The sequence below is a fragment of the Mus musculus genome, chromosome 18, assembly GCF_000001635.26.
Source record: "Mus musculus strain C57BL/6J chromosome 18, GRCm38.p6 C57BL/6J".
NCBI lineage: Eukaryota > Metazoa > Chordata > Mammalia > Rodentia > Muridae > Mus > Mus musculus.
In genome coordinates this window covers 70,995,103-71,139,281 of record NC_000084.6, presented here as the reverse complement: position 1 = coordinate 71,139,281, position 144,179 = coordinate 70,995,103, and positions in this window count along the sequence as shown.

The window sequence follows — 144,179 nt, the reverse complement described above, 5'->3', positions numbered from 1 at the left end:
GTGGCCGGCTGTCTGCAGCCTGCAAAGGGTACTGCCTCAGCGGCTCTGTGCTTCCACCTGTCCCAGAAGCTGTCCGGTTCTCTGGCGCACCCTCTAACCTGTTCAGACTAATTTCCTAGGTCCCGCCGAGTCCCGGAACCCAGATGGCGACTGCTGCTGCTGAGGCTGAGGCCGCCTCCCAAGCCAGGCGGACACCTGTCCTCTGGTCCGGACGGTGGCCGGCTGTCTGCGGCCCGCCAAGGGTGCTGCCTCAGCGGCTCTCTCAATTATGAGTTTTATCAGGGTTCTGAACATCATTTCAACCATACCAGTTCTTCTGTCTGGTGGCAAAGTCTACTGCCCCACAGTTATGAATGGAGCATGATTACTTCATTTAACATTCTAATTCCTTCCCTTGGCAAAGAATCCAACTAGCATGATATTCTACCAGCTTTAGGATATTGTATAGTCTCTTTAATTCACTCCCCCCCCCTTTTTTATTTCAAATACTGATTCTCCTTTTCAAAATTCCACACTAGCTCAAAATGCCTCTACTAATTCTCATTGTGCATTCGGATATTTTTAGAGAGTGATTTTTCTTTGATATGACTTCAAATTGATAGCTCAAAAGGCAATTGTTGCTACTAGCTTAATATGTCTCCAAGTGGAATTGAAGTAGGCTTTAAACAGGAGAAAAAGTTAAATCTCTTTTCTTGCAATGATTTTCTAATAGCACTTGACAGGATCCTGGAGTTCAGGAAGGCATCACAATGAATTTTGAAGGGCCAGACTGAAACTAGAAAAGGTTTCTTATCAAAACCCATGTTCCTTTAAGAATTAGGCAAGGCAACTTTCATTTATCTAGTGTATCTTCTTGTGTAAGCTTTAGCTTGAGAATGCCACCATGAAGTCTTCCAAGGTCCCACTTGCATGCTTCATTTTTTTTTTTTTAATAAAGTAAGAACCTTGGGCCATGGATCTGTTGAGTCACCTAAAAAGGGGAGCAGACATACACTCAGTCCTAAAGCTAGGCTCTGTGCTCAACAGTAATGATGGTTTTTTAGCTGGTATATTCATGTTAACACAGAGACCATGTTTGCTTTGAAATATGAAGCTACAATAGCATATATAAGTCAAAAGAATTTTCAAGTGACACCAGAGGAGGGGAATGGAGAAACAAACAAACACACACACACACACACACACACACACACACACACACACACCACAGTCTACTGACTACCAAAAGTTTTGACTAACTACTTGATCAAATCCTTCCTAAAGAAATGATCAATTTCCCTGCTGGCTTCTTCTTTCTAAATCGCTTCCCTTTATAACAGAGGACAGAGGACTGAACAGGCATAAGTTGTTTATTTGTTGTTTTTCTCATAATCAACCTGGTGAAAACAAAACAAAACAAAAGTCTCTGGAAACAGTTTGTTAAATGTAATGACTACAGTCTAGGCTTCAGAAACTGAATCTCCAGGGATATGGGTCAGATCTATATGCCAATTGCCAGTACCACAGTAACAACAGGATCATTAATGAGATCAACCTTTTATTGAGATCTTCATTAGGTCAAACAGTGGTTCTAGCATCCTGCAGCTGTAGTAAGCATTGTCGGCATAAGTGCAGACTTCTGCCTGCACAGATGTCCAGGAGGCTGCCAGGCTCTCCTTCCCAGATGGCTTGTTTTCATCTGGATTCTCATGGTCAGTCCTGTAGTTCAGATCCTACCTCTACCGTTGGCATTACATTTGTCGGATTCAAGTATCTAGTCACAAAATATTGAGCATCCATATGGCCCTTTATGTCTGTACAATATTTTATTATCACTTTTAGTAGGCTTTTCTATAAACAACTCTCTAAGGTGGGATTATGTTGTACCTCTCACTTGATGGATTAGGAAACAGAACCATCTGCAGGGGCTTGGTCAACAGCAGGGAGAAGACTGGATGTCTCCAGGAGCCTGATGCTTCCATTCGACCTATTCCATCTTTCCTTGTTGCATAGCTTCTTTTTTGCTTATACAAGGTCATGCCCTCTGTCTCAGTCGGCTCCTCTACCATTAGACTCCCTTGACCCTGGTTGGCATTTGAGTTCAATTACAGAATAGTAAAGAGAAAATCGAGACAATGATAACGATGGCGTGTTTATTTTCCCAGCTTGTTTTCTCGAAGGGTCATATGAGAAGAGCTGTAACTCTGACCAAAGTCACTTTTCCTTTCAAGGGTATACATATGGCTCTCTCCTATTTGCACTTGCATGCCCCATCCTTCCTCATTAACTATCCCTGGAATGCTTCATCATTCCTTTGTTTATATCTCTGATACCTGAATATTTGTAAACAGTTTTTCTTTAATTCTTCAAACTGTTTCTGAGGGAACAAAATCATCTCTGCCTGTTCTTCATATCCTTGATTAAGGAGTTTCTAAGCAGATACACAAAGGACCTGCAGGTGCTTTGCAGGTAATAGAAAACAACATGGCAGATGAGATAGAGATTGTGAAACCTGGAGGAGGCAGATAGAAAGATAGAATGTTATGCATTTAATAGGGTACAAGCAACAAGATACTCCTTAGAAGACAAGATGGAAAGACTCAGAAAAGAATAGCTGGGTGCCTAAGGCTTTTGTTCATTACATATTTTATTGAATAAGGCACAAAATTAAGGTGATATGGCCTAGGACAGGAAAGCAGCGCTCTACTTTTTATTTACTCACCAAGAAGGAACTATTAAACCACAACATTGTTTAAATGCTAAGATAATAGTAGCTGTTGTGGCCTAGAACTCAAGGAGTATTGAAGATGTGAAGAACTCACCTGGACATAATGACATGTACCTCTAATCCCAGTACCTCCATGAAGTAGCAGCTATATCTACAAAGCTAACACCAGGCTAGCCAGGGCTACACTGTGAGACCTTGTCTGTACCTCTTTTAATAAGTTTCCATGGGAGATTTGTTAGTTTTGGGCAAAGCACTAATAACTAACAGCAATTATTGGTGTGATTTTTATTAGTTTTGAGCCAGGAAATAAGTGCTAGCTTTATTTTTGTCACCACTTTTCCCTTTAGTTCTGTGGCCAGTGTAAAACCATTGCCAATGAATTGGGATTTAATTAGTATCACGTAGCCTGGGAATCATTAGCAGTTTCTGAAAGGCCAGTCATGGTTTATTTTTAATTGACCATGCTTGGAAATGAATTTCTTGAAGCCTGGAGCTTTTCATTTTAAAGCTGAAATTTTGAACTTTATCTTACATTTTCTGTTTATGACAGTATTAATACCATTTGTCAAAGAAGAAGGTAACCTATTTATATTTATGTCTCAATGGTACCTTTGAAGCAAATAACTACCAAAGGACCTCTCACTCCCCTACTCTTGTCTAACATCCTTGTGGTGGTTAATATTTATTGTAAACTTGGTAAGCTCTCAGAGTATTTTTTTTTTATTTTTGTGTGTGGTAAACTTTTATTTTGAATGAATTTCTTTTTAAAAATACATTTTATTAGATATTTTTTTCATTTACATTTCAAATGTTATCCCCAAAGTCCCCTAGACCCTCTGCTTCCCAGCCTACCCACTCTTGCTTCCTGGCCCTGGCATTCCCCTGTACTGGGGCACATGATATTCGAAAGACCAAGGGCCTCTCCTCCCATTGACAGCAAACTAGGCAATCCTCTGCTACATATGCAACTAGAAACACAGTTCTGTGGGGTACTGATTAGTTCATATTGTTGATCCTCCTACAGGGTTGGCAACCCCTTTTAGCTCCTTGGTTACTTTCTTTGGCTCCTTTTTTAGGGGCCCTGTGTTCCATCCAATAGATGACTGTGAGCATCCACTTCTGTATTTGCCAGGCACTGGCATAGCCTCATCAGAGAGAGCTATATCAGGGTCCTGTCATCAAGATCTTGTTGGCATATGCAATAGTGTCTGGGTTTGGGGTTGTATATGGGATGGATCCCCAGTCTCTGGATGGTCCTTTCTTCTGTCTCAGCTCTGAACTTTGTCTCTGTAAATCCTTCCATGGGTATTTTGTTCCCCATTCTAAGAAGGAACGAAATATCCACATTTTGGTGTTCCTTCTTCTTGAGTTTCATGTGTTTTGTAAATTGTATCTTGGGTAGTCTAATTTTCTGGGCTAATATCCACTTATCAGCGAGTGCATATCAAGTGACTTCTTTTGTGATTGGGTTACCTCACTCAGGATGATATCCTCCAGATACATCCATTTGTCCAAGAATTTCATAAATTCATTCTTTTTATAGCTGAATAGTACTCCATTGTATAAATGTACCACATTTTCTGTATCCATTCCTCTGTTGAGGGACATCTGGGTTCTTTCCAGCTTCTGGCTACTATACATAAGGCTGCTATGAGCATAGTGGAGCATGTGTCCTTATTACAAGTTAGAGCATCTTCTGGGTATATGCCCAGGATAGGTATTGCTGGATCTTCCAGTAGTACTATGTTCAATTTTCTGAGTAACTGCCAGACTGATTTCCAGAGTGGTTTTACCAACTTGCAATCCCACCAGCAATGGAGGAGTGTTCCTCTTTCTCCACATCCTCGCCAGCATCTGCTGTCACCTGAGTTTTTGATCTTAGCCATTCTGACTGGTATGAGGTGGAATCTCAGGGTTGTTTTGATTTGCATTTCCCTGATGATTAAGGATGTTGAACATTTTTTCAGGTGCTTCTCAGCCATTCGGTATTCCTCAGTTGAGAATGTTTTGTTTAGCTCTGTATGATATTTTTAATAGGGTTATGTGATTTTCTGGAGTCCATCTTCTTGAGTTCCTTATATATACTGGATATTAGTCCCCTATCTGATTTAGAATTTGTAAAGATCCTTTTCCAATCTGTTGGTGGCCTTTTGATCTTATTGACAGTGTCTTTTGCCTTACAGGATCTTTGCAATTTTATGAGGTCCCATTTGCTGATTCTCAATCTTACAGTGCAATCCATTGCTGTTCTGTTCAGGAATGTTTCCCCTGTGCCCATATCTTCAAGGTGTTTCCCCACTTTTCCCTCTATAAATTTCAGGGTCCTCATAGAGTAATTTTAATCCAGCAACACGGCTACTCTGGCAAGGGATCATATCCAAAGACCTAGATGTGGATGATCCAACTGGAATGCAGACATGACACACACTTTTAATCCCTCTGGCTGGAATACAGACATGCCCTTTGCACACACCTTTAAGGTATAATTCATTGGTAGAAGGTAGCAGCCACATTTGGAAGTGACGTCTCCTTAAGGCGCAAACAAAGTAATGAATCTTAGAAAGATTTGAATGAGTCAGAGACAGGAAATACCCATCTCTCATGAGAACAGCACAAGAAAGCTATTTAAGAGCAGCCTAGGGAAAGTGTTTGTCAGTGAGTTGGAGGTTGAGTCAATTGGGAGTCAGGGCAGTGAGAACAGTGGAGTGAAGGTGAGGTCACTCATGAGTTTATGCAGTTCAGTGCAGTTAAAGCAGTGGAGGAGAGTTGAGTTCATTCATGAGTTTATGTAATTCAGCATCGGTCAGCAGAGGCAGAGGCAGTTGATGCCAGAGAATAAGAAGGCTTTTACCTAGTTGGAGTTTACAGATTGCTTCTGAGAAAAACACAGAGAAGAGATTCCATCAACTATCTAGGATTTAAATTAGGTCAACAAAAGACTCAGCCACAAAAGGTTTCCTGATCAGAAGAGATCAGTTACAAACTGTTAATGATTTTCAAAAACTATTGGGGGATATAAAGTGATTACAAGCTACTAATGGATTAACTACTCAAGAGTTAAGTAAATTATTTCAAATTTTACAAGGTGATTCAAACTTACAGTCCTACACAATTAAAAGCTGAAACAGACCAAGAGTTGACTCAAGGAGAGAGAAAGTTATCTCAAGACTCACATGTGGGCAGCCTAGATACCAAACTTGACTTTTCTAGTTATTCTGATGTCTACTCTTTCTCCTACTGAATTCGTTATGCAGAGAGAGGACAATATTTTAGAATGGATCTTCTAGGCACTCGATTTAGAGTAAAAACCAAAAACTTATGTTGAAAGGTTTCTGATGTAAAAGGAAGAGTAAGAATTTGTCAATGTTGAGGCCTGGCCTCTAGCACAGCTGTATTTTGTTTCGTGCCGGTCAGCTATTTTATATTGTTACTTTAATATGCCTGTCAGTCATTTACAGAGATAAATAACTTCACTCAGAATAGGGTCATGTTTGACATATACCTTGCTATATATTCTGTATGTTATGAAGTTTGTTAATGTTAAGAAATTTTACAACTATAAGCTTCACATACGACCCATCAAATTAAAGGTCAATATGAGCTGTTATGTCTAAAATGGCTTGAGTCAGTGCTGACAACCAGGCAACACTTTCAGCGCCTGAGGATTAGCTCATTGTGGGTTTTGCAGTTTTAGCCTTTGTCAGCTGACCGGAGAAAAGTCCAGTGTGTAGCCTTCAGCTGTTACCCTGGTCAATCAGTTTTTAGGTGTGTATTCAATAAACTATTCCTGTCTGACTGAGATGGGTGGTTTGTGGTTTGTGGGGTGACTCCTGAACCCTAACATTTGGTGCATTGGTGGGAAGCTCCCCACCCTCAAGCACTCCTCAGTTACTGACAGTAAATGCCACCAAGCCAGCTGGGCCCTCTGCGTGGTGCTAAGATTTTAATTCTCTACCTGTATAATCCATTTTCATATGGTCTTGAGTTTTCTTGGCTTGGCCTTGTTTCTGGTACCTTTTGGGGACTCAGGTGAAGGCAGCTGGTCATAATAATCCTCTCAGATTGGGAGAACAGAGGATGTTCATGTTGTCCTCTTGGCTACAGGATCACAGTACAATCTAAGCCTTTGGGCTTGGACTTGGTTGTGACTCTTGCCTGAGAGAGCCACTCAGTTTCATTTGTTTTATCTTCTACTTTCAGCTTTCAGAGTTTTGGGATTTGTTTTGTTTTGTTTTGTTTTGTTTTTGTGCTTCTCTCCTTTATCTTTAACTCCTTCTCTATGGGACACCTGGTTCTCTTTAGTGGGACATTTAGGTCCCTTCCCTTTTAACCCCAACTCTATTGGTTGTCCTTGGTATGTCTGTCTGCCCATGTCTGTCAGTTTATATCTACAGTTTTGTTTACTTGTTTGATTCTTGTTCTGTGTTTCACACTCAGTGGAAAAATGATTAAAACTTTATCTGCTGACCATTTATCTGTTGACTAAGCTTTAACTCGTTAGGAATTTTTTTAGGAGAAAAGGAGTGGCTGAATTGGGACAACAACAGAAAACCCTGATAAACTGGTGCTGCCCTTGGAGCCCCACACCTGCAGCTAGGACTCTAGCACAGCTGGCAAAGTCCTGCTGGAGCTTTGAGATCTATGTGAGCCTCTCTTGAAGTGGTACCAGCAACTTCTCCTCTTCTCTGGTAAGGAAGCCAATGACTACTCCTGCTACAAAACCCCTTAGCCCATGAGAACTGGATTCAGCAAGTACCAAGGTGCAGCTCCCTTGAAATTATAGCTGGAAGAAGTAAGAAAATTTGTGTCTGTCTATTCTAAATGTGTAAGTGTATGTGGCCACTACATTTTTGTTCCTTAATGCTCTGAAATGTATACGTTTACTATGTTCTGAAGTCTTGGCTATAGATTACTGGCTTATAAATTTTGGGGTATGTTTAAGAATCTATAACATCTGTAACAAAAAGTTAGCTTAAATTTTTGTAGGGTTAGAGCCATTTGGAGCAACAATGCATGACATGAGTCAACCAAAGAAGCAGGTCTCTAAAGATACTTTAAAATTCCTAACTTGATAACTTTTTCCTGTTCTGACACTGACTTCAGCTTAACCCTAATCATATGGGAAACTGTTATGTTCTATAATGATATACCATATAAAGGTCATAAAAGTTCTTTGTCTCTTCATGGAGTATGCTTATAGTTTTTTTAAAATTTTATTTTGATACTACAAGAGCTTCAATTCAAGTCTGTGATTATTTTTAAGTCTCATACCTAACAGGAATTGATAGTCTGCAGGAAACAGGCAGGTCCTGGAGAAGGGTGGATGAAAGAGCAGGGAAAGGGAGGAAGGATCAGACCTGGAACATCATTCACATCATGAGAGACAGGACAGAGAGGAAGCCCATCTCAGGATGGCTTCTTCAACTCGGACAACCTGTATATTTTTTAGGCTTTATTTATACATAAAATCATTTCCTCAGAAATTTGATTCATTAATTACATACATTTTCAAGTACATTTTCTTATAAACTCTTCCTTGATTCCATAAGAACATTGAAAGAGGAACAAAGCAAGCAAACAGCAATTTTATGAGAACTAAAATTAACATTATGATAAAATCAATTTTCTTTAAATTAAATATCTTCTTCCTTAAGATTGGTGTCAGAAAGCCTTGAACTTAAAAAAATTCTAGGCAGAATGAGTCTATTTGAATTTGATTCTGTTTCTGTTTGGCATAAGATTAATAGATCAAAAGTTTTTTCCTACTACCTGTTATATCAAACTTGTGGCTTTCTATAAAAAATTAATCTCTCAGACCTTTATTTAATTTTCCTTTCCTTCATCTATATTTCTTTTATATTTGGCATAACACCACTGTCATTTGTCTTTCTCAAAATATTGTACATCCCCTTGCTTAAGCAAAGGGGGTATAACAGGCAAGTTCTGGTCTGACAAGTCTCTTTAGGAAGGCAAGCGAGCCAAGATGCCTTCCTCTGTGTCTCTGCATGAACCCTAGCTTCAATGTGATTCCTATCTTTATCACAACTCTGTAAAGAATAGAAGAACATCAGGATTCCAAAAACTGCTTACTTTTGCCTTCAGGAAGCTACTAAGGCTTCTCATCAACTGTATGATCAAAATCTTTTCCTATTCATACAAGTTCCGTGTTTCTAAAGCTGAACATAATAACCTAGCAATTCAATTAGACTTTGTCAGCTTCTATAATTTCTTCTTCAATAATTTTTTCTCAAATCCTCTGTCTCATTCTTAATAACAATACTCATTAATGTTCTAAGTGCTTATTTAAGGAATACATTCTTAAGTCAGTTTTCTACATAACTATTTTTTTTCTTCTGGGAAACTTTCATTAATTTTATTCTTGTCTGCACCAGCATTTTCTTGTCCCATCGTTAGCTTTAACAGAGAGGGCTTCAACAGTGAGACACATTAATATAGCAAAAGGTATGTAGCAAATTTCCACCAAGGGCACTGGGGGCTCAGTCCAGGTTGTCCAAGCACCAGAACTTTGTCAAGCAGCATAGCAACATATTCAGGAAGTTTGCCATTGCCAATAGTCAGTAACTTTTAAGGTGATCAAATAATTTAATATGTTCAGAAATATATTTAAAGCCATGCTAAGTACTGATACAGTTAATGGTAAGATGAAGTTTCTTTTAGTCTCCTGCTTTATGTTTGTAAGGTACAACTTAGAGTAAACTGGTAGAAACACACAAAGGTTATTTAACTCTGATAATGCTAGGTAGTAGGTACTATCCCTCAAACCATTAAGAAATCTGCTGGTTATGGCTTGAAATATGTTTCAATCTACCGTAACAGACAGACACTCCCAAATCCTAACAGTGACCTCTCCCCCAACCCCCATCAAGTCTCCAAGAGCACATGGGCACAACAACAAAGGACACCACTGGGATTGTGGTATAATAATCACTGGGCATAACTGCCCCCAATGCCTCACATGCTTCCAGGGCCCAGCCTGAACTGTGGACAAACCGAAGACAACTGGAGAATATTCCACAGAAAAAGCCTGTTTACTTTCTGGCCTGATAGCCAAAGACTGCCTCTGTCCTTGGTGCCAGAGAGACACAGGAGCCTGGTGTAACTGTCTAGGTAATAAAATATGGACTAATATCTGTCATGTTAGTTGATGCATAGCTATTTATATTACAATTTATCCTTCCCGCATCTCTAATCACATTGATGGCTAAGCTAATTGTAGTTTAACAGCTAGAAAACAAGCAACTAGCTCCTTACCTCAAGGTAACCCACCACTGTGTTACTTCATTACTCAATTCATTAGTTAGTTAAAACTACTGGGTCTCATTAAAAAGGGCAAATGGGTTTACCTTGCTCACATTCTTATCTTAAAAGACGTAACGTTTTGCTATTCCTTCATTGACTGCTCTCAATGATCAACTGCCTGTGTCTCATAATGAATAATTAGATAAAAATGTAAAATTTTAAATTTGTTTAAAGTCTGAGGATCTAAAAAATATTTGTGGGTCTAGGAAATTGTTTGAGATTGATAAATACAAGCAATAAAGCTTAGCACACATTAAAAAACCATGGATGGTGATAGAAAATAGGAATAAAAAATGCATCAGATGAAAAATGTTTAAAGTTAGCAAATGCAAGTTATAATGTTGGAGATTCTAAAAGGATGTTTAGGATTAGAGGATCTAAGAAGATATTTTAAAGTATATAATTGCAAGTTGTAGAGGTATAAGAAAATAATTTAAGATATAATGAATGAAAATGTTTCATTTTTCTTCTCTGCCCCTCCTGCTATTGTTATACTTAGATTTCAGCATTCAGAATTTTAACATTGATGAATGGAGTTTTGATTAGCTAATGGAGCACTGACTGCATACAATTCAGTCACAAGGCTCAAGATTTTAAATTCCCTAATTTTTCTAAACATAGACTTATAGGTGATTTTCATCATGCTAAAAACTAATCTCGGCTTGATCTGTATATCTAGCCCTCTGAACTGGAAAAAACAATGAATATTCCCTGCCTTCTGACCCAAACTTATAGCTTTTACTAAAGGAATGGGCCTACTAATGTTGTCTTGCAAACACCTGTTAACTACTTATTCTAAAATACAGATTTCAATACAATGGTAACACTAATGTATATCCTTTTATAAACTAAAATTCACATAAACTTCAAGGAATCAAAAAAAATCATAAGATCTGGATCTACCTGCCAGAGATCAAAAGGACTCCGGATAAGTATACCCACCTGTTATTGAAAATGGGAATCCCCCACACACACACTTAAGTATTGAGATTCCTTACTTTCCTCAATTACTGAACAATTTTAACTTCTGTCCCTAGTCGATATTTGCCTCGGTAGATTTTTACCTGGCTGACAGACTCTATGCAGGGATCACTTATGGACCTGCTGAACTCTGACTTGCTGAAATCTGATATTAACCAGTCTAGCTGATGTGATTCCTCCCTGTCTTTCAGCTCAATCAGCTAATCAGATGCTTCTAATAAACGCCCCATTCCCCAATCTTTGACTAGCATTTCAGCCTTCCTGGGCCCCTATGACAATGTCCTAATGTCAGCTGGAAGTGGTTACAGAAGAGAATATATCATCCATTTTATCCACCTAACAGGCTGAAAATGCTAAGTAAAAAAGGAAAAACCATGGGCCCATGCTGAAAAGGACCCACTTTATGATCCTGACCCACACACAAACTGGCCATAAACATCGATGGGATGCAATCCTGGATTCATCACTCTCATCTGAAGTTCACCCCCTGCCACTCCCCCAGGAAGCATCAGGGCCAGGATCAGCAATGGGTCATCAGAAAACACCACAGGACACATTAAAAATCAGACTGGTAAAAGACTCTGGAGACTAGTTTTCTGAGTTGTTATTGTCATGAGCTGCTGAGACACATGCTTTAGTATAACATATATGAACTTTGATTTAGAACTACAGGCAGGAGCCTAATTCCTAATATCACTGTCTATGGTTCTCCCACTTTTACATTGACTTAGGCAAATTGTTTTGGCTGAAATGGAATAGATCCTATGATGGTTTAAATATGCTTGGTCCAGGGAGTGGCCCTATTAGGAGGCATGGCCTTATTGAAGTAGGAGTGGCTTTGGAGGTACCAAGTAGTGTGTACTGGGGGGTAGACAAAGAGACCCTCCTCCTAGCCATGTGGGAGCCAGTCTTCTCCTTGAGGCCTTCAGATGAAGATGTAGAACTCTCAGCTCTTCCTGCACCACCCCTTCCTGGATGTTGCCATGCTCCCGACATTATAATAATTTACTGAACCTCTGATCCTGTAAACGGCCATGGACTGGACTCAGTCGGTCTCTCAACCCGCAGGGAACCAGGGTTTCGGTACTCAGGTGGGCAAGGAATTGGTGAAAAGTGACAAATGAATACTGTCACAGAGAGAGTGTTGTACCTGAATGTAATTTCTCAAAGAAATCATCAGACTTATATTACAAAAGAAAACAAGGAAGTTAGGTGACACATCAGCCAAGGTACATTGAAGTTATCTAACACAAAACAGAGAAATGTATACATAAAGACTGGCAGGAACCAGGCAGTGGTTACAACTGAGATAAGATCATCCCTATCTAAAATCAGCTATTCATAGGAGCCAGGTGAAAGGGCTAATACACCTAGGTGCAATAGTAGTCTCTTGTTAAGGGACACCAGGGGTCCCTTAGTAAAACCTAATTATGCTATTCCTTTAGGCCTAGTGAAAAACATGCACCAGGGAAGTTCCATTCTGTTAACCTTTTCATGAACAATACAATACTCTTGTTCCTCCTTAAACCACAATCAAATCATCTTCCTAAACCATTGTAAATTCCTGTATATGGGAGTGACTTGGCTGTTATTCTAAGTGATTTTATGGAGGACTTTCTTCTATTAAGTAATGTAGTCTGCCATATATAACTATAATAAGAATTCTAAACTTACTTTGCTAAGCTTCCCCTGAAATTTCTAACTCTATGTAGTAGTAGATAGTTATGCCTGATTTCTTTCACTATCTCTCTTTCAATACTGGAGGCAATTCCTCTGAATAGGTAACATTCTTAATAAATTCTAAGCCCAGGGTCAGTCGACTCAAAGACTGCCTAGGATTTTGGTGAAGGCCATGAAGTAAAATTCAACCTGATTTAAGTATTTGACAAATCATATCTTGGAGGCACCTATAATAAAACAGTACTGATGGTTCCAGGATTCCACCGAGACTAGTCTGCACAGGGGAGAGTGTGGACTACAGAAACTAACTGCTTCTGGGACAGGCAGAAGCCACAGAGCTTCTGGGGCAGACCGAATTTCGGGCTCCAGACATCCAGGCACCTTCCCTGCCAGAGGAGAAGTATCTGCCATGCCCGAGAGGGCTTTACCACAGCATCTGGGGGGGGGGCATCTTGGTTCCCAGATCCTGCCAAGACTAGTCTGCACAGGTGAGAGTGTGGACTACACAAGCTCCACAGATTCTGGGACAAGCTCTGTTTCGGGCCTTCATCTTCTGCCAGGAGGCAGGTCCAAACGCCAGATATCTGTCCACCTTCCCTGCAAGAGGAGAGCTGGCCTGCAGAGAGTGCTCTAACCACTGAAAATCAGGAGCGAGCTAGTTTTCCAGGTCTGCTGATAGAGGCTAATGGAATCATGAGAAGAACAAGCTCTAACCAGAGAAAACCATAATAACTAACTACAGAGATTACCAGATGGTGAAAGGCAAACATAAGAATCTTACTAACAGAAACCAAGACCACTCACCATCATCAGAACCCAGCACTCCCACCTCAGCCAATCCTGGGCACCCCAACACACCTGAAAAGCTAGACCCAGATTTAAAGGCAAATCACATGATGATGGCAGAGGACATCAAGAAGGACTTTAATAACTCACTTAAAGAAATACAGGTGAACACTGCTAAAGAGGTACAACTCCTTAAAGAAAAACAGGAAAGCACAACCAAACAGGTAGAAGTCCTTAAAGAAAAACAGGAAAATACATCCAAACAGGTGATGGAAATGAACAAAACCATACTAGACCTAAAAAGGGAAGTAGACACAATAAAGAAAACCCAAAGTGAGGCAACGCTGGAGAGAGAAACACTAAGAAAGACATCTGGAACCATAGATGTGAGCATCAGCAACAGAATCCAAGAGATGGAAGAGAAAATCTCAGGTGCAGAAGACTCCATAGAGAACATGGGCACAACAATCAAAGAAAATGCAAAAATATTTTAACTCAAAACATCCAGGAATCCAGGACACAATGAGAAGACCAAACCTACAGATAATAGGAGTAGATGAGAATGAAGATTTTCAACTTAAAGGGCCAGCAAATATCTTCAACAAAATTATTGAAAAAAGCTTCCCAAACCTAAAGAAAGAGATGCCCATGAACATACAAGAAGCCTACAGAACTCCAATTAGACTGGACCAGAAAAGAAATTCCTCCCGACACATAATAATCAGAACAACAAATGCACTAAATAAAAATAGAATATTAAAAGCAGTAAGGGAGAAGGGTCAAGTAACATATAAAGGCAGGCCTATCAGAATTACACCAGACTTTTCACCAGAGACTATGAAAGCCAGAAGAGCCTGGACAGATGTTATACAGACACTAAGAGAACACAAATGCCAGCCCAGGCTACTACACCCAGCCAAAATTTCAATTACCATCGATGGAGAAACCAAAGTATTCCACGACAAAACCAAATTCACACATTATCTTTCCAAGAATCCATCCCTTCAAAGGATAATAACAGAAAAAAACCAATACAAGGACTGAAACCAAGTCCTAGAAAAAGCAAGAGAGTAATCCTTCAACAAACCTAAAAGAAGACAGCCACAGGAACAGAATGCCAACTCTAACAACAAAAATAATAGGAAGCAACAATTACTTTTCCTTAATATCTCTAAATATCAATTGACTCAATTCCCCAATAAAAAGACATAGACTCAGACTGGCTACACAAACAGGATGCAACATTTTGCTGCTTATAGGAAACCCATCTCAGGGAAAAAGATAGACACTACCTCAGAATGAAAGGCTGGAAAAACAATTTTCCAAGAAAATGGTCTGAAGAAACAAGCTAGAGTAGCCATTCTAATACCAAATAAAATCGAACTCCAACCCAAAGTTATAAAAAAAGACAAGGAGGGACACTTCATACTCATCAAAGTTAAAATATTCCAAGGGGAACTCTCAATTCTGAATATCTATGCTTCAAATGCAAGGGCAGCCACATTCATTAAAGACACTTTAGTAAAGCTCAAAGCACACATTGCACCTCACACAATAAATAAGCAGTGGGAGACTTCAACACACCACTTTCATCAATGGACAGATCATGGAAACAGAAACTAAACAGGGACACAGTGAAACTAACAGAAGTTATGAAATAAGTGGATTTAACAGATATCTACAGTACATTTTATCCTAAAACAAAAGGATATACCTTCTTCTCAACACCTCATGGTACCTTCTCCAAAATTGACCATATAATTGGTCACAAAACAGGCCTCAACAGATATAAAAGTATTGAAATTGTCCCATGCATCCTATCAGATCACCATGGACTAAGGCTGATCTTCAATAACAACATAAATAATAGAAAGCCAACATTCACGTGGAAACTGAACAACACTCTTCTCAATGATACCTTGGTCAAGGAAGGAATAAAGAAAGAAATTAAAGACTTCTTAGAGTTTAATGAAAATGAAGCCACAACATACCCAAACTTAGGGGACACAATAAAAGCATTTCTAAGAGGAAAACTCATAGCTCTGAGTGCCTCCAAAAGAAACTAGAGAGAGCACACACTTGAAGCTTGACAACACACCTAAAAGCTCTAAAACAAAAGGAAGCAAATTCACCCAAGATGAGTAGATGGCAGGAAATAATCAAACTCAGGGGAAAAAATCAACCAAGTGGAAACAAGAAGGATCCAGTTAATGATCTAAACAGTCTCATATCCCCTAAAGAAAAAAAGGAGTCATTAATAGTATCCCAACAAAAAAAAAAGCCCATGACCAGATGGATCAATAAGATAAAAAGGCCACCAACAGCCAGGCATGGTGGCACACGTCTTTAATCCCAGCACTCAGGAGGCAGAGGCAGGCGGATTTCTGAGTTCGAGGCCAGCCTGTTCTAAAAAGTGAGGTCCAGGACAGCCAGGGCTATACAGAGAAACCCTGACTCGAAAAACCAAAAAAAAAAAAAAAAAAAAAAAGCCACCAACAGATTGAGAAAGGATCTTTACCTATCCTAAATCAGATAGGGGACTAATATCCAATATATATAAAGAACTCAAGAAGATGGACTCCAGAAAAATCAAATAACCCCACTAAAAAATGGGGCTCAGAGCTAAACAAAGAATTCTCACCTGAGGAATAACGAATGGCTGAGAAGTACCTGAAAAAATGTTCAGCATCCTTAATCATCAGGGAAATGCAAATCAAAACAGCCCTGAGATTCCACCTCACACCAGCCAGAATTGCTAAGATCAAAAATTCAGGTGACAGCAGATGCTGGTGAGGATTCGGAGAAAGAGGAACACTCCTCCATTGTTGGTGGGATTGCAAGCTTGTACAACCACTCTGGAAATCAGTCTGGTGGTTCCTCAGAAAATTGGACATAGTACTACCAGAGGATCCAGCAATACCTCTCCTGGGCATATATCCAGAAGATGTTCCAACCGGTAAGAAAGACACATGCTCAACTATATTCATAGCAGCTTTATTTGTAATAGCCAGAAGGTGGAAAGAACCCAGATGCCCCTCAACAGAGGAATGGATAAGAAAATGTGGTACAGTTACACATTGGAGTACTACTCAGCTATTAAAAAGAATGAATTTATGAAATTCCTAGGCAAATGGATGCACCTGGAGGATATCATCCTGAGTGAGGTAACTCAATCACAAAAGAACTCACATGATATGTACTCACTGATAAGTGGATATTAGCACAGAAACTTAGAATAACCAAGATACAAGATACAATTTGCAAAACACATGAAACTCAAGAAGAACAAAGACCAAAGTGTGGACACTTTGCCCCTTCTTAGAATTGGGAACAAAACACCCATGGAAGGAGTTAGAGACACAAAATTTGGAGCTGAGATGAAAGGATGGACCATCTAGAGACTGCCATCCCCGGGGATCCATCCTATAATCAGCCACCAAACGCTGACACCATTGCACACACTGGCAAGATTTTGCTGAAAGGACCCTGATATAGCTGTCTCTTGTGAGGTTATGCTGGGCCCTAGCAAACACAGAAGTGGATGATCACAGTTAGCTATTGGATGGATCACAGGGCCCTCAATGTAGGAGCTAAAGAAAGTACCCAAGGAGCTAAAGGAAACTGCAACCCTATAGATGGAACAACAATATGAACTAACCAGTACCCCCTGAAGCTCGTGTCTCTAGCTGTATATGTATCAGAAGTTGGCCTAGTCGGCCATCAGTGTAAAGAGAGGCCCATTGGTCTTGCAAACTTCTTTTGCCTCAGTACAGGGGAATGCTAGTGCCAAGATTGGGAGTGGGTGGTAGGGGAGTGGGAGGGAGGGTATGGGGGACTTTTGGGGGTAGCATTTGAAATGTAAATGAAGAAAATATCTTATTAAGATAATAAATAAATAAATAAATAAATAAATAAATAAATACAGTACTGAAAGAAAACACACATATCCATTCACTGACTAACACAAGGACAAGTTTGGAGTATCAGTGCTACAGGTGCTAAGGCTCCATGAGACTAAGTTTCTGTGAAACTTTTTGCCTAACAACTATATCTAAGCTTTTGGGCTTGCCATGCAGACTTCACTGGAGTGGGTGTGGCTGTAAACCAGCCCCAATTAAATGTTGTCCTTATAAGAAAGAGTTGCCTTGGTCAAGGTGTCAACAGGAATGTAAACCCTAACTAAGATAGCACACAAAGATTGCAAACATATATGTTCCCTCATTCTCTAAGTCTTCTGGATGTGGATTCCAGAGTGTGGGTAATAGCTTGGTATACTCAGGTATATGCCTGTCCCTCACATGAAGAGCCTGACTGTGAGGGATCAAGATGTATACTTTCATGCTGTGTGGAGCTGTGAAACATGAGCTCCCGGGGTCACTATTGAGGGTAATCATATTCAGTTACAGAGTTGAGAGCCAATCTAAAATACCCATGAAAAATCAATCCCATCTAAATTAAGATAAAAAATGATATAAGTAATACATTGGACAAAGACAAGACCTGGGGATTCTGCCTTTATGTGTCTGATAATGACACTGGGAGCATGTTCACCATCCAGAGATTCGAGGTCACTAGTAACAGGGTCTTATACATCATTGGTCCCCAAAAAGTGTTAAACCTCCCTGACTCAGGAAAGATGACCATTAAGGAAGATATCACCATCCAGAATTCTGTTTATGCCACTACATGGCTGTCCAGCCTCTCCCCAACTTTGATTGCCTTTTCTTCTTCCCCAAGAGTCCTTCCTTCCCCTTTAGAAAGTGAAGAAACTGGGTTAACTAGACTCTTCTAGTCATTATTGTACATCTATTGCCTCAAGTATATAATTCTGAAAAGGGAGGCTGGGAACAATTTTCTGGGTGGTCAGGACACCTCCAGTACCAGCTCCCCTTTTAGTATGCATGGGCATAGCAGGGTCTGACAGTTTAGGAGCAACATCACTTATTAAAGATGATCAAAATTTTAAATGCTTAAGTTAACAGATCAATTGAAACCTGTCAAAATTTAAAAAACAAAATCAGTCACTGAACTCTTGATTCATTAGCTGAAGTTGTATTATAAAACAGAAGAGGGCTTGACTGTCTCTTCATGCAACAAGGAAGTTTATGTATGGCTCTTGGTAAACAATGGTGTTTCTATGCTAATCATTCAAATGTAATTTTTTAAAAAAAGACTAAACTTAGTCAAATAAAAATAGAGAGACAGAGTGAGAGAGAGAGAGGAAGAAGGAAAGAAAGAAAGAAAGAAAGAAAGAAAGAAAGAAAGAAAGAAAGAAAGAAAGAAAGAAAGAAAGAGAGAAAGAGAGAGAGAGAGAGAGAGAGAGAGAGAGAGAGAGGAAGAGAGAGGGGGTAACCAACAAGATACCAACAAAGTCTGGTATAAATGTTTGTTTAACTTGTCCCCTTGGCCTTAGAGGAAATTTTTGAGTCAATGATTTGACTTACTAGAACAACTCAAAGGGGTTGGATGTTGAGGCCTGCCTCCTAAATCAACTGTAGACATTTTGTTCTATGCCTGCTAGTGATTTCATATTGTTGCTGTACTATGCCTACCAGTCATTTACACAGAAAAATAACTTAACTCATAGGGTCATGCTGACCATATTCCCTGTTATATTCTGTATGTTATGTTTGTTAATCTTAAGAAATTTTACAGCTATAAGCTTCACATAGGACATTAAAGGTCAATATGAACTGTTATGTCTAAAATGGTTTGAGTCAGGGCTGACCACCAAGCAACAGTTGCAGCCCCTTAGTGTGAACTCATTGTAGGTTTTGCACTTTTACCCTTTATAAGCTTGCCTGAGAAATGTCCCCTGTGTAGCTTTCATCTCTTGCCCTGGCTGATTATTCTTTAAATGTGTGTTCAATAAACTATCCCTGTCTGACTGAGATGGATGTTTTTGTGGTTTATGGGGCAACTCCTGAACCCCAACAATCAACTATCAGGAGCAGATTTAGGAAAAGTCATAGTACCATATACTAAGCTGAAATTAACTTATTGTGGGTAATTAATGAAGATTAGCAAAGAGCTTGTAGCAATTATTTTGGTGAAATTAACAAATATCCTAAAAGCAAGAGACTCCAGTTCATAAAAGGAACTAATTGTATTCTCCCCCATGTAGTAAAAGGAACACCAATTTCTAAAGCTTCTACATTTTATACTGATGCAAATAAATCAAGAATTTCAGGTTATAAGTCAAGAAATATTAAAAAGGTAATTCAAAGAACATGCTTTGATTAAAAAATCAGAGCTATATATAACTCTTATGGTTTTTATTAGATTATTCTGAACCTATCAATATAGTTACTGACTCACAATATTCAGAGAGGATTGTATAACATTAGAAACTGTTGAACTTATTCCTGATTGTCTTAGTCAGGGTTTCTATTCCTTTACAAACATCATGACCAAGAAGCAAGTTGGGGAGGAAAGGGTTTATTCAGCTTACTCTTCCACATTGCTGTTTATCACCAAGGAAGTCAGGACTAGAACTCAAACAGGTCAGGAAGCAGGAGCTGATGCAGAGACCATGGAGGGATGTTCTTTACTGGCTTGCTTCCCCTGGCTTGCTCAGCCTGCTCTCTTATAGAACCAAGATTACCAGCCCAGAGATGGTCCCACCCACAAGGGGCCCTTCCCCCTTGATCACTAATTGAGAAAATGCCTTACAGTTTGATCTCATGGAGGCATTTCCTCAACTGAAGCTCCTTTTTCTGTGATAACTCCAGCTGTGTCAAGTTGACACAAAACTGGCCGGTACACTGATAATTCACAATTAACATCATTATTTATGCAACGGCAACTGACAATTTGAAATAGAAATTATCCATTCTATATCAACCATATTTGATCTCATGTGGGTTTGCCCATCCATTGGCACAAGGTAATGAAGAAATTGAACAATTATTAATATGGAATGTGATCAGAATTTCATTAAAAACATCATGTTAACAGCAAAGGTTTAAAGACAAACTTTTCTGTTATATGGCAAGAAGACAAAGAAAATTTCTAAAAATTTTTCCTATTTGTTCTTTGTATAGTCAACTTCCATTACCTGCTGGAGGTATCCCAATAGGTACCCAGAGAAATGAAATTTGGCAATAGACGTGTTTCACTTTGTAGAACTTGGGAAACTAAAATTTGTATATCATGCCATTGATATACATTCAGGGTTCCAATGGGGTTCTTCTTTGTGTTCTGCAATCGCTGATTTGCTGGAAATAATGGCTATCATGGGAATACCCTAACTAAGACTGCTAATGTCTCCTCGTATGTTTCCAGTAAAATGAAACTTTTTAGCATATTAAACATTAAAAATATTACAGGTATAACATACAATCCAACAGGTTAAGTAAGTAGTTACAGAAAGCTCTAATCATACTTTAAAGGAGGCACTTAATTAACAGAAAGGGTGAATAAGAAATCCCAGAAATAGACTGAATAATGCTTGATTAATTTTAAATTTTTTGAATGCCAATGAGGCATGAACAGTAACTGCTGAAAGATACTGGATTATAGGGAAAAAATGCTGAATTAGATCTGCCTGTATACTTTAATGATGTTTTAACATCAGAATGAATGAAAGTCATGGAATGTGTTACATTGGGGAAGAGGTTTTGCCTATATTTCCATAGGTGATGAAAGACTATGGACTCCATCAAAATTGATAAAGATCTGATCTGAATAAGCGAAGCTTCTACATGAAAGGCACAGCTCACGGAAGGAAGAAACACAGAAAGATAGCCATGTAGACAATGCAATAAACTGATCCCTCACTGCATGGGGACAGCTCAACAAACTAGATGAAGGCCACATCATTCATCAGACTGAAAACCTTGATGCTGAAATGGACATTTGCTGAAGACAGACACTTCACTGTGACCAGTGACATATGGCCAACACAAACAAAAATAAGTGGTGTCTTTAGACAGTTCTTTTTGTTTTGTTTCTGTTTGCTTCTGTTTGTTGTGCTTTCTCTGAGCCTTTTTCTCCTGCAGTTGTATGCTTATGGATTCAGATTTTGTGTCTTTGTGGGGTTTCTGGGTGTGAATGTGTACCTCCTTGTCTGGTTGTATATCATATGCTTTTTCTTAGATTTTTTTGTTGTTACTGTTATTCCTTCCTTTGTTTGTTTTGTCCCATTTATATGTGCTTGATTTTTTTTTGTTTTTATCTTATTTTGTTATGTTCATTTTTTCTTTTTTTCTCTTCTTTTGTTTGTTTTCTAATAAGAGATAGGAAGAAAAGATGTCACTTTGGGTGGGTGAAGACATAAGGAGGATCAAGCAAGACTTGGGGGACATAATCAGAATACATTGTGTAAAAATTATGTATTTTAAGTAAAAAAAAATAGAGGTAATTAACACAATGTTTAGAGACAACCTTGTGTTTGGTGTCCTTATTTCATAAATGAAGAACCAGAAGGTTAAGCATCGGCCTTAATGACTATTAGTAGAAGAGATGGTAACGAAGGCTTCTGGATTGTTTCACATTGTAGCACCATTAATCTCCCATGAATAAATAATTAAAAGGAAATAGTTATTCTCTGAGGACTCTACAACTCTACTGAGCAATGCAGTGGACGTAGGTTTATCCCTACCCCTATCACTTTGTGTCAGCTGCCTGTTGATAGCAACATATTCTACAAGTGAACCCAGTGACCCCAACTCCTTGGAGATACATAGTGACATTAAAACAAAATGAATTTAGCAAAGAAACAGACTCACCAAAGGAATACAAACCTTAGATAATGCCTATAATAATAAAAAAAAGAAAGAAAGACAAGCAAAAACCTATATAAGTAATTTTTACCAATAGAGTATATAAGACATGGAAGAGAGAATTTCAGGCATTGAAAGCAAATTAGAAAAATGGATACCCCAGTCAAAGAAAAATGTTAAATCTATGAAATATAGGCACAAAATATCCAGGAAATCTGAAACACTAGGAAGAACAAAATCTATAAATAATAGGACTACATGAAGCAGAAGAATCCCAGGTCAAAGTCACAGAAAATATTTTCAACAAAATCATAAAAGAAAACTCCACTAAACTAAAAACAAAGTACCTGTCAAGTAACAAGAATAATACCAAATAGACAGGACCAGAAGATAAATTTCATATGATATATAATACATAATAACCAAATCACTGAGTGTTCAGAATAAGAAAATAATATTAAAAGCTGAAAGAAAAAAAGACCAAGTAACATATAAAAGTACACCCATTAGAATAACACTTTATTTCTCAGTGGAGACCCTGACCTCTAAAAGGTCCTGGATGAATGTTCTAAAAACATTAAGAGATCACAAACAGAAGTCCAGATAGCTATTCCCAGGAAAATTATAAATCACGACATGTGAGGAGCCACCCTTGCAATCGCTGTTACAAGATGGCACTGATATCCGGTGTTCTAACTGGTAAACAAGTAGTCTGCGCATGTGCTAGGGTATTTTTCCATTCCTTGTGCCCTGCCTGTCCCGTGGCGTCATCTGGGCTGATAGTGAGCAGCCAGTCAGGGTGAAATACGTCTCCAACCCCTCTTGTGGTCTATTTAAGGACCGAGTTTCCTGTGTTCTGGGCCTCCTCCCCCAGAAGCTGATCATCTTTCTCTCGAGATGCATTAAAGCTATGCTGCAGAAGAACCCGTGTGTGTCCTGTGTGTGTGTCCTCGCTGGCAAGACTCCTTATCATCACAGACACAACGACACATGCAGAAAGGAAATCAGTTGACAATAAAACTAAATTAAAGCAGTTCTATCTACATAACCAATTCCACAGGAGGCACTAGCTAAAGAAACTAACCACACTGAAGAAACCCCAAAGAAAAGCAATCTCAGACTATCAGATCAACAAAGGGAGAGGGCACCATACCATAACAGAAAAATAACAGAAATCCATAAACACTGCTCACTGATAACTCTCAACATTAACAATCCTAACTCCCCCAATAAAAAGACACAAAGTTACAGATTGGATGTGAAGACAGGATCTATTTTTCTGTTGCTTCCAAGAAACATACCTTACCATCAAGAATAGATGTCACATCAAGTTAAAAATATGAAAAAAAAATACTCCAAGCAAATGAATTCAACATAGTAGATATGGCCATTTTAATATCTAACAACGAAACAACAAAGGAAAAAAAAATCTACCAATGGGATACTGCCACTTAAATACCAATGCAACAAACTAAAGGACAATAAAGTTTATCAAACATATACAACTGAACTACAGCTAAAATAGAACATTTTACCATGCAGAGATAGTGGGTGACTTCAATACCCCTGCCTCGCCAATAAACATACCCTGAAAAATAAAGCAAACAGAGGAAAAACTGAAGCTTAAAAATGTCAGAAGAAGTGGATGCTTACAGTCAGCTATTGGATGGATCACAGGGCCTCCAATGGAGGAGCTAGAGAAAGTACCCAAGGAGCTAAAGGGATCTGCAACACTATAGGTGCAACATTATGAACTAACCAGTACCCCAGAGCTCTTGACTCTAGCTGCATATGTATCAAAAGAAGGCCTAGTCGGCCATCACTGGAAAGAGAGGCCCATTGGACTTGCAAACTTTATATGCCCCAGTACAGGGGAATGCCAGAGCCAAACAGTGGGAGTGGATGGGTAGGGGAGGGGGGAGTGTATTGGGGACATTTTGGATAGCATTGGAAATGCAAATGAGGAAAATACCTAATTAAAAAATTAATTCTAAAAAAAAATGTCAGAAGTCAAATCACCCTACTGCATAGTTACAAAACATTTCACCCTTACCTTCTTCTTAGCAGCTGATGAAACCTCCAAAATTGATCATATCATACCTTTGCGATTGAATAAAATGCACTTTCTGGGGTCCAAGACACAAGAGAACGATTTTTTTAAAAATCTAACACTAATAACAACAACAAATTTCTGGAGCCCTTTAGCCATCCAGTCTAACTTGGGCAATTGCCATACTCTAGGCTTAGTAAGAGACCCTGCCCTAAGAAATAAGGGAGAAAGTACTGCGGCTGTAGTCCCGTGGTATACTCAACTCATATGTGTGACCTTAGGTTCCATCTCCAAAACTTAAAATGGAGAGTGAGTGTGAAGACCTCTGATATTTTCTTCATTTACATCTTCATAAACAGAGAAAGAAAGGAAGAAAGAGAGGAAGGAAGGAAGGAAGGAAGGAAGGAAGGAAGGAAGGAAGGAAGGAAGGAAGGAAGAATGGAGGGAAGGAAATGGACACAAAGCAAGTCTCAACAGATAGAATTGAAATAATACCCTGTACCCCTTCTGTTTATCAGGATTAAAGCTGCATATCAACAGCAATGGAAACAATAGAAAGTATACAAACTCATGGAAATCTTAACACTCACTACTGACTAAAATATTGGTCAAGCCAGAAAGTAATTTTTGAAATATTTGAATTGAATGATAATAAAAATACAGTAGACCCAGACCAACAGGATATGACAAAGGCAGCCCCAATAGGCAAATTCACAGTATTAATTGTCTACATTTAAAAAAAAAAGGTGATACCTCAGTAACATAATGGCACACTGAAGTTCCAGAAAAAATATGAAAAGTACTCAAAAATTATTAGATGGCAAGAAACAAACTCAGGGCTCAAATTAATAAAATGGATACAGAAATAAGCACAAAATCAATGAAATAAACATTGTTCCATTGAGAGAAATCAGTGACTTGATAGGCCCTTGTTAAAATAAACTAAATATCAAAGAATGATCAAAATTAATAAAATTAGAGATAGATATAGGACACAACAAACACTGTTATTAGAGAATTATAAGGACATATTTTAGAAATCTGTACTCCACTAAACTGGGAACCTAAAAAAAATGGATGCATCCATTCATCTATGCAACCTACCAAAGTTAAATGAAGATCAATTTAAACAGGCTCTTAACTTCTAGTGAAAGAGATTTACTATTCAAAAGTCAATCAATAAAATTACAGATTGATTCAGTATAGATTTCTATCAGATATTTCACAGAAAAGTAATACAAATAATCCTCAAATTATGCCACAAAATATAAACAGATGGGATATACTTAATTCTTTTCTATGAATCCACACAATTACCATTATATCTAAACCATACAAAGACAAAAGAAAGGAAAATTATATGCTCATTCCCACTATAAACACAGATTAAAATTTCTCAGCAAAATACTTGCAAACTGAATCAAAAGTGTATCAAAAGGATTATCAAGTATGATCAAGTAAGATTCATACTAGAGATGGAGGGATGATTCCACAAACTTAAATTGACAACTGTAATTCATAAACAGGCAGGAAGACAAATTTTCAGGATCATTTTATTAGATACAGGAAAGGTCTTTGAGAAATCCAACACATGACAAAAGTTCTGAAGAGGCAAGGAACATATCTCAACATAATAAAGACAGTTTACACGACCATATCCATGCCAACATAAAATGGAGAGAACTCAAAATATTTCCACTAATACTAGGAACAAAACAAGGATATACATTCTCTCCAAACCTAATTGACTTTGCTTGATGTCAAAGCTAGAGCAATAAGACAACTGAAGGACAAAAGAAATAGTGATAACCAAAGAAAGTAAAAATATTTTTATAAAAAGAAGATATGATTGTATACATAAATGACCCTAAAAATTTCACCAGAAACTTTCACGACTGATAAACAGCTCCCGCTAAGTAGTAGAATACAAAATTAACACACAAAAATCAGCACTCTCCCCTATATACAAACGGTAGACAAAGAAATATATCAGGAAAAATATATTTCACAAAAATATACCGAAAAATATAATAAACTATCTTGGGATGCCTGTAATCAATTAAGTGAAACTCTGGTGTAATAAAAATAACTTTTAAGACACCAAGAAAAAATTGAAGATATCACAAGATGAAAAGATCTCCCATGCTCACTGCTCAGTAGGATTAATATAATGAAAATGGCTTTTCTACCAAAAGCAATCCATAGATTCAATGTAATCCCCAACAAAATTCTAGCATAATTCTTCATAGACCTTGAAAGAATAATTTTCAGCTTCATAAGCAGAGAAAGAAAGGAAGAAAGGAAGGAAGGGTTAAGGGAGGGAGGGAGGGAAGGAGGAAGGAAGGAAGGAAGGAAGGAAGGAAGGAAGCTAAAACAATCCTGAATAATAATGGAACTGCTGGAGGTATCAATAATCTTGATCTCAAATTGTACTTCAGAGTTAGAGTAAGAAGCACATCATGGTATTGACACAATATCAGTCAAGTTAAACAATAATTGAATTGAAGACTCAGACAAAGTCCACACATTAAGACACGCAATTTTGACAAAGCCAGAAATACACATCAGGCAATAAAAGGAAGCATCTCCAATAAATGGTGCTCGTCAAAATGTATAATTGAATGTAGAAGAATCCAAATAGATGCATATTTATCATGTTGCACAGAACTTAACTCTAATGAATCAAGGAGCTCAACATAAGAGTAGAGACTAGGATGAGAGAGAAGGAAAGGAGAGAATGGTCTTGAACACACTATCACAGGAAAAGACTTTCTGAATAGGACATCATTAGCATAGCACAGGCACTAAAAACAACAATTAGTGAACGGGATCTCATGAAACTGAAAAACTTCTGTATGGCAAATTCAGTATTGGCAGGCTAAAGAGTAGGAAAAATATCTTTAACAATTACACAACCAAGAGTGGGCTAATATCTAAAACATATAAAGGGCTTAATAAAATTTGACATCAAGAAAACAACCCAATCAAAAAAATGGAGTTCAGAACTAAACAGGGTTTTCAAAGACAAAACACAAATGGCTGAAAAATATTTAAATAAATGTTCAGCATCCTTAATCACTGGTAAAGTGCAAATAGAAGTGTTACTCTAGTCATAATAGCCAAAATAATAAAACCAGTGACAGCTCCTGATGCCAGTCACATCCCAAGGATGTGGGATAAGAACACTCACCATTGCTGCTAGGAATGCAAACTTGTACAGCCACTATGAACACCAGTGTGGCAGTTCCTCCAGAAGCTAGGAATTGATCTACATCAAGATCCAACTATACCACTCTTGGCCATATACCGAAAGGATTCTATACCCTACTACATAAACTCTTACTCATCCATGTTCATTGCTGCTCTATTCTACTAGCCAGAAATTAACAACAGCCTAGCTATACATCAAGTGATGAGTAGATAATAAAACTGTGGCATGTTTATACACTGGAATATTATTCAGCTGGTTCAAGCAAACTAAATGAAATCTGCAGATAGAAACGGCAACTATGAATTCTCTTCTATATGCATATTAGCCTTTAAGCCTTCAATGGGCAGGCTGCTATCTGTTTAATAACAGAAGTTAGTTATATAGTAAGTGACTAGGGAGGTGGGAAAGAACTCCTAATATAGGAGAAATACAATACATAGCCATGGACAAGCAGGCATGAGTGGGATGTCAAGAAGGGGAGAGTGTTAAACAGAGAAGAGAAGGGAAGAGAGATAAAGGAGGATGAATAGGCAACACTAAGGACCATCTGAGGGGCCATATGGAAACCTAATACAGTATAAACCTCTTATAATACACATAAATAGAAATTATCCAAACAAAATCATCAAATAACAAGGAGAAAGAGTCACAAATAGATCTTTCACCACAAAGTTAAACCTCCAGCAGTGGGAATGTGTTACAGCTAATTGAATTGTTAGCAAAGGGAGTCTTTGAAAACCCTAAACCAAGGTATTACCAAGGATATTGGTTGCTTTCTACAAACTAATGGTAGGGCCTTTATAGCTGGAGACAGCATCTATATATCTCATTAAATGTGGATAAATCAAGCTGGTCCCTAGCTAGTCTTTCCCTCTTCTGACTAGTGTTCATGGTACTGGAAGATACTAAAATATACTACCAGAGGAGAAAGCTAAAAAACCCTTTGATACACTGGCAAACTGTCTGTATGATACACTGGTATCATAGGGACACAAATGGTGTAATATCAGCCAATCAATATCTGATTGGATTAAAACCATACTCCATGAGAAGGAATCTACCCCTGACACTGCCTGGGTAGCCATGAACCTGAGACTAGATAAGTCATGGACCAAGGGAACACAAGTTACTATTATTTTGCTAAAGGAAAATATCAATAAAGTAACCTTTTAGGACATTTTGTTATAACCTTAAATATGTGTTTCACTTAGCTGTCAACTGAGAACTTCCTTCGTACAGGAAATGGGAAATAATATAGAGACCCACAACTGGACAATGTGCACAGGGTGAGAGAACTAGAACATAATCCTAAATGGAATGTCTTCATCAAATCTATCCACTGTGAGATCCTCAAGCTTTACAAAAGATGAGATGGAAATATTCTAAGAGAAAGGGTATGGACAATAAAAAGATAACAGAGCCTTTCAGACACAACAGGATCTACACACAAACTCACAGAGATTCTAGCAGAATGCATATGAACAAAGCAAACAGAGTCCCAGCTCTGAGTGGGGAAGTGGGCACAAAGTCCCCAGCCCAGAACCTATCTCCAATTGACAGCTGCTTGCAAAAGAAAATTAGTTTTCTCCAGTGGAGTCTCACTGGGTATGCAAACCACATTTAAGAGAGGCTCCCTGCCCAGCAGTAAAAAGCCAACACAAAATGAACTCAGTGGCATTTATGAAGATGTTTTGTCTCATAAGGCTTTGTTTTTTTTTCCTTACTTGCCTTTTGCTTATCTATTATGGATTCTAATTTCATTTGGTGTGTGAGTGTGTGTGTGTATGTGTGTGTGTGTGTGTGTGTGTGTGTGTGTGTGTGTGTGTGTATGGGTATGTGTGCATGTGTTTGGCATGCTTTTTTGTTTTGTTTTATACATTTTAATTTTATCTTGTTTGTTTTGTTTTATTCTGTTTGTTCTCCTATTAGTCTGTTTCATTCCTGGGTAGAGAGAAAAAAAGTTTTGAGATGTATGGGTGGTGTGATGGTCTTTATCTATTGCTACAAAGAGACACCATAAGCACGGAAAAATCTTATAAAGGAAAGCATTTAATTGGGATTCTTTACAGTGTCTGATTCAGGGTGGAAGCTGAAGAAAACTCACTTCAGAGACAGAAATTTAAAAATGTTAAGCTTTGTTTTCTGTGCTCACACAAAAGGAGGTCAGTTTTGGAGCCCAGTGGGATGTCACATTAACCAATCATATTTTCACCTAAGAGATTATGTTGTGCCAGAAAACATTCGGAAATCCCAAAAGACCACCAAGGAGCCAATTCTGGTGTCATCACATTAGGGTCTCTTTATTACAAGCTAGAGCTTCAGCCACACCACCCTCTCTGATGAAGGAGAACAAGAGAGGTCCCCAAGCCCAGTTTCGGTAAGCATTTATAGAGAGGCAAGAAGGGGCTATCTAGCCTGGCACGCATCTGATTGGGGGGCCATTATGGCTGTTTTAATTGGCCTGTGCTGGGATCCAAACTATAAACTTAACTCCTGTGTCTTTCCTGATTGATGGCTAATAGGAAGTGAAGTGCTGGGGACAGGCTTGTAACCTAGAGGTGCAGATTTGTTGGGGAATAACTTGGAAACTGGTGCTAGGTACTGACTGGCCTGTTAGTTAACTCAAGTTCCACCTTGGGGTAAGATGGAGTCTGAACTCAAAAGATCCGCTCTCTCAGTTAAACAAGGAAGTTAACATTAGTGAGCAGGCCTTATCTGGGTCACCTGGTTTCAGAGACCTTGAGTCAGCTTTTCAGCCAGGTTCCCTCCTGGACTCTGACTTGGAATTTAGAGTAATAAAGAAATAATGAAATGGGCAAGCAGTATGCAGCCAGTTTAACCAAGGATACCCAGAATTCAAAATATGGGCATAAATGAGTGGACAAACTACATGTAGTCAATTAAATCAAGACAGCACATTTATGACTTGTGTGCCTTAATTTAAATAACCGGATAGTAGCATCTTCCCTCTTTACATCATTTACTGCTTAACAGACAAAGTGAAACATCTGAAGAAGGAGAACAGAAGACGGGCTTGCTCCGGGGCCTGGGGACATGAACTCAGTTTTGATCCTTCCAGCAAGATGGGACTTGTTCCTGCGGTGGCTGAATTCAGGAAACTTTCTCCTAACATTAGGATTAATCTATTGTCAGCACAGTGGGAAGCATGGTGGCACACAGGCAAATGTGGTGCTGAGAGTTCTATCTCCAGAACAACTGAAGGTGGCAAAAAGAGACCCTGGAAAGGGCTTGAGAATTGGAGACTTCAAAGCTCAGTCCCAGTGACACACTCAACAAAGCCACACCTACTCTAAAAAGGCAACAAGTCCTAGTCCTTTTAAATAGTGGTCCCTTGGGGCCCATTTTTATTCAAACTACCACTGATGGAAATGTGGCAAGGATTCAGGATGCAACACTCTGATCATAATATACTGCATGGAAAAAAACTTAACTTTCAATAAAAAGAAAGAAAGAAAATACATAAAATGCTCTAGTTGGTATAACATTACTAATAACTATTCTAAATAAATACTGTTGAATAATTGTCTGTATATTTGGTACAACAGGGTAGTGACACTTGTGTGATAGTTATATTTCTTGTGAGGATTATTGTGTTGGTAGGTACTTGAAATTTTCATAGCATATGCATATATTGTATGTTGACTATACCTTCAAATTAATCTCTTCTTTGTCTCAATTCTCAATAAACATATTAAAACATCAAAAATTAAGTAGTTACTTTAAAAAAATATTGAGACTTTCACAATCAGCATACTAATCAAAACCAGAAAATGAGAAATTCATAAAATAACAAATATCTGTAAGCACTAACTTTCATGGGAAGTGGATTGGAGCTGTGTGACATAAGTATAAAGAAGAGAAAAGCTGATATTTTATTTTCTCGGTTATTTGGTAAGCAACAAAACACAACCCCGACATTTAATTTGGTTAAGGCTAGGACAATCAAAGGCCTCATTTTTATATTTAAAATGATATTGTTGTTAAGAGAATATGAGCCAGATCTATACCATTGTCTATAGTTAAAGAAACATCCCCGACCAACATTAAAAAAGTAAAGAAAAAAAAAGCAATGAAGATCAGGCATAGCTGTGGTTTTTAAGTATGATTAAACATGCAGTACAGAGTAAGGGCTACCTGAAAAGACCACCCAAGTGGTCATACCCTTGTCTTCCTTGATATCTTTGCCATGGCATCAACATTGGGCTACTTAGTAACTATAGGGAAGTAATGCATGGTTCATTGAAGAGCTACCAAATTAGAGGAAACAGTTACCACCAAAAGCCAGAAAAACCAAGAATCTCCCTCAGCAAAAATCTCTGCAGGAGGCAAAGGGCACAAACGTGCATGATGGGCAGAGAACCTAACCACATCAACAGTTACAAGAAAGTTGTCTCAGAAAGAGGATCCTCCACTGGTTCAGTGAAGATGAGAGAGTGGAGACTCAGTGTTTAATTCCTTCTCAAAGTAATGCAACATTTAAAACCACCTTCAAATGAGACTGGAACTGTACCAGAAAAGGATATTGTCTATTTGTATACTTTTGAAAAGTCCTTTCTTCTTGCTGAAGTCCAACAATTGCTTTGGACCATCATCATTTACTTTTCCTGTAATGTTCTTTTTTTCCTCTCATAATATAATGGGAATCCTATGGCACTGAAAGGAAATTTATTTCTTAGAATTGTTCACTAACTCACTCTAAGTAGGACACAATCAAAAGCTACCCTAGGAAAAAGTATCCCTCTAAATGGTTGATTTCAGGCAGGCTTCTACTGGAAGGCACAAGTCAAAACTTCATAAAAAAATAAATAAAACAAAGAATGAAAGGAGAGAGCTTATTGCTCTTCGTAAGTATGTCAGCATTTCATCAGAGCAGACAAACAGCGTGGTTTCTGCTGTCCTCTATCCCTTGATATCCCACAAACTAAATGAAACCAGAGTTACAAATAGATGACCACCATGTGGCTGACACCTGAAATAGGTTTTACAAAAAAATCTCCTCTGGAATGAAAAGAGCCGAGAAAAAACGTTTCATTCATTGTGCAAAATAAATGGTGTCTTTCATTCTGTTGAAGTTTCATAAATTCTCTTCAGAAACCTGAAGCATATCTATCTGTAAGAGCAATCTTATGCTCCATTGGCTGAATAAAGATGTGGCTATTTTTTATACACACCAAAGACACTTGAAGTGTCAGGCCCAAGACATATTAACTGGCCAGATGAAACTGGGAAGAGATACAAACAAGTTACAGATGCCTGGAGTTAGCGCCATCAACAGAGAATCAAGCTTCGAGCAGAAGCGGCAGCTCCACTGCACTCCTTGACATGATTCTTTGCAACTGCGTTTAGGAATTCCATTTTCAAGTCTATTATGGCAGCCACTCAACAGCCTTTCTTAAAGGCAGAATCTATTGCTTCTCGGTCTGCCTAACATTCAGCAGGTCAATATTTGAGGAGTAACATTCTAGGATATAGCCCGACAATTCTGTGATAAGAATTGATAAGAAATTAGATTTTTTTCCTTCCCCAGCTGATCTCAGTAAATGTAAGGAGCTTGAAAGGAATGTGGCTGCAGAATGGGATCACTCAGGTGGGTTTGCTTAGAGGCATGTTTAATTCTTGCTTAAACCTCGAGAATCTTTTCCAACTCTTTCTGTCATTTAAGAATAGGCTGGTTCAGGCTGGAGAGATGGCTCAGCCGTTAAAGGCTAGGCTCACAACCAAAAATATAAGAATAGGCTGGTTCATCTCTTCTTAAGAGAAGAAATCAAGAGCAGGAATACAAATCAGGAGAAACAAGTATGGAACAACAATAATTTGATAACTCATGATAAGTAATTTAAGGGTGTATTTCTATAATCTATTAGTACCAGAGCATAACATGATAAGAATTGTTCTAAGCATTTCCCCCTATCATTTAAACACAATTTTTCTCAACTGAAAGCATCTCAGTCAGGAAAGGACTTGCCTTTCAAACACAGGATCTAAATTTAATCCTCCATAACCATAAAAAACAAAAAGCAAACAAACAAAAATAAAAACAAAAACCTACCCTGGATGGGCAGAGGTGCATGCTAGTAATCCTACTGTCCCAATGCTGGGGGGCAGAGACAGGCAGTTCCTTGTTGGTAGCCTAGTTTATATGGGGGATTCGAGACAAGAGAGAGACCCTCACCTAAAAAATGAAAACAAATGCCAAGCAGTGGTGTTGCACGCCTTTAACCCCAACACTTGGGAGGCAAAGCCAGGAGGATTTCTGAGTTTGAGACCAGCCTGATCTTCAGAGTGAGTTCCAGGACAGCCAAGGCTACACAAAAAAATCCTGTCTCCAAAACAAAAGAAAATAAAACAACAACCACAAAAAAAAAAAAAAAAAAAAAAAAAAAAAAACCAGACAAAAAAAAAAAAAAAACCAACCAAAAACAAGCAAACAAACAAAAAAAAATCATAAGGTGGATAGTGATTGAGAGCAAACAGCCAAATATGACCTTTGTCCTCCATAGACATGAATGCTTACCCACATGTGTACCTGTGAGCAAGTGTGCACGCAAACATGCACACATACATACACATACACACACACACATGAAGCCACACACCACACTTTTGTATTTTCCATCTAGTGTTTTAATCTGATTATACAACAAACAATTTGATTTCTGAAAAACGATTTCTTTACATTTTAAGAACAATCAAAAACTTTGTGAAAACTGGGTTTTGTTTGGTTTCTTTTTCTCGGTAGCTATAGCAAACAATCCATTTGAGGTACAGGTGTCCGCCCTACAGGAAAGCTGAAGCGATGATTCTTACCTTCCTACCTGGCTTTTGTGCCCTTGGTTGTTGCAGGTGTCCGGGTGCTAATGATGTGCTGCTGCCTTGGTGCTGGGTTTTGAGTTCTAGGAGGCAGAAATTTAAAAATCATTCTGCCGGCACTAAACCAGGTTTCCAGAACACATGGTTTGAAAGTGAAATTCAGAAATAACTTGGACAAAATAGAGTTTACAAATAGGAAATGAACAAAGAGATTAGTTAGGGCTAAGAGTAAGACAAACCATCACGCATATATATATATATATATATATATATATATATATATTCTGGAGTCACCATCTGTTGTTTATACATGTATACATGAACAAACACAAAACTAAACAGGCAGTTTTTTAAAACTAAAACAAATTTACAAATTAAAAAACAGCCACAAACACAATAAACATCAAAAGTGACTATCATTTAGTGTGTATAATGCTCTACCATATCTAGTTACAACGTGAATATAGTATTGAATGAAATTGTACTAACTATATCCTGAGTCTGACTTAGAAAAAGAGCTTTTTTTTCCACCATTCATCATTTAAATTAATATTTTTCTTTCAAATTATTGAAGCCCTTTTCCCCATTGAGCTTACTTAAGAATCAATAAGTATTATTAGATCCATTTCTAATTTTTATCAGCATTCAATAATAAACATTTGAATGAAAGAACTAACAAGCAAAACACAGAAACTGAGTTTGTATTCTTGTGGATGTAACAATTGTATAGGGAAGTTTTTTTGACATGGAATGGAATGTAACTTGATTATTTCATCTTATGCTATATCTTCAGGGTGACAGTGCTTTCTTCTGCTTAACCAAATGTGTGTATTGTACTCATGAGAGTCCTTCACTTCTCCTCTGCCCCAGTGCACACATGGGCTACTCACCTTGTTTACTTCTCACTGTCATGGCTTGTCTTCATCAGACACTCTTTTGTAGTATTGGGAACATGGTGGGTGGGTTTGATCTTGCTCCTTTTGTTGCTCTCCAATGTGACTTCAAGAGACTTTAGAGTGTCAGCAGTCCTACAAAGATGAACACCAAAGCCATATTCTGCCAGGAATTTGCAGTCTGGTAGCACATATACCACTGATTCTTAACCTCTAACTGGAGTTCTTATTAATTTTTGGTTACCAATATTGTCCCAATCAAAAGAAGGATTTGGCTCAGTTTGTTTCTTCTTGACATCTGGAGACTAGAAAGCCTGCACACAGGTATAATGGGTTAAGTTTTCTAATGGTTAGGGTTTTAAATTGATTAATTTTTCTTTATTAATTTTTCTTTACTTTGGAAACAGTTTCATGCAAACAAAGTAGCCTAAGCTTGCAGTGTGGCCAAGGTTAGCTCAGAATTTCTGACCTTCCTTCCTCCATCTATCAGGCCCTTGCATGTGAGAATCACATGGTCAGTTTATTACTATTGCTCAATTCATTGTTCTCAGTGGAGACCCATTCTAGATTACTGCTGTCACCATTACTTTGACATCTCTTTTGTCTATAAAGATATAATGTAAAAAAAAAAAAAAACATAAAACTGTCAGTGTGGTAAACACACATCAGTCCTCAAGTATAAAAGTTCACATGCAACAGATACATGATATTGTTACATATAAACTAGAGTGCTTCTGGCAGCTGACAGGCAGGCAATGGTCCATACAGTCTTTCAGGAACTGAGACAATAATGAATGATGTTTTAAATGTGAAATGTCCCACCCCACATAGGTTTATATATTTGAATACAAGTTTGCAACTGTTTATGAATGATGTTTTGAGAGGTAATAGAATATTTTGGACTTTGGACCTTGTTGGTAGAGAGTCTATTGCAAAGGATGTTTAAGGTTTATAGGCTGGTTCTGCTACTGGCACACGTTCTCCGTTTCTTGTTCAACTGCATGCTCCTATATCCATGACCTAGCCAAGCTAGCCTCCCATCCCAGTCTTCCACTGTTTGGTGGATTGTGGTCCTTTACATTATAAGCTGAAATAAATTATTTCCCTAAGTTACTTCTGTCACATATGTTAGTGGCAATAACAAGATGTATGGCAAATGCTTACTGGCTCCACCACATTTAGTAATGGTTATCGTCATTTTGGCACAAAAAATGGCTGTATTATGATATAGGCTCCATGGTTACCATAATGTAGGCCTGAAAGAACCCTGCTAATTTCCATTTCTCATCCAGTAGCAAAAACATTTTTGGTTTTGGTTTTGGTTTTAATCAAAGTCATGTTTAAAGTCACCTGAAACCAAAAAGATGCTCTATTTCAGTATACTATAAAGAACCTCCTTTCCTAACATTGTGAAAAAATATCCTAACAAAAGCAACTGAAATGAGAAGAGGTTAATATGACTCACAAGTTCAGACCACAGGGAAGTCAAAGACGAAAGAAATGATGAACCCTTGACAACTCATCGACCTTTATGAGAACAGAGAGAAAAATAACCCATGCTTGTTAGAGCTCAGTTTATTCTCTCCTTTCCATCCTTCCAGGGTCTAAACCATGACATGGTGTTACCTACATTCAATGTAAGCTTTCCAACCTCAACTAATACAAGTAAGAAAAACCCTGGTAGGATGCCCATGTGCCAGCCTGATCTAGGCAGTCCCTAGACACTCCTCTTTTGGTGATTTGAGATTGTGTTAGGCTGGCAGCCATACCCCTTACCAGCTGCTCATCTCATGACCCTATATGAATAGTGACCATTCTTATTTTCAAATATCACCTGCATGCTTGATTTCTTACTTTCTGCTTTGTCTCTTCTACTTCTCTCTTTCTAGTTATTTGTTGGCCTCTACCATTAACTTAAAAATGCTACAGATTCTAGGAAAGAAGCAGGGCTATGCTCATCAATTTTTACATGCCCCAACTAACTCTTTCTTCATTTACTGTTTAGTGGCATCTCAGTTCATTACAGATACAAATCTTCCCTCAGTTGAACCTTCTGATTCTGCAAGTGTGGATTCACAAGTGAGCACCTTTGTGTATTTCCTGCTCAAAGAACTCAGAAGCATGTAAACTTAACAATTGTCCTCTTGAAACCATATCTGATTTCCTGCCATTCATTTTGCCATATACTTGCACAACACACACACACACACACACACACACACACACACACACACCAGAGAAACCACCTCCCCAAGCTCTTACTACACTATTATTTAACTTCCTACTTACGGTAGATCTCTTGAAGGTCCTCTTTGTTCTTCTGACTTCTAACTTTCGTATCTTCCACTGTCAGCAGACATATGCAATAGATCCATCAAGCATATGTGTGATAAAGCTGTCTGGTTCTCTCTACCTTTACAGCCATCACCTAAGCCATAAAGTCTATCACTGCATCTTCTCCAATCCATCACATAACTTCTTATCTGCTGTCTTTTCTCTACTCTAATCTCTTTCTGTCAATTTCCATGGCAGCTAAAGATTGAGATACAGCAAAGGAATCCTGTCACTCCCTTAGTAAAAGCCCTTGGTAGCTCTCCATCACCCTAGTAAAGGAATTCACAGTCTGTATTTCACGAGGTCCTGAAATAATCTGACTTTTTTTTTTTTTTTGCTTCTTCAATTTTCATGTTATATGACTGACTTTCCCTTAGTTATGCCTTCCTGGTTTCTTTCTTACAGAAACCAATACCACACCTAAGGAGTTCTGTACTCCTGTATTATTCTCCTTCTTCAGGTCAGAGCAGAGATATTAGTTCCTCCACAATCTATCTCTAACTAAAGTAGAAAAGCCATTACTTATTTTACCTTCAGTACTTGTCACTATTTGAAAATATATATTCATAAATGTATTAAATTGTTTATTTTATCTCCCCACATTTGTAAATTATTTTTCAGTATATATTTAATATTGTGTATTACCCACCATATTATAATACTTCTAATACACAGAGTTAACCCAGTGCACAGTAGATTAGCTTGTCCTTTTGTTTCACCACCACAGTGAAGGTGAATAGAAAACTGCAAAGAACCTGAACCTAAGTTCTAAATACCTTTGACACATTCAAGATACATCACTGTTTTAAAATATAGGGAAACAGATAGAGACTATATAAAGCTAACAAATCAATAGAGGGCTACTACTGAAAATACAATGTTTAAATTCACACTTCCCAAGAGGAAAGGGTCAATACACTTCAGGAAGCAGTGCCCAGGAGTCTCAGAGTCAGTCAGTCATAAGAGAGAAGGAGGAACAGAGACAGGAGGCTGGGAAATAGTCGGGAACTTTTACTGGCGCAGTATCAGAAAGAGTGGGCAAGGCAGGGAAGGTGGGCTTGGGATTCATCAATTTGAATGAGTCTAGACTGTTGTGTGGTATGACCTGGGTTGAACATCACTTGCTTCTGGGATAAGTAAGAGAGGTTGGTGGAGACATGGAAGTGAGAATGACTGAAAGAAGTGGTTGGGTAGAGTCTGCATTGGCCACAATACTGGAACATTTCTTACTCTCTCCTGGAGTTCACTATCCCTGTGCATGCCAACTACATTAGGATCAGCAAATCCCATGAGTCTAAGCACCAGAATGTTGAAAACAAATAGATTTTGGTTTTGAATATGTCATACTTTGATAGGTAAGCCTCAAACTTCACATCAGAAAACAGAAGATCAATGTCACTATAGTTCTTTGCCTAGCTCAAAACTTCGTAATTTAGAGATCTGGTAGATGAAAAGGCTATCTGGAAACCAAGTACAAACATGAAGATGGCTTCATCTTTTATAAAAACAATGCAATGAAGAAATATTGGAGCTATATTTAATTCCATATTAATTATCTGTAGCCATTTGTCAAAAATTCCCCCAGCCAACCTGTGAGATCAATGATCTGATGAAGTTCATCATGGTGTTGAGTAGAGTAGGAGGGAAGTATTGGTGTGAAGTCAGTGAGGTGAGCAGCTCTAAAAGGTCTGACCTGATAGAGCAGCTCATTAGCCTCCTGCCCTGAATCTCAGAACTGAATGATCACTAGCATGTCCCTAGCACATAAGCAAAGAATTGTGTGTGTGTGTGTGTGTGTGTTTTCACTGAAACAACCAATTAAAATAAGTCAGTGAGAAATCAAACAAAATATGAAATATTAATACAGGGAAATTTTACTTTGACAGTAATATATATATATATATATATATATATATATATATATAAATTATCACATAGAATTTAAATAAATTAAATTAAAAATCACTAGACTGCTAAAGAGTGGGATTACACACATGGAAAGAGAAATACGTCCCTGAAAACTATCATGGTTATAGTTACTTCACTGTCTATTTAACCAGGCTGGGATTCTGGTCTCCATCACATTGCATGTTCAGGCTGAGCAAAATGGTGGATTTATATCTATCCACTTCCCTTGTTTTCTACAAAGTCAAACATAGCTGCCTTTCCTGAACAATGAGAAAGATCCAAACTTGGGGGAAAACACAAAGTGCTGAATGCATATTCCCACCACATCCACATCATTGTGGAGAATGTAGTTTTCCAGGTCGCTCTCTATGCTATGTTAACAGCGATCTTATAAATGTCTAACTTCCCTTTCCCTGCAATTCCAGGGTGATTTAATTCTGTGCCTTGAGCAATTCAAGTACTCTAAGATTAAACAATACAAGATTTTACCTAAAAAACAAAGCAAACAAGTAAAAAAAATGACTTTAATTAAAGGCTTCAATGAATCTAAGATTTCCAACTAGAGTTCTCTGCACAAATAATTCTTTATAAGCATCTCACAATGCTTGCTCTAAACCTCCTCTTCACCTAAATTCTGACTGTCTCACAGTGTTCCCAGTACATGCAATGTTCTTTTGGTGCATAAAGAGAAAAGACACCATTTGCAGGAGTGTGGAGCTGAGCATACATTACTGCATCCAATTTCCTCAGTCCAGGTACAGACAAGAATTTTATTCTTTTATTCAAAGTGATCCCACTTTCTTCTATTTTTAGAAGCAAATACCTATTAGTTTTAAAGTCATTTCTAGTAATTCTTTCACATTCGCACCAAGAGGTCTCATTCTAGCATATCAAAAGAGTAAGTAGATTAAAAACAACAAAATATTACATTCCAGGCACCTCTCTCTCTCTTTCCCTTCCTTCCCTTGCTCCCTCCCTCACTCTTCAGAGCCATATTTCTTAAAATATTCTTTGTACTTTGCATGTCTTTCATTTCCCATCCACTCTTCAACACTCTGTGTATAAGTCAGTGGTTATTTCCCTTTGTAATACTATTTTTGGAGGCTTGTCCATAGTCTCAATAAAATCAAAGCTTATGGGTTTTTCTCATCTGATCTCTCTCTTATTCATTCAAACCTCTTGAGTATTCCCGTTTAATTAAAACACATTTTGAGGAGATTTATTGATAATCCCTCTGACCCATCCCAAACTCAAATCATTGTCATCAAATGTGCATGCTTGTCCTTTTCTGCCTAGGCTGCTAAAAAGTGGGATTCCTCAAGACGTCCTGAACTCACACATATTCTCCATACTGCATTCCTAAGAACCCTCCTTGATTTGAAAATTTAATTATTGTTTGTATGCAGAAGATTCATAAATACCCATTTTCTGCCTAAGCTTCTTTTCTGGGCTATTGCATATCTGAATATCAATTTAAAATTCCTTTTGAGTAACTCAGAATATCATCAAAGCAAATATGATTAAACTAACTTTGCTTTCTTTCCCCAGCCTCTCTTCCAGAATATCCCATCACAGTAAATGGTTCGCCATTCATCCAGTTGTAGAAAACACCAATATGAGCAATCATTCTTGGTTTTCCTCACACAATTCACAACATCCATGTTACTTGTATCCCCAATATTTTTAAATTGATTTTTATTCTCAATAACATAAAATTGAATGTGATACTTCCTACATGTTAGATGCTAGGGACCAAACCTAGGTATTCTTCTAGAGCAATACATACCTCTTAATGAATTATCCATCACTCCTTCCTCTCCTCTACATTTTTAAAGTCTGTCTATACTTCTCCATCTTTTTATGAACACCCTAGTCTAAGCTACCACAATCAGGTGCTAATGTCAGAAAAGGGATAGAACAAAAATAGTTATCCTTTTACCACTGTGGTTCCTAACCATGCTTTCATGTTGGAAACACTTGAGAAAGCTTGAGAAATGTCAGTACTTAGTCGTTATGTTTATAAATTCTGCTTTGAGCTTGGGTCTGAATGTTTATGGCTTTGGGAAGCTTCCCAATGATTCCCATAGTCACCCCTCATCAATGACAGCAAAATGATCAGTAAAGGATAATGTTGATGACAACAGTCAAATGTTTAAATCTGGGAACTAAGATGTCGCATTGGTTAACCTTTTATTGTTATTAACACTCTAACTTTTGCATGGCTACTTAATGTTTTCTGATTCCAGAAACTACAAATGTCATTTTCCCAGAAAAATATATGTTGTGGACATATTTTAAACTAAGACTTTTCAAGTGGGATGATACTTCTAAACTATTCAGATAGGCCTAAGCTGTGAGGACAGGTTTCCTTTGCAGAAATTCAGACAGAAAGACTTGACACACAGTGGAAAAAAACCAATATATTATGTTGGATAAACAAAAGAAATGAGGTGATAAGACCACAAGCAATGAACTCTAAAGCTGCCAGAAACTGAGAAGTAATAACACATTTATTCCAGAGGTTGACCCCTTTAATCCTTAACTTTAGTCCAGTAAATCAGTCATTGATGCTCTAGTCTTCCTCTGAGGAAGTAAGTATCTACTGTTCGAATCAAGGAAAGTCATGATGATTTGTTTCAAGGACCATAGAAAACTGATCCATCAGACATCAGCATGATTTGTCTACAACAAATTTCCCAAGGTCCCCAAAGATGTTAAGGGTGGAATGACAGCAAGTTTCTTCTCATACTTCTCTGTTACTTTCAAACTCCAATCTTCAGAATATCCCATAAATGTTCTGAAAGTTGCTCACTTTTTCTCCTAGATGCTTGGAAGTTCCACATCTTTCTTTCTTGCTCTATGCCTCTATGTCAACATCTCTGCCCATTCATGATTCCAACAGGTGCCTTTGTTACTGCTGACTTCTGTCAGTGTGAAGCTTGAACCTACCATTTGTGATCACTGGTAGTCTGTTAGAATATTGTTTCCTGAGAATATTCTTAATTATACTTAAGATATCAGTTAACACAGCAGATAAGTTGAACTATAATTATTCAACTCTGCAGGAATGACACGTACACATTATGAAGATATTAGTATCATCTCTAAGAAAGCATAAAATATTCTCTGCTGTGGGATCATTCCTTCAGAACACTAATGCCACCATCATTAAGATTCTCTTTTACATTTATCAATGTCATGAACCTTTGTCTAGAGATATAGTACTGTAGTAGAGAACTTACCCAGAAAGTACTAAACCTTGTCCAGCACAACAGAAAGAGAAGGAGGAGAAGAAGAAAATGAGTAAAACACGGGAAGATAAAAGCAGAAGGTGGGAGGCAGAGAAGACGAGGCTTACCTATTAAACAATACTATGCTTCATTGATTGTTCAAGTAATATTCAAGTAATGGATTGCTCAAAGAAAAATTCATAGACTAAGTCTCCCACATATCAGAATCTTTCACTCCCTCTGTATGATGAAATAATTAATTCCCAAGATTACAGTAGACACACACTCATATCCAAGGATTCACCATTAATCAGGTTGTCACTAACATTTTTCATTTCAGGCTTCTTTCCACCTAAGTCATTAGATGACTAAGTTCACACTTACTAATTTATTATTCTTAATTAATCAAGTAAATATATGTAATATTTCATTCCTTGTATTGATTTATAGTATCAGGAAATACAAATAATTCTTTTATTTCCCAATAGTGAAGATAGCAAACAATTCAGATGCAAGGCCGAGAAGCTCCTAAGCTGAAACTGACGTGAATGCTTCCTTCCTGAGGACTACCTCCATCAATACGAGGTACCATGCAAGCTCCCAAAGGCAAGAAGCAACCAACAGTTCTACCTAGCTAAGAAACTATTATGGACCACAACAAAGACCAACAGGGCAGGTAATACTCAGATTTCTGTAATGGCACACACTCCTTGGCAGTAACCCATTGCCTCTCTAACTAGAATTAATATCTGTTCAAAAAGAGGAAATGTCTGTGTACTGAGAATTTAGCCAACTACTAGGGCTAGTGAAGTCTTGAATCTTAGAGGACAATTCACTTTAATAAATCAGAATAATCTCTAGAGTTTCTTACATATTTGTCCTTATACCTATAGACAAGTGTAATTTTGACCCCTCGTCAAGGAAATTTCTCTTTGCAACATTACAGAAAAACACATTCACAAGAAACGCATCTATAAAACAGCCCTATACATAAGACTCAGGAAACAAGACTGAAAAGTAGCAGAGAATTGTAAGGAGCAGAGGAAAAGCGAGTTTACTATAAGATTATGTTTCTTAGGAATGTTAGGAGCTACACCTATAAAAGTCTCATCAAAATAGCTCTTTACATATTACCTGAACAATGACAACTTGATAGACATACTAAAATAGGGAGAAAGACATAAAACCTTTAACCATCGACCAAGAACTAAAAAAGTAATAATTCTTCTTTATAATCTTTAAAAACTTTGTTAATATTAAAATAATTGGACAAAAGTGTTTCTATCTACTGCCATGTGCCTTGCTGATATGAGTGTAGTATAAATATTAAGATTGAGAACAATTCATGAAGCATACAAATTAAAATAACTTATACATACCAAGTTACCATTGTCAGAACTGGAATTATTTTTATTATCTGTGAATCCCAGTTAAAAAGCTTTGTGAAAATGACCAAAAGGTGATGGGTGGGAAAGGGCCCGGAATCCCAGGAGGATTTTTGATGCTTCCGGTAGCAACCCAGTCAAGATGCAGAATTGGGGATTCTCTAGCTGGTCCAACACATGTGGTACATGATGCTTAGTGAGAGGACACACAGTGACAGAGAAAAGAGAGAGTACCAACTTGATAGGAATCCTCGGTGACAGAGTTCTAGCAAGTAAAATCAAGTCACCATCTCATTGTTTATCTGAAGACTTAATGACATAAAAAGTGAACTATACTGACTGCTTTGGGCATTCTGATTGTTTTTTTTTTTTTTTCTGACTCACTGGTTTTAATAGTGTATACATTGAAACTTGGGACCGGTAACTTGAAAATTTTTAGAGTTTGTAGACAGACTTAAATATGCCATTATCACCCATGTATTGTCACTGAACCATTCACCAAGTATCAAGGAATACTTAACAAAAATATAGGGAAGTTTATTTTAAATATTCAACTCTGTAATAATCTGACTCACAATTTTGAGATAAAACTAAAAGGCAGGTTATAACACTTCCATTTTGGATGTGAAAAAACTGAGCCTTGGGGAAATTAACTATCTTCATTAATATAGGCTATCCGAGGACAGAAATGTTTGATTTCTATCTTTAACAATTTTAAGTAATTTAAAGGAGTCTTGAAACATTAAATATATCTTTCATGTTTTCTTCCATCCTTGGTTTTCTGACTTTTCAAACTAACACCAATGAGCCAATCATTCTTAAAACGCTATTCTCTAGTCATCAATTAGATTCTATGTTTAAGTATAGCTAATGAGATGGTCTGTGTTTCTTCTGGTTCCTACTAAAAAATAACCAAGATGAAACTATTCTCCGAAATACACATGTATGTGTGTACACAGTGCAAATATATGCTTTATTCTAACATCAGTAGAATTTATTATATTCTACCCAGCCCCACTTTAAAATCTAAGAGCCATCTTTAGCTTGTTGCTCCAATTGTCCCATGAAACGATTATCTTTTAAATAATGATAGCAAAGGACTTCAAAGCACTTGCCCAGTCATGCCCCCACTCAGCCCGTGCGGAGAGATGAACACTAACTCCCAGTACCTTTTCTGCGAATCCTGAATCTACCACAACCTAATTCCACATGAGCAGGGAACAGAGTTGACACACAGGGGAGTTTGCATTCTAGGTCTATATATGTCTTTATTTTCCTCTCTCCATGGAAATACTCTTGCTTCTACATGTTATTGTCTCCTTTCTGAATTATCACAGTGATCTCCTAGTTGGACTTTCTGCTTCCAGTGCTGACTCATTCCCATTTGTCCTTGGCATCACCGTGGACTCAATGCTTAGGATCTTCTTAAGACTTGTCCTTTGACTACTACTTCCTGTGTACAGGATTTAACATCTTCAGTATGACTTACAAGGTTCTGGGTAGGTTGGTACCAACCTCCCCCTGGCATCCCTACAATTCTTGCCTCCTATTTAATTTTCCAGTGAGGCTAAATGATTTGCAATGTGGAAATTTTGTTTTTGTACTGATTTACTCATCATGTCTTTACATCCATGTTCACACCATTGTCAGAGAGGTCTGCCATTAACATCTCAATTTGTTCCCTCCTTAAATCAGCTAGAACAATGCTCTCACAAAGGATCATTGTCAGTTCTGTTATAACATAGCATTGTGCTCAAAAACACTTGATTAGACCAAACAGTTTTTTTTTAATTTTTAAACTATTTATTATTACTAATAATACTAATCTCATCATCATTATTTGTGTAGACATATGAGTTCCAGTGCTCACAGAGGCCAGAGGTGTCAGACTTCCCTGGAGCAAACATGACAGGCAGTTTGTGCACCACTGGATATAGGTGCTCGGCACCAAACTCCAGCTCTCTACAAGAGTATTAAGAGGTCTTGATTGCTACAGATCAGTCTAGATTTGTCTAGGTCAGTCTAGATCCATCTCTCTAGATCCTGTGATTGTAGGATACTCATCCATGCTCATGATACTCATCATCAGAAACAAGAACACCTTTCTATGCTTATCAGTTTCAATGGCAGTGCATCTGGAGCTAGCCTACAATGATAAACCCTAGTGGATTTGTAGATTGGACTTCCTGACTCTCAGTACAGACTTTACAGGAAGACCCAGGAGATGTTTCTGAACTGATCTAAATGGCAACAATGGTTGGTAATACAGTATTTAACTTTTGAAGATGACAGTATATTTTTAGGGTTTGCTTAGTATCATAACCAGAGGTGTTGTCGCTATTTTACCATGTGATTTTTTTAAACTCAGTAATCTTATAGCAGAAATTCAGGCTTGGAGGTCAGACACTACCACATAGTAACCAATCGCATGAGGTTGCTAAGGTTACCATAACAAAATATCACAGACTAAATGCATCAGAGAAGAAATATTTTATCACAGTTTGGGAATTGGAATATTTTAAATGAAAAAAATAAGTATTGTCCTGCTGTTTTGTAGCTTATAAATTTAAGACACATCTTATAAATCCAAGACAATCCAAAATGACACATCTGGGGGCTCTTCCTTAGTTCTATATGGCCAGTAGAAGTGTGTGTGTGTGTGTGTATGTGTGTGCATGCACTTGTGTATTTGTGAGTTGGTGTGTGTGTTTATGTGTGTGTGTGAGTGTGTGAGTGTGCTTGTGAGTGTGTGTGTGTATGTGTGTGTGTGTGTGCATGCACTTGTGTATTTGTAAGTTGGTGTGTGTGTTTATGTGTGTGTGTGAGAATGTGTGAGTGTGCTTGTGAGTGTTTGTATGTGTGTGTGTGTGTGCATGCACTTGTGTATTTGTGAGTTGGTGTGTGTGTTTATGCGTGTGTGAGAGTGTGTGAGTGTGCTTGTGAGTGTGTGTATGTGTGTGTGTGTGCACTTGTGTATTTGTGAGTTGGTATGTGTTTTTATTTGTGTGTGAGAGTGTGTGAGTGTGCTTGTGAGTGTGTGTGTGTGTGAATGTCTTAACTCCTCTTTTCATAAAGACATCAGTGTAATAAAGGCTCACCTACATGACTTTATTTTAACTGAATCATCTCAATAAATGCACTATGGGGTATAGGCTTTAACATCTAAATTTGTGGAGAGGAACACAATTTAGCCCATAACCCAAGGTAATAGGCCTCAGAATTTTTAATAATATAATTTCTAAAAGGCTAAACATGGTATGAATTCTTTTATTGGACTTTTTAGGAAAAGCAAAACTACAAGAAGGAAACAGATTACCTAGAAACAGAAGGTCAGAGTTCAGCAAATAATAGACTTCACATGATAACATGTAGGGGGCCATAGCTGAAGAAATTGAGCAGATTTAATTGTTCTGTATTTTGAATCTGTGGTAATTTTATAACTGGACATTTTTCAATAATACAGTAAAAATAAATATTAGAACACAATATTATTGTTTATTACATCTCCCCTTATTTCTCCTTTTGAAAATATATATTGTATCTGCAATATATATCATAAGGCTTTCATTATTATGCATGCCTACAGCCTATGTGTTGTGCCTTCTAGCAATAGGTAAGAAAACGATTTTTAAAGTTGCATCTTAAAAGAGAGCAGATGTCTCAAGGTGGAAGAGAGTCTTACCTTTCAATGAATGGTTTCCTACAGTAACTTTTTTTTTTATTGTATTATATTAGTGTCATTAAGTCAAATGCTAAACTAAGATAGTCTGGATGTGTTTTAATGCTGTGACTTGGGAGCTTAAATCACATCTTCATCTCCAATCAGATGAACTCTAAATATCCTTTCTTTATATATGAACACAATTAGGAGAGCTGGTGAATCTAAATGCCACTTGGAAATAATGGCAATCTGAAAACTGAGGCTGGGACCTTTTCCTATTCAAAAAGAGATGGTAACAGTTACTTTGCAGTGGGCTGCCAAACCCAGAAATCAATGAAGATGAAGGCATCAGGTTGCTCCAGCATTGAGAAAGCCCTAACTCTACCTACAGTAGTCACTCCAGTCTGCTGAAGTATAGAGATTTGGAAAGTATAAGATCATAGTGCACAGAGATACAGATATGTAGATATAGGGTTGCAAGACTATAGATGACGATAGACACTAAACACTGGCACATGACTGATAGAAGATAGAAAGATGGATAAGTAGTAGGTACATTAGCTATTAGAATAGAAAATTAAATATGATAGCTAAGATGATAGATATCTGATGATAATGGATACCTAAAAAGATATACCTCTACTAAAATTTTATTTGAGCTTCAGTGAAACATGAAGGCAGAATTAATCACAAACAAGTTTAAGCATCATGTTGGCAAAGCAAAGTTTGTGTTTTCTTAATGATGGGTCAGCATGGCCTTGTTGTGAGGCATTATCTTCTGGCTTCCAGTCCTAACAGCTATCGTCAAGAAACTTAACAAATATTGGAGGGAATTTTGGGAAAGAAGAAGCATTACTCAGGGCCAGTGAGAATAACAATAAAGCCACTATGGAAACCAGTTTAGACATTCCTCAAGATTTTACATGGAGTTACTACATGACCCAGCTGTTTCACATTCAGAGCAGGTGCCCAGAGAACTGCTTACACACCTATAGAGCTACATTCATAGCCATGGTCATTGTTATTCTTAAATAAGGACATGAAACCAACCTACTTACCCATCAACAGAGGAATGGATAATGAAAATCCACTACACATATAACAAGACATATTATTCAGCTGTAAGCAAGAGTGAAATTGGAAAATTTGCAGGCAAATGGATAGAGTTGGAAAGCATAATATTAAGAGAGATCACCCAATCTTAAAAGGTAAACAAGTATATATTCTCCTTCATATCTGAACCATAGCCTATAATATGTGCATTGTTTATATGTAGTGTGTGTGTGTGTGTGTGTGTGTGTGTGTGTGTGTTTGTGTGTAATATATAACTCATAAAATAGACCAAGAAAGGATAACACGGGGTCATGAGAAAGGACTGAATACAGGCAAGAGGGCAAAGAGTCACTGAATAATAATGGAACCTTATTATATTTTTAACATCTAAATCATATAATAAAGCCTGTATATGTTACTATATATTTTTAAATTATCCATCAATATTTATGTAATATTAATTTCTTTAAGTTTGGTATGACATTTTCTTTAATTTTTCTGGATTTAATATGTGGTTTCTTGTTTTTTTTTGTTTTGTTTTGGTTTTTTATTTTTTGCTTTACAAATAAAGTTTTATTGGACCATAGGCATGCCCATTAATTTAACACATAATTAACAACTGCTTTTGCAGCACAGCAACAGAACTATGTAGTCATGACAACAAATAGCAATACATAAAATATCTCCTTTCTGCTCCTTTGTTAAATAAGGTTAGTAACCCTAATTTTTTAAAATATTTTTATTAGGTATTTTCCTAATTTACATTTCCAATGCTATCCCAAAAGTCCCCCATACCCTCCCCCCAACTCTCCTACCCACCCATTCCCACTTTTTGGCCCTCGCGTTCCCCTGTACTGGGGCATATAAAGTTTTCAAGTCCATTGGGCCTCTCTTTCCATTGATGGCCGACTAGGCCATCTTTTGATTCATATGCAGCTAGAGTCAAGAGCTCTGGGGTACTGGTTAGTTCATAATGTTGTTCCACCTATAGGGTTGCAGATCCCTTTAGCTCCTTGGGTACTTTCTCTTGCTCCTCCATTGTGGGCCCTGTGATCCATCCAATAGCTGACTGTGAGCATCCACTTCTGTGTTTGCTAGGCCCAAGAATAGCCTCACAAGAGAGAGCTATATCTGGGTCCTTTCAGCAAAATCTTGCTAGTGTATGCAATGGTGTCAGCATCTGGAAGCTGATTATGGGATGGATCCCCAGCTATGGCAGTCTCTAGATGGTCCATCCTTTCGTCACAGCTCCAAACTTTGTCTCTGTAACTCCTTCTGGTTTCTTGTTTTAAATTAACTTAATATCATTAAACAACTCTAAGTGAACAAAGTAACAATAAAGTCATATTCTAGTTATTATACAAAAAGTTTTCCTAATTTATATCAAGCTGAGAGACCCTGAAAAACCCATGATAATATTCCTGTTCAAAGCCATAGGCTTGAAAATCATGTGCAGTCAGCTATTTGAGTCTTTGTCCTAGTCTGAAAGCTAAGGACCAAGAACACTACTATGCAAGTAGAAGAGAAGATAGATGGTCCAGCTCAGTCAAAGACCCCAAATTTACATTCCTTCCAAACTTTGTCTATATAAATCCTATTGGATTAGATAGTGACAGCTTGTTTGGCAATGGACAATCTTTTAAGTGGCCATGAGAACAAATATCACATTTTTAATCCCACATTTTTAACTAAATATCCTCATGGATATTCAGGGAGGAGGGAATGTTTTACCAACTATTAGGCATTACTTACTGTGTTCAATTTGATGTAAATTAATCCACTGCAAAAAATCTTGCCCAACAGTAGCTGGGAAGAAATGCAGAGGATGCAGATAAAGGAACAGCAAACTTAGGAACCTACCTGCTTTATCCTCTAATTTTGTGAAACAGGCAATATAACAGGCATGTAATAGTCAAAATTACTTCAGTCATTTTTCCACAAATTCCTTTCACTTCTACCCTTATGTTTACTATGGTTTAAGTATTCCTGTAATTATGCATAACACTAATAGAGAATACAGTAAAGGAGGATAGAGAATGTAATATTAAACCCACTCTTCTTACAATGTGAGCTCTAGGACATATTTTCCCTCTTTCCTGAAACATTAATGTTTAATTTGTTAGTCTCCCATTAGGGAAGGATTATCTACTGCCATTCATGATTAGCCTGAGCTATGTTTCCTGTGTGCCATGTTAAAAATCAGATACATAAAATGTACTAGGGTATGAAAATGCTAAGAAATTCTATTTACAATAAGAACAAGAGAACTGGGTAGAATGATGCCTTTAGATGTATAACTCAAAGGCTTTAGTCCTGTTGTCACATAACTGTCATGTGACTATTATCTCTACGCCTCACATTGTCTGGCAATGACTGATTATGGATCCACCTACCTAGAGACACATCTAATCTCTTCTTTAACCCATTTAAACTTTATGCAATGCAAATCTTTTGGCGTAACGAGTCTGATAGGTTTGGAGACTTTGTAAACCCTTGGGTGAAATACAGTACCTAGCAAGGCATCGTGTGTACTTGTCATCTGCCAATATATTTGCTGAAGAGACCAAAGCTCTTTAGTTTTTGTCCGATGTCTTTTTCACACCTAACCATGTGTACATGTCTATATGAGATAGAGTTGGAAGGGTCTGTATACCAAATGTGGTGTTGTATAAGGTATAAGGAGGATTAAGATTAAGATAATATCCTCCTCAGAAGTTCTTATTAACTTTGCTTGTTTACCCCAATTTTAATAAACTTAGTACAACTTTATATTTTGGGGGAATAAACAAAGCGAAATTGCACATCACTGATTTTGCTCCATGTTCCCTCTGCTCTAGTGTATGAGAGTAATGCAGAGAGTTCCCGTTTTATAATTAGGCTTTCACTTCTCCTTTAGAGCTAATTTTTTTCCCCTATTGGAAATGTGCAAGAAAAAAGAATCTCATAATGTCCTCACTTTCTGTGGGAGTCACTAGCTGCTGGGGATAATAACCAAGCAGAACACGGTAAGGTACAATGGTGTTCCCACAGTTTTCAGAAGGAAATTTTAATGTGATAGCCAAGAATTTGAACTATGGAGATGCAGTGGTAAAAATTAAATTAAATACAAACTTTAACAAGCAACTCACATTGTTCGAGAATATTTCATGTGAAGTCTTTAGAAAATTAATGCTTACCAAACAGGTGTGTGTGTGTGTGTGTGTGTGTGTGTGTGTGTGTGTGTGTTTATAAATAAATATCTATCTTTAGAGATTAGACCATTTTAGAGTTTAAGGATTTCTCTTTCTTCTGTTTTTTTTTTTCTTTCAAATACTATGTCTGTTATCAAAATATCAGGGGGTCGGTGGTATATCTCATTAATGGAGTGTTTACCTAGCATGTATAAGGCCCTGAGTTTGATCCCCAACCATGAAGAACAGACAAAAACATCAAGGGATGTATGTTATGGTTGCAGCCACACTAGTAAATCTTAATCATTACTCTACATCTTTTAGGAAAACAGTGTTTTCCTCTTTTTATCTCCTAATTCTTCTCTGTCATGAAACGTGTTAGGAGAAAGAAGGTTGGAGAGTGAATTTTACATATATGATCTGAAACAGCTTGGAGAGTAATAATGGGCTATCCATTACATTCAATGAAAGTGCATTAAATGGTTATTTTCATGGAACTAAATCCTGTCTTTTTAATGTGAAAATAAATCAAACACAGACTAAGATTTGGAGTACTGGTCAGAAAGATACTGTCCCCTCTAGTCTCTCAACATCCAGACTCAGAAAATATCCTCATACAAACTTTATACTTTGCAAATGTCTTTAGGGTTTCTGATTTATTAGAGCACACATATATGAAGCACATTATGCCATTCATAATGGAAAAGACAGCAATCAAAAGGAAAGGGTAATTTTAGGCTTGTAGAATTTTAACTTTGTCAGGCTTGCTTAGTAAACTGGCTGCCCTCTAAAAACCCCAGCAATCTTTTTTTTTATAAGGAATACTGATCGTCAAAAGTTCATATTTTCTAAAGTATCATCTTGCTATAATACAATTGTGTATGAAGCTTGAACATGGATTTCCATCTCAAAATAGAAACACTTTAAAGGCTTTGGAAACTAGTGAAAAACAAATTAATAAAAAGCAAACTCTTTATTGATTCTTAATTAGAATTTAAGATTGAATAATTGGCAAGGACTCAGGCTACTTCTTAAAATTATGCCTTTGAAGATAAAAGGAAAAGCCCATCCTTGAATGATTCAGGACTTTTTCTTGTACTATACAGTTATAAGGTTAGATATTAAAATTTTGGTTTGGGCATTTTATCTAGTCATAGGAATAACTTTGATTAGGACTGCCAAGGCTGCCTTTACAGTATCTGTAGACCTTGATCAAAACCAGCAATGCTCATGATGATAACATACTCAGGCTTTCACTATAATGGGCCCTCATTAATTCAGGGCATTTGGAACATCTCAAAAGGAACCACTTTTGATGGCTGACATCTGTTATTAGACGCGTTCTCACGCCCGGCCAGGAAGAACACCACAGACCAGAATCTTCTGCGGCAAAACTTTATTGCTTACATCTTCAGGAGCAAGAGTGTAAGAAGCAAGAGAGAGAGAAAACGAAACCCCGTCCCTATTAAGGAGAATTATCCTTCGCCTCGGACGTGTCACTCCCTGATTGGCTGCAGCCCATCGGCCGAGTTGACGTCACGGGGAAGGCAGAGCACATGGAGTAGAGAACCACCCTCGGCATATGCGCAGATTATTTGTTTACCACTTAGAACACAGCTGTCAGCGTGGCTCCCAACATCTCCCCCTTTCCTTTTAATAAGAGCAAATAGGCCACCCATATTAATGAGAGTGGAGATAGAGGTCAAATCCCCAGTGTGTAGGTAAAGGAGCCATGTACAGGATTAGCTCTTAGGCTCACAGGCTTTTACCCAGAGCAACCCTGACCTGCTCCCGTGTCGTTTTGCCTGGGGGAAGGGAACTAGGACACTGAACCTTCATGAAAGATGACATGTCTCCCTAGAATAGGCTCATATATGCCGCAGAGCCTTTCCATTGCAGTGCTTAGCCGTGCAACTCTCTCGGGCTGCTGAAGCACACTCACTCTATCCCGTGCAATGAGTCTAGCCTCGTGAGATGTAAGAGCTGAGTGGCCAGCGACCTATTGCCTAAGCATAGATAACCATATATCAGGGGGAGCTCCATGTTCTAGTCCTGCAAGCGCCTGGGCAATAACCACCTTGTCTCTCCTAGTTTGGGCCTTAAGCTTACAGACCAATCAAAGAAGCAACACTAATCCACAGCAAAGTGTATCTCCAAATAATATTAATCCCACCCATTTTTTAAAGAAAGAAAATGCTGAGGAGATCCAATTGGGTAATCCTTTGGTCAGGGACAGGTCCAAGCGCGTGGAGTTGACCTGAAGTCTCAATTCCCGAAGGATCTGTTCAAATTCAGCCATCCAATTCTGTAACATATACTGAAAAAGACTTTTTGACAAATTAGCTGCCCTAGTAAATTTAACATACTGAATGGAAATAACACACAATCCCGGAAACTTTTGTTCACATCCCTGCTGAGTTATTTGTATCTGGACAAGATCTATGAGTTGATTAACCAGCATGAGACCTCTCTGTACTGGGCCAAATAAGTTCATTTGCTCATTAATGGCTCTGAGGTCATGGAGCAGTCTCCACTTTCCTGACTTTTTCTTAATTACAAAAATTGGAGTATTCCAAGGTGAGGTAGAGGGCTCAATATGGCCTAGTTTTAATTGTTCCTCTACCAGTTGAATCACAGCTTCTAGTTTTTCAGAGGATAGGTGCCATTGAGGAACCCACACTGGGTCCCCTGTTTTCCATGGTATGGGTCGTGCTGCCCCAATGGCCACTAAGGAAAACCCAGACCCTGTCTGTCTTGGTTTCCATTAGGTGAGATGGGCTCTATCCTTCCCTGTTCTTGATGTCCTAACCCTTTTCCTTCTTTATAACCCATCTTTGCCATGATATTTTTTGCTTTAGCTGAATACCCTCCTGATGGGGCGTTTTCATTGGACAAAATAAGGCCCAAATGCTGCATAATATCCCTTCCCCAGAGGTTAACCGGGAGTGGGAGCACATAAGGTATGAATTTCCCTTGCTGTCCTTCAGAGGATTCCCACGTCAAGGCAATGGAGCTTATAGTGGGACATGATTGATATCCTAGGCCCTGTAATGAATGAGATGACTCTGTGGTGGGCCATGCTTTGGGCCACCAATGTGTAGAAATTATACTTTTATCTGCTCCGGTATCAAGGATGCCTTCAAACTCTTTTCCATTAATCTTAAGGCGGAGCTTAGGTCTATCATTTAAAGATACAACCAAATAGGCAGAATCATTTCCTGAGGAGCCCATTTTCTTTATCTCAGGTCCTGCAAATTTCTCCCTGGTATTATCAGGGAGGAGCAGCAGCTGAGCTATCCTATCTCCTTTACTAATAGAAAAAACGCCTTTAGGGCTTGAGCACAGGACCTGTATTTCAGGGGAATGTTGACAATCCATAACTCCAGGGTGGACTACTAAGCCCTGCAAGGTGAGTGAACCCCGGCCGAGAATAAGGCCCATGGTTCCCGGGGGCAAGGATGGTATAGGCTCCACTGGCACCGGCTGAATACTCATTTGAGGCATTAATAGGAAGTCGGAGGCGGCACGCAGGTCCACCCTTGTGGGTCTTCCTGGGTCGCCTCTCTGACTGCTTCCTGGGTCCTGACAAACCGGTTCCCATATCTTTGAGGGCCCTGGGACCGAGGGCCCGATGACCCGTTTTTTGGCACATCAGTTGATTGACTATCAGGTGGGGGAAGGACTCTGCCCTTTATATCCCTCACAGAGCGACACTGGTCAGCTCTATGATAACCCTTGCCACACTTAGAGCAAAGAGTGAGAGTCCCTCCCTGTTTATCTGGAGCTCTGCAATCTTTCTTAAAATGCCCAGGCTTTCCGCAATTAAAACATGTCCTCTGATCATTTCTGCTCATGGAGCGGTTCTGAGATTGGAGGATGGCGGCCGCTAAGCCTGCATTGGTGAGAGGTCCCCCAAGCTCTCGACAGACCCTGAGCCAGTCTTGTAAGCCTTTGTTCTTTCTTGGGGCTATGGCCGCTCGGCACTCCTTTGTGGCTTGCTCATGGATTAGCTGTTCTACCAGAGGTGCGGCTTGCTCTGAATCTCCAAAAATACGCTCTGCTGCCTCTGTCATTCTGGCCACAAAATCTGAGAAGGATTCCTGAGGTCCCTGGACAACTTTTGTTAATTGACCAGTGGTTTCACCTGCTCGGGAGAGCGCCTTCCAGGCCCTAATAGCCGTGGAAGAAATCTGGGCATAAGCTCCCCAATGGTAGTTTGTTTGATCAGCAGAATAAGCTCCCTGACCCGTTAACAAGTCAAAAGTCCAATCTCTCTGCTCTGGAGTCAAAGCAGCTGCGTTTGCTCGGGCCTGCGCTTGTGCAGCTTCATGCCAAAGAGCTCTCCATTCCATATATTTGCCCATACTAGGGAGAGCGGCTTTTACAACCGTTTGCCAGTCAGCAGGAGTTAGTGCCATGCCGGCGAGCCTGTCTAACTGCACCAAGGTAAAATTAGCATTGGTTCCATATTTACGGACCGACTCGGCAAGCTCTTTAATCTGTAAGTATTCTACCGGAGCATGGACACGCCCACCCTCGGCTCCTTCAAAGACTGGAAATGCCTGTTGTATTTTCCTTTGTTCCTCTCTGGGAATGAATGAGTCTGCGCACTGCCTCTCTGCGCACTGCCTCTCTGCGCATCTCTCTGCGCATTGCTGACGCACTACGCAGGGCGGGGGCTCCGCATAGGGCGGACCTTGAAACCGACTGCCCTGAGGCCAATCAGCAAACTGGCCTTCGCCAGCCGCTTTTGGCTTCCTTAACTGATTAGCTAGCACTTTACCTGGCTGGTACCCTTTTTTCTCATAATGAGCTGCTTCTTCCTCCCAGTCTGTTTCCTCAGAGGAGAATTCTTCATCTGCTTCAGAGCTACTAAGAGCTGGCTCCCCGAGCCCATCCAGCGATGAGCACAGGCTCCTTTTCCTAGAGACCTCCGCTAATTGATCTTTCTTCTTTTCCCTTTTTCCTCTTTTTCTTCTAATCTCTCTCCAGGTATTCCTACCTAACCTTAACTTTTCCTCGGGTTCAAGACCCTTGGAAAGGCCTGTATACTTATTTTGTGTACCATATTTTCTCTTTGCTCCTACTCTCTCTCCCCGCTTTACTTCTGATAGCTTGTCCTGAATTTCCTCTAGAATTTTCAGCCCTATCTTAATCACTTGATAACATGTGAAAAGGAACAAAAGGGCTCCTAACACCAGAAAAAATTCAAGGCCAAACATATTCCACTTTACTTCTGATAGACTGTCTTGAATTTCCTTAGAAAGTTCAAGATCAGACTTACCTCGTAAAGCTGTACTCACTGGTACTCTCGTTCCCCAGCTGAAAAGTTCTGAATTCATACAGTTGAATCCTTCTTAACAGTCTGCTTTACGGGAACCTTTATTACCGCGACCCGCAGTTCTGGTTCTGGAATGAGGGATCTTCCTTGCGCCAGTCCCGAGTTTTTTCTCATCCCGGAATTCGGCACCAATTGTTATTAGACGCGTTCTCACGCCCGGCCAGGAAGAACACCACAGACCAGAATCTTCTGCGGCAAAACTTTATTGCTTACATCTTCAGGAGCAAGAGTGTAAGAAGCAAGAGAGAGAGAAAACGAAACCCCGTCCCTATTAAGGAGAATTATCCTTCGCCTCGGACGTGTCACTCCCTGATTGGCTGCAGCCCATCGGCCGAGTTGACGTCACGGGGAAGGCAGAGCACATGGAGTAGAGAACCACCCTCGGCATATGCGCAGATTATTTGTTTACCACTTAGAACACAGCTGTCAGCGCCATCTTGTAACGGCGAATGTGGGCGCGGCTCCCAACAGACATCTACAGTTAGCTTATAATTATGTTATCTATAATCACATAAGAGATATTCCTTTCAATATGTATGCTGTAGAGTCTCAACATAATGTGGGAAGACCCACCCTAGATGTTAGTGACTGTTACATGGCCTTGGTTCTTAGAAAGAAGTTAAGCCCTAGTATTTTATTGCATCCCTCTCTTGATTATCGATTCAACATGAAAATTGCCTCTAGCTCCTACTGCTGTGGCTTTCTGATTGTAAATGAAATGGACCAACAGCCTCAAGCAACCAGGCTCATGGTTTCCCCTCATGAGGAACTATATCTTCAAACTGTGAGAAAAACAAAAACAAGAACCTTTTTTTTCTTAAGTTGCTTTTGTTGGATATTTTAATAAAACAAGTAACTAATATACAACCTTTAACAAGTCAGGTATAATATTCGTGTGAAAAACAACCCCAATATTTCTTCATTGTTGATATGTCCAGCATAGAGAAAGGATGACCATGCATGATCTTATTTAACACTGTCTTAGTAGAAACATAAAAATGTAGCTTGCTCACAGATGAGGCCTTTCTGAGATGTAATACTTGAAAGGTGCTTATCTACATTGTGGATCTGTTATAGGATTTCTTAAGCTTGGTACTGTGACAATTAAATATATAAGTAAATGAGGGAAATAAAAGTTCATTAGAAGCCAGTACAATTTAGTAGAAATAATTGTATGGTTTTATTGATACAATTATTATTTATAATTAATTATAACCATACATTATACCTTTGTGAATATAAAAGAATGTATTCGTTATAGACATATTTGTACAAAAATGTAAAGCAGAAGAGAGCATGCGTGAAAATGCCAGACTGAAAACAAAACAAAACAAAGAGCTAAACTGTAGGACATCCTTAACTTAGGTCCATCTTAAAGCACATGGAAGGAGAGGATGTCTTTGTTCTAGACCGAGTTTCCCAGAAGATTTCTTAGACTATTTTTGCATGTTTGTATCAATTCCCCATCCCTTACCATTTTACACCTAAGCATTCAATTATCAGTAGAGAATGTGGCCAAATTGTGGCAATACCAGACAGAAATTTTATGTTATCTACTCAAATTATATACTTTATCTATGGTGCTTTTTGACTGATTTGCTCAAGTTATATTTATTTCCATGGCAGAAGTTACCAATCATGATGAGGAGAAAATATACAAACATTCAAATTCCTCAAAATGAACATCACAGGTGCACTCTGCCATAATCTGTGACCAAAGCTGCAGATAATTATTTAACATAGTGCCTGAACCAATACCCAGATAAGGGTCATCGTGAGAACATGTAAGCCATTCCTGTTCCCTCCCTTCCTCCGTCCTCCCCTCCCTCCTCTCAAAGATGCTTTCCAAGAACAAAGAACCATCACAAGCTATAACCGCCATGCCATGTAGAATCTGCCCCCTTCAGGACTGGATCCATTTTAAACTGTCATTGTTACTCTCGAGGATCAGAATCACAGAGTATCGAATACTCTCTCCCAAACCAGTTCCCAGAGCTGGACAAGGGAGGGAACTTTGTTTTGTTGGTATACTGGCTGGATTTTGAAGATTTTTGAATTTTAGTAATGATATTGTTTTTAAATGTATATGTAGTTAAGGAAGTATCCACTTTGACTTATAAGGATTTTTCTTCTAAGTAATAACTTCATATGTCTCTATGTAAACCCTATGTCTATTCTATACTATAGCTATACACACATTATATATATATGTGTATATATATATATATATGTTGTTTAGAATATATATGTGTGCAAATGCATGCATACTACATATGTGCATCTCTCTCTCTCTCTCTCTCTCTATATATATATATATATATATATATATATCTTATTTAATACTCTTAAAGAAACCGGCCCCTAATTCAAATTATCTTAATGAAAAAAATGTTTTCTGATTTAAAAATCATTGCATCTAAATAATTCTTCACTTCATGGTATGAGTGGCTACAACCCAGGACACAAATCAGCATTTTTATTTCTCAGAAGGCAAGCTTCTTTTCCCTTTCAGGACAATGAAATCCCTAGTTGAAGTTATATTTCTTTAACATAGAAATTTATTAAGATAAACCATTAACCAAGTCCCGTAGTCTCTGTATCTTGTCCAGTTATGGGTCTGCAGGTTAATCACTATCTACTGCAAATAGAAGCCTCCCTTTTGAGGGTTGAGAGATACACTAAGTTGTGGGTAGAATAGTAAGTCATAAGATATTGTAGTTCCCAATTAATGCTACTCTAATCAACCCTGGCTGTGAAGGTGGTGTTTTGTTACCTGCCTAAATATTCTGGGTTCCTGAATGAAAGACACACACACACACACACACACACACACACACAGAGAGAGAGAGAGAGAGAGAGAGAGAGAGAGAGAGAGAGAGAGAGCATTTATATTTTAATATGCCTTAAACCCTACAATATCCCTGAGTTACTACTTACTAAAACCTATATTCTGTCTTGGGTGCCCCTACGCAGACCTATATCCTCTCAGGCTGAGTTCCCCAGCACCTACATGACAGCTATGTTCTCTGTCCAGCAACTCTCAGGCATGGCATCTACTCCTTTCCTGGCCTGGCAGATATCTCTCTTCCTCCTTGTTCCTCAATCTCTTTCCTGATAATCCTAAAGTCCTGCCTCTATATCCCTGCCCAGTCAGTGGCCACCTGCAACTTTATTTATCAATCAACATCAACTGGGGGCAGGGTCCCTCAGTGTCTTACATGCAGATGTAATTTTGGGGATCAAATCCATAGCAATAAGGAGTCATTTAGCAGAGTAATAGTATTATAGTCTCCCCCTAGGGCCATAATATGTCCTGTCTATCCATGGGTTCTTGTTCCTAAAAACAGTGCTGGGTACAGGTTTCAACTTAGAAGTAGACCTTGAATCCAAGCAGAAATTTCCAAGAGATTTGTGCCACTATTACACCAGTGGCCTGTCTTTCAAGGCCAGTTATTACAGAGCTTGTGGCTAATAGCAAGGGGAGATTGATTTTTCTCTTCCTGTAGCACGCATAAGGCACAGAGAGGGTAAGAACCTGGAACTCTAAGCTCTTAATGAGACATCTACATCATATTGTATGATATGCACCCATGCCTCAAGGATCAATATAGATGGAAGAATGAATAGAAAGATAATTAGAACCAGATGTGCTTGATGACCGCACGAAAACTATTTGCTGGACCTGGTGGGCCAGGTGCATGTATTAAGTCATTGCAGCTGTGGCAGCATGCGTAAGATCTGTGCAGTCTCAAGTCAGACAAAACCCTAGTGCCAAGAGGGTAGATACGCACAAAGCCCTACCCCTCCTAGCTAAGTAGCGAATAGAAGTGGGGAGATCCCCTATTGATTGATAGGAAGTTAGGGGGGGTGTTTATTTTTTTAAGAGTGTACTGAAAGGTTAACCATGCTCTCTAGCAGATGGCCTTCCATTCTAGAGTGTATGAACTGCACTTGATGAGATAACTATAAAGGACACAAAATGGAATAGGTAGGAAGTAGAGGTAATCTGGTAGGAGTTGATGGAGAGAAGTGAGACCATCAAAATGACTATGAAATTCTCAAAAAATGAAAATAAACATGAGAGAAAATTAAAACCCAGACTCATTTTTCCTGCAACATTCTTAGCTTGATCTCTCTTTAACAGTGAGTAATGCCCTGTTAAGTTGTATGAATTTTAGGTCTGGTTAATTTTGGTATGCAGTTTGTAATTTATCTGCAGTTATTTATATTAAGGTTTATCAAAATAAACAATAACCCACACACACACAGAAATCCATAAGCCAGATATGGGACCTAGTTGGGAGTTATAATTACTTTCTTCCAAAGACGTTATTTAGTTTTTCTCCATGTTTATCCACTTTCTTATGGTGGCTGCATCTACATCCCAAACAATGAGAGAGAAGCAATCTATCAAAACACAGAAAGATGCATAGCACAGATCCCCTGAAAGAATGGGCATCTACTCACTTTTAATTTTTAAGCAAGAAGAGAGAAGATGCAATTCTTCCTATAATAGCCCAAATGTGCTCTAAGTTAGGTTATGATCTCATACTAAAGACACAGAAATACTGAGCATAATTTTAACTTCGGAGCAGGAAAAGACACAGAGAAACTTTGTGCAATGGATACCAAGTTTCAGTTGGATAGAAATACAAACTTCTGGTTTGCTATTGAACAGTGATATGACTAGAGGTGGGGATTATGTATTATATGTCTCAAAACTTGAAAATAAATACCACGATGTAAAATTTGAAAAGTTTAAGGAAACAAATATGCTGAACTACATCACACAATCCATAACTTCTGTCAGATCTCTGTGCAGTGTTTGATACTCTGCACAGCTTCTGTGTTTTTAATGTATAAAACTTTACTAAATTTAAAAAAATGAAGATAAATAAAATTTCCCATCCTATTCAACTCCAGTCAACTGTGGCAAAGTTTTCTAATGATTTCCAGTTTATTTAAAAAAAATAAATAGTGATTACAAACTCACTGGAGTAAACAGAAGTAAATCTAGGACATTCTGACAAGGTATGTTTTTAAATGTAACAACAATATTGAAAAAATAGAAAAAAAGTGATAGAAAGGACATCAAATATTGAACTTATATAAAACTTCCAAATGAAATCTTTTCAATTCTTTCCTTTAATGAGGAACTTAAGCTCACTTTCATGAAAATATAGACTTTTATGTTTGATTTTATGATTGAGCTGGCTACTGGCAATTCCTGATCATGATTTTTAATATTTCTTTGAATCCTTGAGAGTCACATCAAAAACTACTTTGCTCACATAGAAGTCATAAAAAATTTTAAAACCATTTCCCACTTTTATAGCTGCTTTAAAAACTAGCAAATTGAAATTATACTCCCAAAAAATTAAAAGCACTCCTGTCTCTATCCCTAAGTAACGTGCTATTGACATTTATTTTAGTATTGCAAAAAGACTTCATATCCAAATAAACATTTGTATACAACATATTTCAAAATAACAGGCATCCAATCTTCCATGTGTGCATGCAATGGGTCTATTGCAGCTAACCTGGATGTTGCACAGCATCCATCAAAGGCACACCTGATGAGGTCACCTCCCTAGCAGCGCCCTCCTGGTTTCGTTCACCCTCACCCCTGTGAGGTTATTATTCTCAATGTAGGCTCCTTCTGAGGTAACCTAGGCTGTTTTTAGTGAATATGGATGACACATGGGAGTCAACAATAGAAGAGAGGGCTGTGTCAGTGAGACTCCCAGCCCATGAAGGAACATTGCATTGCTATGATGAACAGAAAATATGAACAGGACCTACTGCACCCATAATATCTGCACCCACACAGCTTGGTACCAGGAGCATTTCTGTCAGCTTTAGGCAATCTAAGACCTCCATTTTTAAAAAATGAAATTCTAACATTAACTTTCTAGTATTTTAACTCATCAGGAAACCTTAGCAGAGACAAGTCTGAGATAAACAGTCTTATAGGAACACAGATTTAGACACAGTTTTCATTAAACATGTATGAGGATGCACATAATATTATCGTTGACCAAAAATGTGGTCTATGGACAAAAACAGTGTTCTCTATAGTAAATGAATTGCATGTTGTAACCCAATCACAAAAGAAGTCATTAGATATGCACTCACTGATAAGTGGATATTAGCCCAGAAACTTAGAATACCCAAGATACAATTTGTAAAACACAAGAAAATCAAGAACAAGGAAGACCAACATATTGATACTTCATTCCTCCTTAGAATAGGGAACAAAATACCCATGAAAGGAGTTACAGAGACAAAGTTTGGAGCTAAGATGAAAGGATGGGCTATCCAGAGACTACCCCACCCGGGGATCCATCCCTTAATCAGCCACCAAACCCATACACTATTGCATATGCCAGCAAGATTTTGCTGAAGGAACCCTGATATAGCTGTCTCTTATGAGGCTATGCCAGTGCCTGTCAAACACAGAAGTGGATGCTCACAGTCATCTATTGGATGGAACACAGAGCCCCCAATGGAGAAGCTAGAGAAAGCACCCAATGAGCTAAAGGGCTCTGCAACCCTATAAGTGGAACAACAATATGAACTAAGCAGTACCAGAGCTCATGTCTCTAGCTGCATATGTAGCAGAAGATGACCTAGTCAGTCATCATTGGGAAGAGAGGCCCCTTGGTCTTGCAAACTTTATCTGCCCCAGTATAGGAGAATGCCAGGGCCAAGAAGTGGGAGTGGGTGGGTAAAAGAGCATGGAGGGAAGAGGGTATAGGGAACTCTCAGGCTAGCATTTGAAATGTAAATAAAGAAAATATCTAATAAAAAAATCTGTGAGCCACAGCTGCAGAGCATGTGATAGCCCAGACAACCATGGAAAGCAAAAATGAGACACATTTCCAACTAATCCCAGCTACCTCTCTTGTTTCTTCTTGAGGACCTCTTTCCTGTGTTCTCAAAAGCTTGGAGAAGAGGGCATCTATACCAACAATAGCCTAGCCATTTATTTTAATGACTCTGTATGTCATTTAATGACTATTAAACCCATGTGTCTTAGTCAGGGTTTGTATTTCTGCACAAAACATCATAACCAAGAAGCAAGTTGGGGAGGAAAGGGTTTATGCAGCTTATACTGCCACATTGCTATTCATCACCAAAGAAAGTCAGGACAAGAACTCACTCAGGGAACAAACCAAAGCAGACACAGGAGCCATACGGGTTTAGTGCAGAGTTCTATCAGACCTTCAAAGAAGACCTAATTCCTGCTCAAAGATTCTCTTTTTTTTATGTTTTTTTAAAATATTTTTTTATTATGTATTTTCCTCAATTACATTTCCAATGCTATCCCAAAAGTCCCCCATACACTCCCCCCCCCACTTCCCTACCCACACATTCCCTTTTTTTTTTTTTTTTTGACCCTGGCGTTCCCCTTTACTGGGGCATATAAAGTTTGCATGTCCAATGGGCCTCTCTTTCCAGTGATGGCCAACTAGGCCATCTTTTGATACATATGCAGCTAGAGTCAAGAGCTCCGGGGTACTGGTTAGTTCATAATGTTGTTCCACCTATAGGGTTGCAGATCCCTTTAGCTCCTTGGGTACTTTCTCTAGCTCCTCCATTGGGGGCCCTGTGATCCATCCAATAGCTGACTGTGAGCATCCACTTCTGTGTTTGCTAGGCCCCGGCCTAGTCTCACAAGAGACAGCTCTATCTGGGTCCTTTCAGCAAAATCTTGCTAGTGTATGCAATGGTGTCAGCGTTTGGAAGCTGATTATGGGATGGATCAGTGTCTCTGGTTTTATGTGAAGTTCCTTGATCCACTTAGATTTGACCTTAGTACAAGAAGATAGGAATGGATTGATTCGCATTCTTCTACATGATAACAACCAGTTGTGCCAGCACCATTTGTTGAAAATGCTGTCTTTCTTCCACTGGATGGTTTTAGCTCCCTTGTCGAAGATCAAGTGACCATAGGTGTGTGGGTTCATTTCTGGGTCTTCAATTCTATTCCATTGGTCTACTTGTCTGTCACTATACCAGTACCATGCAGTTTTTATCACAATTGCTCTGTAGTAAAGTTTTAGGTCAGGCATGGTGATTCTACCAGAGGTTCTTTTATCCTTGAGAAGAGTTTTTGCTATTCTAGGTTTTTTTGTTATTCCAGATGAATTTGCAGATTGCTCTTTTATCCAATATATATAAAGAACTCACGAAGGTGGACTCCAGAAAATCAAATAACCCCACTAAAAAATGGGGCTCAGAACTGAACAAAGAATTCTCACCTGAGGAATACCGAATGGCAGAGAAGCCTTGAAGATATGGGCACAGGGGAAAAATTCCTGAATAGAACAGCAATGGCTTGTGCTGTAAGATCGAGAATTGACAAATGGGACCTCATGAAACTGCAAAACTTCTGCAAGGCAAAAGACACCGTCAATAAGACAAAAAGACCACCAACAGATTGGGAAAGGATCTTTACCTATCCTGCTCACAGATTCTTAACGCCACCATCAAGAGACTGGTTTATTTGGTGAGCACCCTTACAAGTCCTAAATTCATTACGTTTCAAAAGCCCATACTGAGTTACATGCAGTGAGTCCAGAAAAATAAATACATGCCAATCTCAAGGTTCCTAAAGCCACATTAGCAAACATTTCTTGGGACTGGAAATGAATTCATACCCAAAGAAATATGTTCTGTAAATAAGAGACAGAATTATTTCATTCAGCAAGTTTAAAACACTTTGGGCTCAATGCTTCCTGCTCATGCAGAAGACTCAAGTTTGGTTCTGGGAACCCAACAGGGATGGGTGGATTATCAGTGTCCATAATGTAAGTTCCAGCAGATACAACTTACTCTTCCTGCCTCCACAGGTACACACACACATAAATGCATACATAAATACAAAAACAAAAAAAATCTTATTTTAAAAAGTCACCAGAAAATCTAAAAACTGTTCCTGGTTTTAATGAACCTCCAATGTCAGCCACTACTTATATAAAGCCTTATAATACACAAAGGCAAAAACATTTTCAAGTAGAATGCCTGAAAGCAAATAGAAGCAGAAGCCCTCAAGAGGCTCAGCTGGGTTTCCATTTGTGTCCCTGGATGGCCTTGCAAAGTCAGCCCTCTTAAGTGAATTAATCAGATTTTGTTCTCTAGAATAAAATACAATTTCCTTAACCTCTGAAATTTCTCCCCAGTTCACTCTGCTATACAATGCAAAAGGACCCAGTCTATGCAACATTAGACATAATCGCTTTATGATTTTATATTGAAGTCTCCATCCCATGTTGTGATTTGTTTTACCAGCTTTGGGTACTAGGTCAAAACGCTACCAGTTTTAAGTGAGTAGGTATTACAATTAAAAAATACAAAAACAAAAACAAAAACTTGTTTTCAAGAAGACCAACAGTGTCAACTAACCTGGACCCCCGAGAGCTTCCAGAGACTGAGCCACCAACCAAAGAGCATACACAGTGTATACCTGAGGCACCTGGCTTATATAACTGAGGGCTGCCATGTCTATCTTCTGTAGGAGAGGATGTTCCTAATCCTGCAGAGACTTGATGTACAAGGGTTGGGGGACACAGTGAGGTATGCCTTCTCAGAGGCAGGTAGGGGGTGGAAGGGAGATGGGGAGAGACTCTACAAGGAGGACAGGGGGCAACACTGGGATATAACTGAAAAACTGTGTTTTATTTTTAACCCCTAGATTACCTGTGTGGACAATACCTTTGGTATTATCCAATCTAAATATTTTATACTCAGTTATCAACTTATCCCCAGAAACCAATAAAATCAGAGACACAACTCTTTGCTTTGGAGGATCTAAAGTTGCATCACAGTAGTAAGGCAGACCAAGACTTTTGTTGTAATGTATATGCTGTCAATGAGTTCTGAAACTATGAGTTTATGTAGTGTTACTGTTGATATGGAGAAACACCATGATAGAAATCAAGTCAGCAAGGAAAAAATTTATTTGGTTTTCATTTCCACAATGTAGTCTACAATGAAGGAAGCCAGGACTGAAATAGGCCAGTAACTTGGCAGCAAGAGCTGATGCTGAGGCCATGGCCAGGTTTGGCTTGCTGGTTTGTTCCCCATGGCTTGCTCAGGTTGTTTTCTTATACAACTTAGGACCACCAGCTCACTGATAAAACCAACCACAATAGGCAGGGCCCTCCTAATTAATCACTAATTAAGAAAATGCCCTACAGGCTTGCCTGCTGCCAGATCTAATGGAGACATTTTCTCAATTGCAGTTCCTTCCTCTGAAATTACTTTAGCTTTTGTCAAGTTGACAGAAAATTCTCCAGCATACCATAACTATGTGTAGAAAGCTGGACCTGTCTCTCCCTTTTCTATTACCAGAGAAGACAAGAGAAAACATCCAAGCCAGAACATAGTTTTCAGCATGGTGTAGAAGAGGATTTCTAATGTAATTTAATGACATAAATATCTTATCCAATGTCATATTCGATCACATAAATATTTAATACCAAAGCTGGTCATGATATCCAGAGTTCCAAGAATACCCAATGCTCCAAGTTTGAATGAGCACCATAGTCAATACTTGATCTTTCTTATCCCAAACTATGCCATTATTTGCACATGAACACAGCGTCCCTTTTTTCTCATGCTTAGTTTGTCTACATATTTATCATGTTTCCTCCTGTTCTTGCCCCTCTGCTTATCACTGGGAATTTGCTCTTGGTCTTTGATACACTCAGTTCTACACCACTATACCTCACTTTGTCAGGATCCCGCTTCTTACCATGAACATAATGAACACTTACCTTCCTTTTTAAGACAAAAGGAAAGTTATTTGGCATGAGAACAAATAGTCCTTTGATTCATTACCACTAATAATCCTTTTATGCACCCCTAGTGTCTAGTACTTCTTAGTGAAAATATTAACAGAGTTTTTATGTCGAATTATTATCATACAAAAATATATGTTCTGCCAACCTCTAAATGGAAACTTTGCAAATAATCCTAGTTAAAATTGTGAAAAAAAACCCTTCTCACCATCTCTCTCTCTTGCCTTCCCCTTTCTCTCTTCCACTTCTTACATGCATCCATGTACAAACATATGATCACATATAAAATAAGACACATCTGCCCACAGAGAGAGAAAAAATAGATTTGAAGAGTCTTCTGTGGCTAACGAGTTAGAATTCTCAAGGTTACATTTAACTTTCAATTGCTAGTCCTTTTGAAGGACAAAAGGCATACTTCAGAACACTTATGTTCTAAGAATGGGATTGCTGCCATTGTTTTGAGCACAAAATAGGATTGTAAACACTCGAGCTGGCAGTGCACTTTTGTTTCAACAAGGGACTTACATGATGCCACCTTTTTGTGCTAAAACAGGCTTGGAAAACCAGATATGGATTTTATCACAGCTTGTGAGCAAGATCTTTAGAAGTTCTCACCTCCCAGCAGATGTCTTGTTTCCAAGGTAGATGTAAGTTCAGATTGCTCCCTTGACTGAGGGTAGGGAAGCAACATTGTGAAGGTGATTTATAAAATCTTCCTGCCCGGACCTCAGCTGAAGAAGGTCACCTTCAGGTGATCTCTGAAAACAACCTCCAACGCTCACCTCACACAGGTTTCACAGACAGGTTTTTGTTATTGGAACTTGGTAGAATTTTAATAACTTATTATTTTTTATTGCTATATTCCCATAGCAGAAAATGACGACATTAAGAGTAATAGGGAGTTGGGGATATAAAGGAAAGCTTAAACATCTTGCGTAAAGTTCAGATCCAAAGTTTTTATATTGATTTGGAATCAATAAGCAAGATGTATTTAGAGCATGTTTTGTAGTCCTCTGTGCTGACCAGTTTCTGCCTGGAATGTTTTCATGCCTGTGTACTGTGCACCTTCAGTCTCTAAAAGAGAATCAAACGGGTTCATGCCACTAAAGTTTGCAAGTGTGCCACAAGATCTTACATCTTCCTTCCCACTCTTTCCCCTACATTATTTACCATCTTTAATAGGATAAAGTCAAACATTGCCTAGTACTTTGGGATTTATTTTGCCTTTACACAATTCAAGGACTTTTCCTAGTGAGCAGTGAGTTTAGGTTGAAATTACTGTGCTCTCTCCATAGTGATGCCTCAGTACCAATTTACAGTAATCAGTAATCAGATAAATGAGTGACCGCACCTTAAACAAATAAAATTAAGAGCAAAAATAAATATGAACAATGTGTTGAAATGATTTACTTTGGTTGTAAAGATACAAGAAATTTCAAATTCTTTTGCTTTTGTAGCTTGAAAAATCAAAATTTTAAAGTAAAATTTATGATAATTTTTCACCATCTCTTTTTGCCTATTTGTCACTGTATAATGTATAATTTATGTTCTGTCACATTTTATACTGCTATTTTATTTTTAAATCTATATTCAGTCTTTTAAATGTATGTGTATATGTGTGTGTACCTGAATGGGTTCTTGCAAGGTCTGATGTCAGACAGAGTATCAAGAGTCCTTGGAACAAGGGTGACAGATAGTTGTGAGCTACCATGTAGGGGCTTATAGCAACCCTTGCCTCTACAAGAACAATATATTCTCATCACTCTTGAACATCTTTCTAGCCCTCTATATTTATATTTACGTTTAAATACAAAGTAAAAAACATGGCTTTTAAATGGAAATAGGTAAGTTATACAGAACTTGATTAAAGGATTGACACTCATCATCTTCATGATACTTGACTTCGGAAAACTGAGAACAGTTTTTCTTTAGATAAATGTTCTTCCTAATTAGGCTCTGTTCATTATGTCTGTTGAGGCTTCCATAGCTTCTAATAGTGGCAGATATGTGCTCATTCAAATATTCATATTCCACTATTTTTACCTTGTGATCTAGATTTGGCAGGGGATTCTGTTTTCTTTATGTTTGTATCTTCTCCATTGCTTTAGGTATCATGTATAAATAGTGTGTCAATCAAGTTTCCTCAGAGAAACAGATTCAGTAGTGTAATAGGAACTCTTACTAAAAGACACTGACTCTACAGTTGTGCCTGTAGATGACCAAAGGGTAGCTACAATTTGGTAGCATTGCATTTAAGTTTTCATATGTCCCACTTACTATTTAACTCAAGTTGAAATTTGTAGATATGGCTAATCTCAGTTGTCAGCTTGACACATATTGGAAGTAAAAACCTTAGTTAAAGAATTATTACCTCCATCTGATTGTCCTGTGGAGATGTCCATGGGCATTTTCTCAACTGATGGTTGATAGAGGAATTTCCAGCCCAGTGTTGAAAGTGCCATGTCTATGGAGTTGGGCTTGAGGCTGTATAGGAATGGTAGCTGAATATGAGCCTGGAACAAGCCAGTGAGTGGTACTCCTCAATGGTCTCTGCTCATGGTTTCTGCTTTAAGACAAGCTTGAGTTTTGCCTTGGTTTCACCTAATGGTAGACTCAAGTTTGAAAAATTGAACCCTTTCCTCCCCCAAATAACTGTTTGTCATAATGTTTATTAGAGTAGCAGAAAAGTAGTTAGAAGAGGCATGTCACTTTTGTAAGGAATATATGTCTGCCCTCACCCCTTTCCAATGCTGTAGGTTTCAAGAGTAATTACAGTGTTTCCAATATTTAAAGTCCTGTCATAATGAAGATATTTCAACTACTAGCTCTTGCATCTTTCTGTTCTAGAGTGTCTCCAGTCACTGCCTGAAACTTACAGCAACTCATTCTGTGTTACTCTACATCTGGTCCTTTCACTGTGTCATACTCTCATGTAGCCCCATGGATTCCAGGAAGCAGCAACTATGCGGCATAAATATCCTCTAACAAGAATGGCAATCCTTTCTGCACAGCAGGAATATTCTAATCCAAGGATCTACTTAACCAGTTAGTGACCAGGCAGATCACAGTTTGACAAAGAGAACGTACTCACTTCTTGCTGCTGAATTATGTTTCCTCTGTATTTAAACCTAAGTTTGTATTGGTATCCTGAAAATAAACACTGGGTCATTGGACCTTTATCCCTCCCCAGGAGGGAAGTATAGAGAACAAAGCTCTTTCCTGTCTTCACAAATGTCCATCTGTTTAGTTGTTATAGGCAGCTGACCCTGAGTTATTGGGCCTTTATGAATCCACTGCTGGTGGGATTGCAAGCTTGTATAACCACTCTGGAAGTCAGTCTGGAGGTTCCTCAGAAAATTGGACATAATACTACCGGAAGATCCAGCAATACCTCTCCTGGGCATATACCCAGAAAAAGTTCCAACTGGCAATAAGAACACATGCTCCATTATATTCATAGCAGCCTTATTTATAATAGCCAGAAGCTGGAAAGAACCTAAATGTCCCTCAACAGAAGAATGGATACAGAAAATGTGGTACATTTACACAATGGAGTACTCCTCAGCTATTAAAAACAACGGATTTATGAAATTCTTGGACAAATGGATGTATCTGGAGGATATCATCCTTAGTGAGGTAATCCAGTCACAAAAGAAGTCATTAGATATGCACTCACTGATAAGTGGATATTAGCCCAGAAACATAGAACACCCAAGATACAATTTTCAAAACACAATAAAATTCAAGAAGAGGGAAGACCAATGGGTGGATACTTCATTCCTCCTTAGAATAGGTAACAAAATACCCATGAAAGGAGTTACAGAGACAAAGTCTGGAGCTAAGACAAAAGGGTGGACTATCCAGAGACTACCCCACCCTGGGATCTGTCCCATGATCACCCACCAAACCCAGACACTATTGCATATGCCAGAAAAATTTTGCTGAAGGGATCCTGTTACAGCTGTCTCGTATGAGGGCCTGGCAAATACAGAAGTGGATGCTCACAGTCATCTATAAGATGGAACACAGGGCCCCCAATGGAGAAGCTAGAAAAAGCACCCAAGAAGCTGAAGGTGTCTGCAACCCTATAGTTGGAACAACAATATGTACTAACCAGTACCCGCAAAGCTCGTGTCTCTGGCTGCATATGTAGCAGAAGATGGCCTAGTCGACCATCACTGGGAAGAGGGGCCCCTTGGTCTTACAAACTTTATATGCCCCAGGACAGGGGAACACCAGGGCCAAGAAGTGGGAGTGGGTGGGTAGGGGAGCAGGGCAGAGGGAGGGTGTAGGGGACTTTTGGGATAACATTTGAAATGTATATAGAGAAAATATCTAATAAAAAATAAAGAGAAACCTCAACAGATACAAAAATATGAAGTAATCCCACGCAATGTATCAGATTGCCACAGAATAAAGCTGGACTTCAAAAAGGAAACAACAACAAAAAGGATTGCGGGGTGTGGTGGTGCATGCCTTTAATCCCAGCACTAGGGAGGTAGAGGCAGGCAGATTTCTGAGTTTGAGGCCAGCTTGGTCTACACAGTGAGTTCCAGGACAGCCAGGGCTATACAGAGAAACCCTGTCTCGAAAAAAAAAAAAAAAAAAAACAAAAAACAAAAAAAAAACCAAACAAACAAAAATTAAAAAAAAAAAGAGTTAAGGCTCTAGTTGGAAACAATATGATTCCAGTTGTATAGGGTATGTGGAAGTAGGATTGAAGGGGAAGGAAAAAGAGATGTTGTAAAAAAAATAGATAAACTTTAATTCTAAAGAATTAACTCATTCAATTTTAGTGACTGAGATGTCTCTAGATCCATTAGTGACAAACTTTTGAGAGCAGATAGCATAGATTTATAAACATAGAATTATAGACATAATTATGGTCAACAATTGTAGACATTGACCTTGATTTCAGGTCAATGTCGAGTTCCAAGATGGTCAGGAAAAGAGGAAGAATGATGTCTTTCCTTGCTTAGCCTTTTTTGCTTCACTTGGGTCTACAATGGATTGGTTGAGGCAAACCACATTGAGGAGGGCAATGTTCCTTGCCAACTCTACTGACTTATATAAGCTCAAGAAAGAGCCTCATAGTCACAGTCAGAAGGGTGTGTGATTAAATATGTGGGCAATGATAACTTAGAATAGGTGTAACTTGCAGCAATCCATCACAATGTGTGTGTGTGTGTGTGTGTGTGTGTGTGTGTGTGTGTGTGTGTGTGTGTGTGAAGGGGGGGCAATCATGACCCATTGAAAAATCTGAATCTCAGTAGATTAAGTAACATAAATCAAAGCCATAATTCCAAATGCCTCTTGCATTGGTATCTTTTCTTTTTTGTTGTGACCTAACACATTACAACTAAAGAGAGGTGAGCTTACCTGGCTTGCAGTGAGGGTATACACCCCTTCATCATGGGAAAAGTATGTATGTAATAGGAGTGTGAAGTAGATGTCACATTGACTGTGCAGTAAGATTTCAGAGAAGAGGGCACTATGCCTCAGTTCCCTCTATCCTATTTATTCAACCTGGGATCTCCATGATGGCACCACTCACATTCGGTGGGGCTCTTTCTTTTTCCATTAACCTTTGTGGCAGCATCCTTACACATGAACTCAAAGATGTGCATCCCTGGTGATTTTAAATGCAATCAATGAGTCAAAGAAGGCTAACCATCATGCCACCCAGTTTCTCTTCAAACATAGCGAATTTATCTCAAACTGTTGTCCAATTCTGTATCTTATTAATTTTATGTGGGCCACATGGAGAGACAAGAAGCAGGTCCAGTTCCTGACAAAAAAGCTTTCAAGCTTTATCCAGGATGCAGCCTTAATGTTACTATGAAACAAAGCCAAACATATCACCCATTAAAGAGTAGCAGAATTATTTACATTTAACAATTAAATGCATTATAGAATGTACTAGGCACTATGAATTTGCAGAGTGTTAAACTAATATCCATATAAATATTAACGGACAAATTGAGGAACAACATGTGATACTTTAGTGAACTCTACTGGAAATGCAAATGGATTCCTTTAGAACTTATATTTTGGTCTTGTGTGTCACAATGGCCCTTCCTATCTACAAAACAAATAATTACTGCTTGACCAATGGAGTCTATTGAAGCCTCCCTCATGTGTCTTTATCATAGTGCTCTCAGAGAGTTCACAAATAACTTAATAGGAATCAATTTCAATGTTGGTGGAACTATACTTTTAAAATGTGTTTTCAACTTCTGGGAAATATTATTCAAACTCAAAATATAAATGGTGGAGGTTTACATTGCGTTACTTATCGGGAACACTTTGTGGTAAACCATCTGCTATGCTATCATCTAGATTTTCTTCCTGTTGGTAAGAAAAGGGAATTCTCCAACCCACCCCCCAAGAAGATATTAAAATCACCAAGGCACCGAGGCTCCTTGAACAGAGCAGAAATAAAAGAGCACCGCCATAACTAGTTCCTTAAATGTCACCTATGCACCCTATGAAGCTCACCCTGACCAAAAGTATGACTACAAGAGATCAATGTGTGTGTGTGTGTGTGTGTGTGTGTGTGTGTGTGTGTGTGTGTGTGTGTGTATACACACCTGTTCTATGACCAATTTTCCAAAAAATGCTCTCATACCCCTACATACACACGGTTCTTCACCTAATTCAGAAAGTGGCAAACTCAATAACTTAGAAAAATGGAGAGGTCGGTTTTGCATTTCGTTCAAAGAAGTTTTATGTCTAAGTGCAATAAAAATTTTCCACTTCAGAAAAGAAATGCCTTTCCAACACACATGATAATCCTTAGCTTAAAGCAAAGAAGAAGAGAGGAAGACAAAGGCTGACGGGCTTTTTTGCAGCCTGTAGTTACCTAAGGCATCAAGCAGAGCATCTCAGTCCTCTGGAGAGGGAGGAAAGGAAAGAATGCTGAGTTTGCTGTGAATGCTGAGCCCAGCATCTCCCTCAGCTCCCGCACTTTTGGCCACACGAAGCTGTTTCATTGCATCCTCTGGGGTCCTGCAACCAAGCTCTCTTTGTTCCTGCTTAGTCACCACAATAGCACAATAACGAAAGATAATTTAAATCAATATTCGAGTGGCTCTACTGTTTCTAAAAATCAATTACATACTATTATTTTAATCTTAATAATACCACTTTACCTACCCGCAGAATCTGACATTTATTTTCTCTTTCAATTACCTTTTATGATCTCTATGATATCCTCTTGCTCCTGGGTCTTCTTCAAGCTCCGTTTGTTTTCCTCATTGTCTCAAACTATAAAGTTCCCAGTGCCTCGGGGTCAGTTCTCAGATCTTCTCTACTGTGAGATCATTCAAAGTAGATATTTTAATGACTCCAATGGCTACCATGGTTGTCTGTGTATTCTGTCACAGATCTATTTTGACAGCATGGACTGTGTGCTTCCTAACCACAGACATCATTTCATTAAACAGCACCAGAACCCACTGGAATGACCAATAGGTCCCTTTGCCTTCAATATGCTAAAACCCTAAATCCTGACTTCAGTTCCCACCATGTGTCTTTCTATAACACCTTCCAGAATCTTCCTCTTATAGGAAACATTTGTTTCTTTTAGCTGCTCAAGCCAAAACCTGCACCCTCAGGATTGACTACTCTATCTTTTCCACAACGTAGTTTTTCAACCAACTTTGTTGGTCCTGTTTCAAAGTACAGATGTTCATTGTTTTAACATTTCATTATTTCATTAAACAAACCCATGGTTGTTGTCAATACTATAAATCAAAAGTACACTGAATCCACCTAACCATAGAATACCATAAATTAGCAACACTGCCTATTACAGAAGACCAGTTGTTCACCCTCATGATCACAAAGCTTAATGGGAACTCTTGCTGGCTGCCACTGCCATTGCCTTAAGAAAGAGCATGGTACAACATATTTCCAACTTCTGTATGAGATAAAAACTGAATAGTTGTTACTGAATAGTGGATTCCTCGTATATGATAATTATCTAACGTTACATACTCAGCCACTTAGAAGTATCCTCACTATAACTTAAAGAACCAAACACAAAATATATCTGGTTATGTATACCCTGTTGGTAACAGTTGATTTCAATTTTTGTTCCTAGACAATAAAACTATTCTTAAATGCTAGCAATTGTTTTTTTAATCTTGCTTTTTTGTTATCAATATTTAATATGTAGTTTTCTGTTTAAAGGGTTTATGTGTTGACGGGTTGGGTGCCAACTGATGGGGCTTTGAGAAATGATCAGATGAGAGTTCTCTCACCTCATCAGTAAATCACCAATGGCCCATGAAGATAAGATGCATTAGTGGCGTGTTTTATAAGCTAAGAGGGATCTAATAGGAAGAATATGTCTACCAGTGAGACTACATCTACTAGGAGACATACTTTGTTCCAAGTCCTTGGCAAACTTTACTCTGTCACTCTCCATCCCAGATAGGCAACTCTGATCCACTCTATGAAGTTTGTTAAAATGTTCTATACCCTCTTCAAAGAGAAGAGGACACTATGAACTGAAACACCATCAATCATGGACCACAGGAAATCTCTCCTCCCTTTAAGCTGATTTCCCTTGGATATTTTGTAACAGTGATAAAAGTCCTCCCAACACTTCAATTTGTTGTTAATTTCAAATGTTCCGTGCATGTGCACAAGTACACACACACACACACACACACAGGTGGACACACCTACATATGAAAGTACCATCTTTCACAGAAGATGTATTCAGAGACAATTTGCTCCATGAGCCTGCCTCCATGGAGAATTCTACACACATGAAAACAAACAAAGATTGAAGGTTACTCAGGGAAGAAAATCAGAAATATGGAAGACAGATATCAGAATTTATTTTTTACTTTTTTTTTTTTGATTTTTCGAGACAGGGTTTCTGTGTGTAGCCCTGGCTGTCCTGGAGCTCACTCTATAGACCAGCCTGGCCTTGAAGTCAGATATCTGCCTGCCTCTGCCTCCCAAGTGCTGGGATTAAAGACGTGCACCACCACTGCCTGGCTAAAGATTGGGGTTTTTTGGTTTTTAGATATCAGAATTTATAACATCATGGGACAGACACAAGAAAGCTGGAATGAGATTGGCATCCAGTGTCTCAATAAATGATAACCTGAGGTAATGGATCCCAAGCTTGGTAGTAGAAGTTTATGTTAATGTGTAATGTTCCCCATAGGCCTCCATGGTTGAATGCTTCACTTTAGCTCTTGCTGCTGTGTTGAAAGGTTGTGGACAATTCAGTGGAGGATCCTTGATGAAGGATGTAGGTCACTGGAAGATGGGCATTGAGACTTTACAGCCCTGCCTGCTCCAGTTTTTGTGCACTGGCTAATTCCTGAGAGTGGAAACAATATGACCAACCAACCTCTGTTCCTGCCTCCATGGCTTCCCTGACTGCTGCAATCTTCACCACCATGGTAGATTGTATGCCTATGAAATTGTAAGGCAGAATAAGTCCTTTATTTCTGAAACTTCTTTTGTCAGAATTTTATTTAAAAAGCATGAAAGAAGAAACAGAGCATGTACTAGACACAGAACACATCAACAGAAGATAGAGAGATGTAGATAGATAGATAGATAGATAGATAGATAGATAGATAGATAGACAGAAGATGGCTAGATGGATGGCTAGATAGAAGATAGGTATATAGAAGATGGATCAATAGATGGATAGAAGATAGATAGAAAGATAGATAGAAAGATAGATAGATAGATAGATAGATAGATAGATAGATAGATAGATAGATAGATAGAATGGAAGATGACAGATAGATAGATAGATAGATAGATAGATAGATAGATAGATGATAGATAGATAGATAGATAGATAGATAGATAGATAGATAGATAGATATCAAAGTCCCATTTTTTTCTGACACTGACCAAATACTGCTGCTTTCCTATAGAGTAGTATTTATCTACAACTGAGAAAGTCTCTGATAATCATAACTAACTGTCTGTGTTTTCTTATTACCATCAATCCTCAACCTTCCTCTCCCTTCTGAAATGAACATTCATAACACAGATGCTTGAATCAATTGTCTTCAGGAGACTGAAAGAGAAACAAAGCCCCACCAAAGGAGAAGCTGCTGGAAGGAGAGCAAACTGTAACCTTGTTTGCTGCCTGCACTTCCAAGGTCTGCTGTTCTAGCTGACAGGTCCCTGAAGCAGGGACTCTCATTTTATTTAAGGTTGCATTTTAACAACTTGCCAGGAGTTGAACAAATCACTTGGCTGCATTCACACAAAAGCAGGGAAAAGACTGGTGATTCTTTGCTATGAACTTTCAATTATTCTTATTTATATGTAATTCTGCAAGGTGAGCCACTATCATTATGTCTTGATTAGCTACTGTATCCTGGGAGCTCAGTAGGTTTACTGGTGCTGATGATCATCTAACACTCAGCCCTTTCCCAGGTTGCTCTGGGATTCAAAAGCTTTCTGTGTTCTGATGGAGAGGTCTGTGGGTCCTCTCACCTATGAAAGGTGAGGGGTGAAAATCTTCAGAGCCTGTTGGGAATCGCCGTTGCTTTTTCCCCTACAGCTACAAATCTCCTGAGAACATCTTAATTCTCTAAATATAAATTACAAACTTTCTCTCTTTTAAGTGTAGGAGGCCTTTTATCTTATTTATATTCGTTTACATCCTGAAAATATTTAGAGTAGAAATGATAACAATATGAGTTCAGTCAGTTGAGTTGAACCATAAATCAAGGTACAGAGAATTGAAAAGAAAAATAGATTTGTGTGTGTGTGTGTTTCATATTTGAAGACTAAACATTTTTTTGTTCAACAGTTACAAAATCTCAGAGAACAAAATTCCAAGTGTAAAGTCTTATGGAAAATAACAAATATGTATATTATAAATCATAACCCTGAATGGGAAATGAGTAGTTAAGAATTCCATTAAAAATCAAGCCACATATAGTTATTATGTATGACTATGAAGCAAATTAAAAACATAAGAATTATTCCTGAAAGACAAGAAGTATTTTTTTAAAACTTTAAATGTGGTTTAATGTTTAGAATTGGATTAAAAGTATCTTTCTATAAGAAGAAATGTAAGAATGTAGAAGTGAACAAAGGGAAACTGTGCTGCTTGCTTCATGTGTTTACATGTGCATGTGTGCACATATGTGTGTCTGCCAGTTTTGTTTGTATACATGTCTTTTTAATATTTAAGTGTCTAATATTCATGTGTATATGAATGTGGCATTTGTTAAATATTTAATATTACTAATGTTGAAACTTATATAAAAGTGAACAAAATGTATTTAAAATGCATAATGAAAAGTAAAAATAAAATTTATCATACCTACATCAACAGAGAAATTTAAAAAATGATTACCAGAATTGTAAGAGGGACAGAAAAGAAAGTACAATTTATAAAACAATTTATATTCTTGTATAATCATAAAACAAAGGTAAACAGAATTAGGGAGCATACAATGTTTACATATTAATATATAACCCAAATATTGTGTATTCCTTCACATATCCTTGCTAGTGTATGGATGTGGACATACAACTTATGACTCAGACATTAAGTTTTAGAATATTTGAAAGTAACTGGGGGGTCAACATCAACAAGGTTTTCTGTGTGATCGTAATCCTATTTGCTTTTGCTGTATTACTAAAACTCATGTAATTTATTTGACTGCCTTTGATTTTTTAAAGTCTCGATTTTAAAGTGTATCTGAGGGAGGCAATTTGTTAGGTAATCGAATTTTCAAAAGACTGTCCAGCTGTGGTAAAGTTCTAGTAAAGAAATTGCCTTGCAGGAGATTCTTTGGTTCCTGCCCTTGCTCCCTGCTCCCAGTACTCTTTAAATTTGTCTTTTTCTGCTTATAAAGCAAACAAAGAAAATGGAAAAAGAAGAGGTTGAGAACAAAGTAATGTCAAGACCCAGGTTACAGAGGCTGTGGGATCTTAAGCAAACTGAAACATTTCAGTCCACCAATAGATAAATAAATAAATAAATTATAAGCCACTGTTATAAATTCAACACGATGGTAATGGTGGGTACATTGGGAAAGAATTAAGACATGGTGGTGAGAACTTCATGAATGAGGTTGCTGTTCTTAGAGGGGACCACAGAGAGCACTTAGAACCTCTTTCTTCATTTGTATAATACATTTTAATTTTTAAAATTATAACTATATAATTTCCCCCTTCCTCCAGCCCTCTAAAACAATACATTTTTAAAATATTAAAGAAGTGTGTGTGTGTGTGTGTGTGTGTGTGTATTGGAGTCAGTTCTCTGCTTCCAACTTTTAAGTGGTTTCCTCGAGCTGAACTCAGGTTGCCAAGCCTATAAATGCATCTGGTTTGGCCGAGCCATCTTGCTTGCTCATAATATACATATACATATACATATACATATACATATACATATACATATACATATACATATACATATACATATACATATACACATACACATACACATACACATACACATACACATACACATACACATACACATACACATACACATACACATACACATACACATACACATACACATATACATATACATGTGTGTGTGTGTGTGTGTGTGTGTGTGTGTGTGTGTGTATAAAACCTAAACATAAACTATGACTTTTTTTATGGATCAGAAGTTCTCACAAGGTTGTGCAGATAGTAAGAAAATTACTAACGAAATGTAGCTGAATGGTTTCTGTGTACTTATACCATGGGTGCCCCTCTTTCTAGTCTGTGAAGATAGGCAGTCCAAAATGAAAGAGGGTGTTCTAGGGAAGTTTGCAGGGCTGCTACCCTGACCTCAGACTTCCAAACTACAGGTTTGTAAGACAAATATTTCACTTTCAAACCATCCAGTCTCTATGACTTTCTATAGCATCCTAAAACAATCTAAGTTGCACTGGAGCAAAAAAAAAAATTAAATAAATAAATAAATAAATAAAACTACGGCAAAGACTATGTGAAGAGGGTGAAGCTTGAGCAAGGTTTGGGAATCTTGCCAAAGAAATTCCAAAACCCATGAAAACTGTGTGTGACTCTATAAACATGGATTTGCAGTAGGAGACGGGCCACTGGGTGGTTATAAACGATATCTTCCAACCTCAAGCAATCAGGGCAGATCGAGCCTACCATCTTGAGCTTTTATATCAGGAAGGAAATGATAATAATCCATTACCATACAACAATCTCAGATAATCATTACATGAAGTTCCTCTAGAATTGGAACCCAAAACATTCCTTATAGGTAGTCATGGTACTGAGCCACTCAACAGTCCTAGGCATTATTTTGATTTCCCAGCAAAGCATACTTCACCCACGAATCCAATACATAGCTTCTTTACTACTGGTCTCCATACCTAATAAGCTTTTACCCTCCTGACTCTTTGACCTCAATTCTATTGGTGGCAGTAACTCCACTTATTAACCAACCACAGGCAGGCCATTCCAAACACCTGACTGCTTTATTAACTACAGCTTAGTTTTGATGACACAAAGTGCATCTTTTTTAGCATATTCATGAAACTATCATTTGGTACTGAAGAATCATGGAAGGGTTTGATGCTGCTATAACTGTCAGTATGTGCTAGTGCTTTGAATATTTTATAAGACCATGTGCTAAGTTTTTCCATGATGCTTCAACTGTCTGAATACATTTATACAATTACACATGTAAAATGTCATGGGTGGAAATTCATAATTTGGAAGCAATATTAAAACATTAATTTTCCACTAAAATGTAACTAAAATAATAAATTGTGTAGCATCTTCCTGGGTGCCAATCAATAATTTTCTGGTGGATCAACCCCATCATGAAACATTGGGGCAGCAAGGGATAATAAAAGTCTTACATGTGAGATCTATAACCAATAATACATTTTTATATCATAAATAGTGAAGCATGAACCACTGGCAACAGCAAACAACATGCACTATTACTCCATACAATTGTCTATGTTGAGCACTTTCCATATCTTAACTCATATACTCTTCTCAACAATCTACTATTGAAAATATAGCTAATTTATAGATTAACCCAGCGTATCACAAAGACATTTTCCCAGGTTTAGAGTGAACTTCTTAGAAATGGCAGGAAAGGACTAACAGGGAAACCAGTGAGTCTAAAGCCAACCTTTCAAACACATGTACTGTCTTCCTAGGGGCTGCTGTGGCAAAAGCACAAAAACCTCAGTGCCTTAAAACAACAGCAACTTGCGGTCTGATGGTTCATCCACAAGTCTGAAGATAGAATATGGCTGAAGACTCTAGGAAAAACCACCCCTTGCTCATCAAACTTCAGATATTTTTTTGGTAATGTTTGAAGTCCCTTGGGTTGTAGAGACAACATTCCAAGCACATAAACATCTTTTCCCTGAACTAGTACATCACCCTCCCTGTACCCATCATGACAGCATGCATCTCTTCTTGCTTAATGATCTCAGTCAGAATTAGGGCTTTATCTGAAGACCCCACTTCAACCTGGTAACTTCTATAAACACCATATTTCTTTGTTCATTTGAAGGGAAGTGTACAAGGATTGAACCTAAGACCTCTCATGTGCCAAGCAGGTGTTCTACAGATGAGTCACAGCCTCAGGCTTTCTTGTCTCTATCTCTAAATCAGATCGCATTCGAAGCTCCTGGGATTTAGATCTCAACATATCTTTTTTTTTAGGGAAGGGGAGGAAATGATTCAACCTGGAGGATATTATACAACCCATAACTACTTACTGTCTAATAATAATTTTTCTTAACACATATAAAACACTATCTAAATATGAAACATTTCAAGGTATTTAGAAATCTCATATCTCAAGATGCTTCATTTTAGAAATAAAGTACATTATGTATTAAAATAGCACTATAGATCTACCTATGAGTAATAGTGTTTTAACTATTCTAATATGTGAAAAGATAATAATTTGATCACTGCAACCTTATTCTTCCACTTATTATTTTTAACATGCATTTAAGATTCCAAAAGCTGAGGTCTGAGACCTTCAGGATGCTCCTCCTTAGTAAAGAAAGCCCTGAGGTGGGCAAGTTCCTCATTAACAACTTTATGAATGTAATTATCCCAGTGCCTGAAATAGTTTGCAGAAAAATTTTTAAAAAATCATTGCAAGTTAGCGTAACACTTCCTGCTACTTTTTGGATGGGGCATAATGAGAAGTCCCTTTCTGTCTTCTGGGCTTTATGTACTGCATAGACTATTGCTACAGTGTCCTAGCACTGGAGAAACCAAAACAAAACTTTTGTTCATGAAATGCAAAGGCTTATTTTATAATTCATTTGCTGGGCATTTTGAGTATGACTTTACGATATACTGTTCTTCTAAAGTTATTTTAATTGTGCTTAGTGTGCTTGTGCAAATCCAAACAATCAAGAAAGAAGGGCGCTTCCTGTGTTTATAGTGCTCAAATTGCAGTAGGACATCTGAACACTTACCTCCTTGATTTTTCTTAAATAACAAGAGTCATCTACTAGCTTAAGGAGTTTACGTGACTTGCAGGAGCAGTTCCTTCTCAAATTCTAGACCCCATTGTGCAACGAATGGATTTCATTTCATTGAATTTCATTTCATTTCATTCATTCATTTCAAAAGAAAGATGCAAAGTTTTGCATCAGCTAAAGTAAATTTCAAATGAGTCTTAATACTTACAGAAAGTTCCCAGCACTTAGGAGGCAGAGGCAGGTGGATTTCTGAGTTCAAGGCCACCCTGTTCTACAGAGGGAGTTCCAGGATAGCCAGGGCTACACAGAGAAACCCTGTCTCAAAAGTGTCTGTAAGATGTTATCATTAATTCCATGATAAAGGGAGTGCATACCCAGAAAGGAGACCACAGACTAGTCCATTAAGAAATTCACGTATCTTTAAACATACTAGCACTAAAGCAACAAAATGATATCTAGACTGTGTAATAACATCTGTCTATAGAAACATACACACAAGAACACAACACACACACACACACACACACACACACACACACGAGTTTCTCTTTTTCTACCACCTCACAACTTTAGGATCTGGGAAAATTATTTCTCTAAAGAATTAAGTATACTTTTAATTTAAGAGCACAGAAAACATTTTATGTTTAATTTCTAAACTATTTCTAAATTTTATTTTAGTCTGAGAATAAGCTGGAAATTTCTTAGAGTTCTGTTTCATTCAGAATTTGGGGGATCAGGAGGCTTTCTATTTGTAAGGCTTTTTAAAGTTAAGATAGCCAGAAATTTTCCATTATAATTTGTATTTCAAATGCATGTCAGTAAAGTAGACACAAACTTTTCTGGAGATTTAAATTTTAAATTCTCTGACCTCCCCTTAACTAGCAGCCTAGCAACTTCAAGAGTGTCAACAAGACTGTGAGATGGCAAGTTCTTTTAGGAAATGTCGACCGCTTGGGAGAAGAAGAAGTGATGAAGGGCACACTAGACATACTGAAGAAACAGCATAATAAATAGCAAAATAAGACAAGAAAAACTAAAAAAAATGAGGTATATTTATATAAAACATTATTATACTGTTTTAATAAGCTATATCAATTTGTGTCTGGTTAGCATTTATTTAAATCATCCTTAAAAGTTAATATAGAATGCTGTTTTATTAGATTGTATTATTTAGTCTATGCCACATAATTACACATAAAATAACCAAATGCATCTGAATTATACAGTCATATCCTATAAGACTATGGTAATGCATTGAGGAGGTGTGCACTTTCACAGACATTTGTATGGTCATGTCTGTGTATGATGGGGAGTGAATCTGAATTAAGGCGAAAACAGTTTACTAAATACAAAGAACACAGGCAAAATGTGTAGATAGTAGATATTAGATATAGAGGTGAAAGGCCAAAAGGTAGGTGACACCAAGGTTGTCTACAGAAGACTAGGTATGAGGGCAACCTCCCTCCAAAAAGGCTGGTGGTCCATGATGATCATGAGCCATAGCAGCAGCAGCAGAGGGGATTAGTTTTGATGACAGCACTCACATGGACCTCTCTTGTCTAATATATACTCAAAGGTGGGCCTTTGGTCATGCTCCATTGGCATGCAAGACATGGAGAAACAAGAAGACAAAGGGTTAAATACAGGCCCATCAGGAGAAGGAATAAAATATCCAGACTATGGTAAAGTCTGTGTCCTTACTGTGAGTTATATTAATAGTCAGATAGAAAAGTGACCCATCTCAGCAGTATAAGGATTCTGGACTGGGTCCCCCTTGGGAGGACCAGGGCCAAAAAAGAAATAAAGAAATAATGAAGGAAAAGAGTCGAAAGCTAGAGGAGCCAGTGTACCAGGTCAGCAAGTCTACTAATGGTATGGCTCTTTATATCCCTCAAATGAGAAGCAGGGAGCAACTCTGTAAAGAGTATCAGACAGCAGAATTGCAGGGAGCTCAAGGCACCTCAAAGCACCTCTTAGTGAGGTCCATTCTGGGATGGCAAACAAATCATTTTACTCTAGCACCTGTTCCCAGGCCCTGGCACCAGTCCATAGCTGGCCTTGCCTAGCACGACCCTGGCTAAGATGGAGGCAAAATACCCACATACCATACATATCAGGCTCTCTGGGTCATCTCCAAATCAGTCCACCCCCCCCCCCAGAAGAAAAGTAGATGTGCTAAGAGGTGACTAGACACACATGGGGTTTTGAGGGTGTAGAGAAATATATAATTTATCAGTTCTGATCACTCAATCTGCCTTCTATATTGAAAGAAAACACAACAGATACTGGCTAAAGTGGAGGGAGAAAAATGCGCTGATTTAGTTCATGTTCATGAAGGCTTTGGATATGTGAAACAAACATACACATAATAAAGAGTAAAGGCAGGCATGCATATATATATATATATATATATATATATATATATATATATATATATGTATGTATGTATGTATGTATGTATGTATGTATATATTCCATTCAATCAACAGCTAAAAGACCAAGTAAAGTATTGCTAGAAATCGTATAGAAATATGAAACTATGGAAAGATGCACAGATAGATGAAAATATGCATACAATGATTATCAAACCAGACCCACAACCAAATTAGTTTTTATTTCCCAATGAATAGATAAAAATTAAGGTTACGGAGTTGAATTGCTAAATTGCAGTGATTACATTCAGATTTCTCAGGATACCTAACTGTTTTATGGCAAAAGCTGGAGTTTCCTGATCCTCGGTGTTCAAAGTTAGAGACAGTGAGCAATCCAGCATTCTAGCATGTGTTCTCCTAGAGTCTACTGCAAACCATGGGAACATACGAAGATATGTGGAGAATTCTAGTTCAATATTGCGACAGCCATCTCCTCTAAATTCTGAGGGCCTTATTGACTGCCATCAGTTATGTCTCTACAATAAACGGATCTCCTAGAAAAGTCTAAGGAAAGTATATAGCAGCTGCAACGTGACCATCCGTTAACACTAAGGAGTTTAGACGGTGCCAGAAAATTTTCATAAGCATCAATTTCTGCCAGTTTATACTAAGGCTGTTATCAAATGGGCTATTGCTCATTTGTCCTGAATGGATAAGTTGTAGGCAACATAGTGAATGATGAAAAATAAATTTAGTAGCTTTTGTGTTTAAACAAGCAATTAATCAGAAAGGGGATGTTTTGTTGAAAGATCTGTAACACCCAACACAAAGGGAGTAGAACACAGTCACTTTCTCACCTTAAAACCCCTAGAAATGGGACACGCACAGGGAGATTTTTCTCAAAGATGCTAATTATATTTTTAGGCTACAGCTATTTTAATGTTGTTGTTGTTGTTGTTGTTTTTTTTTTAATCTTTAGAAATAGCTGACACAATTCTCTTTCATTTCCTTCTGGTGTTGTTTCTTTGCATTATTTTAAAGGTCTATGTTCTAAACCATCAGCTGAGAATGTTGGTTTTAATAGTTTTAATTTTGTTTATGACAAAATCCAGAAAGATAAAATTAATTTTAGCTCCTTGCTCACCAAATGGCACAGGGCATCTTCCATCCAAGCCCTGGATTAAAGACTCTTATCTTGTGGTAATAGCATTCTAAGATAAATTTTAAGACCCCTTCAGTTCCTTGAGTACTTTGAAGGGGTCTGCAGCCCTATAGGAGAAACAACAATATGAACTAACAAGTATCCCCAGAGCTCATGTCTCTAGCGGTGTATGCAGCAGAGGACAGCCTAGTTGGCCATCAGTGGGAGGAGAGGCCCTTGGTCTTGGAAGATGCTAGGCCCCAGTATAAGGGAATGCCAGGGTCAGGAAGTGGGATTGGGTGGGCTGAGGAGCAGGGAGACCAGACAGGGGAGGGTATAGGGGATTTTCGGAGAGGAAAGTAGGAAAAGGGATAACATTTGAAGTGTAAATGAAGAAAACATCTAACAAAAAAATAAATTCAAAAAACAGATAAATTCTAGGTGCCATGGTTCCTTAGAGTCTAAGTATGTTTAAGTATGTATGTAAGCATGTTAAGTATGTATTATAGGTGCATAGGTTCCTGAGAGAGTCTAAGTACCGTCTGTTAACTATGCAGGCCACCTTAGGCATGATGTTGATAAAGTGCTGGTAGTAGACACTGCCAATCACCTAGAACAATGGATTTTCAAATTCAGTGAGGAAGGAAAAGGAGGAAGATACTGGGTTCCCATGGGCCCAGTGCAGTGTCCAAGTGTGTACTTCTATTTTTAGAGGGTTTTGTAATTTATTTTTATTATTATTAGCATATTTCTGATGCACAAAGTTCCAAGTGGCACTGTGAGATGCTTGTAGGCCAGGGACCTTCCCGGCATCACCAATACTGAGGCGGGGCACAGAGATGGATGAAGGCCAAAGACTGATGATCTATGGCCTTGTAATTCTCTCTTACTGTTCTGGGGACCAGAAGCTGACAGTCTCTGGAAACTTAGCTCTCTCTTACTGTTCGGGGCTGATAAGCTGGAGTTTCTTTTCTCTGTAACTCTCTCAATCTGTTTTGTGCTAATTAATGCTGGTTTCTTTGCTCTTTTGCTTAAGGACCTCTTGCTAGCCTGGCAAGAGGCTTCCAAACCTGTTAACTCTTCCTGAACCAGAGAAGGAAAGGAGAATTCAAGGGCACATATAAACACACACACACACACACACACACACACACACACACACACACACAGGCCCAACCACCTGTCTCGTCTACCCAACAAGGGTTAACATATACTTACATGCATGCACATGTAACATACCATAAATATAGACAAACAGGTGAATGAATAAAAATATAGCCCTTTAGGCACAATGAGCCTGACTCAGTAATAAAAAGGATTAGAATTATTGTATTTGTAGAAAAAAATCAATAGGCCTGGAAATCATCTAGGACAATAAGCCAGATGCAAACATACTATTTTCTAAACAAACTCTCAGAAGGTTGTGCTGAAGCAGCAAGGTAAACTCTTTCCTTTTGTCCTTATGACTATGCTGAACCTGCATGATAAACTTTCCTTTTGTCCTTTCATGATCATGTTTCAAAAAGCACCTCTTATACACATCCTTGTATGTGGGAAGACAGAGAATTTCAAACTCAAAGCATTACCCAAGGTGGCTCAGCATTTAGAACATTTGAAACACTGGTACCCTCCTCCGCAAAAAAATTAGATCCAAAGATGATTAATCATCCCCAGACAACACAGTAAGGGATATGTTCGCCAATTAAATGTTGACATTTATTTATAAAATTTTGAAGTGTGTTTATAGTGATCTTTGCCAACTCTGTTCTATGGTTTCGGGGTAATGCAATCAAAAAGAAAAAAAAGTATCTAACATTTTATGTATTTATGATATCAATATATTAAAACTCTATCCTGTATGTTACAACGTCCAACAGATGAAGGTTTGAATTTCATCTTCAACTTTAATTAATAATATGATGTGTATTTATATTTAATCACTGCCTGAACTCAACTCTTGCTAGGCAGTTACCCAGGAGTGGGATGACCAAGTTCTATAGCACAACTCAGCTTAAGTTTATAGCATCTGCCATGTAATTTCCCAAGGTGGTCCTGACATTTTTCTTCCCTACCAATAATATGTGGGATTTCCAAACCATACTATCAACAATACCAATATCAATTACCTTTTGAACTGCAGCCATCCTAACTGGAATATTATAGATCATTTTAGATTTAATTTGCAACCCCTTGCTGACTGAGGAATCTTTTCTTCTCCCATTCGTCGTGAATGCTTTCATTGTCTGAAGAACAGGTTTGAATCTTTCTGCACACTTTACATTATGAGGTCTTTATATATTTTTATAAGTGCATTCTCAGGTATGCCTAAAAAATATTTCTTCCAGGTTGCAAATTGTCTTTCCATTTCTTTAGGCAAGTTTGAAAAGCAAAACTATTCATTTGGATGATGCCTTTTGTATCATAGTTTATAATTTTACATATTTAGATAAATTCTGCATAAATGTACATTACCAACCACTTTTTATGTTTTTTCTGCTTTTATATTTTTCTCCCTTATATAATTTAAGGCTTTTAATAAATTTGCCTATCTCTGTAATGTCTGATCCTAAGTTTTTACTTGCAAGATAAACTCTTAATTTCTTTTTTTTTGTCATTTTTAAATTTCTTTTATTAAGCTTTTATAGGTGGTTCAAGTTAAATACCCAGATCTAAGTATTCAAGGCTATGGTTTACATATGAGAGAGTGCATGGGTATTTGATATTCATTCAGTATAATTTTTTCTACTTCTATCAACCTACCTGCAAATTGTATTTTTATTTAAAGCTTAATAAAACTCAACTCAAAATATATCACATTTTCATTATCCATCCATGGACAATTGTATTAAATTTTGAAATCACATTGTTGAGACAAATATGACAGTTTTTTTTTCTTTTTACATTGTTTTCTAGCGAAGCATCTTTTAAAGCATCAAGTTGACAATTGTTACATTCAGCAAGAAACTGCCCATGCAATGTCCTCTATTTGATAAATCAGGACAAATAAGCAGGTGAATCCCTAGCTTCTGTTCATTGAAACCACACAAGAAGCTTGTAAATATTTCCACTCTTGGTCTTGATTTGGGACCCAGGATTTACTGTTTCCTGATTCTATCATTTTATATGAATGATTTTCTGGACACTTGAAGAAAAACATGAATCTTGATGATGAAATAAAGCATACACCACTTGGTCTAAACTTATTATGCACCCAACACTATGCTGGGCTTTGTAGAGGATTTACTATGGAAAAAATACATGGAAAGCAACACACTCTAGTGGATCAAAATTAATAGTATATAATATGTATCATGTACTCTAACAGTCATAGGAACTTCTATAGAGTCATTCCAAGCAATTATACAGCCTTTTTAGGATTACAAAGATGAATACACACAGTTCTTCTCAAAAGTTCTTATCTTTATCAATTAAAGATAAATAAGACTCATTAATTTCCTCACATTTATTTACCTGTTTATTTCATCATTTATTCCAATCTTTCAAATGTATAATATTCAGTGTGTGAATATGGAAATTGAAAAATGACTTTTGCTATCACAACAATATGGATATGTGCTTATTACATCAATTAGTTCAGTCCTTTTATAAAGTAAATATCCACAAAAGAGCATGTGTCATAGCAATAGTAAGAAAATACAATGTAAGTACCTATGTGGAAGTAACAGTAGTCTGATCAGAAATGGTTGACACTGAGCCTCCATACACCTTTCAATATTCAAGTCTTGATTAATGTGAACGTGTCTTGCAGCCATCAAGTTGCATGGATTGTTTATCACTATTAAGGTAACTCTAATTCCTGTTAGTTCACAAATCTGTGATTAAGGAAAACTCAAATCATCCATATTTGAATTGGGAGGATTTCATAACCAGTATTCAGACTGGCCTATATGAGCAGAAATCCTTTAGATTTCTAGAAAGAATAAAATTTGGCAGATGCCATAATGTAAATATATTCCAACAAGAAAACATGTCTCCCCTTCCATTGATGTCAGATAAGGCAATCCTCTGCTACATATGTATCTGGAGACGTGGATACCACCATGTATACTTTTGATGAAAGGATAATTATGTAACCAAACTGTATATACTGGCATACTGTATTTAAGAATATCCTTTAAATAATTAACCTCTACATAATTAAAATGTGTGATTTTTTTTATTACATGAATTATATGTAGCTTAAAATAGACAAAGCAAAGGAAAATTGGAATGAGTTGTAGAAAGATAGTCTTGACCATCAATTTCATTATTAGTAATTCAATTAATACTTGTTTCTGTCTACGTTTACTCAGTGGAAAGTATGTACTGAGTACCTACCATGTGCTAACAACATGTGAAGTATTATATATAAACGTGGTTTCTACAAAGGCAAATGTCAAGATAACAGTACCAAAGGGGAATGTGAAAGAAGATAGCTCAGAACCTTCAAAGAAAATCTCTAAGAGACACAATCATAAGGACTGAAAGAGCTGAGGGGGATTCAATACCAGAAGAAGAGCAATATCATCTCCCCTGACCACACAGTGCTTCCAGAGACTAAACTCTTAATTTCTATGGCTTTGAAATATATAGGCATGCAAAAAGAAAAAGTTCAGCTCCTCCTTAATTAGCATCTTTCCCACATCATACAATTGTAGCATATATCCTATGGTAGGGCCGATATGTACACTTCAGCTATTCCTTGTATAAAATTATACTGAAGACTAGTATGGCCAATTGATGTTTTCCAGAAGGCTCTAATCTGAATTGATTTCAGTCTTCATGCTGGGTCCCCCAACTCTGCCTCAGTCACAGAGTGCTTTTCACTCTGGTCACAGCTGTCTGCTTCCTATTTAGCACATTTGAGATATGTCTGCCTGCAGCTGTAGAAACTCTTTCCACACCTCAACTTCATCAGCTCTGATAAGGACCGTTTCTTCAGATATACCCAGAATCTGCACGGATTTTTATCAGAGAGCAATGCAAATGACAGATCTTGTACTCAAAACTGTAACTGCATAAAAACAAAACAAGGATACCAGGTCTTACCACCAATCTATGACATTGTTCCATATAAATGTAATATGGGAAATTCAGGAAGACACATTTATCCACATCAACTAAATGCAACGCACTGTGCTTATCATGTCCCTTCCTGTCTAGAATCTTTGCCAGAATACCCTACTTTTCCATTTTAGATATGTGAACGCAGTGAATCATTCTGACTTCATATTAGTGTAGAAAGCTTGAAACCGTCACGTCCTCACAAACAGAAAATATCTGAAGAAATTGGCAGTCATAGATTTTCATAGAATCATCAGAAAACTCATCAGAAAACATAGACTCCAAGGAAACCAGTCTTCTGGTGTCTGAACAGGTTGTAGGGAGTCAGACTGACAGGGACTTTAAATAATGATGGACGAGTTGCTGAGAGGAGAGTTTAGGCTGCTTTCAGAGCGAGCCGTCCTGAGGTATACAGTTTTAATGGCTTTGGTTCTAGATATCCCATCAGCTTCTCGTTTATCTCTGTTTTCAATATGACGCATGCAATAAACTTATTATATGATATAATAGTTTTACATTGATATATGATTATATGATATTATTACATGATATAATGATGCTAATAATAAACAAATCAATTAATCACAGCAAGACTAGCTCTACAGATTCTTAGAACCTAGAATGGTGATCACTGTAATGTCAAAGGCTTATTACCTTGTTTTAAAAAGCCTCTCATCACTGTGATTCCAGGATATTCACGATCTGCAGAGAACTTCATCGTAACCACTTGTTCATGGTCCCACTCTTTCCATGCCATGCTCATCATCACTTTTCTGAAGCTTTCAAGCTATGCCAAGGCAAAAAAAAAATGCACAATGACATATGGGCAAAGCTATCATTACGAAACCTTTCTTTGTATTTGCCGGTTAAAATATTAATAAAAAATAATACAAATTAAGAGCCAATGGGAAGAAGTCTGTCCTCTATCATCACATGGCTTTGCAGGGGATCTTGTTATCCTAAGGCAGTCAGAAATGTTTTAGACTATAAGAAAGATTTGTATTGAAAGACAGTTTGGTAAATTTTAAAAGAATTTAAGAAAAGTTTGAGAAAATTCAGCTAATTTATTCAGAGTGGTATTGACTTTTCCTTTCTCATTGTTATTTGTTCCCCATCCCAATACGAAACTTACAAAGTTTCTCCTAGTGTTGATCCTGAGGGCAGTTGTCCTATCCAACTCCCCTTCCGCCCACCCCCACCCCCAGTTTAGGGCTAAAGATTTATTTACTCACCAGACTTATAATGCTTTATCTTTCAAGTAATCCCTTTTCAAACTCCAACTTCTGTTTCTGGGGCAGGGGTGGGTTCATTATCTCCCCATTGATCATGGGGTATATGTCACTCTCTCTACCCCTTCAGGTGATGAAGGAGATAGTGTGATCTCTGTGGTGCTGAGAAACAGCTAAGAATAAGTACATGGTGACAGTTCTCACCAAGCAAATGGGCAGAGGACCTTCTAACTAAGCATCTTCCCTCAGACGTAGACTCCTTCAGACATCAGAGATCACCTTTTCCATCTTTTCAGAAACGATAATCCCAACTCAAGTGACATGAAAAGGTCAAGAAAGAATCAATGTTAAAGTTGAGTTGACCTCAGAAGTAGAAAAACAATAACCAAGCTGTAGTGGTTGGAATGAAGACAGTCCTTATAGGCTCACAGGTTGAAATACTTGATCCTCTGTTAGAAGAGGCAGGCTATTGGGACAAGCGGTAAGGTTTCAAAACCCATGCCATTCCCACTTAGCTTCTCTACCTTGTGAATGTGTCTCAAAATGTAAGCTCCAGTAACATGCCTGCCTGCATGCTGCTATCCACCCCATCATGGACATAGACTCTGACCTTCCGAAGCATGAGCCCATCAAAAGCAATTTCTTCTATTAAAAAAAGAATCAAATATATATTTGAACCACTATAGCTTGGCTATTGCTATATATATATATATATATATATACATATATTCATTTAGATGATTGCTGGAAGGACGAAATTCAAATTCCTCATAGATATGTACATTAAACTAGTTGACTTATTTTAAAACATAGAAGTTCATTTGTGTCACAACACACAAGACCACTGACCATGCAGACTCACATGGCATAATTGTTAATCATTAGAATTTAGAACTTAAGCAAATTCTCTCTGAGTGAATGGTGTTCGTGGAAGGGCTCTTCATGTTCAACCAATTCCAAGAGAACCCAATACATACTGCACACAAGTGAGACTGGATTTGAGCTGAAGATAAGTACCCAAGTGTTGTTGCACATCATTGATTCTGGAGTGTGTCATCAACACACAAATGCTCATGGAACACACACAAGAGTCATAAACATAGTTACAATTCACACTATCACACCCAGCTTATATTGACAGCAAGTATCTTTTGGCATCACGCAGAATAAATGTTTATGACCCACGCATTTCAGAGTCCTGCTGCAAATAGGCCATTTATCCCCCAAAGGATCTATTCAGATCTCTATTTACTAATAGTAAATGCTCATGATTTCATGTCCTTGACTCTTTCTTGGGCAATTTCTTTAAGATTCTGCATCAATTCAGATACTTTCCTTCTATATGTCAGCCAAAAAAAAAAAAAAAACCCCAAACAAACAAACAAACAAAAAACACGAATCCTGCTATTGGAAAGTGGATATTAGTTCTCATAAAACTCGGTGCACCACTCAGAACAGGAGTATCAAGTGACAGTGTTCCAGGTTGCATATATCACAGAATATTTCCACTAGAAAAACCATGCTCTACAGAACAGTAAATAAACCTGCCAAAAAGATGTTTGCTCTTTGTATTTCAGTTTGGTAGCTTTAGCTTTATCTTCATGTTCTTCTCCAGCCTTATATACATCAAGCATCTCAATCTGCAACATTGTCTCAACAAATACTTTGTAAATTACTTGAGACACCTCCTTTTGATGATTTTTTACCATTAATTACTTTAAATTTTTTGAAACTACATATATCTTCATCTTAATGACTTCGTGTGATGAGTACTCATGAAATATTCTGACCTAGTCTCATTTTAAGGATATAAAGCTTCAAAATAGCTATAACTATACTTTTATATTTTCTATAAGCTATATCCCAATAGATCAAAATAATTTTGGAATAAACATGATCTTAATTATCTCTTAATTTCTCCATCCACTGATACATTATTTGATTTATTTAATTACTATTGATTGGAGAATTGAAAAGTCTATTTAAAAGTGCAAGTCCGTTTTTTGAAATTGTTGAACTATATAGGATAGATATTTTTATTTATAATTATTTATATTTTATTAATTATTTTACTTCTTTACATTTAAAATATTGTCCCCCTTTCCAGTCAACCCTCCAGGAACCCTAGACACAATTCTCCCCTCTCCTTTCCCTCTAAGAGGGTGACTTAGTTAAGGTTTTACTTCTGTGAGCAGACACCATGACCAAGGCAACTCTTAACACAACAGCATTTATTTGGGGCTGGCTTACAGGTTCAGAGGTTCAGTCCATTATCATTAAGGTAGGAACATGGCAGTATCTGGCAGGCATGGTACAGAAGGAGCTGAGATTTTTACATCTTCATCTGAAGGCTGCTAGGAGAAGACTGGCTTCCAGGCAGCTAGGATGAGGGTTTAAAACCCACACCCACAGTGACATGCCTACTCCAACAAGGCTGCTCCTACTCCAACAGGGCCACACCTTCTAATAGTGCCACTCCCTGGGCAGAGCATATACAAACCATAACAGAGGGTGCTCCCCCTCCACTCCCACCTCACCATTATAGCATCCCCGCTTCTCTGGGGGCACCAGGACTCCACAGGATCAAGCACATGCCTTCCACTGAGGCTAGACAAGACAGTCCTCTGCTACCTATGTAGCAGGGGCCAAGAACAAGCCCATGTATGCTCTTTGGCTGATGACTTAGCCTCTGGGAGGTCTGGGTGGTCCGGTTAGTTAATACTGTTGTTCTTCCTATGGGGTTGCCATCCCCTTCAGCTCCTTCAGTTCTCCCCTGACTCTTCCATAGGGGTTCATGAGCTCAGTTCATTGATTGGCTGTGGATATCTGCATCTGTCTCAGTCAAATGCTGGTAGAGCCTCTCAGAGTACCACCATGCCAGGCTCCTGTCTGCAAGCACAACATGGCATCAGGAATAGTGTTGGAGTGTGGTGCCTGTGCAAGGGATGGAATCTAAGTTGGGGCAGTTTCTGGATTGCCTTTCTTTCAGTCTCTGCTCCATTTTTGTCCTTTAATTTCCTTTAGACAGGAACGATTTGGGGTCAAAAAATTTGAGATGGTTGGATAGTCCCAGCCCTCAGCTGGGACCCTTGTCTATCTACTAGGGGTGGTCTCTTCAGTTTCCATCTCCCCACTGTTGGGCATTTTGGCTAAAGTCATATCCCCTTTAGGTTCTAGAAGCCTCTCACAATCCTGTTGTCTGGGACTTTCTAGACTCCCCCACCCCACAATGCTGAATAGTTCTATTCATTCTCCTGGCCCTCTGGGCTTCTCTCCTGTCTCCCCCATACTTGATCCTGCCCCCATTTCCCCCCTTTCCCTCCCCTCTTCCTCTTAGGTTCCTTAATCCCTCTATTTCCCATGATTATTTTGTTTCCCCTTCTAAGTGGAATTGAAGCCTTCCTTCTTGTTAAGCTTCATATGCTCTGTGAACTATATCATGGGTATTCTGAACTTTTTGGCTAATATTCACTTATCAGTGAGTACATACCATCCTTTTCCCTTTGGGTCTGGGCTACCTCACTCAGGATGATATTTTCTAGTTCCATACATTTGCCAGCAAAATTCATGATGTCCTCATTTTTAATAATGGAGTAGTATTCCATTGTGTAAATGGACCACATTTTCTGTAGCCATTCTTCCATTGTGGGACATCTGGGTTGCTTCTGAGCATTACAAATAAGGCTGCTATGAACATAATGGAGCACATGTCCTTGTGATATGGTAGAGCATCTTTTGAGTATATGTCCAGGAGTGGTATACCTGGATCTTCAGGTAGAACTATTTTCAATTATTGGAGGAACCTCCATATTGAGTTCCAAAGTGGTTGTACAAATTTGCAATCCTACAAGCAATGGATGAGTTTTCCTCTTTCTCCACATCCTCAAACAGCATTTGTTGTCACCTGAGTGTTTGATCTTAGCCATTCTGATTGCTGTGAGGTGGAATCTCAGGGTCATTTCGATTTGCATTTCCCTGATTACTCAGGATGTTTAACATTTATTTAAGTGTTTCTCAGCCATTCAAGATTCCTCAGTTGAGAATTGATGGTTTAGCTCTGCAGCCCATTTTTTAACTGGGTTATTTGGTTTTTGAAGTCTAACATCTCGAGTTCTTTGTATATTTTAGATATTAGCCCTGTATTGGATATGGGGTTAGTGAAGATCTTTTCCCAGTCTGTAGGTTGTCATTTTGTCTTATTGACAGTTCCCTATGCCTTACTGAAGCTTTTCAGTTTCAGAGGATAGGTATTCTTTTAGCTATTAAAATTGCTTGCTGTTTGATTTGCATGAGTTTTATTTGATATTCTCCAAAAGGAAAGAAATTTGAAGTTTAATGAACACTTGACTGAATTCCAACAACTATATCCAAATATGGAAATCACATGCCAGGTCAAAGGTTTGATTATGGTAACTTGGTATGGAAGAAATAACCCTAATATCCGCAAATCATGTCAAAGTTAAAACAAAGCCCTACTCAAAGTCAAAGTACAAATAGAAATTGTTTCCAAATAGAAGTCTTGAATCAGTCACTTTGTGTCATTCTTGATGCAAATATAAGTATTGATAATTGAAAAGATCTCTCGACCTGTCCCTTTCAGCAACCTATCCAGACACCAGGCATAATATACATGCTCTAACCCCAAACACAGCCTTGCTTAAACAGAGCATCTTTCATATTGTTCTCAAGTTCATGCCAAGCAAACTAGACTAATTAATCATTGTATTCTGCTTTCAGAATCAGTGTGGTTAGGGTGATCTAGTCTTTGCCAGAAAACTTCTGTTTACATCAGTTTGACTTTTCTTGCTTCCTTGGTAGTAGATTAAAACACACAAAGCCTCAAGCCTTTTGCAGTTGTCTTTTGGGCTAGGCTAGCATTTCTGTCACATTGTGTTAAACCCAGATCTGAAATTCTAACACTATCTTCTTAATTACCTTAATTACAAGTAGAACACACACAGACAGACAGACACACACACAGGCACACACACATACACACACTCATACAAACATCCACACACATTCTCATACACATATACATACACAGAATCAGAGAGACAGACAGCAGAAGGCAGAGGCAGATAGACATGCTATTCCCCATTCATCTAAGTTCATAAGTATGCAGAGAATACAAATATAAGGAAACAACAACTTATATTCTTTAACATATTAAAATGCACTGTTATTTTTTTCCTCTTAATATAAGGAAACTTGGTAAATCTTTTTTAAAACAAATAATAATTTGCTAAGAATTTTCAGTGTCTCCATTTAGGATTAGAAAAGCAATTTTACAAAATATTTTCTAATTATCTTTACAATAAAAACTTGTGCTTTTAGTTTTTTTTTTTTAATCAATTTGACAGAAACTAGAGTCATCTGTGAAGAGGGAAGCTTAACTGGGGGTTTGCTTCCATCAGAAGTTCCCTCCTTCGGGCAAGTCTGTGGGGCACTTTTTTGAACAATAATTGTAGGAGGGCTTAGGTGAATGTGGGTAGTGCCACCTCTGGGCATGCAGTCCTGTGTAAGCAAGGGGGCTGAGCAAGTCATGAGAATATTCATAAAAAGCTACAAAGATACATAATAATTGTGTTTGCTTTGATAAATCTCACTACCCCACCTGCCTGGTTCTCAAGCTGGTTACATCAAAAATACGTTTCTTTCTGATATTTTGGTATCTCCATAAAGCTCGTGATATGTAGATTTGTAGTGAGTTCTTTCCTCCCTGAGGGTTTCTTCAAAACATCAGAGAATCTTAATCACTAAGAAAAGACTATAGAAATTTTAAAAAGTATTCTCCTTTCTATCTCAATGGGCAATACTCTTTATGTAAGTATACTAGCTTTCCAAGGCAACTGCGACAAAGTCTTACACATACAAAGAGCCAAACTCTTTCACAGTTGTAAAGAATAATAAGTTAGAAATGAAGGTATTTTCAGAGTTGGTTCACTGAGGAAGGTCTGGTAAAGCCTTACCCAACACCTGCCTGTTAGGTTGGGTTCGCTTCTGACCATACCTGATGCTTTCTTGGCTTGCTAGAAAGCACTCAGTCTCTGCCTGTCTCTGAATGGAGGATTTTCTAATGTCTGTCTAATCCCCTTCTAATAAGGAAACCATTGCATTAAGGTCTAACCCACTGAACTATGATTCTGCAAAGACTCTATTTACCAATCAATAGCCTCAGGTATGCATGAAACTTGGGGACACATTACTTAACTTAACAAAACTAAGTTTACATTCAAACACAATGACACAGAGTGACTCAGTTGGTTAGAGAAGACTCATAGTCTAACACTGATCTGTTCCATGTGGGTAGTAGGTACCTTCCTTTGATGGACTTCTCAGTTTTCCTTTGTTTATATTTTCAAACACAAATACCTGCCTTTGATGCTTTCTTAAATGGTAGCATCTCTATATTTTAACATGTGCCTCCTTTGTTCAATGAGCTTCTGAATCCATAGACATCGCTCACCCAATCTCCCAAGACCGTACCAAATAAGATCGCCTTACAGCTCGACAGTAGAACAAGTGAAATGATCGAGAGGAGATTCATAGCAAATGGAGGTGTTCATTATATGAAATTTATGCATGTAGATATGCTGCATGTAGATATGCTCATCCTTTGGTATCTTGGAAACTGGCTCTGCTTCTGTCTGCAGATGCCAAGATCATAAGATGCTCAGTCCTAGTCCCTCTCGCTCTGGCTCTCCCTCTCCCTCCCCCCTCTCTCCCCCTTCTTTCTCTCTCTTCTCTCTCCTCTCCTCTCCTCTCCTCTCCTCTCCTCTCCTCTCCTCTCCTCTCCTCTCCTCTTCTCTCTCTCTCTCTCTCTCTCTCTCTCTCTCTCTCTCTCTCTCTCTCCCTCCCTCCCTCTCTCTCTCTTATGCACTAAGGCATCTCCCTCCCATGACTTGAAATGTTTTGTACAATATAAACACTATGTAAACAGCTGTTAAAACTCTATTGTTAGGAAATAGCAAAGAAAAATCCTTACATATTTTGCACAGACATGATTTTTCCTTATTTTCTACCCTAGGGGACTATGCTTTTTTTTTAAAAAAAAACACCTCTACATGTGAATTTGTTTGTTTCCTACATTTTGCATTTCTTTTTTTTTTTTCCATTTTTTATTAGGTATTTAACTCATTTACATTTCCAATGCTATACCAAAAGTCCCCCATATCCACCCACCCCCACTCCCCTGCCCACCCACTCCCCCTTTTTGGCCCTGGTATTCCCCTGTACTGGGGCATATAAAGTTTGCAAGTCCAATGGGCCTCTCTTTCCAGTGATGGCCGACTAGGCCATCTTTTGATATATATGCAGCTAGAGTCAAGAGCTCCGGGGTACTGGTTAGCTCATAATGTTGTTCCACCTATAGGGTTGCAGATCCCTTTAGCTCCTTGGCTACTTTCTCTAGCTCCTCCATTGGGAGCCCTATGATCCATCCATTAGCTGACTGTGAGCATCCACTTCTGTGTTTGCTGGGCCCCGGCATAGTCTCACAAGAGACAGCTACATCTGCGTCCTTTCAATAAAATCTTGCTAGTGTATGTAATGGTGTCAGCGTTTGGATGCTGATTATGGGGTGGATCCCTGGCTATGGCAGTCTCTACATGGTCCATCCTTTCATCTCAGCTCCAAACTCCGTCTCTGTAACTCCTTCCATGGGTGTTTTGTTCCCAAATCTAAGGAGGGGCATAGTGTCCACACTTCAGTCTTCATTCTCCTTGAGTTTCATGTGTTTAGCAAATTATATCTTATATCTTGGGTATCCTAGGTTTGGGGCTAATATCCACTTATCAGTGAATACATATTGTGTGAGTTTCTTTGTGAATGTGTTACCTCACTCAGGATGATGCCCTCCAGGTCCATCCATTTGGCTAGGAATTTCATAAATTCATTCTTTTTAATAGCTGAGTAGTACTCCATTGTGTAGATGTACCACATTTTCTGTATCCATTCCTCTGTTGAGGGGCATCTAGGTTCTTTCCAGCTTCTGGCTATTATAAATAAGGCTGCTATGAACATAGTGGAGCATGTGTCCTTCTTACCTGTTGGGGCATCTTCTGGATATATGCCCAGGAGAGGTATTGCTGGATCCTCCGGTAGTACTATGTCCAGTTTTCTGAGGAACCGCCAGACTGATTTCCAGAGTGGTTGTACAAGCCTGCACTCCCACCAACAATGGAGGAGTGTTCCTCTTTCTCCACATCCTCGCCAGCATCTGCTGTCACCTGAATTTTTGATCTTAGCCATTCTGACTGGTGTGAGGTGGAATCTCAGGGTTGTTTTGATTTGCATTTCCCTGATGATTAAGGATGTTGAACATTTTTTCAAGTGCTTCTCTGCCATTCGGTATTCCTCAGGTGAGAATTCTTTGTTCAGTTCTGAGCCCCATTTTTTAATGGGGTTATTTGATTTTCTGAAGTCCACCTTCTTGAGTTCTTTATATATGTTGGATATTAGTCCCCTATCTGATTTAGGATAGGTAAAGATCCTTTCCCAATCTGTTGGTGGTCTTTTTGTCTTATTGACGGTGTCTTTTGCCTTGCAGAAACTTTGGAGTTTCATTAGGTCCCATTTGTCGATTCTCGATCTTACAGTACAAGCCATTGCTGTTCTGTTCAGGAATTTTTCCCCTGTGCCCATATCTTCAAGGCTTTTCCCCACTTTCTCCTCTATAAGTTTCAGTGTCTCTGGTTTTATGTGAAGTTCCTTGATCCACTTAGATTTGACCTTAGTACAAGGAGATAAGTATGGATCGATTCGCATTCTTCTACACGATAACAACCAGTTGTGCCAGCACCAATTGTTGAAAATGCTGTCTTTCTTCCACTGGATGGTTTTAGCTCCCTTGTCGAAGATCAAGTGACCATAGGTGTGTGGGTTCATTTCTGGATCTTCAATTCTATTCCATTGGTCTACTTGTCTGTCTCTATACCAGTACCATGCAGTTTTTATCACAATTGCTCTGTAGTAAAGCTTTAGGTCTGGCATGGTGATTCCGCCAGAAGTTCTTTTATCCTTGAGAAGACTTTTTGCTATCCTAGGTTTTTTGTTATTCCAGACAAATTTGCAAATTGCTCCTTCCAATTCGTTGAAGAATTGAGTTGGAATTTTGATGGGGATTGCATTGAATCTGTAGATTGCTTTTGGCAAGATAGCCATTTTTACAATGTTGATCCTGCCAATCCATGAGCATGGGAGATCTTTCCATCTTCTGAGATCTTCTTTAATTTCTTTCTTCAGAGATTTGAAGTTTTTATCATACAGATCTTTCACCTCCTTAGTTAGAGTCACGCCAAGATATTTTATATTATTTGTGACTATTGAGAAGGGTGTTGTTTCCCTAATTTCTTTCTCAGCCTGTTTATTCTTTGTATAGAGAAAGGCCATTGACTTGTTTGAGTTTATTTTATATCCAGCTACTTCACCGAAGCTGTTTATCAGGTTTAGGAGTTCTCTGGTAGAATTTTTAGGGTCACTTATATATACTATCATATCATCTGCAAAAAGTGATATTTTGACTTCCTCTTTTCCAATTTGTATCCCCTTGATCTCCTTTTGTTGTCGAATTGCTCTGGCTAATACTTCAAGTACTATGTTGAAAAGGTAGGGAGAAAGTGGGCAGCCTTGTCTAGTCCCTGATTTTAGTGGGATTGCTTCCAGCTTCTCTCCATTTACTTTGATGTTGGCTACTGGTTTGCTGTAGATTGCTTTTATCATGTTTAGGTATGGGCCTTGTATTCCTGATCTTTCCAAAACTTTTATCATGAATGGGTGTTGGATCTTGTCAAATGCTTTTTCTGCATCTAACGAGATGATCATGTGGTTTTTGTCTTTGAGTTTGTTTATATAATGGATTACATTGATGGATTTTCGTATATTAAACCATCCCTGCATCCCTGGAATAAAACCTACTTGGTCAGGATGGATGATTGCTTTAATGTGTTCTTGGATTCGGTTAGCGAGAATTTTATTGAGGATTTTTGCATCGATATTCATAAGAGAAATTGGTCTGAAGTTCTCTATCTTTGTTGGATCTTTCTGTGGTTTAGGTATCAGAGTAATAGTGGCTTCATAAAATGAGTTGGGTAGAGTACCTTCTACTTCTATTTTGTGAAATAGTTTGTGCAGAATTGGAATTAGATCTTCTTTGAAGGTCTGATAGAACTCTGCACTAAACCCATCTGGTCCTGGGCTTTTTTTGGTTGGGAGACTATTAATAACTGCTTCTATTTCTTTAGGTGATATGGGACTGTTTAGATGGTCAACTTGATCCTGATTCAACTTTGGTACCTGGTATCTGTCCAGAAATTTGTCCATTTCGTCCAGGTTTTCCAGTTTTGTTGAGTATAGCCTTTTGTAGAAGGATCTGATGGTGTTTTGGATTTCTTCAGGATCTGTTGTTATGTCTCCCTTTTCATTTCTGATTTTGTTAATTAGGATTTTGTCCCTGTGCCCTTTAGTGAGTCTAGCTAAGGGTTTATCTATCTTGTTGATTTTCTCAAAGAACCAACTCCTCGTTTGGTTAATTCTTTGAATAGTTCTTCTTGTTTCCACTTGGTTGATTTCACCCCTGAGTTTGATTATTTCCTGCTGTCTACTCCTCTTGGGTGAATTTGCTTCCTTTTTTTCTAGGGCTTTTAGATGTGTTGTCAAGCTGCTAGTATGTGCTGTCTCCCGTTTCTTCTTGGAGGCACTCAGCGCTATGAGTTTCCCTCTTAGAAATGCTTTCATTGTGTCCCATAGGTTTGGGTACGTTGTGGCTTCATTTTCATTAAACTGTAAAAAGTCTTTAATTTCTTTCTTTATTCCTTCCTTGACCAAGGTATCATTGAGAAGAGTGTTATTCAGTTTCCACGTGAATGTTGGCTTTCCATTATTTATGTTGTTATTGAAGATCAGTCTTAGGCCATGGTGGTCTGATAGGATACATGGGACAATTTCAATATTTTTGTATCTATTGAGGCCTGTTTTGTGACCAATTATATGGTCAATTTTGGAGAAGGTCCCGTGAGGTGCTGAGAAGAAGGTATATCCTTTTGTTTTAGGATAAAATGTTCTGTAGATATCTGTCAGGTCCATTTGTTTCATAACTTCTGTTAGTTTCACTGTGTCCCTGTTTAGTTTCTGTTTCCACGATCTCTCCTTTGAAGAAAGTGGTGTGTTGAAGTCTCCCACTATTATTGTGTGAGGTGCAATGTATGCTTTGAGCTTTACTAAAGTGTCTCTAATGAATGTGGCTGCCCTTGCATTTGGTGCGTAGATATTCAGAATTGAGAGTTCCTCTTGGAGGATTTTACCTTTGATGAGTATGAAGTGTCCCTCCTTGTCTTTTTTGATAACTTTGGGTTGGAAGTCGATTTTATCCGATATTAAAATGGCTACTCCAGCTTGTTTCTTCAGTCCATTTGCTTGGAAAATTGTTTTCCAGCCTTTCACTCTGAGGTAGTGTCTGTCTTTTTCCCTGAGATGGGTTTCCTGTAAGCAGCAGAATGTTGGGTCCTGTTTGTGTAGCCAGTCTGTTAGTCTATGTCTTTTTATTGGGGAATTGAGTCCATTGATATTAAGAGATATTAAGGAAAAGTAATTGTTGCTCCCTTTTATTTTTGTTGTTAGAGTTGGCATTCTGTTCTTGTGGCTGTCTTCTTTTTGGTTTGTTGAATGATTACTTTCTTGGTTGTTCTAGGGCGTGATTTCCGTCCTTGTATTGCTTCTTTTCTGTTATTATCCTTTGAAGGGCTGGATTCGTGGAAAGATATTGTGTGAACTTGGTTTTGTCGTGGAATACTTTGGTTTCTCCATCTATGGTAATTGAGAGTTTGGCCGGGTATAGTAGCCTGGGCTGGCATTTGTGTTCTCTTAGTGTCTGTATAACATCTGTCCAGGCTCTTCTGGCTTTCATATTCTCTGGTGAAAAGTCTGGTGTAATTCTGATAGGCCTTCCTTTATATGTTACTTGACCTTTCTCCCTTACTGCTTTTAATATTCTATCTTTATTTAGTGCATTTGTTGTTCTGATTATTATGTGTCGGGAGGAATTTCTTTTCTGGTCCAGTCTATTTGGAGTTCTGTAGGCTTCTTGTATGATCATGGGCATCTCTTTTTTTATGTTTGGGAAGTTTTCTTCTATTATTTTGTTGAAGATATTAGCTGGCCCTTTAAGTTGAAAATCTTCATTCTCATCAATTCCTATTATCCGTAGGTTTGGTCTTCTCATTGTGTCCTGGATTACCTGGATGTTTTGAGTTAGGATCCTTTTGCATTTTGTATTTTCTTTGACTGTTGTGTCGATGTTCTCTATGGAATCTTCTGCACCTGAGATTCTCTCTTCCATTTCTTGTATTCTGTTGCTGATGCTCGCATCTATGGTTCCAGATCTCTTTCCTAGGGTTTCTATCTCCAGCGTTGCCTCGCTTTGGGTTTTCTTTATTGTGTCTACTTCCCCTTTTAGTTCTAGTATGGTTTTGTTCATTTCCATCACCTGTTTGGCTGTGTTTTCCTGCTTTTCTTTAAGAGCCTGTAACTCTTTAGCAGTGCTCTCCTGTAAATCTTTAAGTGACTTATGAAAGTCCTTCTTGATGTCCTCTATCATCATCATGAGAAATGTTTTTAAATCTGGGTCTAGATTTTCGGTTGTGTTGGGGTGCCCAGGACTAGGTGGGGTGGGAGTGCTGCGTTCTGATGATGGTGAGTGGTCTTGATTTCTGTTAGTAGGATTCTTACGTTTGCCTTTCGCCATCTGGTAATCTCTGAAGCTAGCTGTTTTAGTTGTCACTGTTAAGAGCTTGTTCTTCAGGTGACTCTGTTAGCCTCTATGAGCAGACCTGGAGGGTAGCACTCTCCTTAGTTTCAGTGGGCAGAGTATTCTCTGCAGGCAAGCTCTCTTCTTGCAAGGCAGGTACCCAGATATCTGGTGTTCGAACCAGACTCCTGGCAGAAGTTGTGTTCCACTCACTAGAGGTCTTAGGATCACGTGTGGAATCCTGTGTGGGCCCTTGCGGGTGTCAGGCGACTCAGCTGGCAAGGTAGCCGGGGCTCGAGTGGAGTGGAAGGGGTTTGTGCCCCAGATCAAGCCCGGGTAGCCTGCTTCCCTATGTACCGCAGTCTCAAGTTCCACGCGATTGGATTGGGGTAGGCGCTGTGTTCCACTCACCAGAGGTCTTAGGGTCCCGTGGGGAGTCCCGTGTGGGCCCTTGCGGGTGTTGGGCAAGACTCTGCTGTCAAGGTAGCCCGGGGCTCGAGTCTCGAGTCGAGCGGAAGGGACTTGTGCCCCAGATCAGGCCTGGGTAGCCTGCTTCCCTATGTACCGCAGTCTCAAGTTCCGCGCGATTGGATTGGGGCAGGCACTGTGGTCCACTCACCAGAGGTCTTAGGGTCCCGTGGGGAGTCCCGTGTGGGCCCTTGCGGGTGTTGGGCAAGACTCTGCTGGCAAGGTAGCCCGGGGCTCGAGTCTCGAGTCGAACATTTTGCATTTCTTAAACTTAATTTTTCTCCTAATAGTTTTTGAAGCAAAACCTTCTGGAATCATTCTAGCAAAAAAATCAGACCAAATTTAGCATTGAGCTTGCATTGATTTATATTTTAACCTATCTGTTAACTGTTAAACACCCACCCACCCCCAACACACACACACACACACACACACACACACACACACACACACACATCCCAGAAGTCAGAAATCCTCTTTACTGGAAAGACAGGACATTTGAATACCTGTATAGAGAAACTTTCCATGACCTGTGGAATTTAAACACAAAGTAAAACCAGTGAACAATTTTATCTTTGTTTTCTGGTGCCTGTGTCTATGACATTTCTCTCCATGGCATCTTTGTTCTGTTGAGGATGTACTTGAACCCTGCCATTCATATTCACAGTCCTACTCTGCAGTGTTCTGCTCATGCAGACAGCAGCAACAAACAAATACAGCCCTTTCCCTGTAGCAATTAATTTATAAATCATTTATGCAAAATGGTTTGGATTAAGAAAACCAACTGTCCCTTGGGCTATCGCATGACTCACATGTTAAAAAGTTCATTTTTATTTTTATCAATTTTTTCTCTGCTTAAGACAACAATGTAGTTTAGAAGAGGTAAATGGATTCGTTTTAAACAATTGGTAATAACTTTGCTTTTTATGCCTCTTCCTTAGGCGATCTAATTTCCTCTTCTTCTTCCAGCACAGGAATAACAACACATACTCACATTTATATATTTTATGCACAATATCATTTGGTAATCAAGTATTATGAGAAGCTCATTTTCTGAAGCATGAACTAGATATATAAATACAGATCCATGACCTGTAACATCCAATTTCAAATCTTTTATTCAGAAATAATGCCCAAATAGGTAACTCAAGATTGAATTGTTTGCAATCAAAAACATCAGATGCGTAGTGTGAATTTGAAAAGATTCAATCATCTTGCATAGTAAAGGAAAATAATAGCTTAAATGGCTTTTAAATTCTTTTTTTATGCCTAAATTTAGAGCTTGAAGACCTTTAAAAATAATTTCTTACTTGAGGAGAAATAAGAAAATATTTTAAAAGATTCAATGCATATACTTATTGAAATTATGAGTAGTAAAATACTTTGTTTCAAATTACTTATTCTTGATTAGTCAAAAACAATGGGGTTCTAATTAACACAATACATATATAGGTAATATGGCTAAATGTCATTTAGGGTGTGACATTGTGCATCAGGTTCCAAGAACTGAGTATTCTCGGGCCGGTTCTTTTCACTAATACTTGATCTGCAAGCTAAGAACACTTGGCTTTGGCACATTTTGATTTTTTACCAGCAAAGTCATGCCTGCTTTCTCAACCCCATAAAGCTTCTTTGTTTACAGAAATTAATATAGAGATATTTTTTATGTACCTGGATAATTTGTTTCCATGTATTCATGTTCTCCATATGTTCACAGAGGACAAAAGAGAGCAGAGGAGTTCCTAGAACTGGAGTTACAGCCATTCCAAGATACCATGTGGTGCGAGGAATCTATCTTAACTATGGAAAGCCAAGAGCAGGGGAAATTAATTGTCTTCCCTAGAAAAGAGCACACCAATTGGTTATCTAATGACAAATGGTCAATTCTGAAAATAGTATATATGATCTGGTGGTTTGAATATGTATGGAGCAGGGAGTGGCAGAATTAGGGGTGTGGCCTTGGTGGAGGAAGTATGTCATTGTGGTGGCCTACTTTGGGACCTTTTCCCTAGCTGATTGAGGAGCCAGTCTTCTCCTAGAGGCCCTCAGATGAAGATGTAGAACTCTGAGCTCCTCCTGCACCATGCCTGCCTGGATGCTCCCATGATCCCACTTTAATAATAATGGGCTGAAGCTCTGAATCTGTAAGCCTGCTCCAATTAACTGCTGCCCATATAAAAGTTGCCTTGGTTAGGTGTCTGTTCACAGCAGTAAAACCCTAACTAAGACACGTGGGTAACATTATCTGAGTAGATTGTAAGTAGTATGAATTTATATATTTAGGAACACACACACACAAAATTAAAGAAAAAGAGTCCCTAAATTTGAATGAGATCAAGGGCAATTGGAAGAAGGAAAGGAAAGGGGAGCTCTTATAATCTGTGTTTTATGGTTACGAAGAGACACCATGACCACATAACTCTTATAAAGGGAAACATTTAATTGGGGCTTGTTCACAGTTTCAGAGGTTTAGTCCATTGTCTTTATGGTAAGAAGCATGGCAGCCTGCAGGCAGACATTGCGCTAGAGTAGTAGTTGAGAATTCTGCATCTGGATCCACATACAGCAGTAAGAGACATTGGTCCTGACACACTTTTTCCAAAAGGCTGTACCTATTCCAAAAAGGTCACACTCCTTATCCTTCTCAAGTAGTACCAACCTCTGATGGATGAACATTAAAATATATGAGCTTATAGGGATGTAATTATATTATCATCTCAAAAAATATAATACAAGTAAGGCAGATCATGGTAGAACAAAACCTACATTGATCTGTGGTTTTTACACTCACATGCTTATATGTGCATGGACAGCTAAGCACTTGTGTGTGAGCACACGAAAATGCAAATAAACATTTTAAAATAACCAAGAATATAGTTTGAAATTAAAATATGTGGTAAATAGGAGATACACATTATTTCTACAATGTGTTAAGCTCATTGCCTAAGAAGAGCAAAATACCCATGGAAGGAGTTTCAGGGACAAAGTTCGGAGCCGAGACTGAAGGAATGGCCATCCAGAGACTGCCCCACTTGGGGATCCATCCCATAAACAACCCCAAACACCAAACCCAGACGCTATGGCAGATGCCAACAAGAGCTTACTGACAGGAGCCTGATATAGCTGAGGGGCTCTGCCAGTGCCTGGCAAATACAGAAGTGGATGCTCACAATGATCCATTGGATGGAGCACAAGGTCCCCAATGAAGGAGCTAGAGAAAGGACCCAAGGAGCTGAAGGGGTTTGAAGCCCCATAGGAGGAACATCAATATGAAGTAACCAGTACCCACAGACCTCCTTAAAACTAAACCACCAATCAAAGAAAACACATGGTGGAACTTGTGGCTCTAGCTGTATGTGTAGCAGAGGATGGCCTAGTCGGTCATCAATGAGAGGAGAGGCCCTAGGTCCTGTGAAGGTTCTATGTCCCAGTGTAGGGGAATGCCAGGACCAGGAATGGGAGCGGGTGGGTTGGGGAGCAGAGGGAGCAGAGAGGGGATAGGGGATTTTCAGAAGGGAAACTAGGAATGAGAATAACATTTGTAATGTAAATAAAGAAATATCTAACAAAAAAATCCAAAAAATGGCCATGCTGGAATGAAGGAATAGATAGGAATATCTTTATGAAGTTATTGCCAGATGTTAGGAGATATTTGCACATTATGAGTCTCTATTCACATTCTACATGACCTTGGATTTTCCAGTAGAGTGAATTAGATTAAATTGATGTTCACTCATCTCCAGGAAAGAACTGTGTTTAGCATATGTCTATGACCGATTCTATTCCCCATCCAGGGTTATTAACTCAAGAATAAATACAATCAGTTAAAAGTATACTCTGAGCACCAGTTTCATTTTTTTTTATCCTTGTGCTTGGTACCAACTCTCTTGATCTAGTTTTTTCTTAGGTCATAACTTAAAGTAAGAGTTAAATCAAGCATTAACATTTTGTTGCTCATGCACAAATTTGAGGGAGAGAGGAATGAATCTGTAAATGAGACCAGAAAAGAACATGACAATATGCTGTGACCCTTTCTTAGGCTGACCAGTACGCGCAGGTTGACCAGTGGGCACGGCACTGTGTCCAGACAAGCCCCCTCTCTGCAGTTCTTCAGGAGATGTGCTCCCCACAGAGTGAAGAGACTGCGGCCATGTTCTACACGACAGCCCATCTAACCCTTGGCCATTATATTTCTGTACATCTTCTCTCAACTCTCTGTTTCTCTTTCCAGAACTCCACAAACCTGGACTTTCACCTCTGAAAAGTACATGACAGCACCTTCCTTCTTCTTCTGATTTTCCCCTCAAAAATATAAGAACAAAAACAGCAATGTTTAAATATATTTTAACTTCCTTTCTTGTCTGTTTATACTTATGGGACAGCACTCGGGTGGACACAGGATGGCAATCACCACAAGCTTTGCCACATTTATATGTCTTGTCTGATTAATACTTTTTAAAAAGTATTGCATGGAGAACAGACGTTAGCTCTAGTTTGCTAATGGCTTGTTATTACCAATTGTTGGAGACAGCTTTTAGGAAAAACACACCTGTCTTTTGGATTTACTCCAAAACTTTTACCAAAGTTCTACATTATACAATATTTTTGAGCAGAGAATAAAATGAGTAGCTTAAATACCAACAGTTTGCATCTTCCTACTCTGAATTATTGGTTTGGGGGAAAAAAAACATAGTCACTTAAAATAATATCCTAAGAGTTTAGATTTTGGTGAGCATAAAGGGACAGGTACATTAACCCATGGGATAACCAGAAAGCCTGTTTCTCTGTGGGTTATAACGGAGCTGGCTTTTTGTTTTCTGTTTGTTTGTTGATTTGGAGTTTCGCACCAGATAGCAGAGTTTCTGGAATCACCAAGAGACCAATCTTAGCAGTAATGACTAAGTCTGCACGATTGAAGGCTCTGGAGAAGAGAACCAAACCCTCCCAGGAGATTGGCACCACCCCTGCTTTCTACCCAAATAAACTTAGAGATTCACCAAATGACATGGACAGGATCCATGGGTCTAGGACTCTCTCTCTCTCTCTCTCTCTCTCTCTCTCTCTCTCTCTCTCTCTCTCTCTCTCTCTCTCTGGTAACTAAATGCTTCTTTTTCCATGTCCCCAGGGGAAAAGAAAATCACAAGACAAAAGGTCTCAGGTCACCTTTGCTGGCTTAAAAACACAGGAAATCATGTAGAGTGCATGGTAAACGGTGAATTCTGACAGTGTCCTGAGAAAGCCTGAAGAAAAAAATCCCTCATAGCTGCTAGGATTGAAACCAGCTCCTCCAGCACTAAGGATTTGGGTCTCAGTTTCTAAGCAGAGACAGCAGACAAGGCTCATTGTATGGACAGTGTTTGAAGCTACTGATCTGTGGCAAAGTTGTTACCATGACAGATGAAGCTCTTTGGGACTCAGGTTATATAAGGCCATGAAATGATACAGATTAAAACAGAAAGCTAAAAGTCCTATGACATAAAAATTACAGCTTTCATCCTAAGAGAATTATATATAGTTTACTCCAGACACAAAAATGAATGGATGATCATGCTTCAGGAATACGGGTTTAGGGAGCCCCAATTTTCATGTTCCAAGGAGGTAACAATTTTATACTTGCAAACCCAACAAAGTCATGGATGAAAACACTTCAAATACGTTTGGTGGGTGCAACAGGCTCACAGGTTACCTCAAAGTAGGCAGCTGTCTGCTGCGGGCTTCAGGTGTTTTCTGAAGATATTCTTAGCTGCTGGGTTGATGAACTTTAGCTGTCAATCAGTCCAAAGGGTTTCATGTGGTAGTCACAAGGATGTTAAGTCAGACACAGAGATGAGACATGAATTGCTCTTAAGGGAGCGAAGATAGGCCAAAATAAATAAATCTGACCTGCAACATTCCAACCGTAACAGTTAGTTTGCCTGGAAGGTGCAGCTTTTAGGCAACATAATTCATAAGTCATAAGGCCAAAAGGCAATGACCCTGGTCTTTCTTGTGTAATAATAATTTTATTCTATCTTTAAAGGAAATTTGATGAAAATTTCACACTAAAAGATTAAATATGTATTCTCTGTTAAGAAAGCCACTCAGAGATCAAAGTAGGATGTTATTTCAAATTAAGAACTGTTTTCTTCCTTGTCAAGCCAGCAAAGAAGGGAAGAGTACTACTCTCTCTCTCTCTCTCTCTCTCTTTCTCTCTCTCTCTCTCTCTCTCTCTCTCTCTCTCTCTCTCTCTCTCTCTCTCTCTCTCTCTCTCTCTCTCTCTCTCCTGTGTGTGTGTATGAGAGAGGGGGGAATATGAATATGAATATGATATGCTGGTGTTAAGCAATTGATCCTAGGAAAAAATAAAGTCTTTTTGATTGGGTTTATCTCTTTCATTTTAGGTTTCTATTGCTCAGCAGCTCTCAGAAGAATGGGGAACTTGCCACCACAATACAAATCACTGAAGAATGTTCCAGACTAACTCCTGTTTCATCCACACAATAATTATTCCTGAAAGCAACTTAACTAAGATTATACTGGCATTTGCTATTTTTAAAAAGGCAATTATACCACTTTTCAGTATTTTTTTTGATTAATCACTATCTTCTTCTAGTGTAACATTGTTTGGGGCAAACACTGAAAACAAATATGTAATTAATAGTGTTTACAAATCCTTCCTGACATGACAACTGAAAGACTGGTGCGAAAAACAGAAAGAAAAAAAAAATGGTCTACTAATGTTCTGAATCTATCCTGATAGATTCCGAACACAAATTCAGTTTTTTAATCATTAAAGACTTTAGTTAACAGTGTTAATTATTGACCCAGAGCCTTTTTTTCTTGGGGGGGGGGGACAGGGAAGTATTTTTTATTCAATTAAAATTTAAAATTTCCAGCTTGTGGGATTGGGTGGTAGGGGAGTGGGGTGGGGTATGGGGGACTTTTGGGATACCATTGGAAATGTAAATGAAGAAAATACCTAATTAAAAATTTTTTATTACATATTTTCTTCAATTACATTTCCAATGCTATTCCAAAAGTCCCCCACCCCCCCCCCACTCCCCTACCCACCCATTCCCATTTTTTGGCCCTGGTGTTCCCCTGTACTGGGGCATATGAAGTTTGCCTGAACAATGGGCCTCTCTTTCCAGTGATGGCCGACTAGGTCATCTTTTGATACATATGCAGCTAGAGTCAAGAGCTCTGGGGTACTGGTTAGTTCATAATGTTGTTCCACCCAAAGGGTTGCAGATCTCTTTAGCTCCCTGGATACTTTCTCTAGCTCCTCCATTGGGGGCCCATCCAATAGTTGACTGTGAGCATCCACGTCTGTGTTTGCTAGGTCCAGGCCTAGTCTCACAAGGGACAGCTCTATCACCGTCCTTGCAACAAAGGCTTGCTAGATTTTTTTTTTAAAAATTAAATTTTCCAGATGTTGGGAGATCTGTAAGCTGTACAACTGCTTCATATGTGCCAGGGAGGGGGGAAGCTTGGTCCAGCCCATGTATGCCCAGTTTCTGGGAGCTCCCTAAGGTCCAGGTTAGCTCTCTCTGTTGGTCTTCGTTTTGTTTCCTTTCATTTAAGTTTTATTGCATTATGATGAAAAAGATACACAATCTCAATTTATCTGAATTTGTTAACATTGAAAAACATATTTGGAGTAAATTGGCTTACATCACATTTTTCTTTCCTTTTTGTACCCCAACTCCTCCCGGAGAGCCCTCCCACACCAAAACCTGCAATACCTTCCGTTTTTGTCATATTCTTTAAAATTTATAAAATATTGTAACAATAAAATGAGTATTATAAAAGTTGTTTGATATAAAGCAACAATCAATTGAACAGTCTTATGTAGATGTTTGTCTTCAGTAATACTGAAAATGCATACGTTTTTCTCAATATAAATTTTAAATAACTCCAAGAGAGGCCCCTTGGTCTTGCAGACTTTATATGCCTCAGTACAGGGGAGCGCCAGGGCCAAGAAGTGGGAGTGGGTGGGTAGGGGATTGGGGGTGGGGAGGGTCTGGGGGACTTTTGGGATAGCATTTTAAATGTAAATGAAGAAAATACCTAATTAAAAATGAATTTAAAAAACAGCAAAAAATAATATATCACTATTAGTTTCTTAATGAACATAAATAGATAAAGTATTTTTGTTTGTTTGTTTTGTTTTGTTTTTAGTAGAGCTTAAAACCTTGGCTCTTACTGTGGTACAAACACAAAATAAGAACAGTTTTTGGACCTCGGAGTTCATTGTAATAAGGCTGTACTTGAACTTCCCTCACATCACCAAAGGATTTTACCTCCATAGTAGATAAGCTAAGAGTTGACAGTTCTGCTGCGCCAAGGAATGAATTGTAGGCACAATTTTTGGATACAGATTTCCTGCTACAGTCAAAGCTATTTGACTTGAGTGATTGTCGTCATTCTTAGCCTGCAGGGAACAGGTTACATTCATTTAAAGAATGGTGTGTGTATTAATATAGCCTATCAAATGAAGTCATTCATCAATTGTTTCAATGAAGAATGGTTCTGCTTGGAGGGTGGCACAGACCTTAGGTGAGGGTAAGATCTGATTCACCAGCTGTGGTGATTTTGAAAAGCATTCATCTCAGAATAAGAGTAACTTATAAAGTCCTTTTCTTCAAAATTGATACAATAATTATAAATATCAAGCAAAGCCTTCAGTCTCACCTTTTGCTTTTCTCTTACAAGCCACTTCCCAAATTAATTGTCTACATTTCTTTTGGCTGTATAAATAATTTTGAAATATGTAAGCTGTTCTGAAAACCATAGTATAGTGTAAAAACATCAAATAAACAATCCTACTAATAGAGAAGCTGAGATAGGAGGAGCATGATTTCAAGACTATTATGTGCCACACAGCAAGTCCCTGTCATGTACAAACAAGCAGAAAGTATATATGGATTGAACAATATTGTACCTACTTCTCCCATTACCAAATTAGAGAGACCATGGGATGACAGTCGACAAATTTCTAATTGCTCATAGTTTTGAATTTCAATTGATTAGGAGATGTTGGTAATATTAATTTGCATGTTAAGAGATATAAAGGAAAAATTATTGTTACTTTCTGTTAATTTTCTTGTTAGAGGTGGAATTGTGTTTGTATGGGTTTGTTGAAAGATTACTTTCTTGCTTTGTCTAGGTTGTAGTTTCACTCCTTCTGTTGGTATTTTCCATCTATTATGCTTTATAGGGCTGGATTTGTGGAAAGATATTGTGTAAATTTGGTTTTGTCATGAAATATCTTCTTTTCTCTGTTTATGGTGATTGAGTTTTGCTGGGTATAGTAGTCTGGGCTGGCATTTATGTTCTCTTAGGGTCTGTATGACATCTGCCCAGGATCTTTTAGCTTTCATAGTCTCTTGTGAGAAGTCTGGTATAATTCTGATAGGTCTGCCTTTATATGTTACTTGACCTTTTTCCCTTACTGCTTTTAAGATTCTTTCTTTGTTTAGTGCATTTAGTGTTTTGATTATTATGTGATGGAAGGAATTTCTTTTCTGGTCGAGTCTATTTGGAGTTCTGTAGGTTTCTTGTATGCTCATGGGCATCTCTTTCTTTAGGTTAGGGAAGTTTTCTATAATTTTGTTGAAGATATTTACTGGCCCTTTAAGTTGGGAATCTTCATTCTCTTCTATATCTATTATCCTTAGGTTTGGTCTCCTCATTGTGTCTTGGATTTCCTGGATGTTTTGGGTTAGGAGCTTTTTGCGTTTTCTTTCATTGTTGTGTCAATTTCTATGGTATCTTCTGTACCTGAAATTCTCTCTTCTATCTCTTGTATTCTGTTGGTGATGCTTGAATCTATGACTCCTGATCTCTTTCCTAGGATTTTTCTACCTCCAGGGTACTATTGTTCCTAGTTCCATTCTTAGATCTTGGATGGTTTTGTTCCTTTCCTTCACCTGTTTGATTGTGTCTTCCTTTAACTCTTTAAAGGATTTTTGTGTTTCCTCTTTATGAGCTTCTAGCTGTTTGCCTGTGTTCTGTATTTCTTTAAGGGAGTTATTTGTGTCCTTCTTAATGTCCTCTATCATCATCATTAGAAGTGATTTTAGATATGAATCTTGCTTTTCCAATGTATTAGGGTATCCAAGACTTGCTATGGTGGGAGAATTGGGTTCTGATGATGCCAAGTTACCTTGGTTTCTGTTACTTATGTTCTTATGCTTGCTTCCCACCATCTGGTTAACTCTAGTGCTACCTGCCCTGGATATATCTGACTGGAGCCTGTCCTTCCTGTGATCCTGGTTGTCAGAGCTCCTAACCTGGATCCTTACATTGTATTGTACCTTTCTGTTTTTGTTATAGTTCAGAGTTGAAAAGCTATCCTTTTGGACTCTGCTATAGTCATAGACTATTCTTGAAAAGAGAATATTTCCCTCTAATTCCTGACTCTGGTTTTCAATGCTAAATAAGTCAAGGGGTAAAATTAGTTTTGTAAGTAAATCTGACCATTTAAGTGGGATAATTGTAAAGTACACATCCATATTCATCGAACAGGGCAGGCTACTCATCCAGCAGAGTCAGCATCTAGACTGAAAACACACACCAGTACCAATCTTGTTATCCATGTGACTCTGGGAAGGGCAAATTTCCTTTTATTAAGAACTTGCTTGTGAAGAGTGGAAGGCTCTGTAGCAATGTAAACTTGCTGAGTTTCACATCAATAGCCCAAGGAGAAAACACTCTAGTTAATAGCGGTTTAGCCATCAAGAAAACAAAGGAGTTAGAATGTATTGAGAGATATGGGGATAGAATCTTCCCTCTCGGGACATCTCAATCAAAAGGTCTGATTTCCCCCTGTGCCGGCAGATAATTGAGAAAATAGGTTCCAACCCAGAACTGCCTTTCCTAGGTGGTTGCCCAGATTAATTTCCCTTGTTAGTTGCCTATCAATTTTCCAGAGTGAAGTTTCCTCCTCTGAGATCATAGGAAGCGCCTGAGCCAGTCACCCTGCAGGTGTTACTCTCTGTCACCTTAGACACTGACACAAAGATGTCCTTTCACATCTTCTTAATTGTAAATAGGTATCAAGGAAGAAATGGGACACAAGCAATGTTTCTAAGTGACTACTGTGTGGCAGGTACTGCTAATGTCTTGGAAAACCATTTCCAGTTGCTGTTGAGAGCCAGGGTAATGTCACCTGCTCAACAATGCCTACCACCACTTATAGAGAAAAGATTCATGAGTTTTGGGTTCCATAACCTGAAAATGAGAATGTTTGGTGACACAGGCATAGAGGAACGTGACATGGCTGTCCTGCCTCTACCGTCTTAAACCATGTGGTGGTGAGGAAAATAGGAATAGCCAGAGTTTGGGGTAATATTGAGCACTTGCTATAAGTAAACTTTGTTCCAGAGAACTTTGTCTTTGTATAAGGTTTCATTCTGACCAAAACCTGATATGCATTTTTGTAATCAATGAAAGTGAGGCATAGGGAGGCTGAGTGACTATTTCAAGGATACCTTGATAACAAACAGCAGAGGCAGAATTAAACCTGAACAGCTTGGAAACCTAACTCTCCATTTAAACATCATGAATCCCAGTAGTTTCCTGAATAGGACAAGACGAATGGATGTACAATATCTCCAGCTGAGGTGGGTTGCAACATTTTTCAAGGATTTCCCATCTGCACAAACCTTAAACAGAAGAGGTGCTCATATGATAAATGATTTTGCTATTCTTGCCTTGACTGATTTGAATCATAATCTCTAACTTGTCATCTTGTTGTGCTAACATTTTACCTATCAGAGATGATGCAAATAATTGATGTTCTATCATTCTTATCCTCAAAGAGAGCCCAAGACTTGGCTGATTTCCGATATTCACACTCTAATACAGTAGTTCTCAACCTGGGGCCCAGGGAGGGGGTTGGTTGTACATGGTACCCTACTATCAGACATTTACATTGCAGTTCATAACAGTAGCAAAATTACAGGTATCAAGTAGCAATGAGATGATTTTATGGTTGGGGATAACCACAGCATGGATTGTATTAAAGGGGTGCAGCATTAGGAAGTTAGGACCCCCTCCTCTAATGGTGGGTGGGACTTTGTGACTCACATCTAATGAGCCCAATGCAGCATAAGTGATTGATTCATCATCTGTTTGGAGTTCTTCTTTTTTTTTTTTTCTCATTGTCTCACTCTTAGATTGGGGTGCTCATCTGGAAGCCAGCTACAAATGAAGGGTAATGAAGCTGCAATGGGTAAGAAGAAAATCCTTATAAATGGGCGCAGGAATAAGGCTGGAAGAATTCAGAATCCATCAGTCTGAATACCAGTCTAGAGCCTTCCAGTCTCTGGAACTGTGGGGATACATTAATTTGATCTAAAAACATGTATCTCAGTTTGCATTACCCACTGTGATGGTTTGTATACACTAAGTCCAGAGAGTGGCATGATTAGAAGATGTGGCCCTGTTGGAGTAGGTGTGACACTGTGGGTATGGGCTTTAAGACTCTCATTGTAGCTTCCTAGAAGCCAGCATTCTGTTACAACCTTCAGATGAAGATGAACAACTCTCAGCTCCTCCTGCATTATGCCTGCCTGGACACTGCCGGATGGACTGAACCTCTGAACCTCTAAGCCAGCTCCAATTAAATGTTGTTCCTTATAAGTCTTGCATTGGTTATGGGATCTGTTCAAAGCAATGAAACACTAAGATAATTTCTCCATCTAAACAGCAGGAGACAGAGTTATTGTAAGGACATTTTGACCCTATTACTTCCTACTTATTGTTCCACTCTTCATTTTTCATGGGACTCATGATGCCCTTGATAAATTCAATTCTTTCCCAATTCTCATTAGGACTACATCTTAATTCATCTAGAATCATCATCATCTGCTATGGAAATGAGCAATGTTGGTATAATCCCACTCTTGACTGCATGGTACCTAACACTTTGGAATACTATGTGATCCAAGTACAAGAAATAAAATATCATTTGAAAATTGATGTTCTTTGTTAAAATAATATAAATAATATAAATTATTTGGATTACTAAATATAAAGATTCACACTAACTACATCATATTTAATTTTTTGATTTATTTCTCCTAGTAACAGCAAGATACTGAATCATTTCAGAGGTGAGGAAGATCAAGAACATAAAGCTTAGTCATAGACCTAGAGTCAAAGTTAATGTGTTACAGAAATAAAGCTCTACTGTAAACCTTTACTTCTGATTGAAGTAGAGCACTTGGAAACGCACAAAATTTTCTTCCAAAAAAAAAAAATCTTGAAAGCTAAGTGAAACTCTAAACAGATGAATACAGACAAAAGAGAGTGAGGGGACCATGGGGACATTGAGGAGAGTCTTAAATAGATGGCTATCATTCCTCTGTGGACATAGGTCTTTGTCTCACAAATATACAAGCTAAGATGAAAAGATGTGAAGCAGAGACTTGGAAGTCTCAAAGGGACAGGAAAGCAAACATTAGGACATGGTGATTATCAATGACTTTATGAGGGACCATACAATGAAGAAAAGAAAATGCCCAAGATAAAAAAAATAAATAAACCTCACCATCTGTATACAAAAGTTGAGGAGACATCTATAACTTGAGGCTGGGAGTGCATCTAAAAAGACAAAGGTTAAACAATTGAGTGAATGTGTCTTCTCACAGAAACACAAAAATAAAAGTAAACAGTTTGTTGAAATAGAGAGGAATAAATAAATAAATAAATAAATAAATAAATGTATGTATGTGTTGACCCTGAAGTGCTGTGCATGCACTTTTGATATTGCCTTTGATAAGAAAAACAAGAACAGAAATGCCAAGAGAAAACAAAGGAACTTCAGCTGGATCCCAAAAGAACAATGGAAAACAGACTACAACTATTTACAAACAGGGAGAGGAAATTCATAGATGAAACTAAACACTAAAGAGCATGTTAAAATACCAATCCCATCAGATAATAATCAAAACCAAGCTAAGCTATTTTATGGCAGTAAGAATGAAGGGGTGATCAGCAGGACAAGGGGCTTCTGAGGTCTCGTAAGTGGAATGTGTAATTTTGTGCACATTGTTATCCAAAGTGGGTATTCATGGCAGCTGATATGAAGAAAAGATGTTTTCTGAAGCTGCGAAGAGTTTGCAATAAAGCCCAGTTACCTGGGAAGCCCATCAGAGATACATCTAATTACAGATTGCAAACTCTTTCCTCAGTGCAATCAAGAGCTGCTTTAAGATGAAACTCATGCCAGCCCTGTTCCCACCTCCAGAAATTCTTTGTAAGCCTAAGAATTATTCTTCCTTCCTTTGTTCATATTATCTAATTTTAGTCTCTGTATCACACAAGTTCCTTTAGTGGCAGAGTTCATAGAGCTTATTCTATGCAATGGACCAGAGTATACAAATCCAAGTTCTAACAAGCCTTTGCAATGCTATCTCAGATAATTTATTCAACTTCTCTAAGCCTTATTTTCTCAATCTAAACAGTAGGAGACAGAGTTATTGTAAGGACATTTTAATTAATTAAATTTGGCTTCAACTAATAGGTAAAAAGCACTTGAAAGTACATATTTATAGGGTACCTTGGGGTGTTCCAAATTAGGAATACATACTATAATATTTGCATCAAGTTTTAGCTATATAGATATATATCATATATTTATTAATTCCTTGTGGTAAAAGCTTCTAGCTTTCTCAAATATGTGGTACGTAACTGACAACCTACTGACAATGAAGTAGCATACTTCTTATTCATATATAAGTTTAATGCATTAGCCTTGCATCAGTCTTTCCCCAGGCCTCTTTCTCCCCTTATTTGCCTATCAGCTTCTATGTGACAAGCTCTTTAAGACCCCATCCATGAGTAGGGTCAAAACAGACCTTTTCTGTTCCTGACTCACTTCACTGATACCATGTTTGATCCACATTGCTGTAAATGGCAGGCTTTCCTCTGTTTTGAGACTTATAGGGTTCTGTTACATATATCTACACATTTTTGTTGCAACCCACCAGCTAATAGGAACTTGGGTTGCTTTGATTTCTTGGCTCTTGTGGATATTGATGCCGAGAACATTCTAATGATGTCAAGAACATCACTCTTCCCTTGATGGTGGTGCTAACTACATCCAGTATACCCATAAGCCAGATTTCCCTTTGCTCTGGATTCTTGACTAACCATATCCTCTTTATCTGTGGATAATATCCATTCCTCCTGCTTCGAGACAATTTCTCATTGTCAGTGGGTGTGGTATCTATTTCTCTAATAATTACTGACATTGAAATCATGTGTGTACATCTATTGGCTATGTGTAGAAATTCCCTTAAGAAATATCTATTTGTGCTTATTGTACCTATTTTAAAACCAAGCTATTTCGTTCGGTTTGTATTTGGCTATTGGATTCTTAATCTTAATTCTTACACATCCTTGATATTGACTCCTTGTCAGATGTAATCTGTAAATGTTTTTGCCTTTGTTCTAGGTTTTCTGTTGGACTGGAGGTATTCCTGAATGTGTGATGATCTGAATGAACATATGTTATTGACATGAGCACAGCCACATCAAGAATCCTAACCACAATAGGGAAGTGGGGAGGCTTGTCTTTAATCCCAGTATTCAGGAAGGGGAGGAAGGACGATCTCTGTGAGTTCAAGGCCAGCCTAATCTACAGAGCACATTTGTAGAACAGGGAGGGCTACAAAAGAGAAACCTATCTCAAAACAAACAAACAGATAGATAGATAGATAGATTAATGAATAGATAAATAAATGAGTAGATTACTAAATAATAACTAGCCACAGACTCAGAAGAAAAATGTCAAAGCCTTCCTTCTGACCCATATATGGATGTTGACAGAATGTGCAGAGAATGCCCACCATCACTTTCTCACCCTAAATGTTAACAGCCTAAAAATTGCTACCCTCCAGCATTCGCCTACTAAGATTAATGAGCCTTGCCTCCTTGCCCCAGCTGTGCGCTATAACCCTGTCTTCCTGTTCAACTCTATGTAATACTGACATTGAGTGTCAGGGGTGGTTCTGCTTTCTGGCCATGAGTCCATCTGTTTCCCTTATTCCTTTGATACCCCAGTCAGACCAGTCCCTGAAGCACTGGCAGGTTCCTCTTCCCTGTAGTGTTTCATTTCTTCTGTGCAGTCATGCTCATCTTTTGGTCTGGTCACTCTTACAAATATATAATCATGGTGAAAAAAATTCCCCAAGTGCACATGAAAATTTTGTGCATTTTTTTGAATACATGCACATCCAACAAGAATATTTGCCAAGAAAAGCAGGCAACCTTGGCTCCCACTCTCTCAATGGACCATACAGTCTTTGGAATCTCTGACCTCCAAAGCCAAGAAATGCCACTAAACTCTCTCACTGTGCCCCTGCTGCCTTGTGCCTTATCGAATCTTCTCAGAGAGTACATTTGTTCTCCTTTCATTAATTGCCTTCGAGGTTTTCCATCTGCTCCCAGGCCTGAATCTTGCTCTTGCTTGTCTTGTGTTCTTTGATAAACACAACCTTGGGCTAAGTATGAGGTGTGTGGAGCATATGCTGATCTTTAGATGAAATGAAAAGGCATGATTCTCTCCTGGCCCTCCTAATGGAATAAAAGCCTTGGTCTCCAAGTACAAGGTGTTCTTTAAAGTGCTCCCCAACAGCTAAGTAGGCCTGCAGCAGGGAGACACAGCACCAAGCATGTGGTGGATGTCCTGCAGGTTCCTGCTGGAGATAGCCAAGCATGTCTTGACTTAGATTTCTCTGAAATTTTTCCTGCTTTTCAGTGTGTGTCTCTAATCTGAGTACTTTCCACTCTTCCGTTCCAACTTCTCTGAGCTGCAATATTAGCTGGGGACTTCACCACAAGGGGAAGATGTAGTAATTATGTCTGTATTCCTGTTAGTAGAAACCGCAGTCCATGCATTTTACATTTGGTTGGCTCAGTTTGCTTTAAATTCAGCTCTATATTAAAAACTCTGCCTGTTCCTGTGCGACAGGGAGAACGGGAGGTGAAAGAAGGAGAAGTTAACGGGAACACGATATTATTCAACTAAATTAGAACTCGGCAGAAAAGAACCGCTGATTAGGGATGGTAAAGTCATTTCAGGTGAACTCATCGATTTAACCTAGGGAACTGTGTTTCTAGGCACTAATTTACTCCAATAAAATGCTACTGATAAAATGATGGATCTCAAATCTAATTCCCTAAGCCTGGCACATCATAGAGAGGCCCTCCATGGGTGAAATTGCAGACCCCTACTGCCTCATTATGTCTGGGATCCAAAGGCACCAGTGAAGCAAAAACTATAATGGAATTATCACAGCATGCTACCTCTCAGCTTCCTATCCATCCCTCCTCCTCCTGTGTCATATCCACATACTAATTACCTGTATTCTCCTAACAAAGAGGCTAACATTCAAAGAAGGAAGTGGGGAGGGAATCAGATCCCTACACAGTAACAAATAAGGATTTAAGCAATCCGACTCACATGTCAGGAGAGACAGGCAAGGGGAAGTCAAGTACAAAGGCAGGCACATTTTTGCATTCTACATTGAATTCTGCATAAACTCCAACAAGGTGCATTCTCTTCCTATTTGACTCTAACCTATTATAGCAGTTAGAAAGACTACCCAAAGCAAATATTTCCAGTGTCTGTGGAGCCAGTATTCTGCTCCTGAGGGCTTGGCCAGCCTGGTTCAAGCTAGCATGAAAATGATACCTGTGGTTGCCCCATTTAGGGTCAACTATACCTATCATTAAATTACATCTCTTTTAGCAAGGACTTCACAGGAGTCTAGGCTGTCAGTTTTGAATTCCTGGTTTAGTGCTCCATATGCTAAAGAGCTGTAGGTTGATCACATTTTACCCTCTTTATAATTCTGAATTCAGAGAGGGGTACTTAACTACATGCCTATGTAAACTTTGCATCCACAGAAATGTCTTCATAGCTTGGGGGTTGGCGTAAGCGCCCTATTAATCAAAGCATCCAGTCTCTACCTTTCTCTTTCCATTATGCAATTGATTTTCCTCCATCACAAGATTCCCTGGCCTTATGGTTTGTTTGTTTGTTTGTTTGTTCGTTCCTTTGTTTTTTCCTGATTGACATCTTTGCCAATGTATTTCCAGCTACTGTTTACCTAACCTTTTAGATTTTCACTTGGTCTCTTGTGTGTTATTTTCATCTTTACCTAATTCTCAGGGTAATATCATGAATGTAACTGCGTCTGTGTCACAGATCATTGTGGGCATCTTACCCCCTCTTTTCTGATTGCTGAGAAAGTTCAACCCAGCCTTTGACTAGAGTTGCCACTTGCTATTTGCTGGTGAGTTTAGCTTGACTCTGTGTGTCTTGTTTCTCCTAGAAAGAGACTTATTACATATCCCAGCATATGGTAGCATGGAACATGTCAACCGAAATGGATGGTATCTGAAGATTGTGGGTCAGATATTTGTGTAGTCTCACAGTCTACATTAAAAATTCTTAGCTCCAAGTATGGTGCACAGAAGGACTTTAGGTTATTATTAAGTTTAGCTTTAGATCATAAGATTGGAGTTCTCATGGAGGTTTCATGGCCTTAGAAGAAGGCAGAGGAGGAGGAGGAGGAGGAGGAGGAGGAGGAGGAGGAGGAGGAGGAAGCGGAATCATCCTCCCTGTGCCCTTTCTCCCTTCCCAAGTATATACCATGAGGAAGGATCTCAGGTTCTAGAAACTCAGAGAGCCAGGAAGAAATTTTCAAGAGAGGTTTAACAAATATTAACAAACAAACACCTTACACTTGACTTTCCAACTTCCAGAACTACTGCTATATATATATATATTTTTTTTTTGGGGGGGGTGTCTATGTGTGTGTGTGCATGTGTCTGTTTGTTTTCTTTTGCATTTTTAATGGTATCCAGTGCTAAAAACTACACTGTCACTTTGTCTCTTCTGTGTTATTATCACAGAATACCAGAGACTAGGAAAGTAAGAAGAACACAAATGAATTTCTAACTTTTGAAGAGGCTGGGAAGTCCAATATCACATGGCAAGGTACTCCTGTATCCTTAGGTCAAGAGGCAATACTATCCTTTACATAAAAAAATGAGAAAGTTTCTTCCTACTAATGATAACTTCTATTCATTTCAGACATTCATATAGCCAAAGTATCTGTGATATGTGAATAGACTTATAATCTAAGAAACAACTACACAAAAATACATAAGCAGAGTTGAATGCTTGTAGAGAGGCTTTTCGCTCTGTTAAGTAGCTCTTTCTCTTAGTAAATCAAAGTGGGAATCTAATGGAAACCTATACCACTAATGTGAAATATTGATTGTAAGGCTATACGTGTCCCCAAATATTATTCTTCTTTTAATTATTTAGTAAATGGTTTCCTAATTTCAGAATTCCTGATCTGTGTTAATTCAGAACCAATAATGTCCTTAGTGGTTTTATTTTTTTATACTTTCAAAAATTCAGATGGTTGTTCTCCACAGACTGATGGGGGGCCCTACTGCTGAAGATTACACCTACGTATCTCATTGAACACGGAGAAGTCATGCTGGTCTCTGATTAGAGACTTTTCCCTTATTAATGCTGGACAAAGTCCTCTTCAAGCTACCCAGGGAAAAGGTCAACACCAACTCTGCTCCAAGCCTATATCTACAATGGTGACCTGTCTGCATGATGCGCTGGTGAAACCGTAGCAAAAGATTGAGGGCATGACTAACTGGAATCTGATTGGATGTAAGACCCACTCCATGAGATGGAACTGACACCGTTTTAGAAGCTAAGAACCTAAGACTCAAAAGGACATGACTTTAGGGGGAAACCGAATACTATTGTCCTGTTAAAGGAACATAGCAATAAAATGGCATTCTGCTATATCCATATAGCAATGTCTCACTCAGATATTCTCATAGATACTTCCTCCTGCTGAATATGGGAACTAAGACAAAGAGACCCGCAACAGGTAAATATGGTGAGGGTAAGAAATCTTGGAGCACTCAGTCCTAAATTAGATGTATTAATCAATAAGCTCTCCTCGGGGCTCAGGAAACCATGTGAAAGAGTGAGCAAAAAGATAGTAAGAGTTAGTGTGGATGGAAGATACTGAAGAAACGGTTGTCTCCATATATAACTGGACTGACGAACATATGAACTCACAGAAACTGAGACAGCATTTCCAGGGAATTCACAGGTCCAAGTCAAAATGGGTCCCAGCACAGAGAGGGGAAGTGGACATGAGCTTCCACTCCTCTTTCAGAAGCTATCTCCAAGTGTGATCAAAACAGACTGTATGAAAAAAGTTGTTTTCAGTAAAAACATTATTTAAAATAAAAAAATGGTAAGAAAGAGTTTCTTTAAAAACGTTTTGTCTTAGATGCTGTTCTAAATGCTGTAAAGAGGCACCATAACTAAGACAACTCTTCTAGAAGAAAACATTAGATTGGGGCCTTGTTTTCAGTTTAAGAGGTTTAATCCATTTTCATCACGGTGGGGAACATGGTGGTATGCATGGCACGGAAGAAGTAGCTGAAAGAAACATCATGATTACCAAAGGCTGAAACTGGGGGCACAGGGGGAGTGGGAAGAATCTGGGTAGGCCTTTGAAAGGTCTTGGTTTATCACAGTGATACATTTCCTCCAACATGGCCACACATAGTCCAACAAAGCCACACCCCTAAACCATGTAACCCTTTCAAACATTTCCTCTGCCTGGTGAAGGAGCACTCAAATATATGAAGCTATAGAGAGCATTCTCTTTCAGACAGCAACAGTATACCTAATATTTATCAGAAATCAGAAGCTGTATCTTTGTTTACATTGTATAACATTTCACACTCTAACGAACACACTTTTAAATAGAATCAACTCTGTCCTTAACAAGAATTATTTGATTTGATGCATAACTTGAATTTAATTGATATCTGATTTATAAATATGACTATTTAGAACAACATTAAAAGATCTATTGAGCAACACAGACTGAATGTGAGCCTATACCTCTGTGACTTCCAAATTCATGTTACTTCTTTTATGCATTTTTCAGTCTTTTCTGTGCACACAAAGCTCTTCCTCAAAGCTTATTTGTCATTAGCATTCTGGGCCACTGTCTCCATAGATTCCAATTCAACATCGTATTCTGTCCTCGTTACTGCTACAAAATGCTTTAGACTGGAAAATGTATAAGTAATAAATATATCTCTCAATTCTGGATGACAGGAATTCTAAAACCAAGGCATGAGCAATGCCTGATAAGGATTTAGCTTCTGCTTCCATGAAAGGACCTTTCCCTGTGTGTCTACTAATAGGATGGAAGGTAAAATAGGCAAATGGTGCCTCCACATGGGCAGGACACATAAGATAGGGTAATCAGATCTCTAAAATCTCTTTAGTGAGACCATTAATTCTATCTTCAAAGGGCCCACTTCCCTTACAATAATCATTTAGTATGATTGTTTGCTTTCTTTATTTTGTTTAATGCTCAGGTAGTCCTAAAACAACTTAACTAAAATTGCATGCTGGTAAATTTGCTGAGTGGTTTATAATTCTTTTCTCATCTCCATATCAAGCCAATATGCTCAGTTTAGTATCAGGTATATTTGGTTGTTTCTACTCTCACTAAAATTATTCCAGTTTCTCTCCTTCATCCCCCAGAGGAATGTGCTTCTAATCTAGGGTATTTATCTTTTGTATAAACTATTCAGTGACTTCTAGGATAAGACCCACTTAACATTACCTGTCAAAGAAAGATGGAGAGACTTCATTCATGGATCATCACTGTAGCAACAAAGACCATGGCAGGAAAATTCAAGGTAGGGAGAGAGAGAGAGTCATCAAAGGTAATGTAGTATAGAGGTCAGTGGGAAAAACTTAGTAAAATTGCATGAGTTGTAAGGAAAATTCTGACTAAATGACTAATCACACATAAGAAAATTCTTGGCAGAGATGGACCAGGGTAACCAGACATTGTCTGGGGACTTGTAAATGGTGAGGGACCTGATCAATTAGGGACAACATTCGGATTGCAGAAGTTGGGGTGGGGTTCTTGCTAAAATGACCCAGTGGAATCCTTTGCTAAAATGGATTATAAGGACCTAAACAAATGATCTTTCAAGAAGCATGAGAAGACAGATAACATTTTGACATAAGATACTTCTCACAGGCTAAAAACTCCATTTCAGGGTTCCATGTTTCCATTCAAGCCATCACAGGCTGTACAAGATGGCTTGTCTCTCCCACTGAGCTTCCCCTATAATTTGACATAGTAATTTCTCACTCACAGTTGTCTCTTTCAGCATCTTTGCTTCCAGTATCTTCCACAGGCAATTCACTTACATATCCATGCTTTCATGCCTGCTCCAAAGAAAACTCTCTGGTTCAAAAACACTTCAGTATTTTTAACCAACCTGAAAATACCATAGATTTTCTAAACTATTAATTAATGTTCTGTATACTTCTAATCTCACCCTTCACTAAAACCCAGATTGATTTTTATAACACAATATGGAACTATCCGCTACCTATTCATCTCATAATTTGTAACCCTTATTAGAATATCAGGTGTTAGTTTCTCCACACAGGAAACACAGTATGTGTGCAATGTCTTTGAACTTAAGGAGATAGGAAGCATCCTGGCTGCAGAATATATGACTTTGTCAAACTTCTCTCCTGTCTCTTTAAACTTATCTTCAGCATCACTTTCTGCCTTTGAAATTGCCTTTGATAACGAAGGAACAAAGTCATAGCTAATAGAACTGTAAATTTCAAATATAACTCTTATTTTGAGTATAGGCTATAACAGATTGTTCTAAAAGTCAAAGTTACCCTCCCAGTAATAATTATAATTTCTTCTCAGCAAGGTCAGTGGTTATACTAAGGCTCTTTGGGATCTGATAAAGAAGGAATTAGAGAGGACAGTCCTAACATGAGTGCTAATGACTCCTGTGACATAGTATAATTTGATCACTAAGGCATCAGGAAATTCATAATATGTAATTAATTACAGGAAATTGATTTTTTATCACTAACAATATGACTCAATTTCTTGGGACAACTGGAGCCTATATCCCATAGAGACATACTCACTAACTAAGTTTACTACTTCCAACAGAATGTTCTAAATCATAACTGATATGAACAGAATAATAGGAGACTATTTTGCCTCTCCATGACTATTTACGCCCTCAGAAGAACATTTCAAAAACTAAATGAATGCTTACATTGATAATTATGGCACTCTTTTACCCAGAAGAGGAAGAGAATAAGAGACAGAGGGGATGGAGGACACCAAGAAAACAAAGTCTTCTAATTCAACATCATCACAGCTCATATGAACTCACAGAAACTGAGACAGCATGCACAGGGCCTATGTGGGTCTGCTAGAGCCTATATATTATGGCTTCCAGTTTAGGGTTTTTATGGAACTCCTGAGGATATGAGCGAGTGGGTCTCTGATTCTTCAGCTTCACTTGGGCTCTTTTTGATATGCTACATTTTGATTCCACGTACTGTGTTTATTATAATCGGAAGCCTCTTTGTTTTCTAATGAGAGGCAGAAAGGGAGTGGGTTTGGATGGGATTGGGAGAGGAGAAAATGGGAGGATTAGTGGGACTGTAATCAAAATATATTATATGAAAAAACATGTATTTCCAATAAAGGAGAAAAATAATTAAAAGTTTAAAAAGAATGGTATTTTTTGAAATTTACATGGTTATTCCTTTTCACAATAAACCATTTAACTCTGATAACAAAACTTACAAAAAAATACCAGAATATTCAGTCGAGGATCATCTTCTGGTACCAACTCTCAATCCTGTCTCCTCTATAGACACTTCTGAACCTCTTCCTGACACCACTTCTATCCAATTTGCTTTTTTTACTTCATTATATTATTATTTCCCAGTGCAGATGTACACAGAAGATTTTTTTGTCTCATTAATGACACTTATGCCATTTGTCCCTGATAAACATGTTTCCATATGGGCAGCTGGGGACCAGACTCCTTTCATATTATGGAGCCACCATTTCAATAATTATCTTCCACAAATGCTGTGTTGTTGGCATCACTTATACAGAAAGGAATAAGTAGGCCAAGCCTTACTGTACCAAAGGCTCCTTGATATAAAGGGGGCACTCATCACTCTCGTCATAACCCATTGGTGAACCAAAGATAAGCTAAAGAAGAAACATAGTGCATGGCTGGGTAGGGTCTCTGAGACAGTTCTATACTGAGAAAGAGAAGACATAATTGTTTTAGGGATTTTTTTTCACTTCATCTTATTTTTCCATGAGGTTTGGATGAAGTCTCCTGGTCTTATATCTCTATACCATCCACAAATTTGTTTTACCATCAACTTAAGACAACTCAAACTCTTCCTGTAAGCTAACTGTTCCATACACCAACCTGTCCTGTGGCCTACCCAATGCTCTCCTTGAATTTACTTTTGTTGTGACATGGTCTAATTTCAAGAATGTCTTCCTATTAAGAAATTCTGAGAAAAATCATGCCCAAACAACATTTGAAAATGGGGATTGTTAGCCAGGTGTGGTGGCACATGCCTTTAATCCCAGAACTCAGGAAGCAGAGGCAGGCGAATTTCTGAGTTTGAGGCCAACCTGGTCTACAGAGTGAGTTCCAGGACAGCCAGGGCTGTCAGAGAAACCCTGTCTCGGAAAAGAAGAAGAAGAAGAAGAAGAAGAAGAAGAAGAAGAAGAAGAAGAAGAAGAAGAAGAAGAAGAAGAAGAAGAAGAAGAAGAAGAAGAAGAAGTAGTAATGGGAATTGTGTTGTGGTGAATTGAATCTCACCAAAGCCACTAAAATGATGTAAGAAGGAAGAAGCCAAGTTCAAATTTCTTGGCATACAGATAAAAGTGAACCTCAAAATAAAGGCAAATTCAGAAATTATTTCATTATCTAAAGAGTTAAAAAAAAAAAAACCCAAAGGAAACTGAGTGCAGGTAGGTACTTTCAAGGTCTCAATCAAATCAAATGTGATAAGATTTTACTGCATTGGTTGTCTAAGTCAGCTCATAAAATGCATTACAATTAATTATTTAGTTTATTTAAGTCTTGCAGAAAAGCATAGTCAAAACATAGTCATGTATTTGTACATTTGTCTTTAAAGAGAAACATGACAGTATACAGTGGAGAAGAAGGAGTTAAAGGTATAGGGAGAGATGATGGATAAGTAAGTAAGGACAGATGAGATAGATAGATAGATAGATAGATAGATAGATAGATAGATAGATAGATAGATAGATACATAGACACATAGATACATAGATACATAGATAGATAGATGACAGACAGACATTGGTGTAGAGCATACATGTGGGACACATGAAGGGAAGTCTTCCTATGATTTTCAATTTTATTTAGATCTTTATTTCATAAGCATATTATATCGAACATTAAGTAATCAACATGTAAAAAATGATAAATTGTGTAACATTGTAGTATAAAAACCAGTCCTGCCCCCACATCTGCCGTCATTAACATTAGAATGTCTCTTGCTTCTCTTCTTCTAGAGCTTTCTCTTTTCTTCAGCTACATGACTAAAAATTCTTTGTCAACTTCTGCTGGCTTCCAGAATTATGAAATGCCCACAACTGGTTCCCAGGACCCTGATCTGAAATTTTAGAAACTGCTTTAGAAGATACAAGATGCTCATTTAAAATAAGTCCATTCATCAGGAGCACCCTTGGAGCAAGTTTCATTTAAACTCAAATGAACATTGTATGACATCATATTTTTCTACATTTATGGAGGAGACACAGGATTAATCAGAAGAAATGTTAAAATATTTACTATTCAAGTGCTTACAAATAAATAGCTCTCTTGGTTATAAGAATACAGACTTTGTAATAAAATCTAGGTAAATAGCACCCTCCATTTGGAGATGAAATTTTACTATTCAAGTCATAAAAGAAGCTACCAGAATTCTAATGTTATTCTCAACTTAAAACCACAAAGTAATATAATTGGGTTGAATAGACTCTTTGGCTGCAAAGCAAGAATGGATAGTCATTTTAAATAACAAACTGTCGGTATTTTCAGGCAACCAAGACTTTATAAATAATGAACAGTTGCATTCTCTCCATGAATTGTGGACCAGCTACTATAAATATTGAAATTAGACAATATATCACTATAGCTATCTTTTATTTTAGCTTCTTTCATCTGGTAACAAATTAAATTATGTGTGTTGGATAAAACTGCAAGTGAGCAAAAAGCTCTCTGCCCTTTCTCCCTCTCAATAAACTTGTCCAAGTGTAAGAATATCAAATTAAAGAATATATTAAGTTAAATGTTGATGGATAAAATAATAACCATCCTGAGATACCAAAAGATGCTACAAACACAGTTATCTCAGGATTAGCACCACATGGCATATTACCAGACCGAGTGAGGGAAAATTCCCTAACACAGAGAATCTAAACAGATGATCTTGCCAATGTGAAGACGGATCTCTGTGCAGATTTAGACTGGCCAAATTTTTACCCTGCTTTTAGGTTTTTGGGGAGTTTTTATTTATTCATTTATCATCTTTTATTTTGTCTTGCAGATGGGTTTGGTTTTTATCCAATTTTCTTGGCAAAAAATAAAGTCATTAGTATATGTTGACTGGTTTTATTACTTTCAGCACCATTTGGGGCTGGAGAGATTACACAGCAGTTAAGGGCACTTACTCTTCTTGGGAGGACCTGAGTGTGATTCCTAATACTCACAAGGTAATTGACAATTATCTCCAGTTTCACCAAAACCAAGACATTCTTTTGACTTTCTTGGTCTCTTCCATGCATGTGGTACCTATACACACATGCAGGCACACACACATATACATTAAATAAATAAATAAATAAATATTTTTAAAATGTTAGACCATCATGATAATGTTTACCAATAAAGAAATAAAGAATAGCATGCCTAGATGTGCAGCTATTTTATTTTACATTGCTGGAACAAAAGAACTAGCAGTGATGTGTAAGAAGTTTCAAGCTTTATAAGTGTGCTTCTGATGGGATGTACCATGTTACTAGGTGAGCTAAGATGGTAATATGGAATCAACACTGTACAATGTTCCGTCTGTTGATGAAAAAGCTGTCCTGTCAAACTGTCAGAGAGCTCACTGGCCACTATTATATATATATATATATATATATATATATATATATATATATATATATATATAAAGTTTCCCTAACATAATATTCTATATTAAAACATCATTACATTCTATAATTACAAAGCGTTTGATTTTGTCTCTACCAATGTTACATTTCTTTCGGTTGTGATCCAAGTTTTCATCATATACACAAACCTGTACAAACTAAAATATTAGCCTTTCTAACCATTTCCAGAAAATTGTAGGAAGAAATGGTTCAGTCTTTCTCCAGACTGGGTACCCACATTAAGCACAGGACAGCTGGCTACAAAAAGAGCCTGCTCACTCTAGGGAATCGGAGGGTGAATCTTCTGTTGGGTATCTGACTAAAGTGTAGCAGGCACATCCTGGGGATGGCTGTGTCACTAGCTCTCCATTTGGAAAGAAAAGAGAAGACAAAGAAAAAGTATAAAAAGAAGATCAAAACCCAAGTATTATTTATGTTGCTGAATTTTGGGCAAATGAAATGAAACATATATAGCCAAAGTATTGCATAAAAAACTGCAATTCTTGCCCATCTTGTTTTGTATAATAGATACTGCTTCAGGGCTCAATAACCTAATTTGTCCCCATTCTTCACTCCGATCAAAGAAAACTAGAGCCAGGTCAGCAAGCAGACTCTTCAGCTTTTCCCAAAGTGATGAAGAAACTGACAATCAAGTTTGCCTTTGGGTCCATCCAGTTGAACCTAAGGTAGACTTGTTCCTCCACTGGCCTCTTCATCTCCCTAGGTCAGCAGCACCAAGTGCTTTCCTTGACGAATCTGAAGCCTCCTCTTAGGAAAAGCCAGCAGGACAACTATGAGGCTGCTTTTTACACTCAAAATGGGTCTCGTGTACACAAAATGCTAGGCTCTAGTTCCAAAATCAGTTATTTCATGTGGAAAAATTATACCTGTGTCCCAACATTTTCCAAACTGGAACCTAGAAGCAAGAATACCTTCCCAGGGACCCCCATTCTGGTTCGATCTGAGAGCATGATCAAACCTTCCACTGAACTGAGTGATTCAGAAATTTGGGTACCATCCAGCATTGCCCCGTGCCCTTACCTCCCAGTCCAATCAGTCATAAATTCCTTTCTCACTATTGCCACACTGCTTCCTTGTCTCCATGGAGAATTCAAGTACCTCCTTTCCAGACAGATATTCCTCATACTTCCCTCACCAGGCTTTACAGTGGTTACTGAATCCACATGCGTAACACTTGAAATGCTCTTTTAAATACTGAGCTTTTAAATGTGAAGGGTTTGAAGCCATTATTCAGACTGAAAGGCATAGAAGAAAGCAAAACCATGAAACTAAATTAGCTTGGAGGATCTACCCATGATCCAGAATGGAGCAATCATTAAAATAAAATACTACTATCCTGAGAGACAAAAGTATGCTTTCTTTACAATAAACACACAGCATTCTCTAAATATCCTTTTAGGAAGTAATTAATTCAGTTGGACTGAGTGTGAAAAGTCAAGAAAATCTGCCAGGAATGAACCTCAAGAAGAAAAAAAGGGGAAGATCAGGCTTACAGTGCTAATAAACAGTGGCCTTATCAGTCGGTATCACTGAGAAGGAAATATATCATAAAAATAATGCCCGCAAACTTTTTTAAAAAAAAAGATGGATATGCATTTCTAGATAGAACAGACTTGAAATATCCTCAGCACAATTAGCAAGGCTGAAACATACAAAGGGTATCACTGAAAATTCAGAGTAGTATAAAGATGAGAGGACAGGAGGTAAACCATTGCACCAGGATCACCTCTTCAAACCTCTGCATCCCCCAAAATGCTCCTAACACTGACAAAATCAAAAATACCTTCAAAATGCAAAGGAAAGGGTGATTTTCAGGCTAGAACATTTTTGTCCAAGACAAATTTAATTATGGAAAGTTCAAAAAAACCCAATAGTTTAGACCAATAAAGTTATTTTGAAACATTTTCTATGCATGGATTTTTGGAGATATATTGCAAGATTTTTTTTCAACAAAAACCAAAAATGAAATATGGGAACCAGGGATGATGGTACAGAATATAATCGTAGCTACTCCAGAACCTGAAGCAGGGGGATCCCATGTTGAAGGCTAACATGGATTCTTTAGCAAGACCTCATCTTAAAACAACAACAGCAAAAACAACAAAAAGAACTGACTGATGGTTTCCTAGATATGCTAAGTAGAGTGTTTGCACAGCATGAATGAGACTATGAACTCATTCCCAATGCAAAAGAATGAGTGAAAACAAAGAAGGAAGATAAGTAAAGGATGTCGCCAATGATCAGCTACAGGCCACCAGTTCATTGGTAGAGTGAATTCTGCAGCTGTCAATCTACCGCAAGTCTGGAAACCATCAACTCATTCAGAAACAGAAGCTAACACGTTGCAAGAGACTTTTCTCCAGTAAAGTGAGGCTGATAGACTATCCAAAGTATTTTCATATGTAGATAGGAAATGCACTGTTAATTTTGTGACAAATTAAGCAGCAATCAACTGTTAACACTGGACAAGAAAAAGATACTATAGAAACAAAAACTCAGATGCTAGGATATGCTGTGTCTCACTGAGAATGCATTTAGTGTGTAAGTACTGAATACAATTTTGGATACTTACTAAAGTCATGATGTTGCAAATGCCAACAGTACAGTGACCAGATGTGTGTAAGGAAGTTAAAATATAAAAGAAAGTTAAATGTATAACTACGTAAATGTATAACTTTTAGAAAAAATAAAAGAGTAACAGAAATGGCCATCATTGTAAGTTCCTATGTATTCATTCCAACTTCCCTTTTTCTCCATCTGAAAACATGACTACTATTACTACAAATGAAGCTTGAAAACATTTGGTTAGGGCTGGGAAGATGGTTCAGTGCATAAAAAAACACAAGTCATGTGCCTTAGTTAGGGTTTTAATGCTGGGAACAGACACCATGACCAAGGCAACTCTTATAAAAGCAACATTAAATTGGGGCTGGCTTACAGGTTCAGAGGTTCAGTCCATTATCATCAAGGTAGGAACATGCCAGCATCCAGGCAGGCAAGGTACAGGAGGAGCTGAGAGTTCTACACCTTCATCTGAAGGCTGCTAGCAGAATACTAGCTTCCAGGCAGTTAGGATGAGGGGCTTAAAGCTCACATCCACAGTGACACACCTACTCCAACAGGGTCACACCCTCTAATAGTGCCACTCTCTGGGCCAAGCATACACAAACCATCACATCATATATTCAGGGGGACTAAAGTCCAAATCCCCAGTACATACATTGTTTGGGTCTGAGAATTGCCATACAAACCACTTAGACACTGATCTTAGTCAAACAGGACTGGTTATTGAACACCCCCCAACACACACACACACACACACACACACACACACACACACACACACACACAGACAGACTGATCTATCAGGGACTCACTCAGTCCAGACTCAGAAGCTGAACTGTGATGCCAGCTAGAATCCCACAGGGTTTTAAAGACTGTGATCCACAAACATCTATGTCAAGTCCTTCAAATAAACAGGATTTAGGGAAAGGAGATCTTCTTAAGAGCGTGTCTTTGTTGTACAGTTATCCTGTTCTCATTGGTTGGGGTATTCAATTGTAGCAGGGGACTTGCCTTGTCATGTCTTCACTGGCCAACCAGAAAGTATGTCTCGGTCAAGCAGGATGTCAATTCCAAGGGAGCAATTGTGATAAAAACTGCATGGCACTGGTATAGTGACAGACAAGTAGACCAATGGAATAGAATTGAAGACCCAGAAATGAACCCACACACCTATGGTCACTTGATCTTTGACAAGGGAGCTAAAACCATCAAGTGGAAGAAAGACAGCATTTTCAACAAATGGTGCTGGCACAACTGGTTGTTATCATGTAGAAGAATGCAAATTGATCCATTCCTATCTCCTTGTACTAAGGTCAAATCTAAGTGGATCAAGGAACTTCACATAAAACCAGAGACACTGAAACTTATAGAGGAGAAAGTGGGGAAAAGCTTTGAAGATATGGGCACAGGGGAAAAATTCCTGAACAGAACAGCAATGGCTTGTGCTGTAAGATCGAGAATTGACATTGGGACCTCATAAATTGCACAGCTTCTGTAAGGCAAAAGACACCGTCAATAAGACAAAAAGACCACCAACAGATTGGGAAAGGATCTTTACCTATCCTAAATCAGATAGAGGGCTAATATCCAATACATATATAAAGAACTGAAGAAGGTGGACTCCAGAAAATCAAATAACCCCATTAAAAAATGGGGCTCAGAACTGAACAAAGAATTCTCACCTGAGGAATACTGAATGGCAGAGAAGCACCTGAAAAAAATGTTCAACATCCTTAATCATCCGGGAAATGCAAATCAAAACAACCCTGAGATTCCACCTCATACCAGTCAGAATGGCTAAGATCAAAAATTCAGGTGACAGCAGATGCTGGCGAGGATGTGGAGAAAGAGGAACACTCCTCTATTGGTGGGATTGCAAGCTTGTACAACCACTCTGGAAATCAGTCTGGCGGTTCCTTAGAAAATTGGACATAGTACTACTGGAGGATCCAGCAATAGCTTTCTTGGGCATATATCCAGAAGATGTCCCAACCGGTAAGGAGGACACATGCTCCACTATGTTCATAGCAGCCTTATTTATAATAGCCAGAAGCTGGAAAGAACCCAGATGCCCCTCAACAGAAGAATGGAAACAGAAAATGTGGTACATTTACACAATGGAGTACTACTCAGCTATTAAAAAGAATGAAGTTATGAAATTCCTAGGCAAATGGATGGACCTGGAGGGCATCATCCTGAGTAAGGTAACACAATCACAAAGGAACTCACACAATATGTACTCATTGATAAGTGGATATTAGCCCAAAACTTAGGATACCCAAGATATAAGATACAATTTGCTGAACGCATGAAACTCAGGAAGAATGAAGACCAAAGTGGGGACTCTGTGCCCCTTCTTAGAATTGGGAACAAAACACCCATGGAAGGAGTTACAGAGACAAAGTTTGGAGCTGTGACGAAAGAATGAACCATCTAGAGACTGCCATATCCAGGGATCCACCCCATAATCAGCTTCCAAACGCTGACACCATTGCATACACTAGCAAGATTTTGCTGAAAGGTCCCAGATATAGCTGTCTCTTGTGAGACTAGGCTGGGGCCTAGCAAACACAGAAGTGGATGCTCACAGTCATCTATTGGATGGATCACAGGGCTCCCAATGGAGGAGCTAGAGAAAGTATCCAAGGAGCTAAAGGGATCTGCAACCCTATAAGTGAAACAACATTCTGAACTAACCAGTACCCCGGAGCTCTTGACTCTAGCTGCATATGTATCGAAAGATGGCCTAGTCGGCCATCACTGGAAAGAGAGGCCCATTGGACATACAAACTTTATATGCCCCAGTACAGCGGAATGCCAGGGCCAAAAAGTGGGAGTGGTTAGGTAGGGGATTGGCGGGGGAGGGTATGGGGGACTTTTGGGATAGCATTGGAAATGTAATTGAGGAAAATACGTAATAAAAAATATTTTTAAAAAATCCTGCAACAATGGTAATTACTGAGACACACTAACATGTCTCACCAAATATGGTGGAGAGTGACTGAGGAAGAGTCATCAAGATCTGAAGCCTCTGGTCTCCACCGACCCACAAGTAACCATGCATACACATCACATACATAACCAGGCATAAAAACAAAAGATACTTGCTCAGCTATGTTTATTGCTACACTATTCGCAGTACCTAGAAAAGAGAAACAGATGAATCGATAATGAAATGTGGCACCTATACAAAATGGAATAGTATTCCGCTGCAAAGAAATATGAAATTTGCCAGCAAGTTCATGAACCAAGGAAGGATTATATCGAATTAATTAGTACAGAGCCCCCAAAATAAAAGCTTCATTTTTCTCCTCCATCAGCATTTCCTAACTCCATGTCTTTAGAAGTGAGTATACAACAGAGAGTGACCAGAGAAACCAAAAGTATAAGGGGAAGCTGAGAGAGTGGCTTCATAGAGGAATAACAGGGCTACAGGTGAGATGAGGCAGGGACCTGAAAGCATGGGAGGAGGCTCCTCTGTGGGGTGTGAGAAGAAGGTTGATACAAAAAGTGAAGGAGAGGACAGAAAAGACATTTCTTGATACTAAAAACTAGTCAATGTTCTGTGGTTAGTGAGGTAATTAATCTTAAAAAAGATTGTACCCTGATCCTTGTTAAGTCAGCATAATTCCTGACTATATCCAAAACTGTATACTTATACCCACATATAAGTGTAGTGACCACACTTCATAAAAAAAAAAGAAAGAAAAAAAGAAAGAAAAAAGCTTTCCCTTACAACAAATGAAGAAAAGCACTCCTAGACACAATACAGAGATCAACAGATCTTGAGGAGCCCACACCAGTAGCTACATCTACACCATAGCTGCTATCTATGACTCAGGGAATATCATGGTAGACGCTAAGAGCCAGAATACCAAGATGTCCACTGTGAAGTAGTCATTCATAGAAACAGCTACACAGAAAGACATTAACAATCAGTAGACCTGCTAATTCTGAAGGGGACAACTTCATGGGGTCACCTCCCTATACAAGGGACTATAGGCAATTGATGTCCTCTAAGGGAGAGGGAGTAAGCCTTTCCCAGGGATGAGTCCCTTGTTGGCTATCCAATCCAAAGTGGTCAGTTCTCAAACTATGTACAGTCAAACAATGAAAAGACTCGACAGGTTGAATTTACATGCTTATGTATGCACATGTATATATATATATATATATATATATATATATATATATATATATATATACATATATATGTATATGTGTATATATGTATATATAATATATATGTATATATATTATATATATTATATATATATAAAGAGAGAGAGATCTCACAATAATAATCTAATCTAAAACAAACTATAATGCAAGTCTTGCTAAAAATATATAAAAAGAAAAAGCCAAAATATAAATTAATTTTTCCCTATGTCATTCACTGCATGGCTGTGTCCATGTGGTGAGTGGCAGTTGACAGGCTGTATTTAAATTGGAATGTTGATAAAGATAAGAAACACATCAATAAAATCCTTCACCTGGCTACTACTCCAGACACAAGATTACATGATCACATGGCCCCATTTTTATTCTACTTCCCAGATAAAACTGCATGCAATGATGGTCAGAGAGTTATAACTATCCTGGGGAAAATTACCAGCAAAGGTAAATAAATTCCACGTGGCAAGAGCCAAATTGTTTTATTAACATGATTGGTGGGAGAATGGTTTCTTCCATTTGTTGATAATGAGGATCAGATTTTTCTAACCCATGAAAATAATTTAATTTCTGAAACCTAGATGAAAGAGAGAAAATAGCAGAAGCCTGTTCACAGTTCAAGAGAAATTTATTTCTGTTTCAAGTGCATTGTGAGTGCAGTCGTCTTTGAAACAATGTGTTTTTGATACTCTTATTTGGATGGCTTGTATTCTGCTTAGGGAATCGCTCACATTTTGATCTTTCATTCCTTTCGGGACAGCCATGTGAAAAGTGTTTTTATAAGTTATGGTTCTGACCTTTTTAGGATTCTGTTATTTGATTAAAAAGCATCAGAGGTCTGCTGGCCGCCTGCATTCATGGCCTGTACCAATGCAATCATAAATGCAACTGAAGCACAGCTTGTAAGGGGTTATGGATATATACAAAACAAATATTTATTCTTATTTATAAAATTCCAGGCTGAAATGGAATACACCAGAGATACTTTTTGTGTTTCTTCCTCAGGACCTTTGACACTCAACAATTCCATGGGTGAAAACAATTTGTAAGTATGGCATTTGTGTCCTTTTGAGATTCACCGCCCATGAGTTAAGATTCAAGTGAAACACTACCAAGTAACGAATTCAGGGAAATCAGTGTGGGGGCACTGAGCAAGCCAAAGTCTGCCCGACAGCTTTGTTTGCAGTGTGGCTTGCAGATCCAAGGACTTCCCCCAAGAAATCAAGATGTGCTCATAATGATATCACATTATCCGTTGCTTTTGCTGTGCTGCTATTTGTACGGATGCTGCATACTATGACGTGTAAAGACTGAGTGTATAAGAATACATCAAGACAGTGTTAGCAAAGTACTCTAAAACAGAAATCTTAGAAGTCACCAATACCAGATGCAGAGAAAGGCATGGACAGTGTGGCTGTGGGTGAGGTAAGCAAAGAGACGATGAAGTCCAATACAGAGCCTTAAGACACGCTGAAATTCAGTGCCAGGGAGCCAAGAGATATCTGCAGTTATGTCTATGCTCAGCCCAAGAAGTGTCAGTAGATGTAGTCCTGTTGGAGTAGGTGTGTCACTGTGGGCATGGGCTTCAAGATTCTCACACTAGCTGCCTGGAAGTCAGTATTCTGCTAGCAGCCTTCAGATAAAGATGTAGAACTCTCAGCTTCTCCTGTACCATGCCTGTCTGGATGTTGCCATATTCCTGCCTTGATGATAGCAGAGTGAACCTCTGAATCTGTAAGCCATCCCCAGTTAAATGTTGTCCTTTATAAGACTTGTCTTGGTCATGGTGTCTGTTCACAGCAGTAAAACCATAACTAAGACAGCTGTCAAGGAATCCAAGATATTTGCAGAGTGACAGGAGGAAACCGGAGTTCATAGTGGCATGCAAGAAGTACTTCAATATTTAGTTATCTCCTTATAATGAAATGCGCACCATCACTATGATCACAGCAAAATCTAAAAGAAAAATAGAACCACTAATTTCATTACTGATGATGGTTTATTAAATAGAATGATTTTTTGGATTTTTAGTTCATGGCATCTTTCACTTACTGCCACATAGAAATTCGTCTTTCTGCTCATGCTCCTCCACCTTACCATTCAGATGTCACGAATAACAAACCGTATTCCATCTCTTCAGATACCCCGAAATACAAGCATATCATCTCCAACCCCATTAAGAATGCCATTTTTGACAAAGAACATTTAATTATTCAACAATTGTCTTACTACTTATATCCCATACTCAAGTTCTCTTAATGAGATACTGCGTGCAGTGTCCGTGATACTCGTGTTAAAATGAAAGGCATCGGGGTTTTCTCATGTGTCTTTTGATAAATCCAAAATGCTTAGAAAACTGTGTATTTCTTGAAGCCATTATTAATACTGTGGAACATAATAATGTATTAATTCTTAAAATTCTATCAAGAAGTAAAGCAGGGCAGCAACTTGACAGATGAGTTATGAAACCTACCCACACTGGAAGAATTTTCACCTACTTAAAAATTATATTAAAAATAAAACCTACCAGGAGCCCTAAGATATTCATTAGGCGCCAAAGAGATCTTTCCAATCAAGTGTTCTGTTAGCACCTTGAGGCAAAAATCAGGTTGCATCTAATTTTATTTTTTTTAAAAAATATGAACTCACTATGTGAACCCTCATATTAACAAATCCAAATAAAGAGCACATAAAATCCTAGAAAATCGGTAATAAATTAAGAAAACATTAGGAAGATAGAGAACTTATATTTCCCAAGATATTTGTAAATTGTGCTGCTTTTAAATCTGGAGTACAGAGATGGAGATAGAGTGATGTTTCGAATACTAACATCTAGTAAGCACCCATCACAGTGAATATGAACCACAGATCTGGATCGCAGTCTGCACAACACATGGCTAAACCTAGGGTTTTATTTTAATTTGCACATGATAAGACCTTCAAGGGAGTTCACTACTAAAAGCCTGCAGAGCCGGAATATCATAGGAGCATCTGGGGAACCTCAAATAGAGGGTTTTGTTTTCCCTTGATCAAAATAAAGATAAGTCTTTGAATGTTTTCTATGAAGCATTTAGCCTAGCTGAGTACTGTCTCTGTACCAGCCCTAGATATCATGTTTACAAATAACTATCAGTCTTAGAGGGTTGTGTGTCATGGTCTGCACATAATAAATATATTTTCCTAGGATACAAAACAGTTTATGAACTTCTCTAAGACATTTTTTACCCAAAAATCTTAAAAATAAGATATTCTTTTATCTAAGTTAGCTAAATATTCATATATTAATATGTTGCATGCATGTGTATGCATCTCTCTCTCTCAGTGTCAGTCTGTCTTCCTGCTAATATCCCAATTGGGGTTATAGTTAGTATTAGAGTACTGACCCAGCAGAAACAAACTCCTAGGTTCAATTCCTAGTACTACTAATAAAGCAAACAAACAAAGGTATGGAATCTGAATGTGAATTCACCATGAGCATCTCCTGATTATAATATGGCTTTGCCCCATTAGGTGGTGAAGGGTTTGATCTTGTCTGTTAACCTGGTGAAAACGAATATCATGACATTCTACCACTTATGTCATTTGTGTCTTTAGTATTTTGGTTACTGTCTATCTTCTGAGAAACAAGAATTTTAATCTTTGGACCCCAATATGAGTGAGCAGGACCCTCCTAGTATGAAATGGTATGAAAAGGCAAAGCAAACTCTTGCCCTTACCTATTGTAATTCATAAAAGATAGCACTAATGAATCAGATTAATGTGTA